Below are 144179 nucleotides of genomic sequence, written 5' to 3'. Positions count from 1 at the left end.
TTTCTAACCAGACTTCACCCTCCACCCCACAAACACTTGGCTGTTGGCTTCATGTCTACAGGAAATTTTGCCAGCCTTGGAAGAGCAAAGGACTTTATTATTTACTTCATTTTTATAAAAATTTCAATAAAGCACTAAATCAAAACCAGAGCCCTCAAAATAAAAACTAAAAACCTAGGAAGACAGCCTGAGAAATTCCAGGAAAAATTGGCAACCACTGAAGGACATGATCTGTCCAGAAGGAATACAAACATTTAAATAACTTGCTGGAAATTAGACTTTGTGAAAAATAGCATTGATTCCTTTCAAGTCATTTTATTAAAAGGTCTATTAATGCTTGGCTTGCACTTTGTGGCCATGAGAGATGTTGGAGCAAAGAGCTATCAAAGGTGGCTATCAAAGTTGGGTTTTTTCCATTTAACTTTCTCTAACTATTAAGCTGCTCATTTTGTGGAGACAATCATTAGTGTCTTTAATGTGAAACAAAGCTTCTGGATAAGAGCTGCTAGCTGAAGATCAATGAAAGATATCATTTCAGTTACAGCTTTAATAACTGTAACAATAGGGAGCCTGGCATTGCAGCCTTTATGCATTAATGTAATTTAGAATCTACCAGGTACAAATCTTATCAAACATTAGCAGTGGCTGCGTTGGGATTTTCTAGGTAAGAAAACTGTGTGATAAACGGGAAGTATTTGAAAGGTAAACTTTCATGTAATCAGGCTCATCTGCCATAAAAAACATGAAAGAATTTACATGAGGAAAGTGAACAAAATAAACCAAAAAGAGATTCTGGGAAAAGGATGGACAGAGTGGACTAAGATGTCTCTCTTGTTTATACCAACAAAAATATGGCCCACAAAACTGAAGGACTGGGAATTTCAGCCAAATTCAGTGCAACTAAAGATTTTCTGTAAACCACCATACATAGAAAAACAAACCTACCTGGATGTGCAGTCAGCAAAACCCCAAAACTGAGGAGGAGCTTTTTCCCTGGCTGCCAACAAGCACCAGCACAAGAGACCAGGACCACAACCCTTCCTGCAGCCACAGTTCACAGCTCCACCCAGCAAATTTGCCTTCCCACCCCATTTCTTCCATCCACCTGTCTCCAAATCCCTCTGCTCCCTGCTTGCTCCATGCTTTTCACCATGGGCTCCACTGCCCCAACCTTTACCAGGTTTTTGGGATTTGCATGGTGGTGTCAACCTTAGTCTTCTGCAACAGTTTATTTACAACCACGTTATTTCTTTTCCTAGCTCTCCAATTTCTTGATTAAAAAAAAATTTAGAAAACAAAATACAAAACTCTTCCACTCCAAAGGGGAAAAAAAACCCCACCAAAAACCTAAGAAAAGAAAATCAGGCCTGAAAATGTTAAAACACAAATTTGGATCTTGCCTGCAAAGTTATTCTTAAAACCTGATGCAATCAATTGGCAGTTCTTTAAACAATTTGTTTAACTTGTGTCCAAATGTCTTCAGGTTTTAGTGCTTACAGGTGGCTACTTTAGATTTACACTTTAATTTTGAGAAAGATCTAAACTGGGAACACTGAATTTTCAGTTTATCATTTGCTGATAAAAAATGGAAAGCTCAAAGTTAAAGTAGCCAACTACTGGAAAGAGTTGGCACCTGGCATTTTAATTTTTAAACATTGGGGGGTTTTGTGTAATGAGGTTATAAAGTAAGAGTCTGAACTTCAGGACCACAATCAAGAAGAATGAGCTCTTAAGGATGACAGAATCACTGATGGGAAGCTCAGTTGGTCCAAAATCCAGGTTTGGTCCAAACAAACAAACAAAAAGTTTGGATGCTTGTTGGGTTTTCTACCTGCCTTGGGGCTAGAGATGTCATGAGAACAGATTCTCCATCACAGCTGCAGCACTTCCAGTCCTGGCCACGGATGGAATATCCAGGAGAACAATCTTTCTTACAGAGCTCTGGGGCAGGGGAGGGAAGTAAGGGAAAATAGGATGGGGATTTCACAGTCTTTCAAAATCGATTCCAAAACTGGGGGAAGATTCAGAGATTAGAAAGGAAAGTACATTTTTTTACTCAACTTGGGTTTTGGCTGTGGTCTTCAAATTCATTTTTTTGCTGCAACTGGCAGAGTATGTGGCAGCTCGAGAGTCAATAATCACAAAAAGAAAGGTGTAACTGCTTCTAAAGTTTAGGCATATTCAGTACTGTCCTAAATTAACAAGCATAACTTAGTTGCATGGCCTATGACACAAGTTAAAAATTGATTTTTTTTAATAGGCTGCCTATAGAGAAATGAAGCTCCTTCTTCCACTCAAGGTGGGCCTTTGAAAGGGGAGGTTTCATCCAGCTGTGTGTGCAGGCACACCTTAACTATGAAATCATGGATGATAAACACCTATTTCCATTAAGGCTATGAATCTCACCAAACAGGAAATCAAACAGAAAATAAAATATTACCATGTTAACATGACAGGATCAGATCCTGAAAAAAAAAAAAAAAAAAAAAAAAAAAAGGTTGACTTCAAAGGAAATTTGATCTGATTTAGGGCAAGAGAATGGTGCTGTCAACTATCGTCTAAGAATAGGCACACTGCCTAACAAGGACACTCTTGTCTGTTTTAAAACCCCTTCTCAGTGCATTAAACAACATTTATTAAGCCTGTGCATGCACAGTGCAATAGCACATGTATTTAGGGCATGCACAAAATAATTTGATCCCCATTTCATCTCATTGGTACTGCAAATATTTCATTGCAGTAATAAAACAAACAAAAAAAAAAACCCTGGTTCTTTACCTCTCCTGTCATGTTGCATTGGGTCACTCGGTGCCACATGATGTGATATCATGTAGCTCAATGCAAGGAGACACATGTCCCTTCTCATTGGAAATTTAAAGAAATGGAGCTTACTTTTCCCCTGTGGGAAGCTATGCAGGTCAGGTGCCCAAGACTAGCTATGGGAAGTTTGATATAATCTCAGTTTCAGTACCTACATATTTCAAATCTGACGGCATTTTTGAAAGGAAATGTGTTAGATGCCACAATTCAGCTGCAGCAGAGTATTTAATAAAGATAGCGTAAAAGGGATATAATTCCACGGCTTATGTTCCCTGTCACGGTGTGCACTGACACAGATTTCCAGGGAGACTCCTTTAAAAACACTTTTTAAGCATACTTTTTTTTGAAATATACAGTACAGAACACAGGGGCCCTCAGAGAAACCCAACGCCGCTGAAAGCACTGGGGTATAGAATCAAGGGAAGAGAACTGATTAATGATGAAGCCAAAATAAGGCTTCTTTTATTTTATTTTTTTCTTTTTTGGGAGGTATGAAAAATAGTGAAACAGTTAAGCACAGAGAATATAGATAAGGAAAATGTACAGGACCTGGGGCCAAGTTCTCCTCTCAGTTACACTAGCATAATTGTGGAATAATTCTGTTTAATTAATAGAGTTAATATGTGAGAATGGAATTATCTACATAAAGAGCATGACTGAAACATAACAGTTGAGGCAGCTCTGAGGCAGCCTCTTTAATGTGTGGAAAAGAAATATACATTCTCCACAGTCCCATTTTACAGGTAGAGAAACAGAAAAAAGGACTGAAAAATCCCTTTGGCAGGCAAATGTCCAGGCTGGGGCAAATATCCAGGGAAACATGACAAAATCCAGTCCAGCTCCTTCTCCAGTTGGTTGTAACAAATAAATACAACTGAAGGCTATCTTGGAAGCCAAGTGAAATATTCTGTATAAAATTATCTTGCTAACATCATGGTATGTTGCTTTCTCACTCCTGAATGAAAAAACACAACTTTCTAGTGTTGTTGGTCTGTTTAGCATCATGATGGCGACTTCAGTGTCATTAACATGTCTGTATATTTGGATGCCACCTCTAGAGGATAAAACAGTCAAAAAATCAGAAGCCTGAGGAGCAGAAGCAGCAGAGATTTCATGAAATGAATTTTTCTTACTGGTAAAAAACCACAAGGATTTATGGTATGGACTCTGAAATTATGGTAATACAAAAGCACTGGGATCTTTGCAATTTGAACCAGATATTGAGGTAGAGAAAATAATATATTTGGTGAGTTCTGGTTGGTTCAAGCCTTATGTCCAAGTTTTCTTAGTCTGCTCCATTGCCTCACCAGAACAGCTCAAAGGCTACACTCTGCAGAATTTTGGAGCAAGCAAGGTTTGAGCTACAAAATCCTGATTCAACTCCATGATGGTTCTTTGGTTTGAACAAGATAAGATGAAGGAGAGGAACAAAAACTCTTAGAGTTCACCTCATTTCATCATTTTTACAATTTCTAATAGAAAGAATGAAGAGGGGTGTCTCTTGCTCCTTTTTCCTTCTAAGCTCCTGTTGGTTGCACAGCCCAGTCCCCAGTTATCGGTGAGAAATTACAATCTCAGCCCATGCCTGCACTCTGCTCTTAAACAAGACACCATATTTTATATGATGTGGACAAAAATTGGTATTAGCATGAGTTTTCACTGCTCTTCTACAGATGACAAAAAAAATCAATAATTACTAATTAAGAAACTCCTATTTACACCTTGTCTTTCCACGTGTTCTGTGAAGAACTACCACCACTACCGTAGAAGATATTTTCTGAGTGTTTCTCTATCTAGTTTCCTATCAGCATCTCAGTGTTAACAAGTAAGAGTGGGAACTCTGGGCAAATAAAGGGTGAGTTCAGGGTTCCTGGTCCTGTCCCAATCTCTCACGAGGTCCTGCCCTGAGCAGTGACACCCCAAACCCCAGCTTGAGATGAACCAGTCGTGCCATCTCATGATTCCACAGCTCCTGTCAGCATCAGACACTAAAAAACGGCTGCTAAGAAATTAAAAGAAAATATGGAACAAAAGAAGTCAAGCATGGGTTTTAGATGGTAAATTAAATAATATTTTCTGAACCAAGTTTTAATTTTTCCCCCTCAAGACATGCATTACACAGAGAGAAGTGTCTATCTGAAAAGAAAAAAAAATAAAAACAAAAAAAAACCTCTTTAATTTCTTTTTTTGTCCTTTTTAGATGCCTTATCAGCTTAAAAATATTTTATATGTATCTACACCAAGCTTTCTATGAAACTCAAAGGGATTATAGATTTTGAGGAATCCATTGATCTGCTCATAAACCACCCAAATTCTAGAAAACTCTACTAATGATAGAGCAAATGTTACTTTTTTTTTTTTTTTTTTCACTAGATGGTATGAAAACAACTGAGGGGGTTGTCCATAAAGAGGACTCAAAACTTCCTAACAGCGTGTTCAGTTAGAAGACATTTTAACACTGAACATCCTTCCAAGTAATTCCATTTTTCGAGCGGCGGAAGATGGTCTTGCCCACGCTTTGGAGGCAGCTGCTCTTCTAGCTAGCATCTCCCAATTTTTTAAAGGAAAAAAATAGATAGAAAGGGGAAGGGAAAGGGAGGGAAGAGGAGGGGAAAGGGGTTGTGGGCCCGGGCTCAGCTGCTCCAGCTGCGATCCCTGGTGCTGCTCTGCCCCCTGGTGCTGCCGCGGCCGCAGAGCAGCCGCCCGCGGAGCATCCCCCGCTGTCACTTCTCGCTCCTCCGCCAAGTTCAAGGTCAGTGCCTAGCTATTTTCAGCTCATCTCTTCTTGATCCATGCAGAGAAATGACAAGGTAACGTGATTTGGGGTCAGCTGTATTACAGGAACCGTTACATAAACGGAGAAAGTGGAAATCAATCCCGGCTGACAGTGTCTTCGGGATAATCAGCGCTCACTCCATGCCGCTGTCAGCTCCCCTGCATCAAACACCATGTTACTTCTGTCACATCTCCTTAACAAAACCAGAGTCTCACTTTGGCAAAGTAAATAAATATTTCACTCGGGCTTGCATTTAATTCATTGTTTAGAGAACTTTAGCACTTTGGAGCAAAGAGTCTCCATTTGGAGGAGAAAAGACAGCTTACCCTGTCAGGTCCATTACTGCCTGCAAAGGGCTCTGGCAAAGATACAGTCTTATGAAACACCCCATTCCTCACATTTCCTGCTTGATTCCTTTAAGCAGATGATTGTCCTCCAAATCTCCGTCACCCAGCAGACCTCGGCTTCCCAAAGCGCTTCACCACCCCACGGTCACCCCGGCCGCATCACATCTCTTCCTCCTTAACGTTGCGGGACACCTTCCCTCAATTTGTCTGATTATTATGGCTCCATGTGAACCATTTCCTGCCCTCAGCAGACATCTTCCCTGACGCCGGGTTATGAACGTATCGCTCCACAAGATGCGCCGCGTTCAGCCGCGTCTCGGTGGCCGCACACGGAGCGGCGGCTCCCGGGGAGAGCGGGGATCCCATCCCGCCCACCTCGTGCTCCCACGGAACCCCGCCGAGGAACGATTTGCCACGATATTAGCCCTTCAGTAAATCCCAAAGAACGGAGCTCCTAAAGCTATAAAATGGATTAGAAGCAATTTAAAAAAGAATTAACAAACTAGAGTAAGAGTATACTGTCAACAAACAAATGCTTCATCATAGCACTGTAATTTGGAATTTTAATTACCCCTCTGCTTCTGTAACAAAACAATGTCTGAACTGGCAGCCATTTGAATCTCTCACAGGTCATTGAGCATTCTAGTTAATTACTCTATGAATAGCCTGTTTTTCTCCCCTCTGGAAACACGTTTCTAATGGCAGTCAAGGTCTGACAAATGTGTCATCTACATAATTAGCTAGGAAGCAACACAAAACATTAAACATGCTTTGTGCCGACAACTATCAAAACATTTCATTTGTTGTCAATTATTCATTACTTTGTAGGTTCTGAAGGGGTTGTTATTATGAAAATAAGTCCAGATGCTAACAAGGTTAGAGTTTTTTATTCAAATTAGTAATCAGAGGACTAACTTTAAAAAATGTGTCTCGTGTACGTTTATGGCAGCGTTCAATCAGCACTAAATTATAAACGAATTTAGCTAAGTTCAAGTGAAAATAGCCATGGCAGAGCACATACACTAATTTGTGGAGTTGCAGCTCTCTTGAAGTTTAGGATCTAAGCTGAAGTAGCAAACTTTCAGAACCTTTGGCAAGACTAATTTGTGCTTGGTAAATAGAGTAAAGATTTTCACAGCGTGAGATAATGTAAGATTGAAAAAAAAAAAAAAAAAAAAAAGAAAAAAAAAAGAAAAGGGGGGAGGGAAAATGGAGGTTTTTGAACCTTTTTCTACCCTTCTGTCACACTGAGTAAAAGTCAAAATCAGCAATTCTGACTCATATAATATCTCGTCTGAACTTCGGTTTATTAACAAGGCAGCCAAACCAGTTACATTCACCATTCCTTTAATAGAGCTGAAATGAATTTATCCTCACTTTCAAGAAGAAATAGGTGCTGGTTATTTCCTTTACTATGATCTCATTATGATGCTGCCTGTCAAGCTACGCAGCTGAAATGGTACAGTGAAACTGTGGGGAGGAGAAATAAATGGGGAGTTGAACAAAACAATTAACTTCTTCCCTTTTAGCCAGGATTGTTTCAGCTGAGGTGCTATGATGTAAATATAAAGAATACCTTCTCACAGGGCATATTTAAGAAAACAGAAATGAAAAAAAAATATTATTCACAAAAGCAAAGGGCTTGTTTGAGCCTGAAAACACACCTGCACACAAAATATTGGTCCTGTGAAAAGGCTGGGAAGCAAACCTGAGGAAAAATCACATACTGAAGGCAAGCTGATCCCTCAAATAGGCTCATGCATTAATATTCTACTTTCAGCCTTTAAGTCAGAGGAGAACATCCATGGGCATAGGGGCACATCTGTGTAGGCTGAGGGCCTCTGCCCCAGAGCCAGAGCAGCCCCTCAGGTAGGGAGCAAGGGACACAGGCACTGAAATGGGGGAAAAACTGGAGACAAGGGCCAAAGGACACAGTCTGTGAGCACTACACCCAGCAGAGAGCAGACCTTCATTTTCAAAGCACAAAACCAGTCTGAATACAGGAAGGGGACATATGACACACTTCATTTCTCATTTTCCTGCCCTGGAAAGGACGATGACTAACGTTACTAAACAGATTTGTTTTCTTTTAGCAATATTCATGTTCAAGAAGTGAAACTGGGCTGTGTTTGTGAACCCACTGCTCCCATACCTACCCTGAAATACTTGGAGCAAACAAGGTGTAAGCTTGCATTTTTACCGATTCCCACCCTTGTCATGGGAAGCTTATATTTTCTATATCTGTCCCAGTGCTATTACATGATTTGTGTACACCTTGAAGGGAACACAACATTTTTCCTTTATAGAGACAAATGTGGCTGCATCTATAAGAGACCAGTGCATGATGATAAAATTTGCAGGAGTAAAGCCTGGGCAGTCACTATTAGATCGCAGGAAAGAGAATATTTTTCAAAACTACATCAGGAGGAGGTTTTCTGCTTTTAGAAATATTTTGTCAAGATTTGCTTTTTCCTCCAAGAGAAAAAAGTAAACTGGGGGAAGAAAAAAAAAGAGCTATCCTCAAAACTTTCCCTAAATAAACTACTATAAAAGAAGCTCTGATGATCTCACAGAGATTGAAATAATCCCTTTTTGAGCTAAAACTACCCATAGCAATGAAACTGAAAATACTCTAAAAGAGGGCTGGAGACTGTCTTGTAATTAACATTAAACAGATAACATATTTACGAGGAAGTCAAAATATTTTGGAAGCCGATAATCCTGTAAGCCTTAACGTGGTATAAAAACAACAAATAAATGCAAAGTGTTACTGTTACACATGCCTGCCTGATCAATGGTTTTCACATATTGATCTATAAATGGAGTTGACAGTCTGTGTTGGCTGCACATTTTCCAAGCAGCTCTATTTTGTACAAAACCAATACGGGCAATTACCTTTGTTTGAGATGCCAAGTCTTATCAATTCAATGTGATTTAGTGTCATTTTAATTAAATATCAGGATCTACTTCAGGACAATCTATACAAACAAAGCCTCAAACTTGACTATAAGCTTGATTTGAAGTAAACATGTACAAGCCCTGCAATTTCAAAATATGGCTCAAAAACTCTGCTAAACAGAAGGTTTATATTTTAGCAAATTTATTTCTGTCTTTTTGGCTAGCCATAACTTTGGCAAGTGTTCTATGATCACAGGAGTAAGAAACAAAAGAAGATTGCTTCCCATTTCTCTGATAAAGTATTAGGGAGATAAATAAACCTACCAGTTTGTTTAACCTAATCAGGAAAGCTCTGATACATTAACATTTTGGAATGTCTAAATAAGTTCTAATTCTTAATATAGACACCAATAAAAAATACATTCCATTGTTTGGAGCAGCTCTGAATGAAGCAAAATGCACTTCTCTGGGGTTTAACAGATGAAAATAGCAAACATTCATTTACACTGCTAGTTCAGACGCTACCATTAAGCAGAGAAAAGAGCCCTCCCTTGCCAGTCTGTGTCCAGCTTCATGATTTGTGCTCTTTAGAATCTACATTAATATCAATTTCCACCTTTGCACAGAGCTCAGGCTTTTCCATTGAAATAAATAACACAAGCCCCCAATAATCTCTTGCGTGTTCAGTTCCTGCCTCCCACATTTGCATCTGCACCACTATAAAATGCACATGTGCATATGGCCCCACTGATTGATGCACATCCTTCCCTGTCACACCACAGAAAATAATCTGTTCACCTTCAAAAGTATAGCCCCAGGTGTGTTCACAAGCACCACAGCAAATGCTTCAGAATACAGCAAATCCCTCAGAGAAAATTAGGCTCTTTTTCTCCTCCATAAATCACCACTCATCTTTCTACCTTTGTGCCTGGTTGAAGCCCTTTATTGTCCAGAGTGGGCATTTCCTCTTTCCAAACAAGTTTTAGAAATCTATGTTTCTATTGATTGTCAAAATGTGCCAAAGGCTGATTGCCTTAATCCGCTAAAGTCAGTGGGTTTTGCATAAGTTGAGCAAAAAGGATTTGACCCATTTATTAATAGAACAATGTATATGGCACACACCAAACATGGACATCAGAAGGGTGGTATGTAATCCTTTATTCAGGTGCTTCTAGTTTTTCAAGAGAAAAATCTCTCCAGTAATAGGGCAAAAATACTCAGTCAACATAAAATAGAAAATAAACATAATCAATGGATGTCTCATGGATTAGATCCATCATCCAAACAGAGGCAGACTGTGAAAACAGAAAATTTCCAAGTAGGAAGAAGAGGGTAAATCCTTTTCTCTTCAAGCACAAAATAATTAGCTTTGAATATTCTGGTAATACGTGTCTTTTAGCAGAGATCTGTGTGCCTTTAAATGCAAAAGTGAAGACCATAGAAAAGTGCATTGGAAGGAGAGTGTCTTGATTTTTAAAATAACATTTTTAAATTATATATATATATATATAACACAGATATATGAGTGTATGAGGGGCCCTTCATTTTCAAGACACTTGGAAGGGTAGAAGACGCTCCCCTGTATTCCTTTCCCCCAAATCCTTCACAGGTCACATGCCCAGATATGTCAGCACATGGCTGATACACACAATTGGTATTTCACTGCTCCTTTAGCTCGCTGCTTTTAAAGCCCACAGTTGAAAGCATTTGAATCCTTGGGAATTTTGATTTTACTTTGGGCGTCAGCAAACAACTTTAAGAGGCTTATTTAAGTAAATACGCCCAAACACTTTCAGCCTGTCAATATCTAGTCAGAAAATTCTGCATGGCAAAAAGAGATGAAAAGAATTGAAACAGAAAGGAAATTAGTAGCATGGCAAGCTTTCAATCTATTATGTCGGAGCCAAGTTTGCTTGGTAAAATGACATATACTGGGTAAAATTCCGCTTTTATGTAATTAGCTACTAAACAAATGCAACACAAAGCAACTTTCCAGCTCCCAGCCAGTGAACATATTGCACCTGGTGTGGTTGTTGGGATACGGCAGTGACTATTTTTGTCTAATTTAACTTTTTAGAGCCCTTGCTCTCTAACAGTCCAGCATACTATCCCCCAAACTAAAGTTATGTAACAAGGTAATATCAACAATGAGAAACTGCATGATAAAATCCTGCCCAAAAGTGAAAAATGCTAATTTTGTCTCATTTAGCAGCTGGATACAGAAATGCTCATTAGTTTTAAGAGGGTTAATCCTTTTAACTTTTGCATATTGATATGCCAATTATGCCTAATTGTACAAGAGGCATCAGTCAAGGTAATAGTGCATAAACACATGAAAGTTATTAAGTACATCCCAACATGTAAAAAGTAGGTGTTAATTGGTAGCTGAGTTCTGCAGGCTATTGAGGTGGATAATTCATTGAGAGATGGATCACTTGTAATTTCTCTACATAATTCCTTTTGCAGTCTCATGCTGTGATGTTTTCATGCTTGTCAAAAACAACTGCAGCCTAGTGCCTTTTGTTAAACACAGCCAATAAAACGTTAGGCACCATTAAATATACTTAACTTTTAAACTTTTTCAAAGGTACAGTTCTTCCTGGTATTACATTACAGTATTCCCAGTAAATTATTATAAGCAGCGTTCCAAGTTTTAGGTGGAGGAACACTGCAAGTCAAATGAAAGGGGGAAACATATGCAGTGTGTCTGAGGCAAAGAATATAATTTAAATAAATGCTAAATGAGGATAACATCAGCTGCTAACATCTAAACAGATTTTCACTTTGGAAGTATAAGGTGAAATGAGTTAAGTTACACCAGAGAAATTAATCACTAGAGTAACATGTTTCTAAATAAGTCTAAATTTTGAGGTTAAATTTTGAGTAAAAAAGGCAAGGAAATACTGAAGGTCTTTTGTCTTTCCTCCATTTAATAATTTTGTCCAAAACCTGAATATTTCATAGGAATCCATTACATCAACAGCAAAAAAATAATAGTTGGCGTGGCTGTGAGAAGTGGCTGAGATCGGGGACTCTGTCCCCAGCTAACAGAGTCTTTTCCCTCATTTGCATTCTCAGAGAACAAAATGGATCTGGAGTCCAAAAAGTGGCTAACATTGCATAAATAATTTTGTAACATCATATGGCCTCAGCTGCAAGTTGCCACCATTATGGAAGAAAATTAACCAGGGGAGACTCATACCAATCAGTTTGTTTAGCAGCTCACAAGGAGTACAGGGGCAGGGATGCAACTGGCAATAGAGTTCATCACTAACTATTTAATTTACAAAAAAAAAAAAAAAGCTAATGGATAAAAAGTGATTAAACTCCTTTCACTCTTTTAACTACTGAAATAATAGCTCAGCCCGATTTTTGTACAACTCTTATAGCAAGGGTTATTTTTGTTACAAAGTTTTTCTATTTGCAGAGTTTAAAATTCCCATTTTTTTCTTCTGTCTCCTTTTGAAGTTTGCTTTTTGAGAAACTGTGATGTGTATCTGAAACTGGAAGTGCTATTCTCTGCTACTTAAGCCTTACTTAAGTGCTGTTACAACTGGGAGTTGAAACACTGAGTAGATGTTATGATCACGGCCACCAACGCCAAATCCTGCATTTCATTAAGGAAAATTGTTATTCCAAGGCCTAGAGATACTCCTAAAAATGTATTAGTGACTTTAAATCCTTTCTTTCAAAGGATGATAATGGAACCAGTGTCTTAACATGCATAAAATAATTCCATAGGTTTTAAAAAATCAGAAGATTCAGAAAATATTAGGAGTGTTTTACTCACGGGCTCGGCGACTTTCACATTCTCAGAGAGAATCATAGATTTGCTTTGGCTCAGCCTGTCGTGGTGACTGTTGGAATTTTTGATCCATTTGAACAGCCCCTGTGCTGTGGTGAGAAGGATTAGGCTTTTCAGAGGCTGTATCAGAAGTTGAAGACCTTTCCATGGTTGCTGGGTTGACCTGAAGAATGCAAAATAAGAGCATTAATCTGGGGGCTCCTCATACAAAAACGTATCAATGCCAGGTCTGTGTCACTGCAGTCAGGAGAAGAAGCTGAGTGATCTTGCTGGCAAGATCTTGATCATCTTTGAGCACCCAGATAACTATCAGCTCTGTCAGCCTGTAGTTTTATTATTGTCCTTATCACTCTCCCATCCAAACTGCCTTGGAAGAGTTAGTTTATGTAAAAGATTATCCTTATCTCAAAAGCCATTCTCCTCCATGGTGTAATCTCCCTGCAAGCCTCTGCCACGTCCAGCTGGCAGCCACTCCACTTTGTCTTTGGCCCTGCTCACAGGACACATTTTAAATCTTGCAAAGGGAAAGGACACGCTGTGAAGCCAATTAACATATCTTACCTCCACAGTCCCACACGGGCCAGCCACAAGTGCATCTCAGGGCCACGCTGCAACCCTGCTAGTGTCCTACAGCCAAACCTGGGGCTGATAAAATAGCCCTTCATTTTCACAGTCCTACCAGCACCACGGATGAGATTTTGTTTCTCTGTCCATTTTTAAAATCTGAAATTGAGAAATGGCTGAGCTCTCAAGCCCTTGGAAGGGGGGGTGGACCTAGAGTGATCACAGCGTTGCCGTTCAACCTCCCATTTTGGCGCTAAAACAACTCAACAAACTCCCTTTTAGCTATTCAAAGCCCCAAAACATTTTTGTAGGCAAAAGCAGCTTTATATTTCCTGTAGAAAACATCAAGAGAGTGATGTACAACACTTGCTCTGTTTTCCTCCCCCCTTGCTCACCCTCGTACTACTGCATGTAGCTCGTGGGTGCAGCAATCTACTGAGAGTCACAAGAAAACTGGCTCTTATATTGCTGTGTAACCACATGAGAAAATGTGTAAGGGAGAGATACTACAACAAGCTGAAATAGCTGGTTTCCCAACCATGGAGCCAGGGAAATGGAAATCCATTTAAGTGCAGTTATAGTATAAACTGTTGAAAAATCAGCGTTTTCCAAACGGGTTGGAGAGCATGGCTGTTTCTAGCAACATCCCCACAACTTCTGAAGGCTCTGAAAGATGAAATTCCTTGATTTCAAGAAAGCCCATTGCTATGAAGACATCAGAGCAGAGAACACATAGTCCTGGTGTGAAGGTGGGAGAGGGAGATGGAGAGCTCTGCTGCACAACCCTGGGCAGGACCACAGCTGTGCAGGTGGGAAGACACAGGTCCCACAGCTTCAGCCTCTCTTGGCACTGATAAAACCATTCCTCACAGGAAATTGCCCTAAATATAGAGGGTGATAACAACAGGTCATGCAGTCACGATGGCTGAGGGTGGAAGAGACCTTGATAGGTCATCTGGTCCAACCTGCTCAAGCAGGACCACCTAGAAGTGGTTGCCCCAGACTATGACCAGAAGGCTTTTCATAGAACTACAGACTATTTTGGGGTTGGAAGGGAACATAAAGATCGCACATTTCCAACCCCCCTACCATGGGCTGGGCCTTAAGGGGTATTTATATGCATTCATGACAGCACTCTTGACAAGAGAAAGATGGAGGTGCTTTAATATTAGCCCTTTACTCACTCAGCAGGACATGCCATGATAGAAACACATTTAATCCAAAAAAAATCCCAACCAAAAGCAAAGCTTGTGCCCATTGGCTGTTTCCTGCATTGACTCAGTTACTCAAGGATCCCCACAGAAGTTGAATTTCAGGTTACAGACATTAGATTAAAGCTGTTTCCTGTTTCTTAGGAGCGTGTCTGACACAGAGCTGGTGTACTTTACTTGAGAAAACTCTTCCCATGGATCTTTGGTGGGCAGCACTGTGTGTTCTCCTCCCCAAGACACTTCTCACCACCCTTCAGAGCAGTCAGCACCCAAATCCATGTCACAGGGACACTTTGTTTTGGCAGTAAGGACTTGCAGCAGCTCCAAGCAGGAAATTATTTTTTTCCCTCCTCCTAAACTTGGAGAGTCAAATCATTTTGTATTTCATGTTGGTATCAAATCAAAATTGCTTCTCAACAGATTTTCAGTAGGCTCCAGGCTGGAGAGAGGATCAGACTCGAGAGACGAGAGCAACACTGGCTCTGTCACGGATCCAATGTTTGGCTGGAGCACATCATTCAGATTCTCTTCTGAAATCCCACCTTTAAAACTCTGGCGTATCCCTTCTTGGGAGCATTATGGGTTTTAATTAGGTAGTCTCTATCTGATGGTGTCAGTACACGACGTGACATTAAAAAGTTTAATGGAGTGACAAAGTCGTGCCCTGGATCACAGTCAGTAAAATGGCAAGGCTGCAAAGAATTCTGAAACTTCTGATTTTAATCTCATTGAACCTTGGTTAATTTTCCTGAAAATTTGAACCAATTTGCACACATCAGAGCATTACAAGGAGGCTTCCCAAGATGCTAAAATAACAGGAATTACTATAAAGCAAACAACAACAAACCCCAAAATGGAACATTTCCACCATCAGATTTGTCTAGTGTAAAACACAGTGAGATCCTGCAGGATACGAAGGAGGTCTGGCATAACATGGAAGCAAGGTACAGAATTTGTGCCCTCCGGATTTTCAGGTAGGAATCTTTTGCTGTCCAAGCTCCACTCGGGCTCCTGACAGCGTTACCAGCCCTACATGCCAGTAGATGGCACCCTGAATATGAGCTCCACAAATGCAACAGCACGACATTTGCATTTGCTAAGAGAATTTGGTAATCTTCTCATTCTGCCCTGCCTGTATGTTTGTTTGTTTGCTTATTTTGTTCTAACTTAAAAAAAAAAATAACAGAGGGAAGACCATCAGGAAACAGATAAAATATCGTCAGAAAACATAAAAAAGATCCTATCTTCTGCATTTATGAGTTGGTGCTTCCAAATTGTTATTAGAAGCATCAGGGCCAAGTTTGGGCTGGTTTTGCAGGGGAATTTGTTTTGCTTCCTTTGGAAGGCAGAGCTGCCAAGCCCCGTGCAACTGCTTGTGTGGCACTCCATGTCCATATAATTAGCTAATTTGCCTTTTGGCAAACAGCATCTGGATATAAATTTTGGGTTTGAAAGCTCCTATGGTTGATTTGCTAGGGAAAGGCATAAAACCAAGACAGAATTTCCCCTCCTCCTCCTGTTGTTTAGAGTGTTCTTGGAGTAAAGAGGCAGGACAACTTTGAGACATTAATGTAAGAGAAGGGAAACTAGGGAAGCAATCAAAATTCCTCTTGGAAATTTCTGCTTTGGGGCATGGTGGAACAGAAGGGACAGGTTGGAAAAGGGTGAGGAATGGTCAGGGGCCAGAAAAATCCTTGACATGAGAATGGATAGATGATGCAGGAAGTGAAAACTGATTCATAGAGGGGGAAAAGAGGTTACAGTAGGTATGAGGAAGGAGAAATTTAATTTCTGAACAGTGGATGAATCACTTATGGGGCAAGAAACACCACTGAGCTGAAAGAACAAAATCATCTTTTTTGCTGGGAATTGCCAAAACTATTCACCAGAAGATTTTCTGTAATGTTTCATTTAAAATGGAGCTTCCACAGACCATGATGTTTTGGTAGCAGTGAAAATATGTCAATTATTTTTGTTTGATGAAAAAAAATTTTTTTATCCTTTTGAAAAGAGAAAGAAGATGACAAAGGAAACAAAAGAAAAGAAAACCCTTCTGTTGATATTTAGAGTTTCTATCAAAAATGCAAAAATTTATCTTGTTTGTTGACAAATGAAGATAGTGAATTGCTCTTATCCCTACCATTCTTACATCTTTCATAGTTGAGCTACGATTTCTGTCTCAGAATGACAGTCTGTAAGTATTGCCCTCATACAGGACGTCATGGACCTGGAATGAATTTCATATTGCATTTATCATTATTGTAATCCATTTTACACATGCTGTGTTGTCCAAAAAATGACCTTATAATGAGTGGACAGATTGGTATTAGTCAAGAACTCATTTCTTGAGTTTTGGTGGAGTACTGGTAAAGTCAGTACATAGATTTTCTACAAAGCACAGAATTTATTCTTCAAGAAACAGGAAGATAGCAATGTTTCCAAATTTTGGCTTCAGCTATGTCTACATTTCCTACAGCTACATACAGTAGAAGACAGAATGCAAATGATAATTCATCAGCATCTTGTACCAGAGCAGCTGTGGCTGCCCCATCCCTGGAAATGTCCAAGGCCAGGTTGGACAGGGCTTGGAGCACCCTGGGACAGTGGAAGGTGTCCCTGCCCATGGTAGGGGTTGGAATGAGATGGGCTTTAAATTCCTTTCCAACACACATCATTGTGGGTTTCTATGATTAAACAGTTGTAACATTAAAAAAAAGAATTAAAAAAAAAAAGCTTAATTAATATAACTTCTCAAATTTTTATTCAGGATAATGACTTTAAAATAACATACTTTTCAGTATTTCTAAATAAGCTTTTTATTTCTCCCACATTTTCTCCTTGAGACCTGCACCACTGTCAAGTCAGAAGAACAATGAACATGAAAGTTCTCGCCATGGCAGAGTGCAAACACTGCAAAATCCGATTGAATCTAGTTGCGTTGACTAATTTAACTATTTTGCTCAAGAACTCACAGAACTTGAAGAGCATCCGCCAAACCTAGTGCAACAACATCACAGAAAGATAAAAATCAGCACTCGCTTCACCATCACACCAGACCTGTGAGCCTGCAAAACCATAAAAATGGAAGCAGAAATTGCAGTGAACAACTGAAAAAAACCACCCCAAAAAAACCAAGACAATGGCAGACACGTGGTGAGTTGGAGCACTCCTGTTAAGGAGAATGTGTCGCTGCGTCTGTGAAAGTGTTTATGACCAAAATCAACACACCTATGTAAATATTGCTGCTGTCAGGTTTTGCCCTTGGCCTGTGCTACACCAATACCTCTGCCGAGGCACAGCTCGGCTTAAGCACGCACAGTGATGGAAAAGAAAGGTGCACAAATGGAAAAAAAAAAAAAAAAAAGAAAAAGCACAAAAAACCCTAGATATAAAGAGAGAGGCTAACCAGTAAATTGCCCCATAGTTTGTTGTGGTTAAAGTATTCTATCTGCACTTTGCTGTGTCTTTTATTTCAGCCATCCCCACCGTGCTGTTCTCAGAGCTGACACATCACGCCCCTGTGCCCAGGGCAGGGACACAAACAGGCTGCTGAGGGATGCAGTGTCCTGGGCTGGTGCCCAGGAGTGTCCTGAAGCCAGTTTATCTGAGTACTGGAAAACAGAGAAATCCATAGGACTGAAAATACAAAGCGGGTAGAACCTTCTATGCCTTTTCATTTGCAAAAAATGTATCAGGTACTTAGGAAGCAGGATTAATTTCCTACCTTTAATCAAAGGAAGAGATCAGGAATGACACAACATCACCACTGCCTGGTTCTTTACCCCACTTTTGTCTGTTTATGTCAGATAGACAATAAACCAGAATTTAGTGCCAGGTTCAGCCTGCTGTAAAATGCTAAATGTCCTAAACTCAGCAGCTCAGTTTCCCTCATCACCCAAAACTGCAACCTCATCTCTAAGTTGGTGCACCCTATGTCCTACAAAAAACATGTTCATCAGCATTAATTATCAAAACCTCAAAGTTTTTTGACCTGTTGCAGCTATATTAGACTTCTGGTAGTGTCTCAGAACAGACAACACACAGAGCAAGGATCTCTAAAAGCTGCCTTTGTAATTACTCTTTTCTGGTCCAGCACTTGTGGATTTTCTGCAAATAAAAGCAGAAATTACCCACTCCAATTTATATGAACAGTTACCCATCTCTCTGCTGAGGTCAAAGAGAAGAACAAATAATCTTTTATGCTTTGTTTGGAGCCATATCTCACTGTCCAGAATTTCTCTGTTACCCTGTGTGGCAACAAGCTGCCCAAACCATTATTCACAATTTTTTATGCTCTGAGGTATGTCATTCAGTCCCCATGAAGGATGCACCTAAAGGCAAATTTCTCAGCACAGCTTGAACTAAATCATAGAATCAGAGAATAACAGAGCTTGGAAAATACCTCTAGCATCATCTGTTGACAGGTCCATCACTAAACCATGTCCCTAAGCATCACATCTACATGTTTTTTGAACACTTCTGGGGACTGTGATTCCACCACTTTCCTAGGCAGCCTGTTCCAATGCTTGATCACCCTTTCAGTGAAGGAATTTTCCCTAAAACCCAATATAAACTCCCTAGCACAACTTGAAGCCATTTCCTCTTGTCCTATCACTTAGCAGACCTTTTAGGTAGTAACTCAATACAAGAGTAAAGCACTAAACAAGTCTTTAGCCTGAAAAACCTGTTATCTGTGAGATTTTAACCTGATCCTTGATATGAGGACAACTTCAACCCCTTTGATTTATTCTCTAATTTTAAGAGAGGGCTGTATTTTACAACACCTGGTTAGCAACTATATAATTCTCACCACAGAAATTCATGTACCAACCTAATATCCACTAGCAACAAAATGTGTTTTCACATAACATAATTTCTCATAATTTCTGTCTGGCTTGTGCAATACAGAAAAGGTGGCTCCAGGCAGGTCTTAAAGGCCTGACTCTGATTTTGAGTTTCCCGTGAACCAACTGAGGCTGATGGAATCACAGCCGAGCAAAAGCAACATTGAGGAGGAGAGACAGAGCACTCATTGCCCTTTGGGACCAGCCAAGAAAATGCACTTTGTAACAAGAGGGACAGGCTTGTGCCATTGTACAGAGGTAAAGATTTGGGTCTAACAACTTTTTTTTTTTTTTTTTTTATGATGACTCAGTTCCTAAGAATTAAAGCATTGGGGTGTGGTACTTCATTTCTCATTCCTGAGGGTTTTCCACATGTATTAGGGATATGTCATTCTCTACTTAAAGCAGGTCACAGACCCACACGTGCACAGTCTGCCCCTCACAATACCTCACAGATACCTCACAGACTGGTACAATTGGTGCTTCAGGGATTTCCTGTCCATTGACACATGGGCTAAACTACAAGAGGTTTATTGATACGAAGATTGACTGCAGCCTTTTTCTGTTTTTTTTTCAACAAGTAACAGCACACTACAAAATAATAATAATAAAAAAAAACTTAAAGGGATAAATAAAATAACAAAAGGCTTATATCAAGTCCTACTTTCTAGCAAGTGGCAGCAAAATATCTTGTCCAAATATTCAGTGGAAGCATTATTTATCTTTACAATTTTTGCTTGATTTGTCTCCAGGATAGGATGAAGAGAAATATGAAGAGAGAAAATTTATGTGCTCTCTGGACTGGCAATGGTTATCAATGAGGATTTAAAAGGAGCCTAAAGTCCTCCCTTGTGTTGTTCTGGAATTTCACAGAAGATGACAACCTCAGAGTCTGTTCCCTTCTATACATAGATAAACCCTGGAAAAGAGCAGCACAGATGACAAAGGAAAACAGGGAAAATCTGCTTGCTCTCTATAGGGCAGAGACCTGCTTCCTCTGGAATTGCTTTCCTGTCTGGTTGGAAATGTTCTGAGAATTAGAAAGAGAGGAGAACGGGAGAGTTGCTATTCCAAAGTTTTGTGGATACAGTGCCAGACTCTTCACATCCATATTTTATGGCTCCATATCCAGCAACTCTAATCCTGTAATGCTCCATGACCTGCTTTCTGCAGGTCTTACCTCCACGAATAAATCTTGCTTCAAAATATCATTGGGGTGTTATTGAAAACAACAAAACCACATGTAATAGGGTAAAAGAAGGTCATCAAGTGACTTTCACATGGTCATGTCTCCTCCTGCATCACTTAGTTCCCTAATTATGTTACATGGGAAGGTATCAGAAAAGGCAGCAGTTGTTTCAAAAGTTCTTCTGTCCCAATATATCATATGGGATAGCATAATGGAGTCTATTTTCACCATTCCCATGTCAATTCAATATCTCAGCTTCCAGTGGAACCTGAAGCTAAAAGTATCCTGTATCCTTTGTGTACAGTTTGGCCTGCATATGTTCTGGGAACAGTTGTCCATAGTAGAAATTCAGTTGAATATGTAAAAGAACATGCCTGGGGGAAAAAAAAAAATGCTACTTCTAGGTCTTCCTGCTGGCAGCACCTTTCATTTCTTTCTGGATTGCTTCTGATCCACGACACCTGCCTCTATTTTCTGTGCTGTGAAGCCAGACTACAATCCTTCTGATGGAGAATATTGGTTATACAGACACAGTATTAAAAACCCACCTGTGAATATCATTTAACACTGCACTTCTAATGCCCCCTTTACCCCAAACAGCAGGACTAGGATGGTTTGGACATTAGACCAGTGGCATTAAGGAATTTACAGCAGCATAAAATTTAGTAAAGATTCATAATTCGTGCATTTAATTGGTTTAACACTAAATATGACCTAATAAGTGCTAGAGGAGAATGCTTGGTTATTCCTGACCTGTCCTACTCATTAGGAGAAGAAAGTTTCCTTCTACCTCTTTCCTTTTTTCTAAAGGTTTATTTACTGCAGGTAAGTACAGAGTAGAGCCATGGCTTTCCAAACACCTCAAGACTGACGAGTCAACTCATTTCACACCTGCACCTGATGCTTGTTTCATGGTAACTTTTTAGTTAAAGCTGTCGATTTCAGAATTAAAAAAAAAAAAAAAAAAAATTCAATGTTTTCTCTAGGAAGATCAAATAAGAATCACAAATTTTCCCCGGTGCTTGAAAGAAATCTGTTCCTATAGCCTAAATGTTCAGAGAAGTGTTGTTACTTTTAATGTTGCCAGGGATCTGAAGTGATGAGATACTATGGGAAAGGTTATTCTTGCAGTATTTACAGATACAAGCAGAAGCAGAAGTGACAGAAATTTCAAAGTAAGGCTGCTTGAAATACTTCCAGCTCAATTCTGCAGAACTTCTCCTCACAGAGATTTGGATATTCATCCAAGCTTTCCGTGCTTACCTGAACGAGACATGTGGTGATGGCAATTTTTGGAACAGCCCAAACTCTCTGGAGAAGTAGAAGAGTTTGTACCACAAGACAAACTGATGTATTAGAAAAAATTTTTTAAAACCTGAAAGCTTGCTGCAAGTAGCCAAAGAAACAAACCTCCCGTGAGCTCCAAATTTCAGAGCTTTGCCACCAGAAATTTTGGGCTTAATTTCCCAGGGACAGGACTGTCACAAGGCCTGCCTGGGTAGGGTGTGGCAGCCCCTTTGTGCCCTCCCCACAGCCCCACTGGATGATTCACTAGGAGGAAACATTTCACATTCATCACTGAAACCACACACAAGTTTTATCCCACTCTACCTCTAAATCTGTTGGGCACGTGGAGCAGTTGTAAGTCATGCCTCACTTTGCCCTCCAGTCCTCAGTTCCTGCAGCAGCACCACCCCTTCACCAGAAAAAATAAATGCCTTCTTGCTTTCTGTAAAGCCTTCGGTGAAATAGCAACAGTAGTTTTAACCTCTTAGAGTATCTCAGAGCTCCTCAGCTTAGTCAATGCAGATTTGGTATGTCTTAGTCCTTTTTGCAGCTCCATATACCCATCATCCCACAGAAGACATCTGTCAAACTGAGATACTGAGATTATTGAATACCAAAGGCTTTAAATCTTCTCAGACTTTAAAAATAAATTAAAGAATAAAGTGAACTTATGATAAACTTATTTCTCTTTTTATTTAAATGTTACAATGAGTCTTTTTTTTTTTTTTTTTTTTTTTTTTCTGACCCTGGGTGCCACAATAATTCTACAAAGAGGAGGCTTGTCCTTTACTGGGACAGAGAGATGTCCTCCCTCCCACTCCCCCGGTGATGTTTGACTTCCCGTGCTGTGCACATGAAACAGCCCCTCCCACCCTCTCTCCATCTCCCACCAGCCATATCTGCAGCAGTTTTTCTGCTGTGATCCTGCAGCTGTTCCCTCACTTCTTCTCACTGCTCCCACTTCCCATCTGAGGGAGGAAAAAAAATCCTCCAGACACTTTTAATCTGCTCCCACACTCCATGCCCACTTTCCTGCGCAGAGCTCCTGGTGCTGCACTTCCAAGAGAGGCTGCTGGAAAATGCAGCAGAGACGGCACCTACAGTTTCAGGAGAAAACTTCTAAGCTGTGGCAGGAACCAGAAGGGGAAATTCTTTGTGGTTTGCTTTAAGCAAGCCCCTCTTCTGCATTTCATGGGGCCCCCCAGCTTGCCTTCTGCAGCAGCCACCGCTGCCACAGAGCACAAGGCAGCAGGAGTTTCTGCCCCACCAAGAGGAGACAAAGGCTCTTCTGGCTGATAACATCTCAGATCACATGTGCAGCTGAGATGTCTGCACAGGGAGAATACCACGGGTGCTGTGCTGCCAAAAAATCCAATTTCATAGACTCATATAATGTTTGGGTAGCAAAGGACCTTAAAGATCATCTGTTTCCAGTTCCCCTGGCATGATTGCTTTGACGGCACAAGTAGTTTGAGCACAGGCTCAATGAAATTCTTTAGCCAGGGACCAGAAAACTTTATCTCATTAAAGTGGTTCAGGGTGATTCCAGGAAACCCTGTACACATTTTCTGCAGGCCAGGAGGCCACAGCCACCTGTGTCCCAGCACAGATGTGCTGCACACAGCCAAAATCAACACCAGTGGCACCAGGAACAGAGCAGAGCCAGAGCTGCCTGCGAGCACCAACACTCATAGTGAAACAGTCACTGCCATTCATCTGCCCCAGCACTGTGCAGGGCAAAAATACTTAATGACTGTTACATTTTCCACTGGGTTTATGAGGTAGCATCCTCAAATCCCTTTTTAGATGAAATAGCTGCACTCAGCCCAAACGAACCTCCTATGCAGTCCTATGCACCTGATTAAAATGTCCTCTGACTGCACCTCAACATTGTTCCGAAATACCTGAATCCTGGTGCAGGGTACAACTGTGATAAGAAATATCTTCATTTAACTTCTTTCCTCTTTTATTCCATACAAATTTTTCCACATCTTAATAGATTCCCTCTTTTCAGCTATTCCCACTCTAAAAAAGGTCTTACAAAAGACCCAAACTTCAGAAGAAAATTAAAGCTAAAAAGGAAGTTTTCAAATTCAAATTGCAACAATTCTGAGTGTCTCAGGTGTCTGTGACTGCATGCTACTCAAGCAGGAGCTAGTGCTGGACTGTCCAAAGGAAATTCAAGAATGGATTGAAGACATCACTTCCTCTAAGCTTCTGCTAAATGTTGGGGCACTCCTTGCCTTTTCCAGAGTTTAGGATTAATGAAAGAGGAGGAACTGACCTGCTTTCTCTTGGGTTGTTTCTGCTTTCTTTGGCACCCCAAGAGCAGATGGATTAATGGGGGGTGGATTAATGCTAAATGGGTTAATCTAAAATCATCACAAGAATTTGATTACTCATCACTATACTTTGTTGGGTGGTTGTTTTTCTAATAAATTAACCAAGAATGCAATGTTCTGCTGATAATGGAAATGTTAATCTCTCTGGATCAAACCTCAGCACTGCTCACACAAATGGCAGCATGTGCCAGAGCTCTGAGAGATGGAGAGTCTGATGTGACACCCTCCCAGGTGCAAAATACTGATTAATTCATAGCAAAATTATTTGCTAGAAATGCAGTTTTGAGAGAGGCCAGGGAGGCTTCTTGGTGTTTGCTGTGGTGTCCATGGTGTGGCCATCAGGCCCTCCCATGATGTGTGTGTGGGTTTGGCTCAGCCCCAGCTGCAGCACAGACACCAGAAAGCTGAGAGCTCCTGACACCAGCAGGCAGCACCCACCAGCCAGGGAAGTGGCAGAACTCTCTCAGACAGCACTCCAGAGCTTCAACTGCTTTCACAAAATATCTCTGTCATTTCCTTCCTCACCCTGAAAGGAAGAAAAATTTGTAACATCCTGAGTAGCAAACAAACAAGTTCAGGTGTTACCAGCTGTGTTCCGCCCAAGAGCATTCTGGTAACTGGTACCGGATTCAGCACCAAGTACAGCAGTGGTTTTGCTCAGGGTGTGGCAGAAGATGAAATCCAAAACAAAGAACAAGCACGTATTCGACGCACGTCTCCAGCTCTGAGCCACGTTCTCTTCTGTTTTCCCCTCCCTCTTATCAGACTGCAGGTGTGCTAAAAACTGATGGAAGTTTTGCAGAAGGAATCACAAGTCCCTTTAAGTTCATCTGTTCAAGGACTGTGCCTGCTTGGTGTATCAGGCACAAGGTTTGGAAGAAATATTAATGAAAACCACAGTAGAAATCCACAATACCCAGTTTAACTGCAAGTGAATGGTTTAATATCTGCCAATCTCAAATGGCAGGAAGAGTTACACGGATCTTAAACAACCTACCACCAACCACAGCAGCATCACACTCAGTTAATTTATTGAAGAAATGCTTCAGTAAATATCTGAGCACTGCCTGGCTTATTGCAACTTGCATGTACACACAGTAGCTTAGCAGATAATTTGGAGAATACAAATATCTATTGAACCTCTGTTACCTTTACTACTTAATTCTCAAAACGTTCTTTCTCATAAGTAAGCTGAGTGAAAATATTGACAAATTAAGAGGAAGAGGAAAAAATTTTAAGCATATATGAATTTGTTTCCTAGTTTCTGCAAACAGGATTATTTACATGTGCCAGATGTCAACATTCAGATTACTTTATATGAACCAATAATGCCCTGAAAATCTTCTCAGCATGGCCTGGCTGCTTCCACTGACACCTCTTGCATGGGCGGATTTGTCCACTGTCAGTTTGCAACATCTAAACATCTGTGCCCAGAAAATTATGTCCTAATCTTCTTAATGAACATCCAAGTGCTTTCCTTTTGCTCCTGTCTCAGCCAGCCTGGAAGTTTGCAACCCAGGGAGCTTCGAGTTGTGACAAAGATGATGCAGACTGTGACAAGAAGTCTCACTCTTGAAGTAAAAAATAGCTCTGCACTGAGGAAGTCCCAGTGTAAATGAGGAGCTAGCAGTGCTTGTTTTGTAGTGAGTCTCCAAAACAACCTTTTATAGTATTTCTCAAAGCAGGGAAGGCTGACAGAGGCATGCTGAGTGCATGAAGGCACAATGTGAACATGCAGCCCAGCAAGGGAAGAACCATCTCTGTCCTTCAGGGGCTGCTAAGAGAGTGAAATTCAGATTCACTGAGATCACTGGTTGGAGCAGACCCACCTCAAGGGAAGGTTTCAGAGCAGGTAAAACCTGCAGCAAAACCTCTCACCTAGCCCAGGTTCCCAAGTGCAGAAGACAGCAAGGCATTCCATACCCTGACCCTCAGAGGTCACGACGTCAATCTGATGGTGACAAAAGCTGTTGGGAGCCACCACAGGATGGGAAAGGGACAGCTTTGTGCAGATTGTGTCACCAGCTGGGGAAATCTGCTGCACTGCTCCGAATGGCACTTGAATTATCATGGAAAATCTGGGCCAAAATTGTATCCAATCTGCTTTCTTCAAGACTGACACTACCAAAGAATGAAATCAGGGTTATCATCTACATTTAACAGTATCCATCAGCATCACTTTCTGCCTTTGTGGCACCTAGAAGCAGGCTTCATCCATCCATATGGAACTCTTAGGAGGTAAGTGGAATGCTGAGACTTTGGCTGGAGATCAAGTGATGCCTTATTTGTTTTTAAAAGAGATGAGCCCAAACGGCTGATCCAATAGAGGATTAGCACATGTTCTGTCTGTACAATAACCATGTTTCAGGTTAAAAGTTAGGAACAAACCTAAGTACTGACAGACTCCCTCAACAACAAAAAACATCCCTTGGTTTTTAGCCACATGCATTTTAACAGCTCATTAAATGGTTAACAACTCACACTGATTGATCTGACACAGCACAGGGGTATCTATCTAACAAAAAAAAAAAAAAAAAAAAAACAAAAAAAAAAAAACAAAAAAAAAAAAACAAAAAAAAAAAAAAAAAAAAAAAAAAAAAATCAAGAAAAATAAGCAAGTATCAGAATTACACATATGAGCATCAAAAAAATCCATAAGTCTCTGCCTGTAACCCAGAATCCTGGATGTGATTCATCATGCCATAATGCAGCAGTTACCTTGGCTCAAAGTCTAGGAACAGAGACCCAAGCTGAACCTTTGTGCAGCACTGCCAAAAACATTCTCACTGGAGATCACAAAGGGAAATCCATCCCACTGCATGGTATGCTGCTTTTTAAACCCTGTCCTGAAGCTCATCACTCCAAAGGAGTCAGAATTTCTGGGATCAGAAACAGGCAGAGGCATCCAAACCAGAGCCACATTGGAGGTTGTGGAGTTTTACCACCCAAACACCAGGAGAAAAATTCAAATGACACCTCGGTCACCATTTTAGTTTCTGTTTCCTGTTTCAGTCCAGGTAGAGGGGACATGCCCAAGACCAGGATGCAGCCCCGTGGTGATAGAGACTACCAAGAGTGTCATGCACTCAAGCTTGGTTGGAAGAAGATGGAGCATCTCTTCCAAACCAGGATATCTTTGTGTCAAAGCAAAAAGAAGTTCCTACAACAAATGCTGTCAAAAAAAGCAATCACTTTTTTAAATTCAATAGTGGTGTATAGCAGGAGCTTTAAAATACAGAGTGCTTCTGCTGTTCACTCTATTTGGAAAAGAAAATGAACAAATGTACATCACAGATGTAATTGGATGGAGAGGTAAACTGAACAAGACATGCTGCTCTAAAATGAATTTGCTTTGGACACAAAGGGGTAAGTTGAAGAGAAAGGGAGAAAATAAAGACATAAAACTCTGAGAATTCAAAGTACTTCACCAAACCTCACAGCTCTTTGGAAAATGCATTTTAAATTACTCTAAGACTCTGCAGCAGAAACATAAAAATCACGACAAACACAGCCCAGGAAGGGAACATGTTCTTTTTATACAATTTCCTGTCTGTGCTGATTTGTGTATGAAGGCAGGACAGCTTTTTTTTTTCTCCACAAAGTACAGAAAATATGAAATGTGATCTTACAACATTACACAAAAAATCTGTCTCCAATTAGTATGCAGGATTCCAAAATGAGCTCCCAGCCACGTGTGACATCTTTCAACTCTGACCCATAATTCCAAAAGAAATCCAAGTTGCCTGTTATGAGAAGGCAGTAAGATACAAACAGGAGCACAAGTCACAGACTTTGCAGCAAACTGCATGTTACTGGGAAAAAATCTTCAGCATTAAACAAGCCTTGCTAATTCTGGCTCTCCTTTATATGGCCCATTATCAAAGAGCTTTATTGTGTTAGTTGAGCACGTTCTTGAATTACTATTTCTTTGCAAAGCTCTTAGGCCAGAAAGTTGTTTGCTTTCAGCAATGCAAAGGTTTTTTTGCTGAGGGAAACTCTGAGGTGAGGGCTCAGGACATACAACCTTTTTTCTGGCCAGCTCTGAAGCAGAGGATGAATCAGTCAGGGTTTGAACAGCCCATGCAGAAATCACACAGCCCTGACACCTCCACTGAACAGCTCCACGAGCATAACCATCCACTGCCCATAGATAAACCCAGGATATTTTATGTGAAATGTCCTTTATGCCCCATGTTCTTTTCCTATCAGTACAACTGACAAGTAACAGGTTGGTATCAAACTCTTGATATTGAGCAGGGCAAGAAATCCCTCTATCACCATTTTCACACTCTAGAAATACCAAAACAACTGGATACCTACCCCTAACACTGACTTCACAGTGTCCATCGCTACTAATCACATCACTCATGGTCACCAGAGCGGACAGAGTTAATTAATCAGTGCTAAACGGCACTCAGGAAGGGCAAATGCTGGGAAAAGTGATCTAATCTCATTTCCCAGCCAGTGCCACAAACTTTTCTACATTTTGGGGAGAGCTGGTTAGTTCCAGTGGGGATATGAGAGGGGATTAGTGGTTTGGGGTACTAAACAAGGTCAGGTAAAGTTGCCTCTTGCATAGAATACAACAGGTTTGCTAAATTCTGAGCACTCATTTAAAAAATCATTTCACACCTGTGTCCTCCATGCTTTTCTCATTGCTTTCAAATTCACAAAGGTTTATAGAAATAACCATGCAATTAAAGCAACCTGACTTGAATGCCCACAAAGTGCTCGTAGCTATGATTATTTTAAAACATTTTCAGCAACAGGGTCCCAAAGTGCACTGAGGTGGATCAGAGGCTCCTTACCTGCAGCCTCAGGGACGTTGTCATCTCATCTCAAGCCGCCATCAACGAGAAACAGTTTTAGCTATTTCAAAAGAACGGAAAAGATCAAGGTCACATGTCTAGAGACACTGCTTGAGTTAGTCCCACAGCTCATATAGAGCGAAAGAAGGCAAGGAAAAAAGTAAAATAAAACCACTTCCTGCAAGAGCAGAAGTGAACCATCTCACCAGTGAGCGGTTTACATCTAGAGGTTAGTGTAAAATTCTTCTGGATTGGGGAAAAACCCAGATTTTAAGGTATGAAAGCAGCTTCTTTGTGAAAATTGCAGCAAACAGGGAAAGTTAGCTTTTGCAGAAGGTAAAGATGAAGTTTAAAAGGAAATGCTGAAAGGAATTACAATTCTAAGCCTTAAGACAACTTCCCTTTTCTTACCTTCAATGAAACCCTTTGAGTACTCAAATAAACAGCTTGCAACAAATCTGCTTTGCTATTTTGAAATATAGCTTTAGTAAGCAGTAGACTCACTGCACTGTTATTTAGGTTGATACAGCAGCAAGTTCTGGACAATCAGAGAGTTCGCTACTGAAAAAAAAAAAAAACAAAAAAACCCACCTGTAGTGATCTGTGCTATTGCCTGGTAGAGGTCAGACAGGCAAACACTTCTGGTTTTATTTTTATTTTATTTTCTGCTTTAAGTCTCCTCCACGAAGCAGCGCTTGGAGAAGCAGGGGCACACACAGCTGCTGCCCTGCGTCACTTCCTGCAGCATCCCGCACCCCAATGGTCCCTCCCAGGCAGGGACAACCCAGAGAACCACCAGATCCAGGCCCAGCTCTGTGCCTTTGGGGCTCGGAAAAGCCCCTTCCTCTAAATGCCTTCATCAGCATGCCACGTGGCTTTTTTGTTTGTTTCAGCAAAGAACAACCATATTTTTCTGGGTTTCTAGGTTAGCTTACAAACTGGAGCAGTGGGGATTCCCGTGCAGGGCAGGGCTCTGGTGCTGTGGGGACAATCACAATGCTGAAGAGCTCTCTAGTAAGGCTTTGGCAGAAAAAGGGGATCTTTTCTGGTTGTCTCCCACAAGAAAAAAAAAAAAAAAAAAAAAAAGCCACCAAACACCTGCCACAAGACCTGAGAAGATTCTTTCTGTCCTGATATTTAGGGTTTTACCTGACAGTGAGGTAAAATGAGCTCTGTTGAGAGGAGGAGCTCCTCAAGAAGCTCTGTCCCATCTCTACTGAGGTCCAACACAAAGTCACTGGGTGCCCTAAAGGAGGATCCCGCAGAACAACCCACAACTGTAACAGAGGGAAAGAGAGACAAAATGGAGAGAGCAAAACCATCCTAATGGAGATAGGAAATGAGGGGTGGGGGCCACGCCAGGGCTGGGGCTTGGGAAGACCTTCAAGGGGATTGTGACGTTTTACAAGGCTGCAAGCAAACGACTGATTTGCAGGCAGGTCATTTCCCATTGCAGCAGGAATAAAAAGATGCCAGAAGGTTCCTGTAGAGAGGAGCTTTGGTCCATCATGCCCCTACTGAAGCAGTGGTGGAGCAAGACCTTCAAGGACTCAAGAAACCTCAAAGTCCAGCAATAAAACAGGGGGACACAGCCTGATGAAGGAAGGGCAGAGCTCTTAGGCTACAGAGTGACCATTTTACTACTATTGTTCATTTTTAGTAGCTTCTACAAGATTAATTTCATGGCCAAGGATCCAGTTATGCCAAAAATTACACAAATTCAGAAGCAAGTCTCCTTGTTTCCAAATCTTCCTATGTGTGATGAGAGGCAGCACAGAGGGATGAGCAGGAGAGGGAGCTGCTCTTTACTGCTCCAAACTATCATTTCTTTGTAGGCCTTTTAAATTTGGACTGTTGAAATAAAAATGGTGAATGATGCCTATGAATTGTGATGAATGGTTTCTCCCAGATTTGAGGAGAGAGAGGAATACAGCAATTTTCTGTAAACTAACCATTTCTACCTCTTCAGGGCCTGCAGCAACACTAAAACTCTTCTAAAAAGACTCTTTTAAAAGCAGTATATATGCCAACTGATATGTCATATGAGATAATTAAATTGAAAAATTTATTGTAGCTGTGTGGATCTCAAGATTTTCCTCAAATAAAATAATTGGAATGAAAATTTCAAAATAAAATCATTGGAAATATTTTTACAACCACAAGAATATTGTGAACAGTGTGGACAACAGAACTTAACTACTAAAATATGAAAAAAAAAATAAAAAGCCACCATCAAACCTGTAAAATGCTACAGCAGAAGTTTCCTGTGTTACCTGGTCCAAACCCTGGATTACTGGGGACATGACATTTTTCACAAAAACATCTTCACTGCTCACCTACAATTTCACTCGAGTTGCAGACTGCGTCTGAGCTCCTTCACATCCATTGACAGTATGTCAGCAGTGACAAAATTCTATAAAAGGATGGCAGCTTTGCATACAGCTCAAACTTATGCAGCACAAGCTTCCTGTGTGATCTCTGAAAGGCTGAAAATACTTCAGATGTGAAGAAGAAAAAAAAAAAAAAAAAAAAAAAGAAAAAAAAAGCCAGTTTAACAAAATCCAAGCGCTCATTTAATCTAAGTAAAACTAAGCAGGAAACAGAAGCTGCATAGACACTACCTGCAGCAGATTTGCTGTGCAATAGCTTGGCCCTTGTGTTTGCTGTGCAAGTTTAAAGATGGAGCATCCTCTCATCCTTTCTGAGGTGCTGATTTCTGTCCCTGGTTTTAGGGGCTGATTGGCGTCATTGCCCATGAGATGTGTCACCAAGCTGGTGAACATCCAGATTGCCTCATCTCATACCTCGGAGAATTAAAGCTAAAAAGGGAGTTTTGAAAAATCCCTGTTGACTGAAGGTGCTGAATTCCCAGCAAATGTTATCAACTTCTGTTATAATAAATTCGAGAGGTATCATGAGCTTCCTCAGGTGCATAAAGAGCTACTCCCAGGACTTATTCTGGACCAGCAGCCTCCTGAGGGAGAAAGAAAACTTGACTTTTTTTTCTTGTTTTTGCCTAGTTCAGCCTTCACTCCTGTTGTGATGACTGGCAGGCAGCCTGGTGTCTGGCTTGTGGAGCAGACACCCAGTAGCTAAAACTAATTCAGTGGTTAAATCAAGCCATAACAGACAATACAAACCTGACAGCACACAGGCACAGGCCTGAAAGGACAATCGAGTACCCAATGCTCATAGCAGAAGAAAAATATCTTTTTTTTATTAATAAAAATGGTTAAAGCACCAAAACTTACAATTCACTGGGAAAAACCTAGGAGACTGGAAGATTATGTCATGATCATGGAATCATGGAATGGCTTGGGTTGGAGGGACCCTTAAAGATCATGCAGTTCCAACCTTTTGCCATGGGCAGTAACACCTTCCACAAACCAGATTGCTCCAAGCCTCATTCAACCTGGCCTTGGACAGTAAAATAGTGATTCCCCCCCCCCCCCACCCACCCCCCACCCCCCCCCCCCCCCCCCCCCCCCCCCCCACCCCCCCCACCCCCACCCCCCCCCCCCCCCCCCCCACCCCCCCCCCCCCCCCCCCCCCCCTTGCTCATAGCAATCATTTGCTCAGAATGCTGATGCCCATTCAGCAGCTTTTTTCTTTTTTTTTTTTTTTTTTTTTTTTTTTTTTTTTTTTTTTTTTTTTTGCTACAAGGGCCTTGAATATTTAACCCCAGGCAAAAAGAAAAAGAGGTTTCTGAAGCACATTCTGATATGTCAAGAAGGCGGCCTGTGGCCATGCAACAGCTCCAACAGCTCACAGCCCCAGTGAGCTGCAGCCTCCAAAATCACCTGCTGGGCTATAAATGCTCTATGTATGGAACCTGAATGCAAATGCCAATGCAATACACAGAATGGCTGGAAAATACACAGAAATGGCTGGATTTACAAAACTCTCTCAACCACAATTTGCATTATAACATCTGGCACCATCTTCCAAAGCCTTTTACCTTGAGCTGACTTTTTCCCCTGAACAATCCATTTCACTTACCACGGTCTTCAAAGTGCAAAGAGATGTTTTTTTAACAAAATGGTCACAGGTGTAGGGAGTAGATCTTCAGAAGATTCTCCAGCACTTTCATGTTGCTCCATGGAAGAACATATGTGCTGTGACTGAGGTCTAAAACCCAGAACATTCACATTTCAGAAGAAAAATGATCTTGCATTTAAATCACTTAATAGCTGAGCCACTGAAGTTTTGACAATGGATTGCAGTGCAGAAAGCAGCAGAGAAGTTTTAGGATAGAACTCTGTGAACATTTACTTCCTAATAAACTTCCTTTTGCCTTAAAATGAGGTTTGGATTTAGGAATATTCAGAGCTAAGAAAATAACATAATATTTTTGGTTTAATTATTTTTTCAAGCTTAGTTACTGCTATATTGACATTGTTAAAGGAATAAAATAGGACACTAAAGTTAACGAAAACTACTGGGTAAGAAAGTTCTATAAAATCCAAATTAGTCTTTTTCTCCCTCTTTCCCAGGTGTTTTCAGAGATCTTGCCATTTATTTTAAAAGCCAGCCTTGCCTAGGGCTATATTTAATACTTAGAAAAGCCACTCCAATCCATTGTATAGCCATACTGTACTAAAAAAGAGACAAAACCCCAGCATATGTTGATGCATTATGTAAAGACTTTCCTTGACAGGATTTAGTTACATGCAAGCTTGAAATGCAGTGTAAATGTATTTCTGGAGTGCTAAAAGTATACAATACCAAACTCCAAAGAGGTGGTTTTACATCACACAATAAGGAACCCTTAACAGAAAAGAGTTGGCACTCTGGGAGACAATATCTTGATCTATGAGCCCATGATCAAGTCAGAGCTACAAAAACAATGTTTTCATGGTGAAGAAGGAGTCTAGAAGGAATATGTCAGTCCTCAGTACAAAAGTGGTGCTCCAGCCAGTGTTGTTTCTACCTCTGTCTTAAAAGAGTTTCAGCTACTTGGTGAATAGTTTCAAGTGGAAAAGTCCCAAATCCTTTAAAATCCCACGAAACTAGAAAGAAGTTTCAAAGGATGGTTTTGCAAATAAGGCTTGATATTTTTAGAGAATAGAACTATGAAGATCCATTGTAGTAGAACCATGAAAGGTAATTTTAGATAATTAGCTTTAAGGCATTAACAGTACTGTGTGGCAAAAGCTGATAGGCCAAGAAACATTTAAAATGTATTGTAATTAAGAAATAGTTTCTAATTGTGATGGTGTGAATTATAACATCTGTATGGTCTCATCTTTCACATAAGAACTGAAAATAGAATAAAAGTTTTTTTTTTTAAAACACCTCTCAGCTGCCCCATCTCTAAACAAAAAAAAAAAGTATAATCCAACAAATATCAGCCTCATTCTACAGTACTCAAAGCCCTCATTCACAAATAAAGACAGAAACATAAGCAAGCAAACAAACAAGCTATTCACAAAAAAAAAAAAAAAAACAAAAAACAAAAACACATGCCCCCATCAATCCAGTGGAAATAAGAATTGCTGAAGTCTTTTCTTGTCTCTTCCTAACAGAGGCTTTACCTGAGTGGCAGCTCTGCTCTCCCCCTGCTCCCTCCCTTGCTGCACCCCCAGGGTGCATCAACTGCCCGGGCACTGGTGCCAGGAAAAAGAAGAGAGCAACAAATGCAAGTTGCACGATGTCAAACTCCTCTGCAGACAGATGAATGTCCTCTCTTGTGTCCAGAAGCTTTCAGGGGAGACGGTGGCTGCTTGGAAATGGACTGGGAAACATCAAATAAATCAGTTTATCAAAGACTTGAAGCAGTTAGCTGAATTAATAATTCTGTACGTCAGTTCCAATCCCTTCCTGTGGTTTTATTTGCTCACATAATGCACAGATACTTCGGGTTTGTGAGCATGGCTCTACCCCATTGCCCTTTTCCTCAGCTCCCTCCTTCTGCAGTTGCTGCATTCTCACAGGATCTGGGAGATGTCAGGAAATCAGGTTATTGGTGAATGGGGGTATCCAGATCTGAGGGAGGAAAAAAAAAAAAAAAAAAAAAAAAAGAAATTAAGAAGGGCACCTTCAGTACAACTCATAGCCACCAGTCCTGCGTATTAGATCTGTTTGGCTCCTTGTTCTGTTTTGCACTTCTTGGAAGGCTTAGTCACAGCAGCCACCTACAGAAAATAAGGATGTCCTTACTCAGGGCACTTCAACATATCCGTAGAAATACAACAAATTTCAGCTTGCTCCCAGCAGGCAAAAATAGAAAGCTGATAGCCCTCATTCTATAGCTCTTGAGCTTGTTCCAGTTTTTCAGTTCCTTTTAATTCTATACTCTGTGGTCTCTGAAGTCAGAGGCTTCCTTTTCCCTTGTTCCTCAAGGCCACACGGTCCTCTCTGCTCTGGTCCATGACTGTAATTGTGCTTTTTTGGGGCCCCTCCTTATTTATTAACTTGCCCAGATTAATAGAGACTCTGCTAAAGTAGGTACACAGCGCTGTCATGTCCTAATGCTGCAGTTACCTCTGTAGCATTAATGGAAAATTCACCTTCAGGCTGCAGCAGAAGGAGCCTGGAGCCATGTTTTACCAATCTCCACTCTTGCACGATGTGTGTGCGGGGGTGTTTAGCAAAATTATTGCAGTGCTGATTTCTTCTCAGCCAGAATTGGACCTTCTGAGCTGTGAGAAGTGCTCATCCAGATCCATTATTTCCATAAGTCCAGGCAAGCCCTGTGACAGGAGGAAGTGTATCATCAGCAGCTCCAAAGAAAGTGGTATTTAGAGGTAGGTAATAATTTTAGGAGTATTAGGATGTAGGAAAGAGTGAGAGAAGGAGTCTCTGCTGCAGGCTCTGGGTTTTTATAAAGGCTTAATAATTACAAACCCTTCAGTCCACCTCCCACCTGTGTTATCAATTCACCTTTATTTCAAGCTCCAGTTACTGTGACCCTCCTAATTCTTCTGAGCAAAAAAAACCCAAACATATTAAACATTAGGCCTGCTGGGAAAATACTCTCCATGAGGGCTTTTTAATCCTGGTTTATTCTTCCCTTGTAACAGGGTCTGTGAAACCAACTTGCACTCATTATTCATTCTTCACAGAGCCAAGAGTTCTTTTTGATAACCTTTAACAGCGACAGTCGATGGAGGCACCAGCCCCTCTCCCCTTGTGCATAAGCTTGCAAATCTAAACAGGGCCTTAATGAAAAGAAATTTAAATATTATAACTCCACAGTATGTGTCATTATGATATATTGAATGCAAAGCAGCTGTTCCTGACAGATTTGGCATATAACAGGGGTAAGTAATTTTACACAAATCATTATGTTCATTATATTAAATTAATAGATTAAAATTAGTCAGCGATGTTTTGTAAGACCATCTTACCCACAAAGCCCTTTATACCTTAAATTCTAAGAGGGTTGGTTTTTTTTTTCTCCTCAATATTCTGTGAAGAGAAGACATAAATGCCCTGATCACTTGGAGCATAAGTCCCTAAATTCATGGCTGTTGAGCCTTCTCCAATATAAGCATCTGAAGAAAAGGTACTTAAGGGAAATAGAAAATGACATCATTTTTTTCCTGGTCTTTTGAAGAATGATTTTTTTTTCCCCCCATCCTACAGGAACAGATTCTGGACTAATTTTTCCCTACCAAAGGCTTTAAAGTCTAAAATTCATCAAACATCTTGTCCTCAGAGACAATGTCATCCAAGTTCAAAGGATCTACAGCCAGCAAAGCTGATGTCTTATTTCAGAGCTACCGCCTTTGTTTTCATCGAATGTTTGATTTCATCAAATTAAACCACTTCTTACACTTCCCATAAATGTGGAAAAAAAATTAAAGACAGAACCAACCCTCTAATTCTCTGGAGAGGAGCACACATATGCATATACATAGATGTACATGTATATCATATGCATCAATTTGGTATGTTTTTTCTAATATTTTTTTCAGGATGGACATGTTATATATATATCATCAGGTTTTTCATATGCTTTTGAAGAGACTTTGAATTGAAAGTAGTAGCCTTCCAAGACATTTGTTTTAATGATCATCATTGTAACTAAGAGCATGCTTTCCATAACTAAATATAAAAAGGATTTTTTTCAAGTCAAGTCTGGGTCTGATTACTGATGGAGCAATTTCAAGAACTTTTGTTGAGAAGCATTTCAATATTCATTCAGAAAATGTCAGGAGAACAGACTCCAACAGAGAACTTTGGTGATTCATACTTCTTCTGGTATTTTATCACTTCAGCTTTAATATCCAGTTAAAGAGAGAAAGTCTGAATAAAATAAGAATACTAATGAAAACCAAGCAGTCGTATGATACACCATCTTCCACAGAATTTAGGATATTCCAAAAATTAACACATAGCTTTATCCTTCATCCATATCTGATACAGAACAATGCAGAATCTTTCACTGAGTAGTTAAACTTGAAAAGTTGAGGGTAACTTCTCAAAATTCAGTGTACTTGTCACTGCTGTATTAATGGAGAAGAAACTTGACTTTTCTAATCCAACTTCTTTCAAAATCAAATGAAACTTGGACGCTTTAATGAGGTTTATAAATTCATTAAATTAATCTGTACTATATTGAAACTAGAAGTCAAACAAAATCAGGGAAATAGTTTAGTGGTGGACTTGGCAGCATCAGGTCTAAGGTTGGACTCAATGACCTCAAATTTTTTCCAACATAAATGATTCCATGATTCTGTAATAAGTGGGATTTTCACATCTGTTTAAAAATAAGAAAAAGACCCACACTTTCAGGGTCAGTTAAGAGAACTCAGAAGCAGGTGAATATCGTCTTTCACTCACAATTCCTCTGAGACCTTCACGGTTTTTTTCTCTTTGAGTAGGAGCACTACAGAAAAGTCCAGGAGCATCCTTAAAAAGAAGGCCCACAGATTCACAAGTTACCCAGCTGTGAGGTGTTTTCCACATAAGAAGGGAAGAACTGGCAGCATCTGTTGCCTCCTGGCCACAATGGTTTACGTTAGATATCACAGGAAACAACATCTGAGCATTTTGCACAGACTTTCAGCTCAGATGTTAAAACTGCTTCCGTGTCTTGTCTGAAGAATGGATATTTCTGAATATCGCCTTTCACCTCCCAGGTGAAAATTAAAATAACAGACTCATTAAGAAACAGCTTGTTGTATGCTTAACACATCCCAGTGAATAAAACAGAAAATACAGGCAAAAAAAAAATTACAAGCAAGTTTCTGCTGAGATCCATTAATGGCATTTAGAAACTCCCAGTTCTTACCGCCTTGTGCTCAGGTATCAATGGGAACTTTGCACATTTCCTCTCCCAATTGCCTTTGGAACAGCCACCCCAGGCTTTCAAAACTGAGGCACCAGGAGTAGCAAAGTTGCAAAGTTGAACTCAAGAGGTTGGATTTGGCCCACGCTGCCAAAATTTTTGTGGCCACCGCCACCCCACTACACTTCATATTCATGCCTTGTACAGGGACGACACAAATGCCACTCACTTTTATTTCAGATGAAGGGCTCTCGGTGCTGTTTGCCCCCACGCTCATTTCAGAAGCCTGGATAAATCTTCCCCCACGTGGGAATCATTTTGAACATATTGAATAATGATTTTTTCTGTGTCTCTGCTGCTTTGAAGTAGCCTCCAAGGAGAAGGAGCCATCCTGGATAGACCACTCGGTCGTGTTTTAACAATTTGAAGATTGTTTCAAAATACTTCAATAAAATGTAAAGGTAAAAAAAAAAATTAAAAAAAGATGAACATCAGAATTAAATGCAGTTGATGAGGTCCCATCCCACCCCCATCCCCCCCCAAATTATAACGTAGCAACTTTTTGAACATACACTTTAAATTCACAGTTCGTTTCTAATTTTAAAGCTATATTTTATCATTTGATTAATTGCTTAAAACTGTACACAAAGATAAAGGGAACTTTGAAATTCATACCTTGGAGTATTAACATGTACTCAGGACTAGATGTAAAATGTCAGAGAGAAAAAAGATCTAATGAACTCTTTATTGGTGAAATACAGTATTGCAGCTGCCCAGAATTTTAAAAGGTTTGTAGCTAGCTCCAAAGCCAAATAACTACAGAAGTTTACTTACAGAAGGACTCTCATTCAGCATTTCCAATCTCTTCTTCCAGGGTTCTTTTAACATTAATAAAATGTCCAGAGAAAAAATAATAAAAAGAAAAAAAGTGCAACCGCAGAAGAAATTTCTGCCTAGAAAATTACACTACCATAAGTTTTCCTTTTCCCTGATGTCTTCTCTGCCATAATAATGGTTTCAGGATTTAAATCCTTTGCTGCTATTGTGACTTCAAAGCCTTAAAACTGCAATTGAATGAAGTAGTTCATCTGTCATTATTCAAATATGAAGCAATTATGATGAAATAAAGATAGAATTCCATTGAGAAATACCCCAATCAATTCTCACTTATATTTAACTAGAAACATAAAACGATGCTTAGAAGAGTAAGTTTAGGTAATAAAAACTTGGGATATAAAAAGTATGAATTACTGATCTATAACTTACTCATTTCTGAATAAGCTGTCTAAATATATTTCACAAATATTGACAAAAGTTTAAGCTTACGATGCAAAACTGTCTCTCAGCTGGTCTCAGAAAGTGAGCAGCTTTTCAGAAATATATTTGTACCAGCTTGAGTGCCCAGAGGTTCGGATGGGAACCTGTAGAGGTTTTTGGGGGGTCTCTGGGTAGGTCTGAAGAGTTTTATAGGTGAGTAGAGGAAATAACACACCTACCTCAGCCATGTCTTCATCAGAACAGTGAACATGGCAGTGCTGGGTGAGTGGTTGGACTCACTGATCTTGGAGGTCTTTTATAACCTCAATGATCCTGTGACTCAGGGAAAGGTACTAAAATTAAATATTGATGTGGCTGCTTTGATGTCGACACATCCTGTCAGGCCCCTCTGTGGATTGAGCCCAAAATGTCCATTTTCACCTTTGTGAACCCAACCAAAGCCCATCCCTACCCCAGGAGCTGGAATTTCACAGGGAATTCCCACCTGTACCCAGTTCTGTTTGGGAATATCTAACACAGGTTAAAAAGTTAATTACTTTGTTTTAGTATCTTCCATCCTTTCCTGCATCTTGCTTGCTCAATCTGCCAATCTATACTACTTTGCTGGTAAAATGAAATCGAGGTGGGTTCTGTTGATGTCAGACAGGGACATTTTGGGGTTTAAACTCTTCAAAAGAGCCACATCCTTCCATTCTCAGTAATGCCACAAGCTCAGATGAAAGAATTGCTGTCATGCCTTTTCCTTCACTCAGAGTATGCTGTTCTTTTGGAAGACAAAGGCATCCTTTGCTGCTTGTGAAGGAAGGCTTTGCCTTGTCTCTGGTGGTCCTGTGGCAAAACAGGGTGAAAAATGAACAGATGGATCCTATGGTATTTTTTCATCATATTTTCAACAGTTGCAGTGAGCTTAAGGGTTCTGTGCATTTTTAAATTTTGTTGTGCTGGGAAAGATCACACACAACCAGGGATCTGCATACTCACATTTGCCTTCATTTTGTTCTCACTCTACCTGGGTATCAATTTTCTGTCATCTACAGAGGCTCATGTCCTGCAGTTCAATTTGAAAAATGTAATTTCTTCAGACAATCCAAGAAGGAAATGTTATCACAATTAGAAAGCAGTGGTACTTGGTATTGAATTTTAAATCAGAGATGTAACTAGCAAGAAGCATTCGGGGTATATACAATTAATTATTTCACACATAATTATTCTTGATATTACTCTAACTGTGATAACTTAAAGCATTTGAAAAAGCAGACTGTAATATTTTTTTTTCCACAGAAGCTCTTTCCCTTGATATTCTTTTGCTAAATAATATGTAAAATACTGACACCTAATGTTAACTTCCAGTATTATTCATTTTACAAAATTTTACCTTGAAGTAGAGAAAGACCATGTGAAACTGGTGCTTGTACTGCAATTTTGTTCCAGTAAAATGATTAAACTGCAATATAGGCTCCCCTCACGTTTTGGAAATAATTTTCTGAATTTTTATATATCTATGCCTAAAAATGCAAGGAGCTTTCAGTTTTATCATCACAGGTCACAGGTATAAAAGAGAGAGTAACTCAAAATACTTGAAATAAGTGAGTTTTGATGCACTGAGTTTAATCAAATTCACAATTGGAGGATAAATACATATTTGTAAAGTCAATATTTGTAGCTGGAGCCTGAAGTGATACTAAAATACAAAATATTATCAAATATTTATTATTAATCTGTTAGTCTTTGAAACCTGAACTGCATATATTTAGTACTTTACCTGCTACGTGGTTCACTTTCCTCAAACAAAGACACAAAAAAGGTATTTTTACAGTGTGTGAACTAAAAGCAGATCTCAAAACTTCTCAGAAATCCCTGTTTATCTCCCTATAACTGCCAAGACAGTTTGTCCACGCCTGAGGTCTAGATGTTATTTAGAAAGAGGTTTTGAGATTCTCACTCCTCTGGGGTTTGAGCTGATATCAGAATAAGGTATTTTATGATATGATTTATATACATATCTGAATTTATATTAAGCTTTACTAACTTTATAGGGAAGACATGAGAGCCAGTTGGCACCTGTACACAAGCGCTGCAAAGGCACTGACACTGAGTTAAACCCCTTTTTAACACTGTGGACCTGCACATTCTTATATTCAGTGATTTTTTGCATAAGGTGTCACTTTATGGAGAAGGGTCCCTTTGTAAGATGGTGTCACTTGACAGATGAAGTAGCTGAGCTGCAGGTGCAAGGATAAAAATAAAGCCCACAAAAATACAGATACCTGGCCTGCAACACAGCCACTCAGCCCCAGCTGAACTGAGAGATGACGTCAGTGTAATCAAAACCTCTTGAGTGAGACAGAGATTTCCAACTGATTAAAGCTCCTGTGCTATTCTTCCGAACAATATTCTGGTTAAAGAAGCTCTTCTTTCTCTTCCCAAGCGCTAAAAATGCTAACAAATGCTGCACTTGCAGTTCTTTCAGCTTTCCCCTGCATATTACAACCAATAAAATGGGCATTGCTGCAGCAAGGATCTTAACACTGCACATCTTTGGGGAATTTTGGAGAACAGGTAGGTGCTGTGAAGGCTCCTGGGTTTCCTTGTGCAGCATTAGGGGCTCGAAGGGTGAGAAAGTTCCAATCAGGAAAAGTAACTGTAAGGGAAATTGGAGAAAACCCCACTCCTCCCAAAATCCTTCCTATTCTTGAAGTAGAATCAAAAGTGTCACAGAATCAGAGTAGTTTGGGTTGGAATGGACCTTTTAAAGGGCTCCCCTCCTGCCATGGCAAGGACACCCAGGGCAGGTTACTCAGAGCCCCATCCAGCCTGGCCTGGAATGTTTCCAGGGATGTATCCACAACTGTTCTGTTCCAGTGTTTCAGTACCTTCACTGTAAAAAAACCTGCTTTTTTCTCTCTAACCTAAATCCACCCTCCTTCAGTTTCAAACCATCCCCCCTTGTCCTATTCCATCAGTTTGTCCCTGCCTTTATTACAGGCTCCCTTCACATATTCAAAGCACTACTGGATGCAATTTTCTAAGTGTTTCATACCAAAAATGAGACACATTGAACATCATCAGAGAGGAAGTTTCAGCTGATTCTTGGAAAACGCTGTGTGAATAGCTACAGACTTTAGGGCTTAATTGCCAATTATGCCAAGGTGTTGTTTATGCCTTAAAACAACTTTGGATAAAGAGTTGCTGAAATGTAAGCAGTTTTTTCTACGTTGCTCTTGCCTGCTTGGTGCAAATCTCTGTAAAAATTCGGGCCACACGGTGAGTTAACAATGAGATATTTTGCTGCTGCTTAAAGAGCTCAGAGTTCATTTTGCCTAATCCCAGCTAAGCCTCACTAAAGCTGCAGGGAGTGCTCCTACAGCCCTTCATGCTGCCTTACACGGGTCTGCAACTCTTCTCAGCTTTCTCCAGCTCCTCCTCTCCAACTGGACTACCTAGAAAGAGAAAATGTTTTTGTTTTGGCCAACTGTATCGCACCAAAGAAGCTATCTGCAAAGTAAATTCATCCTTCAATTAAATCATTCATTAAACCAGAATTTCAGAATACTGGGCCCTTTGGAAAAGTCGGTGCTCAGCAGTCAGGAGTTTTGAAACAACTAATTGTTCAACTTTTTACTTTTCAAGTGTACCATGTACTTTAAATAGACTTACTGAATTAAAAATGTAAATTGGACTGTATCTTTTAACAGTTGGTGATTTGTCTATTTTCCACATTTTATTATGCATAATTTTTATAATAAAGAAGGGATTTTTTTTTCATCTCTGTTCTAGTTGATAGCAATTCTTCCATGCTTCTCAAGGCTAATGTAATAAAACTACATAAAATGTTTAAGAAGAACCCCATTAAAATATACAAAGCACACTAATTCATGAAGTCAAAGTCAAAGCAGAGTGGAAATATGAGCTTTAATAAAACTATGTCTGTTGTAAATAACTATTCAAGCACAGTCATTTTTTTGCAAATTGCATGGGATATAGCTCGGTCTACTCGAAGCAAAGAATCACTCAGCAGGATAAATGCATCTTAGTCACAAATAGATTAAAAGGTACGGCTGAGCCATCAATAAGAACCAGATAGCACAGTATTATTTGCTGTTTGTTTTGAAGATGTAATTGCAGATCCCAGGATTTCAATAAATCTGTGCACATCACGGAAAGAATTGTAGAGAGGAACTGGGGCGACGCGGAGAGCGTTTGGTTCTCGCATGTCACACTGCAAAACAGAGAGGGAACACTCCGTAAATCCAGGTCACTTCATGTTTATCTGTCAGGCTGTATTTTTAAATGCCACAACTTGTCTTCAAGGAAGAGTGACTGGACTGACAAGGAAGCATGGATAAAGCCTTTGGGATCCTCAAGGAGCTACAGCAAGTAGCGTGATTGTGAAAAATTTAGTAAGACTAGTTTTGCCTAAAAAAGTGATTCAAAGCTCAGGATAGGCTTTAGCAGTGCCATTGAGTGGTTCAAATCTGCTATGCAGCCCCAAAATTCACCTTAGTGCCTATAGCAACCCAGAGCTGAAGGGGCACAGAGATGACAAAAAAAAAAAGGACAAAAAACCCCATTCCAGTATGTGAGTGTCTTGTTCTAAACGTAGAAGTAATGGCACAGGCATTACGGCATTTTTCTTCCCCTCACTTTGATTTTGAACATTTTTCTGAATATAATAATCTCTTCCATTTGAAAATTATCACTGCATTGCAAAGACAAGCCAACAGCATGAGGCCCTGTGCCCTCTTAAAAGCAGGAGTTCCTGGAATTCCCTGGCAGCACCAAAGCAGCAGCATATGTAACCTAAAAGAGGTGCACTTTGGGGAGATGAGAGACCAGCAGAAATCAAACTGATATCTCATTTATATGGCATTATGCTATCAGTCTCACCTCCCAGCACACCTAAATCACGCAATTCATGGCCCTAAATTTCACTTTTATTCTTTCGGAGCAGTGCTCAAATGGTAACTGTGCCATTACAGGGAAATGCTGCTCACTGGCTTCTTTTTCTGAGAGCTGAAACACATCTCTAAGGAAATGGCAGCTCTTCCATTGCTCCATCTCGATGCCTCACAAAGCTTTTGGTAATTTGTGGATCAAGAAGGGGACACATGTTGGCTCAGAGTTCCTTGTCATGAAAATCTGTAGCTGTCCCTCCCATCCTGATGCACTCATGACACAGCTGTGACCTCAGCAGCGACTCCAGAACTACTTGGAAATAAGTCAGCAGTGAAAGAGCAACACAGAGTCTAACAAATAACTTACAAAATAAATTATGATTTGATTAGTTGCACAAGTAAAAATTGAAATTGTAAGAAATTGTCCTAGAGGATTTTTGCCTTATATGTGACTACATTTGAAAAAAAAAGAGCAAATTAATAGTTTGTCAGTTGTTAAGAAGATAAAGTTTGATTCACTTACAGCTACTCCTCTCTTCTCCAGCTCTTTAAACACAGATTTGATTGGAAGGGAAAATGACAGACTGAGCTGGCATCCTCTCTCCTCAATCTGAGATGGTGTGATTATTCTTACAAAGGGCTTCCCTGGGTTTGCTTTATCCTCACTGTAGTAATGCTTTATCAGGTATTCCAGGTAACCAGTGAGCAGAATGGATTTCCTCCTCAACGCTTTCATCGTAGTCTGAGTAAAAACCTGTGATGATTTGACATCATTAGAATGAGAATGTGCTGCTGCAGGAAATGAAAAGGAAATAAAAGATCTCTCTACACATTATCGCTGGAATCAAGTAGTAATAGCAGAGAAACATTTTACATAAACATGGCAGGACTGGGCTTTTGAAAACATGAGTTAATGTTGTGCTTTAGATAATGACAGATATTTGTGCCCACTGTTTAAAAGTTTCACACACATCCGTGTCTGCAGAAATAACTTGCACACAAAGCTGGTTTGCTAAGAGAGCATTCCCCTGCAAGTCTAAAGAGGATCCATAAATCCTCCATAGGTGCAGGAGTGCTGCAAGAAACTCAAAATCACATGAGAGTTTTCCCTTGTATGTACCTTTAGTACACATTTTCTCACTCTCTACAACTCCTTGAAAGGAGAGTGGAGCCAGGTGGGATTTGGTCTCCTCTCCCAGGAAATGACAGGAAAAGAGGGAACAGCCTCAAGTGGCACCAGGAGAGGTTTAGTTTGGATATTAGGAAGACTTTCTTAATTAAAAGAGTGGTCAAGCATGGGAACAGGCTGTCCATGGCAAGAATGTCCCTGGAAGAATTCAAAACCACATGGGTGTGGCACTGGAGGAGACATGGTTTAGTGGTGGGGCTGGCAGTGCTGGTTTAATGGATACAACGATCTCAGAGGCCTTTTCCAAACTAAATGACTCTACTAACAAAATCCCAGGGCCAAGACTGAAACATCCTGAGTGGTGTAGAAATTCTTGTCTGTGAAAGCACAAAATGTGTACTAACATTGAATTTATAGCTTCAAGTCCTGTACAGGCTCAGTCTCCCTAGTCCACACAAAGAAAAAAACCCAAAACATTCACTGAATTCTTTTTCAAAAGCTCCATGCTCTGGCACAGCTACAAGAACTGGTGAGTTTCAGACACTCAAAATATCAAGAGACGTGCAAAAATTACTGCTTGAAAATGGCAGTGCTGTTTGGCCACACAAACATGATCAATGTGGTAGAGGAATTTGGGAGCAGAAGGTGAGTCAGCTCCTACTTTGCTCTGGGAAGGCTCCATTACAGGAAATTATGGAAATACAACCCCAGAAACAATTTACCCTTGCCTTCCTCAAAACCTCCCTTTACTTCTTCCCATGGAATTAGCTGCAGGGGGAAATGACAAGATACAGACATGCAAGTGCCCAACAGCCACCTCAAATCACGTCCTGGCACATCAGTGCTTGTGGACAGTTCTCTATCCACTGACTGCAGCTGCAAATCAGAGGCAAGGCTGTGCCCTGGATGAGAATCCATTATCTTCACTCTCAAGAAATCACTGTTCCACAGTAGAGAAGTAACAATTTTAAGATTACTTATATTATAATCTGGAAAAGCACAAAGAGAGAGAAATCCTACTCAAAACACAACAAAGTCTGGTTTGCAGCGGCATCTGGAAATCATTGTTTTGTAGAATATCCCAAGCCTCACTCCCTGATGCTATCACAGCCACCAGATGCTGCAGAAAACCAAGAACCCCTGCATTTGTGTCTGTGAAACGAAATGTGGATGCTGTAAGACAGACTTTGCAGGGCAATAAATGTGACAGGGACCAGAGCCACCGGCAGTCAGCAGTTGCACGGGTCAACACAAATCTAGAGGTGCTTCCCTCTCCACCCAGGCAGGCAGAGCAGACACAGGACTGTTCAGTCCATTGCTAGAGGGAAAGCAGAGACCTGCCTCCTACTCCTCCAGGATTTGCAGGAGTGTGAGGGATGGATCTCCTTAGGCTGCACGCAAAAATCTGCTTCCACAGGCTTTGTGCAAGGAATACTTGGTCTCCTGGGTGAAATTTTTTGAAAAAGGTCTTTAAAATGTGTCTGTAGAGCGCTCCCCTTTTTTCCATAAAAGGCAGCAGCTAGTGCCATAACAGTCACTTTAAGCATTATTGAGGAATAACATCCATTAACACTTGCAGTTTTCATTGTTTCCATTGGAAACACTGCCTTCTGCTTAATGTGTCCCAGTGAAGGTGGCATGCAATTTCACTAGCCATCTCTTGCCAGACATGAAAACTATTTTGTTTCCCACTGTATTAGAGCAATTAGCACTGGGAAATCCTGGCTGTGCCAAAAGGTAATGTGGGCAGGGAAAGGGGAGGCGATGGAAACTGCTCAGCCCTCATTGTTCCAGACTCCCTGCAGTGGGCTAAATGACACCAGCCCACACAAACCCGAGCACTGACAATCTGGGTCATGGCAGAATAGCTTTCAGCTTATCTCGAAGGTCACATAAAGTTTAAAACAATATATTGGATGTTTAAGGGCTAAAAAAAAAATAAATTGTCAGGCGGAAGAAGAAGCATGGCTGTGCCCTTTGCAGTCCTTCAGCGTTGCATGTAAGATGGAGAGATCACAACCGGCAATTTTCTGACTTCGTTTGCTTAAGATGCTGCTTTTTCAGTAAATATAGTAGAGGGATTGGACACTGCTCTTTGTTCCAGCATCAGCTCAGCCATTCCACTAGAATTTACGGAATGCTAATCAGAAATAAATTTCTGCCATTTCTGCCATTTTTTTCTCCTCAATGCTGCCTTGAAAACCAGCTTAAGGATGATTTTATAGTAGAATATATTGCATGTAGCAGGTAAATCTGAGTAACAAACCCTTTTTGAGCCACAGAGAGCAAGGGTCCTGATTTCAGGGGTGAAGCATCCTTAAGAGAAATGCTGGAACATAAAACACAGATATTTGGGGAACAGTTCCATGCCCTCAAACAGGGGTGGGCTGTGCTCCCCATTGAGGATCAGAGGTTTTCAGCACATGGATCACACCTTCTGAGGAGGAATTGGCTCTCTATGGCAGGACTGCCCTTCCCACAGCCACAATGTCAGTGATTCATACAGAGGTAGGTCAGAGATGGGGCTCTGCTGCTTTGTCCCCTAGAAAACTAACGATTCTGTGAAAGAAAAGACATTTGGAGCTATGCCACACTCATGAATTCCCCTTTTAGGAAACATTTGCAGATAGTTTCTGTCTCTTCTGTTTGTAATCAAAGGCTGAACAGGTTCCCTGAGTCACTGGATCGGTTGATCCAGGACACTCAGGATACCTAATTTTATTTCATAAAGGATGTAAGTCTGCTTTCCTGGTGGAATATATGAAGCAGCAGCTCTGAATGCAACTTTTGCATGATTCCTCCATAGGAAGATGCTAAGCATAATCCTTCCCATGAGCAGTACTGAGACCAGTCACTGTTGGACTTGGTGATCTCAGAGATCTCTTCCAACTTCAAATAATTATTCTATGATTTTGAGCCCTAAATATTTCTATGGGATAAAGGTGCTGTTTGTACTGAGCTCCTAAAAGCAGGGAGAAACACATAACTAGAGTTGGGGTTCGGAGGTTCAAACCTCAGATACCCTGGGTCCAACTCGGGGTCCTCCAGCAGAGTTTGTGAGAGATGTAGGGAGATGAGTATATTCATTGAAGGCCTTGGTCTCTCAGGGATGTGGGGTTATTTTGTTTGCTTTTCATTACTTCTCTCTTTCAATTTTCAAATAGTTTACAGTTTTCTTTAAGGGAGGCAGCAATAATACACATAACATTCATTAAACATTTTTATACTCTTAAATTCAGGCTCAAAGTAAAGCAATTACTTACCTCTAAACTGGCATGCAGGGCACAGACCAGTAAAATTGGAGGATTTGATAACCGGAATCCATTAATTCCTTCACTTAGTTGTAATTCTGGAAAATGAATAACTTATATTAGTGTTTTTGATTTCTTCATTTTAATGGATTGGACCTTATCTTGAAGCCTGTCCTCACGCAGTAAAATATTTCCCTAATGTGGCCCGTAGGAATCGGTCATTAAAAGGAAATAGTAATCTATTCCCAGCTAATACTTTCAACTTCGAGAGAAGCCCAATTTTATCCAGCAGAAGACCTCATTAGCAGCTTCATGGGAACCAGAGAACGGCAATTAATTTGTTTAAATGGTGTGTGTTAAAACCACCTTTACACTTGAATCTCTTTTAAGGCTGGCACGAGGCAGAGAAATTCCAAGTCAGCAGAGGCACGCTCACGCGGCGCAAGGAATCACGTTCCTTCACTTTATTGAGCTGACGAGACACAGGGGAGGTTGCATATGCAGCTAAGTGTAGCTTCAGGCCACTTCAGGAGAGGAGTTGCCTAGACTTTGGGCTGTGAAATCTCACAGAATCTATTTAATAAACCTACAAAAGCCTGGCTGTAAGTTCCGTGTCACCGTTCATATCTCACGCTCCAGCGCCGGAGCGGGAGGACGCGGTGGAGGAAACGCTTTTCACACACAGCAGACTGGCTAATTCTGTAATGCCCAACTTCTCCCCTCTAAACTGCTCCTGGAAATGAATAAACAACGTTTTTTTTCTTCTTCTAGCAGTGTTTCAAGGCAATTTGTGTCTCCTGCTGGCTTTCCATAGTGCCACTCTCTTGCATTTGGTCTGAAAACAAAGAGCAGACTGTGGCTATTAGAGAGGTGCTCTCCAGCCAAAGCCACATCAACAGGCACTGCCACAGAAAATTAAAAATGTATTAGAAACAAAGCAACCAATCAAACCAAAAAAGCTCCTTTCTCATCCTGTTCCCTCAGGATATTCTCTCTGCCATAGTTTAAACTGGAGCTGAACAGTCTAGCTGTCAGATTTGGACAGGAGTTCTCATTTTGTGTTGGGACAATAAGCACTTCAGTATTTCAGAGCAGGTTTGTCTCACAACCCATCCCTCCCTAGTGCAGGAAATTTGGAAATGCTGAAACATTAGTGGGATTTCATTACTTATGTCAGGTTGCCTTACCTTTATTTGTATAATTTCTCATTAATTCCAGTGGAATTAATCCTGAAGAAAGATATTACCCCAGTGGCTCTCTCTTCAGAGATTCATGAATTTAATTCACTGAGATACTTTGAAAGTTTCATCCTTATTCTATATCTGCATTTTGAAGGTATTTCAGCAAAATATCTAGGAGCAGACAGTCAAACCCTTATGCCCAAACCCAAATTTAATCCAACACTTATTTTGTTAACTCCACTGCCTCACATATTTAGGATGAGTTTAGCCTAATGCCTTTAACATAAATGAGGAAATGCCAAGTTCTCTCCTTTCTCCTCAAATGGCTACAAAAGTGAAGCTGGTTATACATAAATAAATCAAATAACATTGAGAGTTTATAAGTACATACTGTTTTCCATGAGGAATCGTGTTTTGTAGTCATGGCCCCACCATCCGATTAGCCTAATATTTTTTTAAAGAAAAAAAATTAATAGAAATCTTAATATCTTTTAATTTAGCTTTGAGTAGTAAAAATTATATCAGATTAAGCAATATATGCATTTCTAATAATACATTTTATTTGTATCAATGAGATAAAAATGCAATAAATTCTAGAAAGAGTTCACACTAAAAACTTAACATTAACATTTGAGAATTTCTCTTTTTACTGCAAATGATAAAACACACCATATCTTTCAATTAACTATTGATTTTAACAATATCCATTTTCTCTGAATTTACTTCACAAAAAATAGTACAGAAATATTTCCACTGTTTGATTCCAAGGCATTAAATTCAAACCATTCTTCCCCTGCTCTTAAACTTGGTTTAATGAATACTCTAGGCTAAAAGGAGTTATAAAACCTTAGTTTCACCAAGAAAATAATGTTTTGGTGAACAAGCAGCAGACAACAAGACCTTGGAAAAAGGATTGTCTGGGCACTGCTTCATCCTTACTGTGAGATTATTTTCCTGAACTAAACTTATTCTCCAGAAAATTGTCTTAAACAAAAAAACCCTCAAACTAGTTTAATGCAATATTCCTTCTTTTAAGATCATCTCTTAAAAAAAAAGCCCATACAATTATTTAAAAGGTAATATGTCTGACTTTGGACACTAAAGTTACTCATTATTAGTTCATATTTAATGGAAAATACATTCGAGGGCATTGCTATAAACAGTTTTCTAAAGAGCTGGATGCACTGGATCACCTACTGCCAGGGCACTGCAGATAAGGCCAATATTGCAAAATCAGGGAATTTTTCCCCACCTCCCTTGGGTTCTCCACTTTTTAACTCAGCACACACTGATATCAGTGATTCATAATCAGTATTATATAATATAAATAATAATAATCAGTATAATAATAATCAATATAATATATTATAATAATAATCAGTTCAGCATTATATAATAATCTCTGTCCTACTTGAGATTCTCCTGTACCAATGCTTTTACAATATCAAGAAACCACCATCACAGGCTCCTTCCTGAACTTCTCAGCTCTCCAGATCTGGACATAGAGGACATCATTTCTGCCAAGGCTTTGCTCAGTTTTCCCCATGCCAGATAGCAAAATTTTAGGAATGAAGCCTGACCAAACTTGTAATGATAAAAAAAATCTATATGTAAAGGTCACAGTAGATCAGCCTTCCTGGAAGCAAACAGGGAAAAGAAAGTCATGGCCCCTCCCTAAAGGAGCATTTTGTAGTTTGCCTAAAAGAGCTGAGCTCAGCAGAATCAAGACCATATTTGAGTTAGAAACTTGTTATATGAATACTGCAGACTGTAAAATAAGGTAGTTCGTATTTCTGTATAACAACACAGGTTTTATGTTTACTTCTGTGAGCTGCATCTAAACAGAGGGTCTACAGAAAAGGCAAGTTTTTTTCTTTATTGCTGCCTGATGTTTTTATTATTCTGAGACCCATGAAAATTAATAGTGCAATATACATCCATTTTAAATGAGATATTACATTGCCAAGATGAGCACACCCCAAATAAAGCACAACGGAGCCTCTGCCTGGGTGACTCCATTACTGATGCTTCGAATAATAAAAGATATTTCAGTTATTTTATAGGAACTCTTTAATATATAGACAACTCTGCACTGTAAACCCTGAATATTGTATTTTCCTGCAACAATCTACTGATACCAACAGCACACACAGCCTACGAATTTCAAAAAGTTTTAAGCAGAAAATAAATCCATAGGAAATAAAACATCTGGACTAACAGTCTGTGAGAAGGAGAGAACAATACTGTGGTTCCGCTTGGACCACACCCAGAAAGGAAAACAAAACACAGATCAATCAGGCCATTACCCAGAGCAGGGCTGATGAAAAGCTCTCTGGTTGCACTTTGAATGCTCAAAACTCGCTAATTCTGAAGTTGGCTTCAACCCAGATCTCAGCTGCAGCACCACGGAGGCAACTTGGAAAGAGAAATTTCAAAACTTTTCCAAAATGACAGAATGAAGGATTTTTTTTTTTTTTTTTAAGACAGTTTTAGCTGTCTTGCCCTTTCCTACCCATAATCTGACAATTTGCTTTTCCTCTTTTTTATTTTTTCTCTTTTGGCTGTTCTAGATCTTCAGAGGTGTCACTGCAGGATGTGCACTTTGAGGCAGCTCTGGTCCTACACTCTCATTGATCTAATGGTCCATATGGATGTCACGTTATTTGACATTTAAGTTGACAGGCTTCAAAGCATGGAAATTAACAAAATCTTCACAAATTATAGCGATTTGCTGTTTACAATTTTCTGTGAAAATTTTGAAATGAAGGTTGCCACGGCTATGCCAAATTTCAACCTGTTGTGATGGGAGAGAGCTAAGGTGTTAAACCCCAAACATAACGCTTTATAAATGCTCACTAAAAATAATAGGCAATAAAACTGCACATTAACTCACTGCAGTAAAAATTCTTATTAAAGAGTTGTTACTCTGCATGCAAAGTGAGCATTTTGAACTGCAGTCCCCATTTCAAATGTTCCTGCCTCAAAAACAAAGGCACCAAGATCTAAGTAGATTCTGAATTTAAACCCATACATTTTGGCAAAACACATGATGTGGAAGGCTCTGAAAAGCCATATATGATGTGCTTGTGATTGAAAACACCTTAAATATGTTAGCAATGGGAGTGTCAAGTTACATGCTTCCCATGGCAAATAAAACTCATTGTGGGATGTGTGCTAAAAATCAGTGTCTAAGGAGATAAAGGTCTAATCTAGCAAATGTTCGATTATAAATTAAAAAATGCAAATCTTGCCAGGCTGAGCCCTTGTTTTAACACATCACTAATCAAAGTTGTTATGTCAGCAATGGGTAGGTTTTAGTTGCAGCATCCTGCTGCCAGTCCCAGGTATCCCCAGCAGCCTCCCAAGGCTGCCCAGCAGAGGTGCTCCTGGAACATCCCCACAAAGAACATCTCTCCATCCTGGACCAAGAGCACATTTTAAATCCATTGAGAAATCACGCCAAAAATGAGAGTAAATTAGTGCCAAACTAGTTGTGTCTTTTTCTGCAAGGTGAGCATGTTCCTACAAGCCCACTGCTGTTAGAAAACAACTTTTACAATAGGTTGTTCCATTCTATGCCTCAAATAAAACCATCATAGAATGGTTTGGGTCGGAAGCCACCATGAAGAGCGTTGCTTTCCAATCTCTGCCATGGACAGGGACACCTTCCACTGCACCAGGTTGCTGAAGGACCCATCCAACTTTGTCTATGCCCTCATAGTTTGATAACACTGAGACTTTCCCAGGGAATTCTGCCACTTCCAGTCTTTGCACAGAATTTTTACATGTGCCACATAAAATTTAAAGCAAACTGTTATTAGCTCTCTTTCATGAAACAAGAAAGAATATAGTTAAATATTGCTGAAAGGTCTTCAAATTCTTTTTTTTTTTAACTCCAAAATGTTCTCTTGTTTTACAAATCAATGAACAAAGGTTTGCTGGGCTGGAAAACTACTGCAGAAGGGAACCGCATCCCCTTATTTAGTCATACTCTCTTCAAGGACATTTACACCAGGGAACAATCCCTTCAATAAGTATTTTGATTTAGCTCATTTTCCTCCTTCATCTCTGTCTGCATTAGACTGAAGCACTGGTTGTTCATGGCTTGAGTCATCTCGTTTGTAGCTGCGTTAATGAGTGCAGGATATAATGACCATGTTGCATGTGCAGTGTAAACATCAAAGAAGATCCAGTTAAAGAGCACAGGAGAAATACAAAAAAAATTACTTTGACCTTTGCTTCAGTGTTACAGATGATCATGCTACTCATTTATAATTTACAGCCTGGAGCAACACGGGTCTCGTTTCCCTTCTCAGCAAGAAAAAGAGACAGAAACTCTCGAGTAGTGGTACAGAAAACAGGGAAATACCATTAATGTGGCCCAGCTTTTACAGTCCAGGGCACTGTGTTGGAAATATCCTGTCATTATATTGTGAGAGATAATCACGTCACATCCAGAGGAAGGCAAGTTGAAAAGCTACAGGAATACAGTGTGAAATTTGTAGTTCTTGATTTTACATCTTCCAGCTTCCCTGGACATGGAGCAGTTTTTTCTCCTCTCCCTTATCAGGTCACAAAGCGAGCTGGAAATTTCATAGTCATTATTTAGATTATATTAGGAGCATATACCAGCAAAGCGTGTTATGTTTATGAAAGGATGGATTAAGCCAAATCATAAACAGGCAGTTTGGGGCCAGGCTGTGTCCACAAAGAAGCTGTTGGGTGGCAGCTAAGCTCTTCATTCACACATTGCTTTAATTTTGCAAAAGCATCCAGGTGTTGGCAAAGATTTGTCTGATTTTTTTCATGCTGCTGTTCCAGCCATGAGGAAGAATCAGCTGTGAGGAGTTAATGAGACTTGTCACTGCTCCCAAAGTTCATTACACAGAGCCAGGCAGATCTTATGCCATGTCTGCAAAGGCAGGGAAAAGAATGAAAGGACCAAAAATAACCATTAAATCCAGTTCCTTGCAGTCCTGTATGTCCATGGCATAACTGGCTGGTTGAAGAGGACATCCATGTCTCAAGACACCCTAAAGACCTAAGACAGGCAAACAGGCACAAGTGCAGTGTGACACAAGTTATGAGGAAAAAGGTTAATCGATAAATATCACTCTCTTAGAAGGAAATGTGTGACATAAACACCCAAGAGGTCTTAGAAATTAAACTACAGAAGGACACGAAAAGCCTGGACGCTGGAGCCAGCCTGGAGCTAGGAACAATCCACATCTTTATTGTGGATTGGATGGTCAATCCACATGTTTGACCATCATCCTTCTGCCTAGGAAAACATGGTGGTACCCCACCAAAAGCCCAACTTTCATATTTCAAATTCCAGGATTGAAAAAACCAAACCAAACCAAACCAAACTAAATCAAAAAACCCCAAACCAACAAATGGTACAGTCAGCTCCCCAAACCCAAAAATATTCCTGAACATGCCTTACATTCATATATGAATCTCAAGCTCAACTGAAAGTTTAATTCCACATTTTGAGGCACATTGCTCCAGTTTCCTGGGCTCCATGTAACACAATGCAGAGAGAAAGAGTACCCAGGATTCAGGTCCTCAGCAGGAGCATCTCCTAATGCTGCTGCACTCAAAGGTCAGTGCTGGAAACCAAACTCACAGAAGCAGTTCTATCATCCCCTCAAAGCCACCTTACTCTCACACAAATCCACAAACAGCTCTCCACAACCTCTGTGCACAGACCTGGTCCCCAGGCTCAACAGCTGGGCTCAACTCTTTGCATTCTACTCTGTATTAATTTTACTGCAGCCTTCTAATTGCAATTTTTATATGTTTTAATTTAATTTCTATGGCTTTAATTTTATTGCAAGCACACGGGCATGATTGTGTTTCTTTGGATTCAATGCCAAAACTCAGAATAAATAGAATGACACATATACACACCAACTAAGAAAACAGAAAAACCTGCTCCTTGCTTTACATGGCATATTTTTGGCTCACTGGTTGGAGTCTGAAAAGGAGTTTCAATTTTCTTTGCTATCACAGACTTGTCTGATCATTGATGAGTCATTTGGTCTCTCCATGCCTTAAGCCCTCATCTCTAGGAATTCTGCTCAGGACATCCTTAACTCTGCAGTGAGGGAGGAGAATATACTTGTAAAAATGTGCTCATGTATTTAGAAATGAGGACCGTGTAAGGATGAAGAGGTAGATTTATTTGGAGTATCACATACAGGATTTTTTATTTTTTAATATGCAGATAAAGAAAGGGTATGTGGAGGCAAAGCTAATGTCACTTGTTTTTTTCCGCTCCAGTCAGCCTTTCCCAAAATTATCACCTCACCCTCAAAAATTGTTGCCAGTGTTAGGTTTCTATTAATTTCAGAATCTAAAATTTTTTTTGATCTAGATCTCTTAACTGGCATTTCTGATAAGGTATTAAAAAAAAAATCAGTATTTCTATTGCTTAATTCCACCTAGCATTTTACAGCTATGCTGAAACAAAACAAGCCCAAGTGGATGGGCAATGTTATTCCTCTCCACCCTCTCCATACTGAGCACCCCAGCAGGGTCCTGCTGTGACCCAGAGCTTCCCTGCTGACAGCTCACTGAAAGGGAGAAAGGACATTACAAATGATGTTCGAAATGATGAGGGGCCTGTTCAATCAAAACAAAGAATAATGGAAAAGTAACTCCCAATTTCATCACTGAAATCAAGAATTCAGTGATTTTAACCCCCTTGTGTAGGTGAAATTCCTCCCATAGTGAGAAGCTATCAGGTACGGAGTAGCCCCACAGTATATATCTGTAAGGGCTAGGATTTGCACAGGGGATTAAGGGACTTATAGCAGCTACCCCTGTTCGACTTCAGCAATATTTCAAACCTAACTCTCACAGTCTCCTTCAGAAAACTTTGCCAAGATTGCCAGAAGCTATATTTAAAGCCTTTTTTTTTTTTTTTCCTCCTTTATATCTTTTTAGCTATCCTTTATCCCAAATGGTAAGCTTGGAGTTGTTCATTATTCTCTTCTGTGCAGTGCCTGTTAATTTTAAGCAGGATCTGTTGTTAGGATTTGAAAAGCTTTTGAAGCCCAGGTAATTATTAGCCTCAGACTTCTGTAGTTTAGGACTTGCACACACTCTGCTGCTTTCCTTACCCTTTTCAACTCATTACAAATGTTTCCTAATTATTAAGCATATGTGACTTGTGAGCGGCGCCATACATTATTAATGGGCCAGTCTCTTAGAACTCAGTGGAAAAAAATCAAAACTCCTTATGAAAAGTTGCTACTGTGAAAGTAGTAACTTTTCATATTTAATATCAATGAGGCTTTACTTTGTCAAAGGACCAAAGTAATGTGATTGTATTAGAGGCTAATAGCATGACATTTTTCTTCTGTTAAGAGGCTTGCATTTTCAGTACCATCTAAAGGGAGACAATTTTTCTCCTCTATTTTGAGGCTTGTCTTGGTCAAAAAATAGCTAAACTCACTTTCTGCCTAGCAGCAAGTTTTAACAGCAAAGACCCAAATCCTGAAAAAGCCTCATAATTCAAACAATGACACTAAACTATGCAACTGCACTGGATAGAATTAAGAAACTTCTAGATTTGAGTAATCACCCTCTTTCCAAAAGCAGCCGGGCAGCTCTCGGCTCCCTGAGCTTTGCTACTCTTCGAGGTAGGTGATTTAACAAAACTTGCCACCGTTAGAGAGGCTCTTGGGTGAAAAACCTGGGCTGTTTGGTCAGTACAAAGTGATTTACAGCTCCTGGGTGCTTGAAGACAGAGGGTGCACACACTCCTCCTGGATTGATTTTTACCTTGTTAACCTTTTAGGCTCCATGCAAGTGGGAATGCACCAATTTCAACACGTCCATCCGTATTACCCCTCCAGGTCAAAACAAAAGGAGATTGAGCTCCCTTTTGTAGCAGGAGACAAGTTGTTCTGGCCAGGGCATGAGGAAGAGGGATGGCTGCAATGCTGCCAATCCAATCAGGGCCCTTTGGAGCCTCTCAGGGCTCTCCACCGAACCTCTGAGGCGCTGGCGGTAAGGGACGATAATTTCATTCGCCATGATCAGGCAAAAGGAAGGTATGATCCAACAGCAGACAAGATGGGAGTCTAAATTAAATCCCAGGAGAAGATTTCACAAAAAAAAAAAAAAAAAAAAAAAAAAAACCAAAACCAAACCCCCTAAGGCTAATGAAGTTGAATTAAAAACTGTTAAATCAGCTTATGAACAACTATTATCACAAAGTGCTCATATAACACTTTCACTGGCCAAATATCAGATATATGAAAAGGGGGAATAGAGCCAACAGTATGTTCACACATTTAGTAAGGGGAAATTGAATATTCTGCCTAACACCAGAAATTAAAAATCAAGCAGGGAGCCAATTTACTCATAGAGATATTAATAAAGTTCTCAGTGATTTTTATAAAGTACTGAATAGCTCTCAATTATTTTATGGTGATAAAAAAAACAAGTTATACTCTTTTAGAATTCCCTAATTTTTTTTTCTAGACTGTTTCAAATAGATTAAATTAAACAAGTGAAAGCAACAAACCCTCTTAGAGCTACTTTTAAATGTGAATTCTGACTTAAAGGAGACTTGTAAAGTTTTGATTACTATGATGCATTTACTGAACTATACAGTTTCTGCAATCCCTTGAATAAATCTTTCAGGGGAGGATATCTAGATAGATTTCTAAATAATAAATGTAGCTGACTGAAATACAACATAAAATTTTTACGATCTGGGAAGTTGCGCTTCCTTGGGTCTTTGTTGTTTCTGAATAGAGTAATCACAATATTAATGCAAGACCTTTATCACAGCAGAATTCTTATTAGCTAAAATGTAAGTTGTCACCTCTGCTCTTTGCCTGAAACAAGAAACAATCCACATTAGATGAGATCATTTTTTTTTTTTATGGTAGTGGCTAGAACTAATTGAATTCATAGTTTCAAGTGCCAGCAAGTTTGCCACAGAATCCAGTAGTTGTGTTACAAAACATTTACTAAGTGATACTGAAGGAGGAAAGCTCGGGTGAAGTCTTTTCGGCTGAAGTCTAAGACATGAAATAATTAAGGAAGAACAGAAATGGGCATCATTCAGAGTTATTTTAAAGAATTTCTCTTCAAAAAGATTAAATTCCATCCATCACTAGAAAACAAGAATAATGTGACTATGGAGTGGAGCCTTTCTTTGTTGGGCTGCAATTGCCTAAATTTTCATTAGCACATAAACTAGCAGTCTTATGGGGTCCCAAATAGATTTGACATGAGGTCCAATGTAAATATATCACATTTGACATGAGGTCCAGCACTGGTTCCAGGAGCTCCAATCTCCTCTCACTGCAGAAGCAGAGGAGAAGCATCAAATTAGGACATTATTATGGACTTATTCTCCTGTCAAAAAATAACTGTACCTGCAACTCTGACCTTCAAAACAACCTGACAAAATCTCCCTCCCCTAGCTCACAATGCATTTGCTTGAAAGTCATCTCAGAAAACTGAGAGTGAAAACAAGAGGGAATGCTGAAAAACCAGATTTCAGTAGGAAATTATTCCATTTTTGCTCAATAATCTGTACATGGCTGAAGAAAATAATAAATAATTCTTCACGTTGAGCAGCTGTTTTTCATGGCATGGGACAAAAAGAACCCTAACGTTTTCCCAAAACAGTTGTACTGCTGTGATTAGATCAGTGAATTGATGTCATGCTGACTGAGAAATTAGGGAAAGGAAAAGGAAAGGGAGGATTCTGCGTTTCTCCCAGCACTTCACCAGAAACTTCTCTCCAGACACTTGAGTGAGCTCTCTGTGGCTGGAGCTGCCCTGCAGTTTCCACGCAGTGGAAAGGCAGCAAGAGGCAGCTGCCAGCAAGCACTGAAAATTACTCTGGTGACAAACGAGGAGTAGTCACTGTGACAGCAAAAATTTACCAGCAGGGACAAAGAGGTGTGAAAGTAAGTATTTCACAAATGGAAAGTGAGAGGAACGATGGCTTGCAGTGAGTGGGCAAGAATAGACAATATATGTCATGATGGCCCCTAGGAAGCTCTTGATTCCAAAGACTTGTGGAGATGAGTAAGAAATAAAATACAGCAGGCTGTGGATGTCTTTTGCTGGACTTTAAGATAAAATAGAGTTGATTAAGGGAGAGAAAAAAAAAAGAAAAATATGAAGGCTTCTGACCTGTTGAGATGTAATCTTGGTTGAGTGCTGGAAAGAAGTTTTAACTGGGAGAAAGAGAGAGTATGAGTACTAGAAACCCCATAAACATGTGGAAACAAATAGGCAAAAGTGGTAAACCAAGCAAAAGAAAAAAAATTTCCTTTCATAATCCCCCCCATGCACAAACCCAGAACACTAACTTAGCAAGAAATAACAAGACTGAAATATTTCCTTGACCTGAGCAATGACCTTCCAATCACTTTTGGTTTGAGTCAGGTGCTGGCTGAGAGATGAACCACGATGTGAGCTGTACGTGTGACTCCAGAGCTGCAGCTAAACCCAGAGAGGTGCTCAGCCAGGTCAGGGACATGAACTGGGAAACATCCTGGGCACAAAAACCCATCTTGAACACACAGCTGACAATTACAGGAATATGGTCAAGGGACATAAGTGGAGAGAAAACTGGTAACCATTGATGGTACAAAAGCATAAAGGCTCTTGCTGGTGCTTTCAGCTTAGGGCAATTTCAATCCATACCATGACATCAAAGCACTTTCTGTAAGGAGAAATTAGACACAATTCCCCACTGTGGTCTAATGAACCAATACAAAAGCATGAGCAAATCTCATTTTTAAGGGGCATGTGCAGACTAAAGGTTTAACTGAGAATCTTAGGAGGAAGGCTGTGGAGAAAGCTCCAAAATTTCTGAAGTAGAAAAAGTGAAAAATGATCAAACACTGGAAGTGAGTCAACATCTAGTAGGAAATCCCAGATGTAAAATTGCATTAGTTCCAGCACATTTCTGCACAGAGGTAAGCGAGCTCTTAGTGGAAATGGCAGAAGATTTACTAGAGGTTTTTCATTAAAAATAAACCTTTCCTCCCTAATATAGAAAGGTTCTGTGAGGTGGCTACAGAAACACACAGACGAATGGATAAGAATAAGAGGAGAAATAACACCTCTTTTTGTGACTTATTAAAAAAAACAGGCAAAGAAGGTTTTCTTTTCCATTTTTCTTAGAGGTGTGTAACACCAGGACGAGCATTGCATTCCTGCAAATTCATTCAGCAGGAAGGAAGTTTGCTGCTTTGTCTTATTGATTAAAAAAATCAAGACACAGCAAAGTGCTTTCAAATCTACCTGCCTGGAAGTGGAGAACTGAGGCACAGAGGCAGATAACAACACGCGGCCTTTGAATTTGAGGGGAAATCACAGCAACCACCAGGACTCCAAGGAGAGCCCTGGGATCCCTTCCTTGCTCGTTAACAGGATGCAAGAGTCGCCCTCAGGCTACATTCACCTTTCCATCAGACTGAGCCTGTGGGTTCTTTTCATGTGTTGGAGAAGTTGTGTCTTACACCACGCCATGAGAAAGGAAATGTGGGAGGAACAGAGGAAAAGAGCCTCCTCCCTCTCATTCCCGAGGCTGGGAGTGGGGCAGGACCACGGCCCAGCATCAAGTGATGTCCCTTCAGTGTGATCCAGGAGGAGGGATGAGTGGGAATGCACTCAGGAATGAGAACAACGCGTTTCTTCCACACTCACACCGACCGTCCCAGAGGTGGTGCAGAGTTCACACACGGCACCTTCACAATCTCCTTAAAATCCAGCCAGGGCAAAGAGGACAAAACAAAGGGGAAGGCCTTCAGGGAGGAAAGAATAAGAAGGATATTTATAATGAGACAAGAGGTGAGATTGCTTGAAGATACAGCTTAATTACAAGGAAGGATTTGAAGGAAGAGACAGAGAAAATGCTCGACAGAGAACAAGGAGACAATCATGGGAGCCACATAAAAGGAGCCAAAGAAATAAGAATGGGAATAGATGATGTGAGTGCACATTAACCTCTCTCGTTTCTTCTCCCAGAGACTCACTGGAAAGTTAAAAAATGCTCTTGGATATTTGCCATGCAGTTGGTGAATCCGAGAACACACCCCTGCAGGCCCATCATGGGCCTAGATTGGCCTAATAAATCACTTGTCCCAAGACAATGCAATTAAGCCTAATTAGCCAATAGCTTTATTCCTAAACAGTCTCTTCCCAAGGGACATTTTAACTTTTGGTTTCTAAATTAGCTCAAGGAGCTAAATTGCTCTCATCTCCTTGGCAAAGCAACAGTTCATTTCTACTTTAGCACAGGATACTCGGTGCACTCAGGGGACACATGCTCACTGTACAAGTGGTTTATTTACATCAGCCCACAGTCTGAGAGTCCAGCAGCACCAGTGAGAACCCTTCTGGAAACAGCAGCATGTTCACTGCCATCTCTCACCAATGACTTTCCCACTTGGCAGTTTCCCTACAAGTTTCTACGTTGCTTCTCCAAATCCTCTCCTTGACCAGGACAAGGAGCTCTGTTCTGATAGGGCTTCCAGTAGTGCTGCTCAGAGGGGATGAATTCAAGGGGTCAGTGAGAAATGGATCATCTTACCCTGTTATCTGAGTAAAGTCTGAGTAGAAGACTCGGTCTGAGTAAAGAAATTCTTCCCTGTGAGGGTGGGGAGGCCCTGGCACAGGTTGCTCAGAGAAGCTGTGGTACCCCTGGAAGTGTCCAAAGCCAGGCTGGATGGGGCTTGGAGGACCCTGGGATAGTAGAAAGTGTCCCTGTCCATGGCAGCGGGTGGAATGGGATGGTTTTTAAGGTCCCTCTCAACCAAAATCATTCTATAATCCCGTGATTCCTAGAAGCACTCTGAACAAGATCACCATTAGTTCCTTCCAGTACAGCAGATATAAAACAACATTCCAAATCCTTTTATGACTGTCCTTTGCTTCCAACTCACGTTCCTCCAAAGCTACATTATTTTCAGCAGTTTTACAGAAGATTCAGCTCTTTATTTTGGGGATTATGTGACTCAAATTTAAAAAAAAAAAAAACAAAAAAAACAAAACCAAACCTAATGTGATATCTCTTAATAAATCAACAAAACGAGCAAAGAAAAACTCAGCAGGAGCTACCAGTCCTTGGTGTAGAGCCACCTCTTGCAAAACAGTTACTGCAGAGAGAGGGTTTGCACTGGAGTGGGAGGGGGATCCAGGGCACCTGGGAAAAATGGGAAGCGGAAAGTATAAGGAGCTGGAGCAGCATGTTTTTGTTTATCTGACACTAGGGATTGAGTTCAAGTAACAAAAAAAGCTGTGCAGGTCTCTATGAAGAAGTAGCAGGAAGCTATTTGTGCTCTGGCATTTCCACTGGCATCAAAATATCAAAAGGGGAAGTGGTCTAAGAAAAAGAGCTGATACCTCACCTCTGTCTGTGAAGAAATTGGCTGAAGATGCCTTTTGTTCCTCAAAGCTAACATGAAATCATTACCTTTTTTAACCTTTTTTTAACCTTTTTTTACCTTGCTCTTTCAAACTATTTTTTTTATCCTATGGTAAAAGCCAACACATTCTTTGGATATCAGCTGCTTCCTGCACATGCAGCATTTCTTCACATCACAGAAACTTTTCACTTTTATTCACTACCTGCTGCTGGTGTGGGCTAAAGTCTTGATAAATTCCTTCATTTTAAACAGTCTACAGTTTTCATTTAATCCTCTGCTAAGGTTTTATCTTTTATTTTCCTGACTGCTTTACATACATTTATTTCCCTTTCATCTGTTTAAATTGCGCCTTACTTTTACTTAGTTTGCTGTCTCAGGCCTCTGCAGATTTGTCTCCTCCTGTCCCTTTCACCACCTGACAGCAGAGCTGAGCCTACTGCCCACCTACAGCTGCAAAAACCCTGCTGGGAGCTCCTGACTCAAGCATCTTCTCCCCCAGGTGCTCACAAACATTCACATTTCATTACAGCTAAATTGCTTGGTAATTCAAGTTATCCCTTTTTTATAAATGGAGAATTAGGGAGGTAGAAAAAAAATCGAAAATTAAAATGGGAATTTTTCTGGAACCCAAATAACTAGACAAGCAAAATTTCAGTATTAATAAGTCACTTCAGTGCTCTCTGTGAGTTGGAAACCTCCCCTCTGTAGCACTTACATGGAAACCTGGTGGCACAGGCTCAGCCTGCATTGACCCCTTGGTTTCTGCAGCATTTCATAGCTCTGCTCTCTCCAGGTCCTATTTTTTTTTTTATTTGAAACCTTCCCATAAAGAAATCACTCTCACACAATTAGCCATGGATATATTGCATTGTGATATATAGAGTAGGTATTAAAAAAGCCATTTGAGTATTAGGAGAAACTTCAGAGGAGGTGAGATCATGGGAGAATGGGGGTGGATCAGCCCCATATATGTCAGATTGATTCAGCTTTACTGCTCTGAGGAGAAAGAAGGGGACTAGCGAAGGATTACCCACATGCTTGGGCAGAGATGTTAATTGGGCTGGTTACAACATGTCACTTTTAGACCCATGGCCCCTGCAGTGAATTAGAGAACCGTCCCCAGCTAAGCCAAGGTGTTTGCAGGACTGCAGGATGGTGTTTGCAATGACACAAAACCATGGCAGGACATAGAAGACTGTATTACCCTCAGCTTCCACCTGATCTAAAGATCATCCTCAGGCATAAATCCTTTCCAAAGACAGTGAATTACCAACTTCCAGAACCAGAATCAGGATCATTAGGGTGGAAGATACCTCTGAGATGATCAAGTCCACCCCAACCCTAAACTCAACATTGGCACCAAGTGCCACATCCAGTCTTTTCTTGAACACATACAGAGATGGTGAATCCACCACCTCCCCAGGTAAACTATTCCAATACTAAGTATCTTTTCTGTAAAAATTTATTTCCTGATATCCAGCCTATATTTCCCTTGGTGCAGTTTGAGACTGTGTCCCCTTGTTCTGTCAGTTGCTGCCTGGAGAAGGAGACCAACTCCAGCTGACCAACTCCACATTTCAGGAAGCTGTAGAGAGTGATAAAGTCACCTCTGAGTCTCCTTTTCTCCAGAATAAACAACCCCAGCTCCCTCAGCTGTTCCTCACAGGGCTTGATGCTCAAGCATCAACTTTATAACTCTTGTGGGAAACTCGCACTTCCATGAAGAAGAGTGGGATTGGTTTTTTCTTTTTTCTGCTGGGACATGCCAAGGTATTACTGATTTACAGCCGGTTTGGGTTGTGGAGGTTTGCAGTGAGGCAGCACCAAAGCAGAAAACAGCTCTGACATGGCCTCATATACTGATGGTTAGGCTATTAAATAATTTAAATTCTTTAAGCAACTCTTTCTGTAGTTGTATTTTAAAATAAAGCATCAAATAAATGTTTTGTTGTTGGAGGGAGCAGCTGGAGAGGAACCCAGTTTCTTAAACTGGGCATAAGACAAAGCACACTAGCAAAATTAAGAGAAGTTTAACCAATGCCTAAATTCCTTTGGTGAATGTGCAGTGGCTGGGTTTGGGGGTGGTTAAAAATGAAATTTTGGACTGAGCCACTTTATTTTCAATAAATCCTTTTTGCCCCAGCCTCAGACAGCAAAAGACAAATGTTCTGCCTCTCTGAATTACAGGCAGAACATACATTTTCCTATTAAGACACAACAGATTATTTCCACATAAAAATAGCCACCTAGTCGATAACTTGCTGGAAATATGAAGGATGAGACAAATTAGAAAAATTTATATAGGTGAGTATAAAAGTGAATCACTTGAAACCCTGAGTTAGAACAGCATTTCAGACAGCTCCAGTGACACAGGGGTGTCAGCTGGACTGGGATTTAATTCCCTGCTTATGTGTGGGCTGGGGTGCAAAGAAACAAGAGGTTGGTGCCTCTGTTCTTGACTGGAGTCGTGCGGCCACTGGGTGTCATCCTTGATTCAGATGACAGCCAGAGACTCTGCAGCCACAGCGCAAAGCCGGCAAACTTCCCGGGCAGTTAAATCCCACTCTATTTGATTGTACAACGTACAGCAAATTGCTCTGCATTTAAATCAGCTACACAATTGAATACTTTGACATAGACAAATTCTCCTTTGTCTCAGTGCCTTGTTTGGAGATCTGAAATGGCTGGTTGATGCGGGAAAGAAAGAAAAGTACTGCAACCAGGGCAGAGGAACTACAAACAATTTGATGAGTGATTATCAAATCTCGGAAAAATATGAAATAGCTATGATTAAATAATGCAGAGGATCGATGCAGGAAGTTTGGAATTATATCCTTAATTGGTCCCCAGGCTGGAAAAGCTTATTCCATATAGGTAATTTCATTTAAGATGTTCAGTATCCAGATTCAGTACACAAATTAATGACTATGTCTGAAGAGCTGGTTCAGAAAAAATTAATTTAAACTCTTACCTACAACACTAAACTAGTACCCTCAGAAAAGTTTAAAACATCATCAAGGAGGGAAAAGGACTGAAAGCCCTTGATATATTTGATGCATTCCACCTATAGCCATTCTGTAATTTTTCACATTTTTTTCCACTGTTCAGCATCTTCCCAGTTCCCCACAGCCAGGATCCATGGGAGCCACACAACCAGGTGTGGCCATGGGAGCAATGCCTGCACCTGGCAACAGGGGAGCAGGAAAAAAAAAAAAAACCTTTCCAGAAGAAATATCCAGATATCCAGCATGTTTTGCCCGTGTTCACTTATGAGGTTGGAATCAGTTCACAACAGGCCATATGTCATCCTAATGAGTTTTCTGTTATGGGTGATTGAGAAGAAGTTATCAGCATTATTTTGTTATCTCCTGGGAGTCTAGACAGGCTGAAACCAGCACATAGTGCAGCAAAGCTGCTTATTATAATATTACTTGTCTCTGAAACCTGATTTAGTTTGCATTCTCCAAGCTAAAATAAAAGGAAGTGCCAGCAATTTCTCCAAGCATTGCAGCCAGAAATGTTTACATTTGTCAGTACATTAAAAGTATTTATCCCACTGCTCTTAATACACATAGCCATAAAATGGCTTAAATAACAGGTATTTTTGTTAATGCAGCTAACTTCAGCTGATAGCTCAGCTTTCCATGGATTATACAGTCTTTCAGAACAGATCTCCATGTAATACTTCCTAGCTTTACCAGTGGATATAATTTTAATGAAAACATGCCACTACTAAAGAGCTATTAGGCACAGAGTTGAAACTGTCTTTGATTTTGTTCACCAACCAAAGACTTCAATGATTATTTAAAATCCATTTTTAAAGGGAAGATGTTAAATATTCTCTTTATATTATGCAGCCTCATAGGCATGAACTAGGGTGCTTGTTTTTAATATTATCAACACTCTCTTTTATGGTTCTATTTAGCTAAGAGCTGTTAGCAGACCTAAAGGAGGAAATGCATTTTAGATGTGAGCACGTGCATTAGCAATTTCAAAATTTACTAAAGTTAGTGTAAAATAACCCATCTGAAGTAACAAAGTCAGATAACCAAACTGTCTAAATGTTTACTACCCTTTTCCTTGAAGCAATAAATCAGTGACAAATGTTAGCCCAATGAGTTTTTCTTGAAACAGGAATTTTCTTCTGTTTTTATAAATCTATCCATAGATGCACATGCCCATATTCTTTGGCTAGGAATCAACACAATTTCACTTTCAAATCTCAGTTCTAAGGGAAGATTCTTTCCCATTTAAACTTCACAGCACCTTTTATTTGGAAATTTATTAGAAAAAATACTTACGCCGGTTTAATACTCTTGGAATGCTTCTCATGAATGTAGGCACCAGCAAGGCCTCCTGCTCCAGAATTTAAATACTGCAAAGAATAAATCATCATGTACAATTATCTGTAAAGCATCACTTTCCTTCCCTCACCCTGATCTATAAAACAAAGCAATTTTAACATTTCTAGTGGTTTCTAGATGGAGATCTTCGCACTTGTCACAAAGTGCTGATGGAGGTAAAAGCAGATATATTTTTTCAGATTAGTTTTAAAAGTATCTCTCTTGGCTTACATATGGTATTTGAAGTCTAATAGGCCAGAAAATTGAAGTACATCTGAAACAGTCCCATATATATTTGCTATATATATATAATATATGTAGCAAAATCATCAAACGATTCATCTGACTCTGTCTATCGAGTCTTACTCTCACTAGGAGTCAAAGGAACTAAAGGTACCTTCCTCTGTGATCTGAAATTATTAAGGTTTAGATAAGAATATTCTCTTATGTAGGCACCACTCCATAAAATAATATAGTTGTGAGACCTTCTTGGTGTGAGAAATAAGAGGAGAGCCCCTGACCCCATGTCCACTGGGGAGATGTTTAACCACCACCAGGATCCATCTCACATCCAGAAGACCTTGGAGGTCATTGTCACTATCACTTTTTTGGAACCACTCATAACAAAGGCACCATTAAAGTCAATGTCCATCTTTTTGTTGTGGCAAATTCGAAAATTCAGCCAAGTCTTTCTCGATCAACAGTTCAGGTGTAGCTCTTATTCACCTGGCCTGTTTGCTGATGCATTAGGTAGGTGACATTATGGGAAAAAGGTCTCCAATGATGAACCAGTTTTACCTTGTAGGAGCACCAGCAGGCAAAATCTACTCCCCAGTCATGCAAATGAAGCTCTACATTCCCAACAGCATGAGCCAGGTTAAATCCGACAAAGCATCCCTGCAGGAAAGAGATGATTATTAGGTTACTTATTAAGGTAATCATCGCTATGAAATTATTTTGAAAAGAACTCCTTCAGAGCTTAACTTGCTCTCAGTATGTGCAGGCTACCTAGAGACTTTTTACAGAAGCAGGGAGTGATAGGATAAGTGGGAATGGATTTAAACTCAAAGAGGAGAGATTTGGGTGAGATGTTAGGTAGAAACATTTTTTTCTCTGAGGGTGGTGAGACACTGGAACAAGTGACTCAGAGAAAGTGTGGCTGCCCCATCCCGGGAAGTGTTAAAGGTCAGGTTGGATGGGGCTTGAAACAACCTGGGATAGTGGAAGGGGGTTGGAACAAGCCAATCCTTAAGGTCTCTTCCAACCCAAACCCTTCTATGATTAATTTACCTAGTCCCATCTGCTCTAAGTCATTACTAGAAACAAGTTTCCTATGCCACGGATAAACACAGAAATCACCAGTTGTTCTGTGATTTGTCCTCAAGGATGCTCAGACAGGGTTTAGACTGCTGAGGTTTTGATTGTGCAGTGAAGTGGAATCACTTGAAATGAGTATTGAGAACAAACGTATGAATACAAACACTTGTGTGGCACAACAAAGCTCAGGCAGAGACAAAGCAGTAACGGCCATAATGATGCCAGTTACCCATGAACAATTGCATTCCAATTTATGTTCATACTCAAGGTGTCCCTGGTATTTAAACGAGGAGGACCTTGCTCTTTGGGAATCCAAATGGATGAGACAGTTTATGCAATGCCTTGATCTTTATGAACTTTTATACTCTTCCTTAAAAAGAAGGATTCTGTCATTTCTCTGTGAAGTCTTGCATTTTCCATACCCAGGACACTGGGAAAAAGATGGGGAGGACACCCAACATCTAAGGACTGAGGGATTTCTAGATCTAAAAGTAAGAGTTTTACATATGAAATAACCACTGGATGGCAGCATTTTTAAACTAAAAAGTTATTCTAAGCTTTGCTATTTATTTAAGAGCAGAGAAATAAGACTGCATTTTGTGCCTGGACTGCAAATTAAATGCTATTTTACATTTTGCTTTTAAAACACAAACAGCTTGCTTGCAAGCAGCAGGGTAGGAATAAGAGTGAGAGCACAGGCTTCAGAAAAATCAACGTCCAATAATAAAACAAAAGGGTTTTTTTAAGAATCTCCTGCTGCTTCTTGCATGGAGGGAGCCTTAGCTAAATTATTTAAGCAGTACTTTGGTATATTTAATCTTCTGTATATATTAATTTGTATGGAGCAGCATTTTAAGAAGATGGGATATGCTAATTCTAATGGAGATGTTTGTGAAGTTATCAGCTTGAAAAGTTTGCCCAAAACGATGGGAAGAAAGCTCACTGCCACGGCATTTGCATGATCTAAATGTTGGAACTAGTGTCCCAATAAACAGCTGTGGTGGCTTGATTTCACAGGGACACACAGAACTGAGTGAAGACAAATCAACTGAAATGGTGAAGTTAATGCAGAGAGGATGGGGCAGGCTGAATTCCTATGGGAATGCTTTCATTCAGGGATAAAATGGCTTTGGATCAGAGAAATAAGCTACAGCAAACTAAAGCCAGTTGCCAGTGAATGAGGGGGTTCTCATAGGGTTTTAAAGTATTAACCTGAGAACTTCAGTTGACTGGATTTAAACCTTAACAGGTACATACATCCCACACAAACTTTTGGAAGCAATTCTATGACATATTACCTGGCTTCAGTGGAAACCAGGAATAACACAATAAGAATCTTGCAGAATGTGTGTGTCTGGCTGCAAATTAACAAAATTGAAACTAATTAAAAAAAAAAAAAAAAAAAAAAACAACCAAAAAAAACCAAAGTTGCTCATAAAGAAAAAGCATGCAAGAAATTTCATTTTCTATAAATCATGTGCCAAAACCAGTCATCCTTTCCCTATTAGTACAGTGCCTACGCTACAAAAAATTAGGTTCAACCACACCATATCAAATTATGAAAATACAGTAGATGGGAGGAAGGAGGAAACACCTTGGGGCAGGTGGATGCCCTCCCAGTAATGAGGCTCCATAACCACATCCACACCCGTGACCTTGACATGGACAAACTTTCTTGGGCAGTGGCTCCAATAGGTGGAACCCACAGCAGGTTCAGAGCCCACAAGAAGGAAGATCATTGCCATAACAACCCATGGGTCAACCTCCTGAACTCCTTTAGCTGCTCCCCACCACTTTGAAACTGGTTGGCAGATCCTGCTGGGCGCTGTTTAATAGTATTGAGGCACAGGCTGGAAATTCGGGTTCGGCACTGGCAGCGCTCCCGCATCGTCTCAGAAACGCCCACTCGCACCGGTTTGTTCGAGTCGTCATCTGCAAGATGGGTTGTGCTGGTTTGCTTTCCCAGGGAGGTGTCTGGCACTTGAGTCACACAAACAGCAAATGTTTAGCCACACAGATTGCACGGGAAAAGTAAAACAAACTGAAGCAGCTCTCCCTGCACAAGCCACGCAGAACCAGGACTGCGTGGGAACGGCGCTTCCCCTGACTGGGGGGGAAAACAGAGCTCTCCATCTGCTCTGGGCAAAGGACAGGACATGTGCTCTCCTCCTGCCTCTTTCCTTTTATTCTAACATCTAAAAGTCATTTCTGCAAAGTGTCTGGGTAGCTGCTGATAACCAGCAGGTAACAACTCAGCATGGACAATGACATTTGGAGAGAGGGAGAGAAATGACAGCTTCACGCCAGCAAAGCTGGGACATTTAGAAAGAGAGACAGGAAAAGAAATGAAGATGAAGGATCTTAAAGCTCTTCCTACTGGGACTCAAGAGATTAAAATATTTTACATAACGATAGAGAGTTGGTGAAAAGTAAAATATAACTTATGAAATGAAAATTGTGTTTGAAAGGTAGACTCCTAAAAATCAGCCATTTCTTCACTTGTAGAAGAATAAAACAACTCAGCCTCCTCCATCCTCTAGAGCAAGCTTGAAAGTATGAACCAAGGAACACTGTTACATCCTCCCCAGCCTGCTGATGAGTCTCTTGCACAATACGTAGTAATTTCGATTTATCTGAGAGACCTTAGATGGAAAAATAGCCTGAGGTAATTTTTCAAGCTTAATTTAGTTCATTTAATATTTAATGACTTAATGAAGCTGTCTATGTGCAGAGCTTTCACTCTGGGAGGAATCTTAATGTACGCAGAGAACTTAGGAAATTGGCTTAAAAAATGTAAAAGGAAATCAGTAACTTAATTCATAAATGATTGACCTCAAGAATCCTAGGACATTTTCCAGGCCTCCAGAGCTCACAGCTTAAATCTCTAGCCAAACCCTGATAGGGCACAACACTGTGGGACTTTATTTCAATTGTACATTAAAAGAATTATTAAGACCATCTGTGTAGGACTTTTCTCTATGACATACTGGCTGACAAGCAATTATTTTTTTTTCCTCTCTTCTTCTCAAATGACATTTTCACCTTGTATTTTCTCCTTCTGACTCATTCCCTTGTCAGCACTCCCCAGCCTATCTTCTCTTCAGGAGTGCAGGGTCGTTCACCAACCTTCATCCCTGGGAAGGAGAACCTTGCATTTTTGCTACAAATGTCACTTTTCAGTCTCATCTGCTTTTGAAAGGACCTTCAGCTTATCTGTGGCAATATGTTGCCTAGAAGACAATGCTGGATTCATCAGATCCAGAAGCTCTGGAAGGAGATATGGTCTTTAAGTCCAATTAAAGCCATAGACGCTAATGATTCTGCTTCAGCAGTTGTTTTTTGTTTTCCTCTGGTCCACCAGCAACTCCTAACCCTAGCTCTGGCCTGGGAGAAGAGGAGAGGAGCCAACTCTTCTGAAAACCCCATATTTCAGGCATTTTGATAACCAGAAGCCCTGAGTCCAAGATAAGCAGCAGAGAGCTGAAATGCTTCTTTTACCAACAGAAACTCCTCATGAATCAACGGTTTTGTGGCTGCTCAAGTAAATTTTTCAAGTAAATATCGACATCAAGGCAGATGTTGAAGTGTGGTGTAACAGTTTGTTACATAGAGGGTTTGTATAAACATATAAACATCACTTAACCCGGGGGCAGAATCTGTAAGGACACTGAGCTGAGTGTATCTGACAGGAGGGAAATAAAAACACGGCTGGCTCATGCTTTTCAAGCCTTAAGGGTACTCAAACAGTCCTTCAGGTTGAATTAATTTTGCTTTTTCAGTATACTAACGATATTTTAGTTCATGAATCTACCTGGATCTCAACCCTGCACACTCGAACCACAAAGATACTAGAAATTCAGTTGGGTGGGTTTTTTTCTCTCTCTTGAAACATCTGTGGAAGAAGAGATTAACGTCTAGATTGTGTCACTTCTAACAGGCATTCAGATGGAAACAGGCCTTTGACATCTACCTGTTCCTGCTGGAATGCTGAATTGCTGTCACAAATTGCTCTCCTCTTCAGGAACATGATTCGGTCTCTGGGTGAAGTGTGTGGTGTCTTTGTGTGCAACCCTGTGGAAGCCCATACCCCTGAGTTAATATTATTATTCTTTGCCCTGCCTTGCAGGAATTTTAATCTTTCTCCACCAAGTCCTGGTTACCTTTTCAGATTTTATAAACATCAGATCCATTTTCCCTCCATGTAATAAGCTGCAAGTGACTAATCTTTCCCAGAACACCACTTTGGGGCACTTTAGAGCTATCAGTGAAACTGCATCTCTTCCACATATCCAAGTCTGCAGCCCACAGTCCAGAGAGCATCTTTGGAGAGGTGGTAAAGCGATAGGTTTTTCCCAGGTTGCTCATCTTTATGGGAAGGAAGAAAGATTTCTCTCTCTGTTTCTCAGACACCTTTCAGACACATCACGGAGCGGCTTTCTGGGAAGCAGCACTGAAGACATGTAGGTGTTGGCAGCTGAAGGAAAGCTCTGCTGCCACCAGGAGAGAGAGAGAGAAGAACAGTGGGTGGCATCATCCTGTTAATAACCTGTCTTCTCTTTCTAACATTCCAGTGCAATGGAGTTGTGATTTTTATTTTTCTTTTGTGGTCAGCAAAGTACTGGCAGATACTCCAGGAAAGCACAGTGATGGTGTTGCTTTTGGAGCTCCTACACAAACCCACTTCCCCTGCAGCTGACTCCCCACATTTCTTTTCACCCAGTTTTTCTACATCCATGTCAGAAGTTGGGTTTGTTTTGTACTGTTTTTAACGCTGGGTTTTAACACCAGGTGCTGCTCTGTGAGAACATTCCCTTTTCATATCCCACGGGCCCTGCACCAGCTCTCACACCTGCTCTGCTCTCCCAGGGGGGATTTTACCATCTCTTGCCGTCAGCATAACTTACACTCTGACGTCCAGAAAAAAATCCACTGCCAAACCCACAGCTACAGGAGATGTATAGAGTGCTGTGAGGTAGGAACCTCTCCAGGGAGTTAAACCATTAAATATAAAGAGTTAGCTGGTTTGCCAAAAAATTCAGTGATACTAAATAAGTTTACCCTTCAGTGGTTTAATCTTGTGTGAGATAAGGTGCATCCAGTAAAAGGCTGCCACTGTGTAAAGTGTGGTGACCTCCCTTTGATAAGACAATTTAATTAAAAACTATTTTCTCCTGGATTCCTAAGGCAATTGAGAGATGGTTAAGGAGTTTTACAGCTGTGTCCACAGAACACACTGCCTGCAAGCTCTGAAGGCTGAGTCATCACTAAAATGCACTCATCTGGTGACGCTGATGTGCTCCACATTGTTCCTGTCTCTGGAAATCAGTGGAGTCTGGGCAGTGCTGGCTCTGTGGGGAGCTCACCCCCTTGCTCAAGGGGGGAAAAGTCTGTGACAGCAGGGCTACAGGGAAGGAGGAAAATCATGAAAGTCTGCTGAAAAAGCTCAGAAATCCTACACAAACTAACTTTCAAAGACAGATTAGAGCTGTGATTGCCTCCTCCTCCTTCTCCACTGAGGCTCCTGGTATTCCACCCTTCAAGAAAAGCCATGTCAAAGCTAATACCCATGAATTACCTTTTCCAAATAGTTTAACATTCATCTGCCTGAAAGATTGCTCCCACAGGGCTATTTCTTCATGCAGCACACAGTCCCCAAAGGGTCTGGGCACAGAGTGCTTTTCCATTTTACCAGAGACCTACAAATTTCATGTTTTGCTCCACAAAAGAACTTCAGAATAACTGACATTAAAATATTTTGCAGAGAAAACTGATCTAAAATCGGTATGAAAAGGACACATCTGGAGCAGTCCTACCTTTTTTTGTCCAGCCTTTGTTATTTTAGGGATGTCAAACAACTGTCCCGTGTAGTACTGCACCCCACTGAGCATAATGACAGCAATAGAATCCCCTTGCTTCTCAATTACAGCCAGGATATCTTCAGTCCTCAAGGTCTCCTCCCCCTAAAACAAAGTTGAAGCACACATTTTACATCAACTCTGGCAGTAATGGCATTGCCATTCCTTATTTCATAATCTATATTTTGCCATGAGCCGGGCTGATTGCATAAGGAAATCCAAAGCAAACCCTTGTCTTGGTAATGATATACAAAGGTAGTGCTATGAAATAGCCTATGAGCAAGTAACCTCAAAAAAAAAAAAAAAAAATTTTAGCAAGTGAATCTTGGAGGGGACTGTTATAAAAAGCCTATTCACTTCATACTCTAACATGCTTCATACTCGTCAATATTTCTGACAGTTTTAATTTACAGTCAAAAATTCCTGGTGCAGACAGAATATCTAATGATTTTTAAGTGGCATCTGAAATTTGTGACACCCACAAGATTTGAAAGTTGTCTATCAGTTTCACTCCGTACTTTTCTGATAAACTTGGTATCCCACAGGAAGCTATTATAAACCTGCCATATTCATATTTCAAAAACAGTGTCTCACATCATCAAAAGTACAAAAATCCCCAAACCTGTGGTCATTAAATATAGAAGAATTTCAACCACAAGGAAAAAAAAATCAACCTCATTTTTGATTCTTTACAGGAAAATTACTGCCCCATCCTCCTCCTGTCTTCCTAGCAAGGGAACTTGTAAAACATACCACCACCTAGGGATCAATTAGGCAGTGAAAACCTAGAATTGAATTAGACTTGTTACTGAAAAAAGCTTGGGCAAGATGGTTGAATTGCAAGGCAGTGTTATTATCTCAACAATCTCTGCAAATCTATCAAGCGTTCAGGAGTGGGCTCTTTACTCACAAGATGACTCAGATTTCAGAAGCAAAAGGTCACCCTTGGTTTATAGTTAGGTGACAAAGTTCTTAATGCTGCAGAAGTGAAGCGAGGCAGCCTTTCAAATTAATCTGAATTGCATATTACTCAGAGCAGACCTTTCCCTCCGCCCGTGCTGATGCAGACACAGCGGTGCTCATGTTATGGCAATCTCTTACCTCAGGACATTCAAAGGACATTGGGCATTCTCAGTGAGTTACTATATTTTGCAGGTGACTCAGGATGCTGCCAGTTTGTTTTCTTGGTTTTTTTTGGTTTTTTTGTTTTTTTTTTTTTTTTTTTGTTCTTCCAGGAAAACCAGCAATTGAATCAGTAATTATAAAATGGGGCTTAATGTCAAAAATATACACTGAAACACATCTGTTTATGATTCTCTAATTTTATCTAGATTTTAATAAACACAGATTACAGCTCCTACACTAGAATATTTGAGAATTATATGCCTGCTTCCACATGAAACGTGTTTCTGCCCTTGGTGGCAGCAAGCAGAAGTGGCAGGTTCCTCACCAACCTGCCGTGGCTGCAGCAGGACCATGCTCTTCTCCACATCCAGCCCATGCAGTTGGAGCTGGGACTCCATGGCATACTGGAAGAAAATTCCATGCAGAAAACATTAACACAAACACATGACAAACAACTACGAGGGGAAATAAGGAAAAAAACATCAGGACTTGAGAAAGGTGTTAGGATGTGTTGCCTTTCACTAAAAGTGATGCTTGAAAGCACAATCCAACTCCACTGAGAAATGCACAGATTTTCTTTGGACTGAAAAAGATCTGAATTTACTTCTTGAGAGAGACTGCAAGGAAAGTCAAAACCTGAATCCCTAAGGATGAAATCTATGGAGCAGAATGAGGGTGGAGATGGGGCCCTGAGCAACCTGATCCAGTGGGTGGCATCCCTGCCCATGGCAGGGAGGTGGGAACATGATGGTCTTGAAGTCCTTTCCGACCTAAACCACTCCATGGTTCTGTGGTGTGATGGATGCACTTCACCAGAGGGCAGAAAGCCAAACCTACAGGGATAACAGCCAAAGAGGACTGAGCATCCCTCCTCCAGGAGCCCTGGGTGCCCACATGCCGTACTGCCGACACAAACGGGGTTTGGCCAGCACAGACATCCTGCCCCGTGACATTCTCACCTCTTCTATTTCCTGCACAGCTGGAGGGAAATAAGAGCTTTAAATGCTCAAGCCATTTAAAAAAAAAAAAAATCCTATCTGCTGATTTTATCGATAAATAATGGTCCTGGAGATCAAATAACGATCATCAAACAACGGTATAAAAGAGTTTAAAATTTCACAACAGGAACTGAAGCGATGGCAGTTGCAGAGATTATCACTGAAGTGCCACAGGAATTTAAGAGGATGGACTGCAAATGTACAAGTGCACGTGGAACAAATGTGGGATTAATCTGAACATTATTTAGAATAAAAGCAATGTGAGGTGTATACATCTGTGCCAGCATCTTCATCACAAATAAACCTGTTAGTAGCTCAAGTCACTTTTATTGCACCTTGGAGATCAAATTTGTTATCATTTTCCAGGAGTTTACAGTGCTGATGATAAAGTAGTGGTGGCCCACAAACCCAAAGATTAATTTGCTTGAAACTCTGATGCACTGGCTATTGTCTCTTATTTCATAGCAGACAAATTATGTTTGAACTAGTAATCTAAAGTGCTAAGAACAAACATTTCCAGCTCTGTCTGGGGGGATATAAGTGTTAATGTTGTGAGTTTGTATTGATTTGGTTTCATAAAGTAAAACAGCAACAAGAATTAATAAAACATTTACAACTTTAGTTGATTCAGGCCAGTAGTTTGCTCAATGTCTTTGAAAAGACTAATAAATCAATGCACCCATTCATTCTCTTCCTCATGCAACACTTCTTATTTGAACAAAAGGAATAAAGCTACAATCTGTAAAATATGCTGAGCTCAAAGGCTTCTGACAGATTTTTTTATTGTAATGTTACTTGGACAAGATGAGCTAATAAATATTCAAATCATACGACTCATATTCTTTGGAAAAATATGATTAATAATACAAATATGGTGAAATATTAATTTCTTACATGGTCAGAGGGAAAGGCTTTTTCTTCTAGAAGAATTTTATAGCGTCTTGCAGTAGGCTTAAAGAAAGATAGCTGTTAAGGAAAAAAAAGAAAGAAATATTGAAATTTATCTAAGCAGAGATGAGAAAGATGCTCCCAGCATATAACTTAATAAAGACTGCTTTACTTTCATGCAGAGAATCCTCCAGAAATTACAAATATTTCTTTGTCCGTATAACATTTATCAAAGTAGGAAAGTGTTATATAATCCTGTATTTCACATATCCATAACAAAGGCCACCAAAACCCAGCAGTGAAAACTTACACGAATCAATGGCAAAGCTTTGACTGCAGCCAGGGAAGCTGGGATTTCACCCAGCTCCATCCAGCAATCAAAAGCCACGGCTGAAGAACAGCAGGCAGTGAATAAGAATTAGATTTCCATCCCCGCCCTATAACTTTAGTTATAGATTAGGTTATAGACCAAAGATCTGATCTCAGCACCTACATGCAGGTGGTCTTTTATTAGTTCCTGCCAGGAGGGCTACCAAGACTTACAAGCCCTCCTCAAGTTATCTTGGGTTACACAACCCTCTGTTGTGCACTCAAGAAATTCACATTTAATTCAGGGCAGAGCAGCCCCGTGAATTGGCCCACCCTGCCCTGCTCCAGGGTCATTAATTTAAAAAGGTCAGAGGCAGAGGAGTGGATCCAAGTGATAAACCTTGTTGTGAGAACCACACAAAGCCAAGTTTCCCATCTACGTTCAGTTGAACCAAATCTTTGGAAATACTGGAGAACCAGAGACAGGCTTTATTCAGCCACAGGGACACCTGAGCGTAAATAAGACACATTTATGGTCGCTACAGCCTGCAAATCAAAATGCTTTAGCACATTTTAGGCACATATAAAATGGCATAATTCTAAGTGTCACCTCTTGTATGCAGCTGCATTTTAAGCTTGGCTGATAGTAGAGCTTCATCTTGCTCACAGTTGAGCTCCTGTTTCCTTAACTTTGAAATTTGGTGTGGAATCAAAATTTGAGAAGTTACTTGTAAATGTTTCTTAAATAATAAGATTTCCTCTGGTAACTGACATCCAAGACATGTGAGGATAGCTCTAATTTCCCCTAGAGAGTCCTTGAAAATACAGAGTCCTTGAAAATATTTCTCTGTCCAGCTTTCCTCCTTAGTATTGAGTCAGGCCAGGTCTTGCACTTACATTATTCAAGATACAACACCCAAAGCTTAAAAACTTAATTTGTCATCCAGTGCTGTCTCTGTGAAGTCCTCAGAAAACACTTTGCTTACACACACACAAAGCAAGGAGAAAAATACTTGTCAACACAAGATCAAACATGCATCATAAAAACATACCATCAGAAGGTGCAAGTTAACAGTCAGCCCATTCATTAAGGCTATTTCTTGTCTTTTGGCCCCTGAAATAATAAAAAAGATAAAAAGTTTAAAAAATGGTTGGAGCTTTTCTTTAAAATTTCAGAGAAATGTAGAACAGTGGTGAGAGAGCAAAAGCTTGAATTCAGTCAATGTCTCTACAAAGCCCAGAAAGGAAACAAACGTTTGAGGTGTCATCAGAGTAAAATAAAAAGATTTCTTGTCTGACTCTCAACACTGCACTGGAAGGGAAATATTTATCTTTTCAGGTCAAACACAGAAAACAAAAAACAATGAAATATTTCCATTTCCCAGCAAACCACCAGTGGATTTATTATCTTGGATACCTCAGACAAGTGAGGTCACAAAGACTATATGTAAAGCAAGTCTAGAAGACTTATTTTTGTCAGAAGTTCATCTGTAACACAAGTGAGAAAACATATTGAGATAATCATCTGTTGTAAGTGTTTACTGTAATATCAAGATAAATCTCATCCCTAATTAAAAAATGAAACAAGCAAAATTGACCTATTGGATATAACAGACCATTATTGATGTATCAGCTTCACAAGAAGCTATATCCACATTGCTCCAAGGAGGATAATAACAGATGCCTTTGGACTACAGCTAATCACAGGCAGAGCTAATTAGTAACAACTAATTGTTGCGAGCAGGTATTTAGTAAGAAATTCTCCAGCATTTGTCAAGCCCTGGTGAAAGGTTTTAGGCAGGACAGGGAGTTGTGTATTGGGCAGGGTGGCACCAAGATATGGAGAAGATCAATTCCTTCTTCCTTCTGGTATGCTTGGTGTCTGTTGCTGAAATTCATCCTTGAGACAAATCAATACCTCGAGAGTGCTCTTCAGATGGGAGATGTGCTCATGCACCTTGTCCTGATCCTCACAGATTCACCAAACATAGAGAGAGGGTGCTGAGAGGGAGGGAGGAAGGGAAGTGCAAGCGGGCAGAGAGGGCAACAGCCACTTGTGGAATCGATAAAGAGGAAGGAGAAGATGATTTGGGGATACAAAAGGGCAAGGGGAGCCACAAGAAAAGGAAAGCTGAATCCTGAGTTTCTCCTGTCCCTGCCTTGGAGGACACTGACACACTGCCACCATATCCTAAGAGGTTTAAATTCACAGAGTGAGTGCTTTGTCAGTGTAGGAAAAAAGATATAACCTCTATAATCTTTCATATAAAAGACATGTAAAATATATTGGGTTCAACCCAATACAGGCAAATATAGCCAAAGAACATGGAAATCTCTAATTATAATTCATTCCTCCCATCAGGCCTCAGCTTCTGCCAGCACAGGAAAAGCCGAGCAAAGATCTCATTAAGGTGTTCAAGGACATTTGTTGCTGAAATCCCCAGGTTTTGGACAGAAGGATTTGGAAAACAGGTGTCAGTGACTGGGAAGGATCATTCCAGGGGATGAGCCACAACAAAAAACAGGTGTCATGAATAAGCTCTCTCCTCCTTCAGACACCAGGAACATTATCAATTTTGTGGAAAGAAATATATGAAGGACTAGTTCTTCATAGGGAAAAATAAGTTTTTTTCTTCACTTAAACTCATCTCCTTTTTTTCTTTTCCTCCTTCTGGTAGCATTGCATCTGCAGACTCCATGCTACTGGACGAGGTCACCTTGGGGTTGTTCTATTGAGATCCAGAAGACAGCTAGGGAGAGTGATTGCAGCTCAAAACAGTATTATTTGCAGTCTTAATATTTCTATGGAACTCTTGAGGCTGAAAAAGGGGACAAGATCGAGAAATGGTATTGTTCTTATTTGTCCCTCTGCTCCTTCTGTGAAATCTGTGGCTTTCACAGCAAATTCTGCATGAGCAATCCTCTGCCTGCTGTACCCATTCTGTATAAAACAAATGGTTAACCTGTAGATCACTTCTAGCTGCATGCTAGCATCCCAAATTAAATATGACACTACATTTGTCATGTAAGTCTTGGTCTTCTGTAAATTATATATTTATTAAAAGCCTTCCATTATTGAATTTCATGCCCACAAAACAAACCTCATCCATGTCATTGGGAAACTGTTATCCTTTATAACCTGTGCTGCATTTCGGAAAACAACCTTTCCATGATCCAATTAACCTATTACAATATTCAAAGACCCGGCACACGGGAGATGAAATTATGTTTGCCTTCCTTATTTCCTAACTTTATACCGCATCTCCAGGACGGGCTAAAACCTGTATGTTCTGCGTGATAAATCTCCTCTTTAATAAAAGGAAGCAGCGTTTGCAAAGTACAACTTCAGAGACAATTATGATTGCGTTAGGCAGACACTGCCATCCTTCTCCTCCCTGACTGCTGGGGAAGTCTGAGCCTCGGTGGAGCGAGCAAAAAGCATGTTGTAAAATGATTGGAAAAAGGCTAAGGGCCCCAATTTCAAAAACATTTTGGTTATTTCAAATAATCCTTATCACTCAAAGTCACTCCAAATCTGCTCAGCGTTCAGTCTTCTCTCAACAGAGACCTGGCTGAGCACGTCGTGCAGCAGCAGCCACACAGTTAATCTTGTTCCATCAGAAGGTGATCCTGCCAAGGTTGTAATGTTTTAATAAAGTCTGGTAGGAGAAGCAGAGATTGCCTTCACTGCGTTCTGCCACTTGGTGTGAGAGCAGAAAAAAAAAAATCTTTGGCCTCCACTGACCTTGACTCTTCATTTCACGACGTATTTACTACTGTAACTTTCATTGAACAAGAAAATGTGACTGCGTTTAATAAGCAAGGTGCTCGTGCACTATAAACCATTAAGCAGACAAAGGTGTTTTACAGTCTTTGGTCCACTCCTGAATAAATCTCACCATGGAGTTTTACTTGCTACCACTACTTAGGGTGGGAAATGACAATTTTTTCTCCTCCTCCTCCATAACATGTTCAATACTGAATAAAAACACAGTAAAATTCTCTTATTGTTCCGACATTAAAGTCAATAAGAAAGCAAATTCAGAATTCATTCAGCTACATACTCAAATGTAATCAATATTAATTTTGGTTGGAAAATGGTACTTAAACATGAATTGTGAGGGTTGGAATTTTAAGATCCCTTCCAACCCAAACCACTTCATGAACCTGTGGAATACCACATTGAAAAGAACATTTTAACATAGCTTTTTATTCCCTACATTTATCCCTTTAGCCTCTTCACTATTGCCTACAGTTTTAAAAATTGGAATTTACCATGATACATCTATTATTTGGGAAATATTAATTCATCTGCATTCTAAGAATCTCTGTCCTGAAAAAAATGCCGTGAGGGTATTTTCTGAACAAAACCCTGCACGTAAATTTGAGCACCAGATGTGACCCTATAGCACATTTTACAGTTTAATCAAACAAAGCCCCAAAAATTCTGGAGAACAGAATCTAAACCATGCTTTTTATCCTTGAGGAAAACAACTGGAAAAACTTCCCAGGAAATAATTTTAAAAACAAAAAATTAAGTTAGTGTTAGGGCGACTTCATTCATATCTTTTATTGAAAATTTTAGAATATTTGTTGGCCATGAAGAAAATTATAATAAGTTCATTGTGGTTAAGCTATGTGATGTAAAAGCACCAGTGTCACATGGAGCTTGATAAATAAAAGGAAAGTAAGGAGATGGAAGAGCAATTAGCTGAAATTCAAGCAAAGATGTCATTTCCATCTCCTCACACCTACAATGCCTCGTGTAGTTAAATTAATATTAAAATAGAAACTTAGTTGGCAGCGTCTACAAGACAGATGGTTAAGGGTAAAAGGGTCCTAGCTCCATTCTCTGCTTTCTGCAGTGACTTTTAACCTGCAGCTGAGGCCAGGGGGACCCTGGCAGTGGCAGTGGCAGGAGGTCAGGGCTCAGCCTGCCACGGGGCTCCACATTCTGCAAACAAAGCAAACAGTCACAGAAGGGGATGCAGAGAAAGATGAAAATTCAGAAGCTTCCAGCTGTTCTTTGGGGAATCTTAGCACTCTTTCTCTCCTGGTTATGTGAGGAACATCAGTGGTCTTACTTTGATTACTAATTTGAGTGCCTGGGAATATGACAGAAGAGAAATTCGTGACTGCCTGCCTAGTTAAATTCAAGGTTTCCAATTGAAAATTCCAAGTCATTTTTCCCCACCTGTCCACAGCTTCCTAGTTGTACCCTACCAGAACAAGAATATCTGCTGGCCAAGAGAACTGGGTCATACTGGAGAAACCCCTAAATCAGCTGTGTTCAGCCTTTCACCCCTTTATATTTCCATATTTTTATATCCTATGTTCCTTAATGGATGAGAGTGCTGAGTTTGCCCTTGAATGTAATGAAAGCAAGAGAAGTAACTTCTCAACCTCCTGAGCAACCTCCTGAGGTACAACAATAGCAACTTACAAAATCAGAACCCCCAATCTGCATTTTGGGATTTTTATTTCATTCTGCAGATGGGATTTTTCTACATAGCCCAGTGATGCCCAGTGTAGTCACACTCATATTTATATTATCTCGGTGTTTACATCATGGATAGACCAACTACAACAATAATTTATTGCATTTGTTCTGCTCCAATAATAACACCCACTTATTTTAGCTATTTGGAAACTACATAAAGAATTCACAGAGAGGGATTTTATTTATAAGTTTATAAATAAACTTGTCATGAAACATTCTTTAATGTCTCTGCTCCCAATTGTTCCAACACCATTTGCTTTTCTTGAAGGAGAAAAACCATAATTTTCTCATTGAACGCTTGTCTGCAGTTGGAGGAGAAATTACGATACAATATCTAGAATACAGTAGGCCAACATAAGGGTAATATTTTTCCTTAGTGATGGCACAAATGAATGCCTGATAATTCAGTTCTGACAGTCACTATTGAGAGTTGCCTTCTACACCTACATTGAAATACGGGCCAGATCTCCCCAAAATCTACTAACCTAGCCTTGACAACAGCTGGGAGGGTTGGGGAGAAAAAGACCTTGCCAAGACAATTTCTCTTTCCCCTTCAGAGACAACTCTGAAGGAAATCCCAGTGAAAGATTATTTCAGCAACTACACGGAGTAAGAAGTGATAGAGGAAATTTGCATTCCCACTCAGTTGACTGCTTTCATGGAAAATTCACCAGGAAGAGTCTCCAGGGCTCCTCAATCTCTGGAATAACCAGAAGCATTTCCTGCCAAAGCCCTGCAGGCTCCTCAAGGGGGACAGTAGGGTAATGGGAACTCATCAATAGCAGGTCCTGCCCCAATTATCTGCTCCATTGGCATAAGCAGCTCTCAAATATGAGTCTGGATTTAGTGGCAGGGAAAAGACAAAAAGCAGAAAATGTCTAGATAGAAATAATTCATCAAAGGGGAAAGTTCATCATTTTACTTCTGGAAGAGTGACTGAGATTCTGTAATACCAAGTGCCCTTTAAAAGGGCTTCACGTGTTAGTCCAAGTAGTTTATGATGCTCCAAGAAACCCTCTGCTGCAATTAATTTCATGGTATGCATATAGTCATACATTATCACACACATCCATCCCCTAAATCACTCGCAGCCTTAAAATAAAATGTTAGTCCACGCAGAAGAAAACCTACTTTCAAACATAAGAATAAAAGGAACTAAACTCTGCCTACAGAGTTTCAGGGTTTTGAGTCTTAAAAGAAACCAAATTTGGTTTTATTTCTGGAGAAAGAAAGATTATCTTCCCCTCCATGTCACACCTACCAACCAGCTCAGCCATCGGGTCCAGGATGCACTCATCTGCCAAAGCCCAGGGGCGCTGGCCATTGAAATGGCCATGGACACCTCTGAAAAGGAATGGGAAAATGATGAAAACGTGTGGTGTTTTATTTGGATCAGTTCTAAGAATCATATCTGATTTGCAGACTCCACATTTGAAGGTTGGATGAGGAGGATGTGACTTGCCTAAGCTGATCACATACCATTAAACCTCGGAGCAAAGGCAATATATTGGTTTATGACAGGATTTCAGTTGCTTGAAAATTATTTATTTTGGCCCACAAAATTCCTCAAGAAATTCCTCAGAATTCGAGCATAATTTTTTCACAAACCCCCTGGAAGTGGCTGCATGGGTTCTGGAAGACTCTGGGGACAAGAAAGCCAGGACAGGGCATCCCAGTGTGAGATGGCACCTGCTGACCCAGGCTCACATCACTGCACAGACAGCACAGCTCACCCCACAGACTTCCCCAACCTGCATTTCTGGCTAAGCATTAGATGGTGCAGAGGATGATGGACTTAAATACTGTCTTGCTCCCAGATAGGAATATTTCTTGTCAGAAACAATTTCTATCCTGCATCTCCTGTCTGAGCTCACCCTTCTGCATAAACCAGAGGGTACTTCATGTAGGGGCAGGTGCTTCCCTGCATCAACAGAGCTGCTTGCTAATTTTTATTGCTTCTCCCTGAAAAAGAAAATTGTTCTAGATCTCAGTGTGCATAAAGCTTTTTGGGTTGACAAAGGCTATTTTAAAACTTTTATCTTGCCAACTGCTCCTGTCTGCAGGAGATCATATGGTCACCTTAAACCCCAGTGTGCTGTTACTCTGAAGTGACATATATATAAATTCAGTTCTGGATTGAGTGTTCTGAACTAAATTTTCCTTCAATTATGACAGAGAAGAAAACTTCTAAGGTAGCTAGCGTGCATATATAAATAAAAAGTCGCCTAGTTTCTTAAACATGCAGGGTGTAGAGTACAGATTTAAATGCAAATGGAGGCAGACTGAGAAAAGTAATAATGGTGCTAATCCAGGGAAACATTGCTCTGGGCTCCCATCTCACACTGGATGATTTTCATATTTGTTGAGCACCACGGGGTACTTGTGGAGTTGGAAACACCAGGCTGCATGAGGCTGAGTATAAAGCTGTTTCAAAATAAGGACAAAGCCAGTAGGAATCCAGAGAGAGCAAAAGACACCCTAAAAGCTTTGATGTGAGAAAAAAGGAAAAAATAAAGTAGTAAACCTTTTAAAGAAGAACTGGCCCACAATGCTCATTCAAAATCACAGGAGGGCAGCTGGCAGATTAAGATGTGAGAATGGAGGGAGCATGAGACACTGCCCCATCCTCAAGGCTGTTTAAAAGATTGGTTTTCCTTATCCACCTCATACTTTCCCTTCTCAGGTAGGGTTTCATTCTGTCTCCCACAAAAATTACCTGGACCTTTTACGGTCAGACCCTTTTTGATTGACTTGGGTCTAATTCACGCCTCCTAGGAGTATTTCCAAGAAAGAACTACAGCCCTAGAGAATAGGAGAGCTGCTGCTTTTTATAAAGCACAGTTGTGTTATCCATTTCAAGCCTCACAAAACATTTTGCATTTGCCATTAATTTTGGGCTAGATTAGGCCAACAGCTGAAGGAGTGGACGGGTACAACTGAACACCTCTTACAGGTAAAAGAACATCCCCATGCTCAACAAGTCCAATCCCACACAGACGAGGAGGACCCTGCTCCTCAGATGGGATAAGGTAGAGCAGGAAACAGCAGGAATGCTGACTGCTTTCCTCCATTTTAGAATTGCTCTCTGATGAGCCCTCGACAGCAGAGAGCAGGCAGTGTGAAATAACCCTCATTTACAAGAGCATTTCGTGGATGAGGAATAAAGGCAGTGGGTGAGGAGGGGAGAAAATGCTGTGAGGGGCAGGATTAGAGCTAAAATTTCCTCCCTTCTATCAGCCCACAATGCAGCTGCACTCCCTGAAGACAAGGGTATAAGTTTCACAAACAGCAAGACATTTATTGGTAATTTCCTGTCTTATTCTTAACTGTAGTATAGCGATCAAGGGACTTTAGGATAATACAGACTGTTAAAACAAAACCCCCGAAGATTTCCAGTGGCTCCCAGCCTGAGGGAATCTGCATTTCTGTAAGAGGATAGCAAACATAAGAAGATGGGAAAAATAAGTCCTAACTACCTATGGGATTCTCTTTCATTAGATTTCCCTGATTTTATAGCCATTAGTGTCATCCTAATGGGAATTTACTAATGAAAGTTCTCTCTATCAGCACACAGGACTATCAAAATTTCAGAATAAATTTCCAAGTTATCAAGAAAACAGTTGTGAGATTTTTGGTCATGAGAATGTCTTATTTTGAGAGGAAAAACATGGACATTTACCCATATTGAAAGAAGGGAGAGGCAGCATTTATTATTAGTCTTATTATTATTATTATGGCACAGCTTACAGCTTGCCTCCCTCTTGATGGCCAATATAAATGCCAAGAGACAAAAATTATTGCCTCTAAAATGGTAGTTAAAAGCATATTCTTGGACCCCCTTTTTTTTTTATTTTAATCACATGAAACTCTGTAGACTTTGCTGATGGCACAATACATTCTATTACACTTAGGTTGTAAAATTCTATGCTCTGCCTCAGAGAATTTATATCTCTGTATATTATGCCACCCCTCTCTCATCTCTGGTAGGCACTGGGGGTAATAATCTTTAAGGACACAAGTGCAGAGCTCCTGGCATTCCCTTCATACATGGAGAGCCTACAACCCTTTTTTTTTTTTTTTTTCCCCACTGCACCCTAGGTAGCAAAGGAGACTTAAATGGAGGTATCCAAATTAACGAATATGAAACTTCACCCATCAAATCACAGAGCATCAGATAAACAGATATTTCTTCAACTTCTGTGAGAGTTTCTCGTTGTGCAAATTAATTTTTTTTAGTCGGTTGCCATTTTATTTTCAATTTGGCAGGAAATCACAATGCCACATTTTATTCACTGAGGTCTGGTTGATTTAAAGCTTGCTAGGGGAGCTAGAAACACATTTTCTGAGATGATCCCAGGGTTTCAGAGGCGGTGAGAAAAGGAATTTAAATTAATTGCCATCTTCAGGAATCTTCTGCGCTCATCCAAATCTTGTTCAAGTGCAAATTTCCTTCTTGCTCCCTTGCCAAAAATGATGCAAGGTATTTAATGAGCCAGTACAGACTCTTAAGTTGGACCATGGTTTCAAGCAAAGAAACAGCCAACAAAAGGAAGATATATCAGAAAAGGAGAAAAAAACCTGTATGGACCAGAAGATTAAAGACAAAACTAAAAACCCCAGGGCATTAAAACAAGCATTTTCAGCTCTACCACAGAACCTGCTGAAGAGCAGAGTGCTGAGAGGAGTCCTGGGCATGGCAGGAGAGGTGGGGCTGTCAAACAGGGCTTGGCCATGCTGCACTCCTGTTTGCAGGGTTCTCATGTCTTACAGGATTAGTCCAGCACACAGAACCAAAGATAACATCTGACTTGCTGAAAATACAGTTTGCTACTGCAGGTTTTACATTATAAAGCCTTCCTCAAACCAGGAGGTTGTCAATCTATTATGTCCATATCAACCTTTTGCCAAGACTGCTTCAATGCTCAGAAGTGGAGATATATATATATATTATTTCCAGTCTCAATTTATTAATTCCATGTTTATATTTACTGTGCCAACATACTTTTCACATAAATGGTTGCTTTCCTCCCCTACACTGATACATCCACAGAGGACAATCATTTTTCCTTTCAGTCTTAATTTTGCTCAACAGCTCCAGTCCTCAGGACTTGCGTGCAGCAGGTTCCCCACTCCCCAGTCGCCCTGCCAGCCCTTCACATCAGCACAACTGGCTACAGCAGGCTCCCTTCTGTTTTAATTGTTCCACTTTAATGAGTTATTCAGACGAGAGAGACATTGCCTGCTGCAGCGAGTATGCTCACACACAGTAATGATTCTATAAAATATTTTAATTACTTAACCGGCTCTGGCAGGGCAAAAGGGAAAACAAGGCACTGCAAAGCACCTCTTGGCCTTCCTCCAACCAAAAACATCCCTTGAAGTGTGGACTTTTAAAATGTTGGGTTATTGGCTAGTCTGGGTTAAACGTGAGGGAACAACTCTTCATCCCTTTTTGCCCCTCCTTCAATAAATCTTGGGTTTAGCCGAAATAATAACTGGAAGATGAAGCCTCAAAGGCTGTTTTTAAATCCATACTAAGAATGCCAGTGGCTTGGATTTGTAATCCTGCTACATTAGCATAAGATACAGAGCAATGAGGGATATGGAGAGGGAGAATACAGAACCAGAGAGGGTATGTGGGAGGCAGATGTAGGATGAGAGCTGTAACCCACCAGGTAGAGTGGAGGTGGGGGAAAGGAGCTAAACATCAAGAGGAAACAACAAGAAAGAGGCTTTTCCATGCTTTTCTTTTCCAGCTCTTTGCCTAACGAGTTGCCATCCCTACTTGGAGATAAAGCTACAGCTTCCCTGCCCTTGACCAGCACTGGGTAACCTTCCTTTTCACTCTTGCCTTTAACTATGAGCAGTGAAAGCCATTTAAATAGACTCACAGCTCTTTGAGATGGGTCCCAAGACACAACAAACAGAAAATGCAATAAACCAATTTATAAGAAAGCCAGAATCTATACCATTGCTGACTTGATGGATGTACCTAATTTGCATGCCATTTCTTAGATTCTTGCTACTTATTTATCTAAACCAGAGCCACTACATCCCACACTGCTGACACAACAGCCATTGAACAGCTTTCAGCTGGGAACAGCTACCACTTTAGACTGGGTTTTGCTAAGCTGTCCTTGGTGACTGGGATAAAAGTACTCATTTCTGTACCTTCAATCACCTATTCCTTTGCATTCCACTCACCATCTTCTCTAAACCTACTCTGTTCTCCTCAAAATTAGCTTGATGGCACCCTGGCTGTCTCAGTTGCTTTAGGTTCAGGATTTTATCCTGTTTCTTTGTTGATCTTAGTTTGAGGGGTTTTTCTTAGTTGGTTCTTTCATTTTGTTTTGGTTTTAAACTTTCTGATTTATTCTGGGTAAGGCTTTTGAGGCCAAGCAGTGTTTTTGGCAAACAGCCTTTCTAGTTTTGCTCCCTCTCTTGCAGTGGCTTGATATCAATGTTCAGCCATATTTCCCCCTAGATACAGCTCCTAAAGGCACTTTTGATCTAAAGGAACACACTGCCTACCTTTTTCTTCCCGGTTTTTACAGTCACTGAGGAAAAAACCCATCCTTCACTGCAGCAAAGACAAACACAAGAATAGAAGTGAAAAAGATACAGTGGAGGAGCTGAAATACGTTTGCAGTCCCAGTGCATCACTCTGAGAATGTTATCTGACTTCTGCCTTTTGAAGCAGCTCAGCTGTTTCCCTGACAAAGTGGGATAACAGCACAGAAATGGACGGGGTTGCAATTTTTTTCCAACAACTGGGGAAAGTGCATTGCTGTGATGATTGACTAACCAGAAGGAAGGAGCTCTTCCCAAAGTTCCACTCATTCCCACTCATTCTCAGCCTCCTCACCTATGAGAATACAGGTGAAAAAGAGGAATCAATAAACTCTATTGATGGGCTCCCATCATTCATACATTTACAAGTGGAAGAGCAGCCACAGATTTCTCACATTTGCATTGAGAAGCCTCGATCTCGACCGTTCCTGCTGAAACAAGGCTGCCCACTTAGCAGAATTCATTTCTCCTCTTCTGCCTCTCCATATTTCCTCTGCTCTCTCACCATGAAATCACATCTGTTCCACTCATATCCTGCACCCTATAAAAGAGTTCATCTCTCGCCCAGCTCACTCACTCATCTGGATGTTATTTTCCTTTCCCACCTTCAGTTCCCTGTTTTTTACTCATCGTTTTCCTTACTCATCCCTGCTCCAGCTGCTCAGGCAGGTGCTGGAGATCTCAAAGCACAGACTCTTAATGGAAACAGAACATAATATTAAAAAAACCTAAATAAAGAGAGGGGGAAAAAAAAGCTTTTTCTTTCCCCTATGCATATTAAAAAGTTCCCCATTTGTTATGATGAGAGTGTCACTTTCCTGCAATGTGTCCTTCTTTTATCCTGTCTCTTTTACATCAGGTTGGTTCAACAAAGCTTGTTGCAATTCACACTCAGCTCCGTGCTGAGATGATACTGAGAAGATAGGAATGCTTCTTTCTAAATAAAATGAATGTGTCAGGCAGAGACCTGGTTTAAGGGGAGCCAAAATCCCTCAGCATGGACAACAGCACCACCTGCATTTGGTGCTGTTTCAAGGGGAGCTGCTTGTTGCAAGGCCTCCAGGGTGAACCACAAGCACTTAAAAGCATTAATTAGAAAACCACAGGGCCTGGAACCCCACCACATTCACCAGCAACCAAATAGGTTTGTGTGCCTTGTAGGAAGACCATTTATTTTGTTTTTAAGCACTGCTGGGTGGGGAGGGTAAAACTGCACAGGTCCTGCAGGTGAACCAAGCTGAACCACCACACACAGCATGGGCTATCACAGCTGAAAGGGTCTATTTGCCTGTTTTACTGCTGCTGCCTTTAAAAGAGATATAAACAGTGCTAGGGAAACACTGAGAGTGTTTTACTCCTGGGCTCCAGTACTTCTAATGCTCTGTTCTGCTGTTCAAGCAGTTCCAAGGAAGATCCCAAAATAAAATACTCCTCTGCAGCACAGGTCAGCATCTGGCACACCCTGCAGGGTACTCACGTCCGAGCCCAGTTGTCCAGCTCTTCATCCAAGTAAGCTTTAACTTTTCTTGGCTGCAGCCCAAGAGAATTCCCAATGAAGTACACGCAGCTCTCCTCTCCGTCCACCAGGGTCAGGTCAGCTGGGGAGAGAAAACAGAGGAACAAAATGCTCGTGGGAGTGAGCCCAGGAGGGTCAGAGGTGTGAGAGTGAGCACAGGAGGGTCAGCACAAGCCCAGGAGGGTCAGAGGTGTGAGAGTGAGCACAGGAGGGCCAGCACAAGCCCAGGAGGGTCAGAGGTGTGGGACTGAGCACAGGAAGGTTGCAGGAGTGCACACCCCTCTATACACATGCCCTCAGAGCTCTGTCCATTCCCCATCCCCTGGGACATCACAGTCCCCACATTCAAACAGGTGTCACATCTCCACCTCCATCCCAGAACATCACTCAGGTAACCCTGCAAAGGATCCAAGGAGGAGAACAGAAAATTTGCAAGCAATTATTCACTTTTTCCTCTTACAGTTTTTGGAGCTGGTGTGAGTTGAGGCACCACTAAACCCCCAGCTCTCAGGGGCTGTGTGAGAAGCAGCCACTGGCACTGATTTTATCAGGTGAGTAAACAGGGAGCATTTTCCCAAGCAGGCTATCCCCTTTTCTTCCACCACCAATGTCTGCCTACTCTGGGCCATGAAGGTCCTGAAATTGTGAATTTTATAAAAGTTAGGACTAGGAAAATCTGTGTCTCTCATGTAAGTTGTCCCTGCACGATTAAGTCTCTGTTTAGAAAAATGTAATTGTTGAGAATATTTTAAGGCAGTCTCAAAAGCTCTTGTCTTGTCAGCAAATACTGTGGGCTGCACTTCATGTCATCGTCTGAGGAGGAGGAGGAAATCCATGTTGACAAATCCTTTCAATGATTAGGAGAAAAGCAAGGCGGTAGAAATTTATAAATAATAGCTCTAGTGAGGTTCTGAACAATCTAATTACCCTGTGTCATCATCTATCAATCCAAACACAGCCTTCTTCTGTTATTTCTCATGTGAGGGATCCTTGGAGGGACAAGTGATGGTGACCTTCTGGAAGTGGCAATTTGCATTTGTCTATACCTATACTTACAATCCCCCTAAAAGCTAACATCACATATAATTTTGGTAAATATAATTGATACCCCTCAGAATAAAGATCAAATGAATGACCATGCTAAGATACATGCTAAAAAAGAATCATAAGATTGCAATTCAGTCTGTGAAAATGTTGTAAGTCCTAGAGAAAAACAGCCTGGAAATGATTTCTTACTACCTTTTGCACTGACAGTTACCAATTTTGTTGAACTTCCCCAGAAACACATTTTTTCAGGAGTATAGACAACTTGGGTAATTCCTTAATTAAAGTTTTAGAGGCTTTTAAAAAGCATAAGTCAGGGAGCAATCTCAGCCTAATCTGTTTTGCAGATACAATGCCTGTTTTTCATCTCCATTGTAATATGAATGAAAACAGAGAGGCATCAATATCATCCATGCCCCCAAATTGATTCTATTAACAGCTCTTTTCCTACCAAGAAACACAATAACACTGTCCCACTGGGGTTAGAGAGAAGGATCCTTGCTCAAGAATTTGGAGTTCGATCTCACTAACACTCACCAGGCAGTAAAACAGGTGAGGAATTACAAGCAAGCCAACTTTTCTTACACCACAGTCCATTCTAAATAAAAACACCTCTTTTTCACTATTGGAGGGATAGGGCATTGCCTTTTCCCCAAGTGTATTTTAACACTTTTATACCTGCTCCTTTGGATATTCTTTCCTTGGTGTGTTATCAACTCTAAATCTGGATGAACTTTTTTCCTTTTGACAAAAAGCTCTTTACTTCCCCTCTCTGACATCACTAAAAGACTCATTTTGGAGCATTGCTACTTGTTTATTTCACCATCTTCATAATTTCTCCTGATCAGCACCTCCCTCCTCATGCTCCAACAGCTCCACATTCACTGTGATATTCTTAAGAGTAATACATTTTTTTTTCCTAAGCCTAGCACTTGCCTTTCCCCAAATTACATTTATTTCTCACGGTATTGGCCCTTTTAATTTCTGGAGGTGCTATGGTTGATTTGAAATATATATTGAAATATTCCGACAGGAGACAAACAAAATTGAGAAAATAGAGGCAAAAAAAAAAATTGATTTTTTTCTTAGAGTGGCCTGGATCAAAAAATACATTTACATTAAGATTAATTAAACATATTATATATTCATACACCTACTCAGATTCCTGCAAACTGGCTAAATCTAATCACATACATTATTTTGCATATTAATAATGCCCATTCATCTACATTAAAGATCTTCTATACCTTTTAAACCTAAAAAGAAAAGTGAGTATATTGTCAGAAATATTCAGTCCAAACAAAAGGGAAAAATGTAATGGGTTTATTAACCAAAAAGGAAGGACTAAATCTGCTTATACTTGGCTGAGCTCTGTCCTTAGCTGAGGGATAAAAGACCTCCTGTTTCACACCTGCCTGTACCCCCCTCACCAGCCCTCCAAAAAGCCAGGTTTTTATGATTAACCACCACCTTTAACCACTTATTCTAGGAAATACAGCTCAGTGCTTTCACTCCGGACATCTCTTTTATTCCCAAGGAACCCAAATGACGCCCTGCTCCTTTACAAGGTGACAAAGCACAAGGCATGGCTTTAATCAGATGGGTGATTTGGTGCCCAGCTGCAATGCAGGCACTGCTGCCTCCTCCCCGGGCTGCACAAAGGGAGCAGTAAAGAGACTTTCTTGTCAGCTCGGGGAAGAGCAACGGGACCCAAACATTTCCCTAAATCTTCTGCTGTCATCTTTTCCTCATTTGCTCACCTGAGCCTCGTCCCTCAGCCTTGCACACAAAACCTCAGAGATTTGCAGGGAGTTAGGCTGCTACGAGGTTTCCTCTTGATGGATACAGCAAATAAACAGCCCTGACAGTTTATAACTTGATGACTAAATTAAACTATTATAATGACTTCCTAAACATTTCCCTGTACGTCATCTTACTGTTGTCTCCTATGGATGTTCTTGTCTGCTTCTTGCAAGGCTTCATTTCAAAGCCTCATTGTAATGTTTTATGTAAATATATAAAGAATATTTGATGGCTAATATCTGCGATGACATTTATCTTTGGGAAGGCGTTATCTGGCATCCGCTCCTGGGCGCAGATAAATGTCATGGCAGATCTGTCTCTATGGCAGAGTCACACAATGTAAATATATATATATTTACACCCCTGCTGTTCTTCAGCAGGGAAGCTGTTCCTGATGACAGCTGAAGCACAGAAAAGGACAGAGAAGAAGAAAAAAAAAAAGAGGAGGGGAAAACCTCTCAATTTAGGGACACCAGAATGATGGGTTCTCTGTGCTTTGCAACTGGTACTACTTTGTACATCGTTTAACTTCACTAAAACATATCTATCCACAGTTTCAAGACTAAATATTATTGCAACTACAGGGGGGAAACCTCACAGCAGCAGCCTCTGGGTCTAAATATTGTGGTAATTGAAAACCAGACAATAATGGATGTTGGAAGGAAAGAGAACTAAACTGTCACATGGGTATCAAAACCTCAACTAGTTCTCAGCAGATTCTTTAATCTGAAGCTGCTACAACACTGCACTGAGAAGTGACCTTTGCCATTCTGCAGTCAAAGAACGAGCTACTCCTGCTTGGGCTGGATTCCAGCAGCACCACTGCCATGGGAATTGTGCTCCAGCATCCTTCCAGCTCTAGTGGCACATCATGCAGCACCACGGTGGCAGCTGAAGGAGCTTTGAGTACAGAATAGTCAAATATCCAAACAAACAGAGGGGGTTTAGGAAACTCCCTGAAGTGACCAGGATAAAAAAAATAAAAGAAAAACTAAAGAAACATGGATGAAGCAAATGGCTTAAATATTTGCAAAGTGTCCAGTCCTGCTCTGAATAATAGAAACAGAACAACTCAAGGATTTAAATTTGGGGAAAGATAAGCCAATACCACCAGAACATGCAGAACTGAGATTTATCTTCACTGTGTCCCAAGGGCAGGAGCAGACTGCATTCCCAACACTCATCATTGCTCAGCAGGAAGACACTGCAGACAGAAACAGTTTCAAAAGATGTCCAGGAATTCAGGCTATTGACACCATTTTCTATCATAATCCCTTACTGGCCACACTTTGGTGACTGCAGCTGTAATTTCTCATTCACCATCAATACTGTTCCTTTCAGAAAAAAGAAAATCTGCAAAAAATTCTGTCTGCATTCATTGGAAAATAAAATAAAACAAAATAAAAATGCAAGGAATATCTATCATATTTTTTCGTTTCATTTTCAATAGGTACATTTTGCCAAGGCAGGACAGGAGGAATGTGCCTGTATGTGTTCAGCACCTAAGGAAATCCCAATAAGCCATTTCTCCAGTGCCTAGTGACCAGGGCCAGCACAGCTTTTGCTCTCCACATAACTGAGATGAAAATAAACCCAGAGAGAACTTGGGAAGCAGGAGAAGAGACCAGGACCTCACCCCCTCCATAGGTGGCTGCTCCTACCAAGTTTTCCTGCATTAATTTGGCTAAACAGGGTGCCTACTGCCAAAAAAAGTTGGAGTTGAGTTTCAGTTTTGGTGGTCTGAGAGTGCTAATCTGAAGCAAATGCTTCCCTCTCAGCCTGGCACCCACGTTTGCACCCCTCCTGCCTCCACTCCAAGCCCTCCCCATGCCCAGACATGTCACAGGCTCCTCAAAACAACCTGTGGCACTCCTCAAAACTCCTGTGTAACAGGAAAAATGTCCAGAACAATTTTACACAGCTTCACTGAAATCAGGTGCTATCTATTTTTAGACAATTCATGAGGAAAGTGGAAAATATCTTCAAATAAAAGGCTTCATTATGAATTATTTGCTCAGATCAATTATTTGTTCTGAAGCACAGTCTTGCGTTTGGCCTCGGCGAGAAAATAGCTCCACCACCAGCAATGAGACATAAATGTTCACATAATATATATACTGCCTCTTTCATTAACTGAAATAATTGTAACCAGACAGATAATACCAAACTGAATCACACCAAGGAAGCAACTGCTCTGAACTACCCAAGCAAGGCTGCTGCTTTGAGCCATTAGACAGAAAAGCTCCTGCCTATAATTTTCAATCAGTCACTACATTGTTCAAAGCTGCTGACTGACAGCAGAAGCACCACATAAGCACTGTATCCTCACATTTGATTCAGGATGGCAACGGGAACACGGAGCTTTTGGTGCTAGAATAAGCTGATGGATTGATTTAGCAACAGCAGGGACATTCTGTGCTCAGATATGACTACAATTGCTCAATTATCTCATAAGTGACGATGATTTCCAAAGACTTGTGATAAACACATGCAGGAGATGTGAAGCCCAGCCCTTTTCCCCTCCCTCTCCCTCACAGCAATTATAACTCTCACTTGAAGGCAGATCCTTGACTTTGGGGACATAGAAACATTCCCGAAGATGCTTTAACTCATCCTTTTCATCTAAGTGGAAAGCAAGTTTTTTGTCCGTGGGACTGCATCCGAGCTGCAAGGCAGTTTGTTCCAAAATGCTTGCTGGGAGCACGGGAGAAGATGGATCCATTCTCAGGTCATTCAATTTCACCTGAAAAATCAGAAATGCCAGTTTAGCTTCCGCAGCTTGCATAGGCACGAGTGGCTGATAAACAGCCACTAAAGCTGCATCATCCAACCCCCAAACTTACTTGATTTAAAGCTTTTTAAACGTGAAGTGTCTGAATAGAATGGCAAACCCGATCAAATATTTCCAAGGCAACATATTGCTGTAACCCCCAAAGGCTTTCTTTTCTTTCCCTTCGATAGATACAAAGCTCTTCCCCTTTTTAAGCTTTATCAGCCTCTTCTAAGTTCTCCCACCAGACTGACAGCAGCTCCAAATGCTGGAGTGTCACTCACAGTCTGGAGACGTCAAAGCCAGAGGCAGCATTGTTGTTTCTGCCGTCTGAGCTCCTAAGAATAGCAGGTGCACAGATACTCTGAAGTTGTTTCCAGGCTGTGTGAAATGTTCAGCCCCTTTCAGCATTTTTTTTTTCCTCAAAAATTGGAAGGGGTGTATGTGTACGGCCCTGCTCATGTGCAAGGGCAGAGCTGGCAGGATGCAGGTGTCAGGCAAACACAGCTCTCAGGATCGGGGCCTTGAATTAATATTTCCTTTCAGCTACACCAAATATCCTGCTGGTTTAGATCTGTTTCTCCTGGGAAAGGAGAGAAGCCCAAGTGAAATCAGAGATATGACACACCATGAATTCATGAGAGAACACCCAAAACTAACCGCAAAATGTACAAGCTCATGGATCTTGATGTGAGAACAGCCCTGTAACTGTAATGCTCAGGACACCACGGTGTTCCAGACAGCACTCATGCACTTGGCTTTGAAACGGGCAAAAATGGTTTGCAGCACATCCTCTGCACCTTAGGGCAAGCGTGCCCTGCTGTGTTCTGTGGCAGCAGGCAGCCAAGAGCTCAGTGAGGTGCTTGGTGGCTGCCCCAGTTTAGGGAAACATGAAGTTACACCAGACAACCTTCTCCTCCTTTTTAACATCCCCAGGAGTCTTGGTGCAGAGGAACACTCGGGGGGATAGGCTGGAATAGGACAGATTAGCACTTAACAAGGAACACGGAGCCACAAGAGAGTATCGCTTTTTCTCTCTGTTTGAGAAAGAAAACTCTTCCATAAGCTCTCATTTCTTAAAGTCAAAATATCCTACATATAGCTATCAGCAACAAGCTGTGCATAGAACAACAGATGACTGTTGAGAAGAGCTTTGTCAACCCATATGGGAAGGACAACGGTTGTATTTAAATATAAACCCCCAAGCAGCACAGCCTCCTTAGTGGCAATTAACCCAAACCTGGTTATACTCTGGCCAAATGGCCAGCGTGATGCTGCTTACCTGCTTTAATCTGCTAGCATTTAGTTCATAATGAGTACATAATCTTCTTTCCCTGCAGACCTGATATCTTACACAGGAACAATTTTTCCCCTCCCACCAGCATGCAGAGTTAAAAAAGAAAAAAAAAACCCAAAGAAACCAAAACAAGAGCAGAGTTCTTTAAAACAACAGTTTTCATTTAGCTAATGCTCACCCTCCCCTGGGAGTTATTGGAGACATCCTATTTTTATGCTGTCTCCACACTGGTTGTTCACACCTCCTTATTGTTGCCAAATTTATCATTCCCACCCATTCACCCTAATCATCCTTTAGGTGATAAAAAAGAAAATAAAATGGTAAAAAAAATTTTGAGGGGGGCGGGGGGAAGAAAACCAGAGATATTTCAGCATCTTGGTTTTCAAGGTATCTAGGAGGCAGACTTGGAGCTGGGTGTGATGCTCAAGTGCACAAACTGACTGGGCTCATGCCCCAACTCCCAAAGAGCTGCCACCCCACTGAAAGCCCTGAAGGTGTGAGCAGGCTCCCTGTGCCCCAGGGAAATGCTCCTCAGTTCCTCCACAGCTGAGCAGCAGACCCAAGGCCTCTGTTCCCTGCTGGGATGTCAGTCACAGATGTGCTGTTTTGGCAGAGACCAGCGAGGATGGCTTAAGGATCTTTATTCCCTCCAGATGTTGTAAGCCAACGAGAAATCAAGTTATGTTCACAGACACCACGGCCATCACTAATAGAGTCACCTCATTATAATCTACACATAAAGGGACTTAAATTTCACTTCTCCAAATGACAGGATTAACCAGCAAATGAGATCTTATTTCCAAGCAATACTTGGAGCAGCATTTGGAAAGCAGAACTAGATTTTGTTCCCAAAGCTTGTTTATTTGATTTACAACTCCAGCATGGATGTCCTGATCCCATTATCAAAGCACATCTAGCATATACATAATAAAGACAGAGCTCTCTATTTTAAATAATGACTACTTAATATAAATTATGTAAAAAAAAAAAAAAAAAATCCTTACATGAGAGACTGAAAACCATGTCTCTCTGATTGTCTCCTTCTAGGTAAAAGAATTGCCAGTGCAGTATTTTGTGTGAAATCTCCTTCTCACTCAAGTTAATGCCTGGATTTATTTTTTTTCTCCCTGGTGACATACCTCCTGGAGGTAAGGAGCCTTTTCAGCTCTCTAAACAGATGAATCTTGAGAGTTAAGAATATTTGTTCAGCTATGTTCAGCCCCAGTAGTCCCCAGGAAGGGGACTTGGCAATACCATGGAGATTTGGTATTGCCACCACCTCTGTCTTCTTCTAAAAACAGCCTAAAGGGGGTTTGAGAGCCTCCAACCTTCATCTGCTGGGACCACTGAGGTAATTTCCCTGAAATTTGTGAGCAGGAGGTGGATGATAAAGGTGACTGAAGGACTATTTGGTATTATAACCACAACCTATGGGTTTTACCCACACTCCTGAGGGCCAGCCTGGCAGGAACATGGCTAATATTAATTAGAGAGATGGCATGATCGAGTGGGCCTTGAAAAATCAAAAAGGTTTTAATAAAGAAGGAAAATAATAAAAAAACAAAAACAAAGCCGAGCACAGCACAGAGACAAGTCTCTTACTTGCTATGACACCTTGAAAAGTGTGGAGTTTCTTCCTTCTCTTTAGTACTGAACAGCCGAGGTGGGCTTTTTGGCCCTTGGCCCAATGAGATGAACAACAGAGTTTGAGTTACATTCTCGGAGTCCAATCCACACTTCTGTGCTGGCTCTGAGCCAATTACAAGGAGAAACCCACAGAACTCTCCAGCTAAACTTCCCAAAATGTCTAAAGGTAAACTGAAACTCTTTCCCTGTTGGGAAGCACCTGCTGGAGGGGTAGGGAATGCATCACCACAACAACCTTCTCATCCAGCTGTGGATTTCCTGCTCTACACCACATGAGCACAGCACAGTCCCCTGCTATTTATCTCACCAGTGACTGTTTCTCAGCAAGGACACCCAGTTATTACAGTGGATTAATGGCCATCATATCCCAGGTCATCACTGACCAGCCTGGCAAAGAGAGATGGGTTTTGTTTCCATTTGGGGCCTGACCCAAACCTCACTGGAGTCAAGAGGTGTCTCTATTACAGGCAGCAATTCCTGGATCAGGCTGTAGGTTCCCTGTCATGGCTGCATCTGATCAATGACTTACATTTATTGTGATTCTTATTGGTATTAGATTTTGACAGCAAATATATTATTAAATACGAAGATCTGGAAGTTAAAAAAGATTAAGTGCTCAGGGGTATCTGATTTAATACAAACATTATGAAATAAGATAAAACTACTAAAATAAAATCAATCAAAATCCTGTTGGGGAATGAAATCCCAGAGATCCAATTGTGAGACCTGCATAAGAAAGTACTTTTGTCCTTTGAGTGGGAATTAGGCTTCATAGAGAGGAATCCCAGAATTGCTTGGGCTTGGCTCTTCCCGCCCCCCTTTACTCTGACTGGCATTATTGTACTTTTTTTTTTTTTTTTTTTTAAATTTTCAGAATAGTGACCTGTTACTTACAATAATTCATTTGTTGTTTTCTACATGTAGAGAAAACACATTTTTCTAAGGACAGCACACTTTATCTCCTTGTAACTGAAAGCAGTATTCAGTAACCTCTTCAAACTAAAATTCAGACCCATCAGAGGAAAATGCATTTCCCAGTTTGATAAACATGACTCTTTACCAGAATTTTTTTTCATGCAGCTTAGAGAAAAAATAAAAAAGCAATACTTTAAGAGAAATAATTTGTCTGCACCACCTGCTCTAAAAAAAGGCACTCAGGCATTTATGTATAATCCCAGAATGGTTTGAGTTGAAGGGGATTCTAAAGACCACTTTGTTCCAGTCGTGCCATGTCAGAGACACCTTTCACTAGACCAGGTTTTCTTCCTTTTTTCCTTAAAACTTTATTACAGTCTGTGACTTAACAGATGACATGAAGTCAGTATATTTTTAGTTTTTTCTTCTTTCTTTGCTCTTTCACTCTTCCACAGGACTTGCTTGTACTACATCCTGATTCAGTGTAAAAACTCAACTGTGACTGTAAGCAGTATTTCATATTCAAAAAATCACATGAAACTTAAATTAAGCAAAGCAGTCATTTTTCCATCATTTATCAACCCCTCTCAAATGTTGCCCCTACTACTTATTTCCCATTTTAAAGCTATGAAAGATAGTGGATGAGAATTAGGCAGGCACAAGTGACACCAGTGTCTGGGTGATTATTTCGGTTTTGTCCTTTATGCATAATTTACTGACTAAATAAAAAAAAAAAACGAATATTAGAAAGTCATCATCCCAAACCTCCTCAGGAAGGTCCATTAGGCTTAATTATAAGAATGATAATTTGTCCTGTTTTAGGCCCACTTATATCTTTATGGATCTCCCCTCTGTCTTGATGTCTTTGTAAAAAAAAAAAAAAAAAAAAAAAAAAAAAAAAAAAAAAAAGGAAAAAAAAAAGTCAAGTTCCCTTAACCCACCCCTTAAACATTTTCTTTAAATATCCCAAGATGTTACTCACAGCCTTCCTGCCCAGCACAGTGCTGACAGGCACACAGTGACTCCCCCTGTATGGATATCCTCAGGGGGAAAGGGTTTGTGGTGGAAATTGCCTGTTCTGCACTTTCCACCCTCCAATAGCTGCTCTCCGGGTTGCTAAACACAGCTCAGCCCACAGACCTTTGATATGTTGGGGCTGCCGTCCAAATGCACCCTTTGGGAAGGAAAACTTGGGGGTGTGCACACGTGGGAGTGGGAATGTTTGCAGAGCAGGTCCGGGCTGTCAAAACACACCCACTGGAAGCACCAATAGCGCCGTAACTGAGGCTGGTTTGGAAAACAAACCAAAGAGGAACTCCAGAACTATGCAACGTGTAAGGACTGATTCTCTTCCCATCTTTTACACCAGAGGAATTGCTTTGCTCCCGTTTGGTTTTGCAGAAGGAAGTTTCTCAAAGGGCGCGGCCCAAAGCAGCACGAAGCTTGGATCACTTCAGGTTAAATACACTTCAGTGAATTTGTTTAAATTACAGAACTGGAGAAAAAGAAAAAAAAAGCTAAATATTCATAACATCCCCAACAACAGACTCGCAGCTGCAACCACCACTGTATAATTAAATAAGTTATGCAGCACAGTGTCACAGCTGCAGCAAGGGAATGTGACAGGGAGGAATTATAATAAACTCAGTTACTTAGAGTAATTTAGGCACTTATTGACCTTCATGTCAAGAAGCGCTGTGGTGCTAAAAGTAATTTTACACAGAAAACTCATCTTTTCTCCTCTCCAGTGAAACCACGTTACCCTGTGGTCAGCAGTCATTCCTGGGAGGGGGTGGTGAAACTCCAGAGCAAATATTCATTGCCACAGTCACGTGCCTGGTTTCCCAGACTCTGACCCCAGCAGCCACATAACCTCTGAGTTAACCAAAAACCAGGTGTGTATATGTAACTATTTTTCCTGTTATCACCTTCTCATCTGTCACCAGGGAGAAATTTAAAGCTCTGGTTGAACTGAGAAGGCACCTCTCTCCTCCACATGGGCAAGGGGAAATAAACACAGTTGTAAATGAAAGTGGTTTTGGACAAAACTCTTTCACTTTCATGAAGGAGACAATGGAGAGCAGAACAGCAAGGAGCCAGAAGTGTTTACAACCACATGGAAATTTGCATGGAATGCAGATTTGCCAGGGTGGAAAACTGAAGAAGAATTAAAGGTGAAATTAGGAATGAACAGAGTTGATCTCTCTCTTTGCTCTCTACAAACATTATCTCAAACCAGCCACGTGTTTGCTCAAACCCCTCCATTCAAGCTTGAGTGACACACATTCCTACACACAGCTAGAACACAGGAATAAGGAACAAAAAAAATTGTTTCCATCCAGCCTGTGTGAAGCTTCAGAAGAGGGTAAAAAAAAAAAACACACACACACAAAAAAAACCAAAAAAACACACCACACAAAAATATATAATGGAACTGTGAGGAGAGATATAGGGGCAGGAAGGTCATAGTTGTGGACTAATAATGTAATTCAGAGATACATCTCCATCCTGGACTTCTGTGTGCCCAGACCCCTGCAGTAATGCTTGTTTATTATCTGGATTTCCATTTTCAGTAAGCACCAATAGATGCGACACTCTTGAACTGTAACATTTCATCTTCTTTGCTAGAAAAAAGCCCAACAAAACAACCACACAGAGCACTTAATATTGACCCAAAATAGAGCTGACCTCTATCCATCAGTTCCTGCAGTATCATTGCCCTCTTTTGCACTGTCAAATTACTTTTTCTGGGGCTTCCCACTAACTCAGCTTGTTTACTCCACCAGCAAGACAATGGGAATGCTCCTCAAGAAAGTCTATCCGACCAGAAATCTGGTCTGAGAAAAAAAGCAGGAGGTTGGGGCACTTCAGCTACTGAAGCAAAAGGGAGCCAAAGTCAAACTCAGCCCAAAAGGGTATTTATTTCTTGTTTGGTTGGCCATTTAGGTCAAACCAAGCTGAAACACATTGCAACTTTTCAATTTGCCTTTGGAAATAAAACTACACAAACAGTGGAGTGAAAATTTTCCCACTGCATTTCCCTTTGAATGAGCATCATGCATTTTAACCTTGATTGTTGATGGTGGCAGGAAAGCAGCTGTGCTGGCAAAGGCCATATGTTTGCAGACTTTTATGAGAACAGGAATATTGACCCCTTCTTCCCAGCTATTCTTCTCAACCATTCTGCTGGAATGAGAGGAAAACAGAGACAAAACCCTTTGCCCCTAAACTCAAGGCTCAAACATCAGCAAACATTGCCTGGATATATATATATTTTAGCCACAGAACAAGTAAAATGGTCTGTGGGGTTTTTTGGGTGTGGGTTTTTTTTTCCTGTGTTGCTATGAAGCAGCCAGAGGACAGGAAAAAGGGAAGGAGCTGCTTTAAGCTGGAGCAAGACCAATGTACAAGGGGGCAAGGCTGCATGAGATGGCCAAAGTCCCAGCAGGCACAGGTCTGTGTGGCAGAGAACACAGCCAAGGGCAGGTCAGCCCTCACCCTCTGAAAGGAGCTGTTGGGAGCTTGATGGGAAGGCAGGGACATCTGACAGAAAGTTTAGAGAAGGAAAAAAGAAGAATAAAAGGAGCTCTGTGTGTAACTAAGGGCTGTGTGGGGCAGAGAAGGGATTGAGGGGTGGGCAGGAAAACACATTTCCCATTCCAACAGCTTCCTCGCCTTGTAGTAACCACATTGAGCCGGCCCCTGCCAGCCACATCCTGAGTGTGCTGATACTGCTCCATCTCAGCCTCCCCCCAGTTATCTGCTGTGCCCATCTGCCATCCATCACTGCCCCTCCCAGCCTGACCAGAGTCCCTGAGACTCCTGTCCCAGCCACGGGAGCCTTGTCCCTCCACTGGAAGGACCCGTGTGAGCTTTTCCACAGCAGCGCCAGTAAAAGTTGTAACAAATGAATTTGGCAAAACATATTCCTTCTTTGTGTGACAACACCAAATAACCGAGGGCACCCTAAAGCAAGCTGCCAGATGGGATGCCAGGACTCTGGGTCCATCAGGGCAGCAAAGCTTGCCCTGGCACTGCTAACCCTGAGCCTTCTTGCTGCCAAGAGGATAAAATGATGCAGCAAACAAAGAAGGATTCTCTTTAACAGGAATAGGCAGGGCTTACCCACAAAGAGACGGCCTGGGGCAGGAAACCTCTGTGGTTCTTGCAGTCAGGAAAGGAGCAGCAGAGGAGTGTCCAAGCAGCACACACTGCACACACTGCACCTGCAGCACAGGGCTCTGCTCAGGCACAGATGCTTGGGAAAACCAGGATTGTCTGTATTTACAAGGCAAGCCCCACGGCCATTTTTTTAAAGCATGCCATCTGCACCTTGTGATGGCACGATGAATTTCACCTCAGGCTTCACAGCAATCGCTCAGTAAACAACAGCAAAAAAACCTTTGGTCTCCTCCCTGCTGAGCTTGCTGTAACAACTTTCTTATCACTTTTGTTTTCTCTCCACTCCATCAACACCCCTGGTCCCTTTTCCTCAGGTATTTAAACCCTGTTACGTGAGGATGCTCTACACCTGCCCTCACTTAACTGATCCTCCTCCCTCAGACCCCAGCGAGTTCCTTTTTCCTTCTGAAGTTATTTGAAGGGAAGACATATATTTGGCCTTTTTGCAGGAGTGAATTGCTCTGGCTGTCTGATTTTAATTTTGATCTCCTGATTAGGACTGAAAAACCCTCACTCAGTCTATTAAACTTTACTTTATAGAGATTTAACTCCCTATAATGACGATCCAGTGTTTATTATTTTTTATTTATTTATGAAGCAGTCATTAGTAGCTCCTGTTAAATAATTAATTGCCCTTTGAGTAGCCAAAATGAGCTCTTGAAATCTTCCTCCTTGTCTGAATGGATTTTCTCTATTTTCTTTTCAGTCAGACTGTTAGGCACACTTTATCTAAATAGATATGTTTTTTTTCTTGTTATGTGACCTGTTCCTAATATTGTTTTTCTTCAGGCTCTGTATCAGTAATAATTTTCATTTCTTTCTGAATCATTAAACATAATATTTGTCCTTTAAAATCTATTCTCAAAGCAGTGCCTCTGTAAAAAAAAAATAAAAAAAAATCACAGGAATAAGAAATTATTTACTTTTCTGCAGTAACATTTAAGGAGAACTATTGCACCGCTGCACTGATAATAGTAATACCCAGAGAGGGACAATAAGGGAATGAGAGTCAAGTGGTTTCTATGTAAAGGGAACAAGAGCAGTAACTCCCCACGGCTCTGATAACTCCATGGTAGCTGCAACAGCAGGAGAACACATTTTGAATAGATGAAATTTCCTTGTGTCTCTCAAAGTTAGCTGTTACTAATAAAAGACGACTGTACCTTGGGTGCCCTCGCCTGCGTTTCCAGGCTGGATGCACACACACACATTTTCTTTTTTTTTTAAACTTCTTGCTATAAGGAATGGGTTATCACTGTTGTTGATCTTAATGTTTTGCAAAGAATACGAGATTTCCTCGGCCTCTGGTCAAATATTTGGTCTCAATGTTTGCTTGGGACAGCAAGGACATTCCGAGTGTTTTTTCCCAAAGGCAGGGACAGGAGTGGGGACATGCCCGTCCCTTGCTGAGGGAGCAGTAGTGCGATGGCCAAGGGGGCATTTGAGAGGCTGAAAGAAAATGGGGGATTGTGAGATCCCCTTTCCTTATTGTACTCCCATTTCTCATGCTTGCTGTGTGCTATAAAATCTTAAAACCCAAACTGAGCGCCTTGGGGATGGGTTTCCAGCAAGCCTCCGGACTGCTCTTTCTGCAAGGGGCTTTCAGAAGTGCTTCTGTATCAGAGGTAGCCTCCTCCTACCTGGGCACAGTTTCCTCACCCCCGGGTGACCGACCGGCTGTGTCCTGATCCCACACAACAGCACAGCCGCCAACTTCTCCATCTGCTGGTGGCACATTCCAATCCTGTGCTCACAGAGCTTCCGAGAGAGGGGAAATCCAGCACCAGCCATGAGCCAGACGCGATGGGATAACAGCAGCACCTCACTGAGACCTCCCCACAACACCAAGACTTTCCTTTCATCCTAAATGTTCGCGTAGCGCATCTTTCGTGATGCTTTTCACACCATTGCGGGCTGACAAATAGCCGAGGACACGAACTGGGCTGAGCCAGACAAACGATCCTGGTGCCTTTTCCCTCCTTCCCCCGTCCCTTGTTTGCAGCTCCATAAAAGCGAATGCACTTCACACTTTTCACTCTTGTTTTTAAGCTCTTGCAGCTGTTACCAGCTGGAACAAGGCTCGGGGAAGGGAGAAGGAAGAAAAGACGGGACAGAAAATAAGCGGAGCTTGTGCTACACGTGGACTGTATGAAAAGTGAAATGGAATGGAATGAGATGGAATGGGATGGGATGGGATGGGATGGGATGGGATGGGATGGGATGGGATGGAATGGAATGGAATAGAATAGAATAGAATAGAATAGAATAGAATAGAATAGAATAGAATAGAATAGAATAGAATAGAATAGAATAGAATAGAATAGAATCCAAAGGCCACGCGTAGCACGGTACAGCATCATGTGGATGTGGACCCTCCAAAAGCTGGAATTGCAAGGCTGGGCTCTGCCCGGTTTAAGTAGAACGCCACTGCTCTGGATGGCCTGGAATGAGCGGAGGAACCAACAGCACACAGGGGATGGTGACAGGCAGCAAAGTGGCGTGTGACACCCGAGGGAGGCCAGCAGTGGCTTAGGAAGGGGCTGTAGCCACACATATCCTGTGATAAGAAACTCATCCTGCAGCTCTCTCTCCGAGGTTTAAACAGCACACACAGAAACAGCGAAAACTCCCTTGCAGAAAATCCTGGAAAACATCCTAACGCCAAATAACAGGAGAAAAGCAACAAGCTTTAAGGCCACCAGGGCACAGCACGGCTCCTGCAAGGGCCCAGAGGTGAGGAGAAAACCTTGTGCTTTGTTCACAGACCCAGCGGGTCGCACAGGAGCGACACATCGGTACCAAACTCTGTCTAGAAGAACAAACGCAGGTTTCTTGTGCTGCTCCAGGAGACTTTTGCTATCTACACACTCCCTCCTCCTTTCCCAACCCCAGGAAAGGAAAGGTTGAGCTTCCCAGCCCTCCCTGAGCACAGACTTTATCTTTGTTTGATCCGCTAACAAACTGATTAGGCAGCAAACCAGGCCGCGGAGCGGCCAAGGTCTAAAGGAAGCTTCAGCCAATACTTAACTCCGTATTGGTATTTATAATCCCCAAATAACCCTTTGCTTGCCCCCTGCCTGCTTCCAGGCGGTGACTCAGCAGGCACTGGGCTCTATTAATATTCCCAGAGCGTTTCCTTGCCACTGGCTGTCTCCCCTGTGCTGTGATCAGACCTTTCAGGACGTGGTGAATTGCTCTCGGGAAGGTTACAGGTCTCCATAGGGACTGCTCGTGATCTTTGAAAAATGCATTTCCCTCCAGCAAGCTATAAATGCTTAGGAGAGTTGCTAAAGATCACTCAAAATAGATTATTGAACACTTGGATGCTGCGCTCTCGTTTTGTGTTATCGTATACTTAAAGTATATTAAAAGATTCCTTAAATACCAAGAGTATTTTGCCTGGAAGAGATTTGTGTTTGCCAAAGCCAGAAGAAAAATATCTTTGTATCATTCCAGGATGTGTAATGCTTTTTCTGCTATCCTGCAAAATTGATTATAATGTGTTTGACAGGGGGGTGTTTTTTTGGTGTTTTTTGGTATTTTTTGATTTTTTTTTCTTGTGGTTTTGCGTGTGTGTGTGTTTTTTTTTTTTTCTTTTCTTCCTCTTTTTTTTTTTTTTTCCCTTTCCCCGGAACCACTGATTGCTGTGACAGACTTTAGTTAACTTCTTTGGATTGTTTCTTGCCTCACTAACGGCCCGCAGTCAAAATGAAAAATAAGAACCTTCTGGATCCTGCCTTGATAAGGTCAGACTGTAGAATTTTTCTTTCCAGCAATTTAGCCGGGTTCTCTCCTTGCAGAATACATTTAAGTGGTAATAAACATCTCCAGACAGCCGGGCTGTACAGGCTGGAAACAATTAAGCCAAAATTGAGGAAAGCAGCACATGAATAAGTATTCCACTTTTCAAGGAAATTAGACTGAAAATTTCAGGAGCAAAGAAAGCAACAACATTTTCAAATTGTATTAATTAGACATATTTGGAATAACCTGTGCTCATGCAAGCACCTTATGCATACTTTAATATCAAATTACTAGGAAAATGTGCTGGATAATCACAAGCCTTTGTCGCTCTCCAAATACATATCCAAAGATATGGTCAAGCACCAGACACACACAAACATTTAGGGAACCAAATCCAATATCCAGCAGGAACAACAAAGAAGTTTAGCCATATTTCTTTGGCTTTAAAAAGGGAATTCTGGTAAGCAACAGGTTAAAAGGGTTTGTCTAACTAAAGTAGAATAAGATTAAAATGCAGTTTATTCCAGAAATTAATTCACAATTTATGAAAAGCCTCATCTCTCAGGCAAACAATGCAATAAATGTTTAAATGTTTAGCTGTCCCAACTTGTTGGAGATCCAAGTACAATTCCTTTGTAACAACCCAGAATTTTTCTACCATCACAAACACCAGATCCTAAATTCTAGGGTTTTCCAATTTTTGATAAAGGCACTTCCCACTCAGACATCATGCACCTAATTGCAAATCCACCACCTGTTTGCATGCAGTAAGAGAACAAAAAACATCTGCTCTGTTATCTTTAATTAGGTTATCCTCCTACACCTCCTCTGTCCAACATCCTCAAGTAGTTTAGATGTAAATTCTTAAATAATTTAGAACTGAAAAATTACACATCATGTTTGTGACGTCATTTGGTGTGGTTTTCTCATGAGTCTTAAAACTGGCATGAAACTAAACTTGGTTTTAGAAAAAACGATTTTTTTTCCAGTTTGGAAAGTTCACAGCATTTTCCAGAGGAATTAATGAACATTGCTTGATCCGAGTTATAAGGCATTAGGAGGACACAAGCAGGAGGAAAGGCAATATATAACCTTTAGATGGGACAATAAGAGATCAATTATTCGAGCCAGAGAAGAGCATTTGAAAGCAGCTTCTTCATTAATCAAAGATTATCTCAAATTAGAATGTTTAATTATTTGCCACAGTTCCTTGTATTTTCTTCTGACAAAAAAAAAATCAAAGAAATAGGAAAAAAGAAATGAAAAGAAAAGGCAGAGGCTTTTTGAAACCTGCTAAGTCTTGAACATTCAATTTTAACATTATTTTAAACATAAAATACTAAATATTAAAAAAATAGGTAACAGTGAACCTGCATAACTCAGGAGATGGCATTGAAGGTGCACAACTGATGATTTTTATATGCTAAATCTGTTGGGTTAACTCTTTGAATGTCCACATACCTGAAAAAATATTTTAATACAAATGGTAATAAAAAAAAAAGTTGAGGCTATCCTATCCATTTTAGTGACCTGGGGCAGGATCCAAGGGTTTGATGTTAGATTTAGACTGAATTTGTAGATGGCTGAGTTTTAGATGATCAAACAATTGAGCACATCCAAAATCCAGAGTGGGAGGTAGCATCAGGAGCAGGCACAGACAGGGTGATTAGATCAGAAATCACTGGGCAATTCTCCAAATCCTGCTGGAGGCTGGTTCAGATGTACCTTCCCTGGGCTGGGGGCCACCACTGACCAAAATCAGCACAGGAATTTGTCTATCCCAACAGCTGAGATGGGAGCTGGGAGGAGATAGACTCGGAGAGAAGGAAAGGGATTTTCCAGACAGGGATTTTGGACTAACAGGGGGCAAAGAGAGCCTTGCTGGGACCACTCTGAAGCTAGGCAGGTGTTCAGTGAGGATCAGGAGGAGCAATGGCTGCTACTCGTCATTAGAAGAGCTGGAGCAGAGCATGTCCCTGCTAGAACATCCCTAAATCCTGCTCTCCCCACAGAGCCCTCTCCAGAACAGGTCACTGATAAAACATCCCTAAATCCTGCTCTCCCTGCAGAGCCCTCTGCAGCCATCCCAGGGCTCTCAGGGAATGCCATCTGCTGGCTGTTCCTGAGGGACAGGCTGCTCAGCCCTCACCATTCATCTCCTGAGAGGGAGATAAATGTTTGCTGACCACAGCAGCAGCTGCCCAGGGGGCTGTGCCCACCTGATCCCTGCTCATGGATCTCCTCAGGAAGCAGTCCCAGCACCATGCCTCAGTAGTTCTTTACTGACAGCCACACACAGATTAAGATGCAGGTTGGGGGTCCAAGCTGTTCCCTTTATGAGATATTTTTCCTACACAAATGCTTTTTTTCCTGTTGGCTAACCCCATACTCAGGCCATAATAAAACTATTTTATGTCTTTATTCCTTTGTAAGGTGTGTCCTGAACTTGGATGCAGACTTTCTTCTCCTGGATGACTTTCTCTCCTTGCAAAGCCCCATCCTTTGTTGGCCAGGTCAGGATGCCCCCAGGCATGTTCAGAGTCATTCAGACTAGGTTTTTAGAATCATTGAATCATTGACCTTAAGATCATCGACTCCAACAGTTCCTCCAGAAGTACCAAATCTACCATTAACCCATGTCCCCAAGTGCCACAATCTTAAACACCTCCAGGGATGGTGACTCGAGCACTGCCCTGAGCAGCCTGTTCCAGTGTTTGAGAGCCCTTTCAGGGAAGAAATGTTCCCTAAAATCCGATATAAATCTTCCCTGGTGCAACTGGAGGCTTTTCCCTCTCCTCCTGTCCCTGTTTTGCTGTCCCCTCCTGTCAGGGAGTTGTGCAGAGCCACAAGGTCCCCCCCGAGCTCCTTTTCTCCAGGCTGAACCCCTTTCCCTCAGCTCCAATGAAGATTCCATGCAGTCACAACATCTTTTGCACAAGAGGAAATGGAAGGTAACTCTTTGCTAAAACACGAAAAAACAAAAGCCCCTTTCATTGCCCCCCTAGTTTTTGCCTCAGAAATGTTCTTCTACAATCTTACTTGAATGAAGTAAAGGAAAACTGTGCTTCCTACTGGCATAAGAAGTTTATACCAGCCAGAGATTTCGAGGCTGCACATTTCTAACAGAAATCAAGTTTCACTTGACCTTGGAAGAAGGACTTTTCAACAATTTAACACCAAGGGCTCATCCATGTGTGTGTTTTCATCAGCTTTACCTGTCTCTGAGCTCTCTACCATCCTTCTCCCACAAAAGTGTTGAAAAAATGAGACTGTGACTTCACATTCAGTTCCAGGACTAAGTTTAAGATAAAGTTTTTGCAGTGGGGTGCATCTTTTCATTATGGAAGTTCAGATCTTAAAGGATCCCAATACCTTGCCACAGCCTCTATGAACTTTGATTTTAAAAAACTAAAGGCATTATTAAAAGGCAGAGAAGCTCTGGCCAGGATTTCAAGTTGTCCCACTCCGGTAGACGTATTAACCTACCTTTGAAAATAAAATACTTGGCTGGTGCAACTCTCAATGCATTTCCCATTTAAGGAAAAAAAATTAAGAAAACAAAAATAAACTAACAAAAACACCTAAAACCAGAAAAACAGCAGTTCAGCTATTTGAAAACTGGCTGCATACGTGTTGAGGTATGTCTACACTATATCCCAAAAATGCTCTCAGATATTCCATTACAATTTTGTAATATTCCATCTTACAAAAGCCTGGAAACAGAGTTTATTACAACTTTACTAAAGACAGTATCATAATTTTGATGTCTCAGGGGTGACTGGAAAAACATGTCCCTGCAGGTTATCCCTAACTGTTATTAATCAATGCCTAATCTTGTTCTGTATCCCACACAAGTATTATAAATTTCAAGCCTCTCAGAGCAGAGTTAAGATGCTGCATCTGCCAGGTAAGAGCCAGTCCTGCCAGCCAAGCTCTCAGCCTCACCACAGGCTTTTTTCTTCAGCTCCTCTAGTGCAAAGGATCTATAAATACCACCAATAAAACCTCTCTCATGTCTTCCCAGTGTAAGTCTTAGGGATTTCATTGCTGGAGTAATACCCTGCCTCCTCCAGAAGGTTATTTAAAAATTATAGATAATTATATCTATGTATAATTATATAGATATATATGTTGAGCTAAAAACCCTCAGTGCCACAGCAAGCACAGAAATCAGTCAGAAACCATTGAGAGCTGCAGTGAGAGTGTTCCTGACTGTGCTGGGAGTGGAGTGGCCCCTCAGCACAGCTCCAAACCCAGGTTTTCCTGCTCCTGCACGAGATATTCCCCTCAGGTTCCCATCAGGAAGCAGCAGTGACCCCATTCATGAAGAAATTAAGCTATGAGGTCTATAGGATAATAAATTCTGAATTAAAATCCCACTGGTAAGCAAGGAAATTATATACTGGGAAAATATTCATGGTGGAAATAGCCCACATACATGTACATACAAATGGAATTTTATATTTAAATACCAATGTTTTAACACCAACTCAGTCATGAGGGGGGTTTGGGTTTTAAAAGTCTGCTAGGAGATGCTGGAGCAATTAAGAGTGTGTTGTGAAAATCCCATTCTCTAATCTTCTCTTTCCCCTGACTAAAGAAGGACAAATGTGATTAGCAGAGAACACATTCACCTGCACAGGAACATTTTCTAATTATTCATGTGGCTATAAATGATCCCTGGCATCTCCTAACACGATGAAAACTGAAGATGAGCAGTACTTGCCACTGGGAATAGAGTGCAAATCCTTCCCCATTTCCCTTGAAATGAAACTTTTGGCCTTGCTATGGCAAAGAAATAAAATTGAACACAGGGTTTTGTGAAGGTTTAAGATCTCCTCGTGTGTTGGCCACATACTTCCAGCTTCTCTCCTGCCAACACCAATAATCAAGTTGTTTAAAAATTGTTTAAAAATTAATTTTCTACTTTTCTCTCTTCTTTTTTTTTTTTTTTTTTTTTTTTAATTTAATCTACCTTAACTTTCAGTTAATTATCCAGCTGTCCAGAAGGTCACTCAGAAGTGGGACTGCTGGCTGATGTGGGAGAAAATGGATGTTTGCACAGATGGAAGAGGGGCGAAGGGATGACATACTCAGTGCTACCTGGGACCTTTCGATTTAATTGCAAACCAGAAATTGCCTGATTTTCCGTCATCTGAGGTAACAGAGATGCCCATATGACACAAGGACCCCTGCAATCTTTTGTGGTGTGTTTGCACCCATTAACTGCGGTGCAAAACCACACAATGGCACAGAACAAATTGGTTCTGTCTGCAAATGGGAGAGACAAACCTGTTAGAGGAGATGGGAATCTCTGCACTTCACTCAGAAACAAGCTTTACAGCTTAGCCATAAATACCCCAAACTCGTGCTTCCTAATAGAGCTGTGATATAAATTAATATATCTCATTTCTAGATGGCACATGGAGAAGTAGAAAATCTGATGTGTCCCCATGGCAAACCTAGAGCTGGAAGATGCACTGTTTATTTTTTTTTTATACAGTTTACCTGCCCAGGAATCAAGCTCAATCTAGTGCCAGCTGAGAGTTAACTCACAGTATTTATTACAGCAGCACACAGAATAAATTATATCATATCTGTATCGCCATAAAATTATGGTATATTGTTTTGAGGTGGTAATGCTAAATAAATATTTATGAATTTCTTAGTATAGTGATTTTAAATAGTAATTATTTCACAATTTGCTTTGTCCAATAATCAAATAATTTGCTGATAAAAACATTCCACTTTTTTCCTAATATTTCTGTTTTAATGGAAGAATGTCTTTATTGTCCTATTCTATTTCAAATAATTACATTATACTGAGATAGCTTTAACAATTCACCAGCCATTATAAAAAAAAAAAAAAAAAAAAAAAAAAAAAGAGCCCAAAATGAATGCAGTTATTAAAGTGACATTAAGTGCTTTAATAATCATTTTTGGTCAGGGCAGATGTGTTATAAATAAATTCAAATGCTGTATTAACCTTAAATTAAAAACCAGAAAAATCGCAGTCAGCAAGAAAATTGGATCTCTTACCAAACTTTGCTTTGCAACTTCTGAATTCCCTGAGAGGATTTTACTGGAAGTGATACTTAACCTTTAGATGTCGTGATCTTGGAATGGCCAGGTGTACACTTCTACAGCCAGGCCAATTATCTTCAATTAAGCAATAAATGTGCAAGGCTTGTTCGGTGCCAGTAGAAATTCCCCAGATTTATTCCACAACTTCAGAAATGCACTAAGAGTTAAAAAACAGAATCACCTTCCAGTAAGATTTTAATGAAACACACCTTTATGTAACTTTGCCATTTAATACTTTTAATTTAGATTTTTTTTTCTCTTTTTTTAAAGTTTTACAGCAGCCTTAAAGAATTAAATTGCTCGGCTGTCCTAATTTGAAATAGAAAGCTTATTGCACTAATGCCTTACAGGGGTGTCTTAACTACCCACCACAGATATTTCTTCTAGACAATGACCACATAAAAGATGAACATGTTGAGTGTGTCCATTGTAAAACACCAAATTCATTGGAGCAGTTCACTGTTTTTTGGAATTTACTCTGAAAGATTACAATCACCTACCCTGCAGGAACAACAGCAACATATCTGCAAGGCAGCTTATTCACGTGGTACTTTGGGGTTTGTTGTTGAAGAGGAAGAAGAAATAGATCTACCAGAGACACGTGCTGAGAGGGTTTCTTTTTTTTTTTTTTTTTTTTTAGAGATGCAGCAAAAAAATTGTTTAATTTTTCTCTGAAGGAACGTATTCTGCTGAGGTGATTTTAATGATCAAAAGGCATTAATTGCAAAGGTATAAAATAGGGGCTGTATGGGCTACGCTGGTGTTATCAGGACACCAAAGGAAACAGGTGGGGGAACAGTGACATACAGAGCTCTCACTGATTTTAACTGGGTGTTTATGGGCCACTTATATCACATTTTGTTTTATAACACAATCCCAGAGTGCACAGGACTCTTGAGATTCCCACAAATTCTGTAGTGTTTTCCTTGACCTCCCCCTTCAAAAAAAAAACAAAAAAAAAACAAAAAAAAAATCAGAGAATTTTTAGTGTGCAGTGAGAGAAAGCAATACAGAAAAAATAAACCACAATTTTACAAAATGCTGCACGGCATTTCCTACCATCTGATGTGTTTTTGAGCACACTTATTCTCTCATTCCTCCAACTTGTGTTTCCAAAAGTGAGCCTTTCAAATAGCAGTGAAATCAAAGATCACAGTAACTATGGCTTTTCCTTACTAACTGGTGAGATAAATCACTTTTGATGTTACCTTTTGTCCACAGCCACTTTTATTTACATCTCTTTACGAAATCGTGGGACCAGGTCAGTCCTTCTTTATATAATATCACCACTAAACCACTGGTCCATAAAAATCAGGCAAAACAATGATGCAGAGCACAACCCACAGCTCCAGCTCATCTCTGGGATTCACAGAGCCACACTCAGAGCAAATAACTCAGATTTCTGTATTCACAGGGCCAATGTAATGGGTTGAGTCTCAGCAACCACATTCTGAGAACTATGGTCTGCCAAATTTGCAGGAGATAAGGTTAAAAAATCCAAAATATTTAATGCTACATCTGCATAAGGGTCCTCTGTTGGTACATGAAGTGTTCTCCGTGTTTTATATTACTCTCTGTGTGAAATTAAGTGCAGGTTGACTGGCACCAAGAAATCTGGATTTAATCACACTCAAAACAGGCAGAAAACATTCCCAAGCTGCAGCCAGCTGGGCAAGGGATAACACAGATTGCTGGATGGAGCCCCCAGCCACATTTCCCTGCCCTCCATCTCACTGACACAAGGGAACTCACTGGCTTAGCATTAACCAAAAAAACAGAAAACAACTGCACCAGCTGCCAGGCAGCCCCAGAGGAAATACCCCATTATTTACTGCAGCAAGAAATTCTCCATTTTACCCTTAAATATCTTCGAGCATTTTAAATTTCATTCTTTACAATTTGTTAAATGAAGCTGCAAGGTTTTAAATATTTCCTGTTCCATATTTAAAACCCCTCTGCTGGACTATATTTTGCTGCAAGTTTCCAAATGTAGTGTATCCATAAATGTCTATTACAACCATCCCACAGAATGAGGTGTGAATATGACCTTAAAAGAAGCTGTTTGTTTATTGGATTTCTCCACTTCTCCCCTGTTTGGATGGTGAGGTGAGAGACTCACACTCTTCTCAAACTTCCTGTGGAGTTTCAAAAGCAGAATAACTCTAATAACTCTATTGAACAATTCTAATAACCACACTCCTCACAGAGTCTCTGAATCTTTCAAGCAAATGTCCTTGCCTGGCACTCGGGAGAGATAAAAAGGATTTTACTAAAAATCTCACCTTCCTCATCCTCCCTGTTACCTTCTCTGGCTGTGAATTTAAAAATTCAGTCATTGCTGAGGAAAGTCTGTGATGGAAACATGGGCCTTCAGTCCTGAATGAAGGCAATGGAAGTACTTCCTTTAGCATAATTTAAAATCAATCACAGGAGCTACAAAAGAACCCATTTCTCAGGTTTGGTTTTCCTTGGCTCTATCCAAATCAATTTCCCAGTATTTTTTTTTTCTTTAACTTTATAATGTGGTTAAAGAAACACAATAAACATGCATTTAAATCAGAGCCTTCTGTGTAATCTAAGTCATCCAACTCAGGACAGAGAGAAGGAGCTCTGCTCTTACGGGGCCTTTATTTCATGGGTGATTTTTTTCCTCATGGTGAGTTATTTTATAATGCAATGCTTTTATTGCTAAGGCACTGGTAATTACAATCAAATTTCTTATTAACTAAATAAAATATCAGAAATATGGATTTTTTTTTTTAATCCCAATGATAATGTCAGCGAGTCCATTAGGAATTAGTCAGAGGCTTGTAAAAGCACCTTTTTCTCTGAAAAAAAAAATAGAATTTCTGTACAGTACATGCTGGGTAGAGCATGTTCCCTTTGTGCCTAGTCAGCACATATAACACAGTCTGCAGCTGAACCACATCTACAGGTCCCAGTGACAGCACTCCTCCATCTGAGAGTCAGGAGAACCTAAAGAGCTGTGGGGTGAAGTCCCACACGCTTCTGCTCTCTTTCTTCAACCAGCAGCAGCACTGTTCCCTTTCCAAGATGAGCTGCTGTGAGGAATCATGCAACAACTCCAATATTATCCCCATATCCATCTAAGCTTATCCATCTAAACCTCAAGTTGACCCAAGGAAGGTTTAGATTGGATTTAGGAACAATTTCTTCACCAAAAGAGTTTCCAATCCCTGGCCCAGCTGGCCAGGACACTGGTGGAGTCCCCTGTAGGGATATTTTTATATCCCTGTGGATGTGGCACTTGGGGACATGGGTGAGTGGTGGCCTTGGCAGTGCTGGGGGATGGTTGGACTCCATGGCCTTAAGGGTCTTTTCCAACCTAAAAGAATCTGTGGATCTCTGGATCTCACTCCAACAGTGACAAGAGCAACTGGCTCACAGCCGCTTTACTGGGCACACAGCTCTTCAAGAAAACAAGTTAGAAAAGATAAAAACCATGGCAACTTCACTTAATTTGGTTTTCCTCCCAGGGTAGAACCTGAGCAGCCACAGAGCAGCTGCAGCACCATTTTGCTACCTCCTTCCCAAGACTGAGCTTGTCCTGAAAAGGAGGAACACAAAAGCAGAAAGCTGAAAAATCAGAATAAGAGCTCTTCTAAAGAAATCTTATCACCACCACTTGAGATGGCAGAATTAAGGAAAAATCTCAAATTTGAGATTTAAACATTCTGACCACTGTTGCTGCCCCACAGCAACACCTAAGTGAGCTATTAGAGAACAGATATGCAAAGGACAAAAATAAAATTACAGACAATTACACACTTAGCATTTCTTAATTCTGAAGTGTTCACCTTTCCAGTTAAAATACTGTTTAGCCAATGAGGTTATTTTGTATCTAATGAATGCTTTATGAATATATATGGAGCTGTGGTACTAAAATCAATGTAAACATCTCAAAAATAGTTTAATTTTTTCTTGTTATTAAATGAAGCCAGTTGATCTTTTAATATCTATGTGTACAGCTATTCATCTCACTTTTATGATCCTCCTTGGTTATTTTTTGTATCTTTGTCCTGCTTTGATCAGGCTCATGACTGATTCCAAATCAGGAAGACCCTCCTTGAAAAGTGTCTGTACTGACTTTGTGTTTGGAAATATTAACATTATTCAGGATTTTACTATTTTGCATGTAGCCAAGGCAGTGAAGCCAGGATTATTTTCAGCGATCCCAGAACTAATTTTTATTTGTGTTGAATATCAATTTCTTCCTCAAAATGAGATTTCTTATAGAATGCCTCCCAGTTTAACATTTTTTAATAGGAATTTGCCATTGATAAGACTTATAAATTTCAAGGACATTTCAAACCTGTCAGCAGGAAGCCACCACTATAATGTCACTCAAACTTTGAGACAACACAGCCCCGATATTACTGACAGATGTCTGAAAAGCAAGTCACCTGTTACATCCAGTGGTCTGTAGCTGACACTTTTCTGATTTCATATTCTACAACTTTACTGTACAATAATTTAAAATTATTTCTCTCCTCAATGGCTTTGAAAGAGATAAAGCCCTTTGTTACACAAAAGCCAGACAATTTTTACACTGTGGCAGAACATCCCACATTTTTCTCTTCTTCAAGGGTTTCACTCACAGCAGAAACAAAACACTATTTAATATCATCCAGGGTGAAACTCACGACATTTTTTGTGTTCAATTTACCAAGAATTGCAATGTGCTCCTAAACATTTAAAGTGAATTACCCCACGTGCCTCTGTCTTGCTGAACAGTTTGCCAATTCAAAGGGATGTCAGGAAGAAGCAACATTAAACTCACAGCCGTGTGCATTGATTTTCTGAAAGATTAGGTATTGCAAAACTGCGAGGAGGAAAAACTGGGCTCCAGAAATTTGTCTGACATAAGGGAATGAGTGGAGGAGACTCATTAATCAAAGTCTATAACGACTTTATTAATAACTTTGACTGAAAAGTTTTAGAGAAAAACAATGATGTTTTAAAGGAAAACAATGATATTTTAAAGCATTTGAACATTTAGGATACCTGCAGGAATTGCCTTTGTTAGAAACTGCCTTCAGGCTAAAGCTCTGAGATGAAAATTGCTGATCTCAGTTTGAGGAAAATATAAGAGTAATTTGGGCAGAGATGAGTTTGCAATAACAGAGAGTTAATGAAAGTATCTGAGAGTAGCCCTTTGGAGCTTTTCTCGTAGCAGAGTTTCCTTTTCTAGTGACACAACAGCATCTTAGGGTACTTGACCACATTATGATATAAAAATATAAAAAAAAGAAAAAAAAGAGTTGAAATTCATCCCATTTTCATCCTTCAATGACTTGATGTAAACAACAGCTTGAGTTTTAGTACATGGGGTGCAAAACAATTATTTAGGTTTTTTTTTTCATGGTGAACCTATAACTTTTTGCAATTAGTCAGTGAAATGCTTGAAGTCAAGCCTGTCTATCTCATCTGAACTAATATTGAGAGCGAACACAGGGTTTTGGTGAGAATGTCATATTTGGGGGTTAAAGATTGATTCTAGTGTAATTCTCAAATATAAAAAAAAAATGTTACTTGGAAGTCATTAGGAAAAAAGGTAATTCTAACAAAAAAAAAGAATTCAGGGAGAATTTTTTCTAGAAACAAATATACAACGTTGATAATTATGTTGTTAGACAATACAATTAACCAGACTTTCTGTAGTGGAAGGTTTATCCCGAACTTTGGTGCATATTATATTAAACTATTTTTGTGCTAAATAAATAAATCTATGAATGAACACAGACTTTCATGACTGTTCAATCAAATAGAAAATGTTTGCTTTTCTAGTTTAAATAATGCTTATTTTTCCACAGCATCACTCCGTCCCTTTTAAATTTTGCTTTAAATGTTCCTCTTTTTCTGCAAGATTATTCTCCACATCATTGGGTGAGGAACTCCACAAAGCATTCCACTTAAAAATAAACAAATATCCTGTAGTTCGGTGCTTTAATCCTGCTGAATTTGTGAAGATGTCATTAAAACATGACTTTTTCTTTTTAAGACCTTGGTGTAGAACCACTAAATTGTCTTTACTGTACTCACCTCCTCAGCAGTACCCAGAGAGAGCAATCAGACCATATTTTCCACTCATGCTTATGTAAATCTCAAATAAATCATTTGCAGCCAGCAGGCTGTGACCCAGCTGAGAACAGGTTCCCAGCTGTTAAGCACGGGCTCAGTCAGGAAAGATTTGTTGGATTCTGTGGTTCATGCTAAACGTGGGTAAAGAGCAGATTTATCTCTGCCCCGGGTTTACAGGACACGCCTGGAATTTGGGGGTTTGGAACAGGCTTCTTCACTTTGTTCTGCCCTGAATGCACACAGTGAGCTAATTGCTGTGAGTAGGATTGTGATCCCGTCCAGGCTCTGACTCAGACCTCCATCCTCCCTGAGCATCCTCCTCTTCATCCTCACCGCCACAACAATTGCCACAACAGTGGCAATTCACGACAAACCTCAGAGACACAGTGCATCCCCGTCTGACCATTCCTTTGGACTCGTTTCCTCGGGATTTAAGCCCAAATTCCCAACCCTGAGCACCTCCAAGTACCCGGACCTTTCATCCACTGCAGTTATCCCACCATCTGGCTCAGGACTGCCTTTTCCAGCTTGTCCCAGGAACTGGCAGGGTTCAGAGGAGAGGCACGGTGGAAGCATCAAAAGCACCACTTTACATTTCTTTGGTGCCTTATTTATCCTATACATTTAAACTGGTTATTCTGAACGTAACATTTTCTACTTTGAGAAGAAACGAGCAAGACTGAGCTAGGCAAGGGCAGAGTTCATAAATTCTCCCCACACGGTGACAGATGGATGTACATCCAACCTCAGACAGCTCGAGTGCCTGCAAACATCAAAATCAAATTTCATTTCTCTTCTATCAAATCAGACAGAGCATGCTGTATTCTTTGAGTAATCAGTGTTATCTACTCAGGCACTGATATTTCTGATCTCCTAAACTCTGTTAGCTCGGCCCTTGGAAGATCTTTCTCTGGGATTAGAGAGTGGGGATAATGTGGTCAAAAAGAAAAGAATGGTTGCATCAGTGCATGAACACAACTGCCTCTGTCTAAGCATTGATACTGGGAAAGCAGATCCCTCCTGGTAAGCAGCCTGAAATCTGGGGTCAAGGCAGTGTTCATAAAGCAACATTGAATTAGAGGCAACAGACCCTGCTTTTCCAGCTCTAAATTTACCAAAATTTATCTAGAATTTCTCAGTACAAAAAAGGCACGCAATATCGAATCCCACTTGTGGAAGAAAAGATTCTCCCCAGAACCTGCTGAATCTCTGATTAATAAAGTTATAGATTTAATTAAACTAAAGCATGATATTTTTTTCTTCATTATCTGACTTTCTAGGGGATAAAACACAAGTTTGTGGATTTTTTCCAAAAAAACGTATCTTCCTAAGCTTGTATTTCCATTTAATAAAGCAGATGCATTAGGGGACTAAGGCCTTATTCAATCTAAGCATTTAAATTACTTACTGGGATGTAAAACAGAAGCAAAACTTTAAACTGATGGCTATCAGCAGCCCTGAGCTGCCTTGGATGGGCAATATTCATCAGTCAGAGCCCAACTCAGCTCGCAGGGCTGCAGCCCTGCATGGATGATGGGGAGTCAGTGCCTTCTGCAGAGCCCAGCCCTGGTGGTGCCACACAGATTTCAGGGCTCAATTGCTCTGTGTTTTCATAATCTGGAATTACACTCCATATCACCCCAGCTTGTCTCTCTCTCTCTTTGTGCTGACTTTTACACCCCACAGATCACCTGAAGGCATGTGTACTGAACTTCTCCAAGAGCCAGATGGAATTGGCTCTGCAAGGATTCAATACCTCTGAGAGTGTCCAGCACCTCACAGAAAATGGCTTAAAGAATTAGAGAGACAGCATGGTCTTGTAAAAGCAAAAAAGGTTTAAATGAAAGAAGAAAATAGTACAAAACCAAAGAACAAAGCCAAGCCCAGTGTAGGGACAGGTCCCACACACCTGCAACAACACCCTGAGAATGCACTGAGAAGCCTCATGCTCTCCCATAAATATTGGACAATTTATATGGGGTTTTTGGCAAACAGACCAATACAGAAAAACTACTTGTGTGAAGAACAGGTACAGAGACCTACCAGTGTTTTTGTCTTGACACTGAGCCAATCACTGTCAGGAGAGCAAAGAAACTTCCAGTGTTCTTCCCTTAAAAGGTTTTGGGGTGGGTCTTAAACCTTTCCCTGTATGTAAACACCTGCTCAGGTGTAACAATGCATTCCTACATATGTGGGACCTTTTCACCATCCCTGGTGCAGTCTGGGCTTGGCTCTTGCTTCCACCACCATCAACCTTTCACTTTTAGCCTGGCCTCACTTAAAACCCATTTAATTAGTTCTTAGTGTCTGCTTTTATAAACAGGTGTCTGTGTTGTTTTTATTATTAAAGAGTTATATTTCCCAGTAAAACAAAACAAAACAAAGTTCTGAATGGTTCTTTATATGACTAATTCTATTTTTAAACAGCAGCAAGAATAGTGAGAGTTCAGCGTTTCTTGACTCCTGGAATCAGGAATCGTTCAAGCAAGTAAACCCAAAACAGCTGTGGTAATTGGCTGAAATTGCCACTTTTAATGACACAAATTATACCAGAGTGATGTTTAATGAAAGCTACAATTCCCAGCTTCTATATGCAAAATTTAAAGCATTCTCCTAAATTGTGTTGACCTCTCTTGTTTAATACCCTGCTAATCATTGAAAATTGGAAGCAAATGCTTCAATTAAGAGACAATTAATTGACAATTAATTCAACAATAAGCAGATGGCCAGAAAGAGCATCCTGCTATTAAATGAATCAAATGTGAGAGGGAGCATTTGACCTTTCTTATGTGAAGTTCCCCTCCTCAAAAAAAACCCCGCTTTTCCCAAAAAAAATAGAATGTGTAGATTTTTTTGTCTCATACTCTGCAGAGCTATAACTTTGAAAAATGAAAATAAAAGGCTTATTTACATCAGTATTTTGGTCTAGGGGATAGGAATAGTGAATTAGGAGGGAAATAAGGAGCAATAGCATGCACAAGTGCAAGAGGATTTACAATAGCTCTTGTACCCCAAGGCCTAATAGAAGAAAATAAAGCCACCATTATCATCAAAACTGCAGATGATCTCATAAAGGGCTTGTCTACACGGGGAGGTCAGCACAGAGCAAGCTCTGTTATGAATTTTAAGTGCAGTTGCAACTTTTCCTGGCTCCCTGTGCGGGAGCGGCGGCGGCTTTTCCATGGTTACTGTGGCAGGAGGGTGTTACCCAAAACTGGAATGAGGAGCCCCGAGCACAAAGCACAGCTCCAGCAGGGCCCTCTGCAGGGTGGGGTGGGAATGTGGCTGGAGAAGCTGCTCTGCAGGTGTAAGAGGCTCCTTGCATTCACCTTTCTACCCTTTCCCTTACAGCATCTCCACACGGATCAGCCTAAGGCGTTATTGTTCCAATTGTGTCTTGGTAGATATCACAGAATGGGTTGGGTTGGAGGAGATCTTAAAGATCATCTCAGCCCTGTCCTGGCCATGGGCAGGGACACCTCCACTATCCCAGGGTGCTCTGAACACTGTCCAGCCTTGGACACTTGGACACTTCCAGGGAATGGGCAGCCACAGCTTCTCTGGGCACCCTGTGCCAGGGCCTCACCTCCTCAAAGGGAACAATTCCTTCCCAAAATCACATCCATTGCTGCCCTCTGGCAGTGGGAAGCTGTTGGAATTCTGGAAACTTAGATTTTGGGGTTTTAGTGTATAGTAATACATGCGAGTAAAGATGGAGGGCTTTGGGCATTGTCTGAGTCCTTCCTGTCCTCCTTCTTCCTTCTTCATGGGTTGGGTGGTTTTCTGTAACTGGTTGATGGAGTCCACATTGCAGACTTTAAGTAGTTAGTTATTGGGTTTAAGGTGAAAATAATTTAGATGGCATTTCATAATTGGACAGGTTGTTCTTGAAAAGGCTCTGTAGAGATAGAGAGGTAAGCCATTTTACCATTTTACCTTGTTTCTTTAGCTTGCTAGTAAGAGCTCATGGCTCATGAGTCTGTAAATAGAGAAGATATAATAAACGTCCAAGTCCAAACTACATTTACATTTCCTGCGTGTCTCTATCCCAACCTTGGCAGGGAGAAAAAGAAGCCAAAACCATCACAGGAAATCATTCCCACTCATCCTGTCCCTCCAGACCCTTGTCCAAAGTCCCTCTCCAGCCCTCCTGGAGCCCCTATAGGCACTAGAAGGAGCTCTGAGATCTCCCTGGAGGCTTCTCAAGGCTGAATAACCCCAGCTCTCTTATCCCTTTGCAGGGCAGTATGAGGAGAAGGCTTGAATTCCATACCAAAACTCCTTTGGCAAGTTAGGGTTACACTCTACATACCTCAAAAACTCAAAGCCAAATTCTCAGTGGCAAGGAGGCTGTTTTCAGATAACTTCAGAAAATGGTCCTTTTTCAGCTCCTTGCTTTTTTGAGAAAAATGTCTAGAATTCTAATTTAGCTCAAAGAAGAACCATTGCATGTGTAAATAAAAATTTATGCTAAAGTTGCAATGCAGTGCATAAAACAGAAAGGCCACTTGTCCCATCTGGAAAAAAATTGTGCCTTTGGATCACTAAGAAATCAATTTTGTTAGCAAAAAAATTAGTTACTTTGTCTCAAATAATTTACAAAATTAAATTGATGAAGGAAAAAAAAATATTTGATCAAGGAAAAAAATTCCTTCAAAACAATTCGAGCTAGAGATAAACCAATGTTTCTGTTCGCCAAATTTTTATTTAACCTATACTTAAAAAAAAAAAAATACATGGTTAATGATTGAAACTCATAAATAAATAATTCCTGCCATCCCTGCCATGGTGCTGCAGGAGCTCTCGCTGTGTTTCTTTGATGCTGTATTTTATGCAGTCTGACTACGATTTCATTGGTAATTTATACCGCATAAACCTTGACACCTGGGTGGCAGGAGCAGTAAGCTGAGTTTTCTGAGGCTTTGGCACAGGTAAAGCAGGCAGGTTAATCATTGCTTATACCTGGAGCTGTCTGCCTTCTGTTAATATTCATCAGGTGCTCCTGCCCTTTATTTCTGTGGATGTCTCTTAATCCCACCATGAGAACAACCTAATCCAAAAGCCGGAGCAGCAAGACCATTAAGCAAATTCATGAATACTTTCTTCATAATACTCATCTTTCCTATGTCAACATAATAGAGATGGTTTTTACCTTTAATATTAATGACACATTTGTACTTGAAAAAGATGGAATTTTTTTTTAAAGTATTCCAGAAGTTAAACAACCAAATAATAAAAGTCTCCATGGAAAATCAGTTGTATTCTGTAACTTGAGTTTGGTGTGCCCTGGAGAGGACTTCCTGAAATGGTGAGATTCTGGGTAAAAGTTTGCATCTTTTAGACAAGAAATGTGCAGACAGAAATAATTAAACTGGCTTTCTCCAGGTAAAGAGAATGGGAAGCGGAAGATGTTAATGGAATGGGAAATACACTCTACTATTGTTTCAGGAAACAAGCCAGGAAGAGGAGAGGAAAAACAATAATTTCAATGCTAATCAAACCAGACTCGTTAAATATTTTGTTTTTCTGAGAAGGAACGAGACAGAAATATGATGACACTGAGAGGTGACTCCTGGTGGAACCCACAGGAGTGGCAGAGCCTGTGTGGTCAAGCTCAGAACTGGGAGCCAGAAACAATCAGGGAGTTTAGTAGCACCAATATTCTTTTAGTTAGGATAAACTTCCAAGCCAGACTTCTCAAATCTTTATTATTAATGATTTTACCACCACATGTCTTTGATTCCTCTTCAGTTTGCTCCTGCTTAGTACATGAGACTGTGAGATCATAAAGGACATGAGACTGTGAAATAGTAATGGCATATTGTAAATAAATGTATGATATTCAGAGCCATTAAAGACTTTTTATACTCAAATAGTGACTTTGGGTTTTTTACCTAAGTCACTGTCTCAGTTGTTTTCATGTTCAAGGAGAGAGGTCTTGTTACTGATTGCTGGATTATCTTGACATCCGCAAGGATTTAGTTAAACTTCCTGAGTTAGTGAACTCTAAAAATCACTTTAAAATTATAGCACTGGTTCAAGTTTCCTTCTTTAATTAAACTTTAAACAGTCCCCCAGCAGTTCTGTGCGTGTTTCCTCCCTTGGAATATCTCAATCCATTCCCAGTTGTCATGCTCAGAGTGCTGGATCTACACACTCATTATCAGATGCCAGAGAGGGGGCAAAAGAAACATAAAAAACCTAAAACAAACAAAACAACAACAACAACAAAAAAGGAAGAAGATACTGAATATGGATTAGGAAAATTCATACAGAAATATATGCCAAGTTTTTCTTCACAGATCATTGGTATTTTAAAATATTTTAGATTGTCTTCTGATATTAAAAATGCAAACATATTTTCAAATGAGTAATTTTATTATTAATAACTTGGTTGTTTTAAGCTTGAAGTTTGGAAAACGAGGTATTTTTACTATTTTCATCTTTCTAGTTCATAATACCTTTTTAATCTTTATACTGTAACAAAGGATTTTAAATAGTGCAAAGCCAACAAAAAGAACAAAACAAAACAAAAAACCTCCAAACAAATGTATTAAAAACATGGAAGTAAAATGTTTAGGTTAATATAAAGAAAATGTTCTTGGGACATGTATAATTTTTAATTTGCATGCCAAAGAGAGATTAGAAAAAAGTGTAGTTCATCTAGAAAGAACAACTTCCACTGATAGTCAAGTTGTAAAATGTGAATTTTAGTAAACATTGTTTTTCCAAAATAAATCATCTAATTTTCTTAAGATCATGAAAAGAGCTTTTGTTCTGAGTGCTATAATTTTGTCTGCTATTGCTAAGATTAGATGTTCTTTGATTTTCTGAAAATTATTTGCAAATTTTTTAACTCCTGTAGTACACAAGATAAGCAGAAAAAAAAATGGGGGGTTATTAGTTCCACTATTCTGGAAAAGGGCTGTCATAACCATCAATATAGCTTTTATTTTTAAAATATTCATTGTTAAATTAGTACTGGAATAATCTGGGGATGTTCCAAATGACCAGAAGATACCTGAAAAAAAAACCCTTGTCAATGTTTTTATACAGTGCACAAGAACATCTGTGCAATCCTATTCCTCAGCCTTTTATTCCAGGCTCAATCTTATTCCCTAACAACACCAAAATTTAGGGTTGGACTAATAGAATCCCCATCTCTCTGTAGCAATGATAATGTGAATAAATTGATGAGATCCCATAGCCAGACACATTTAGATATCTATGTTGGCAAATCCAAATATGGTTGATTTCCTTTGCCAATGACGGCATTTGAAATAATAAAATGCATAAATAAGAGTGGCTTTACTTTTTAATCATTAAGAAATCCAGAGGCAACTGGTTTCCCTACAATTATGGGAATTCCTGTAAAGCCAGTAAATTCCAAGAGACAGATGTGGGACCAGAGACCTAAATGAACCCATGTTCAGTGAGGGGTTGTGTTGAGTTCTGCAAATTAAAAAAAAAAAAAAAAAAAAAAAAACAACCCACACCAAATTAACAGTTCTTTTATTCTTTTGCCCTCATTTTTCTGTGTTGCCACTGGAACATAGGCTTAACTGAGGGTTTTTTTGTAGCCCTTCATCAAGTCTTGGCAGCTTATCTGCAGCTCCAAGGCAGGATACAGGTTAGCAGGGTATTAGCTCTGTGTCGTCTTCACTTGAGACCAAAAAAGCATTCAGTCAGCTCATGAAAGATAGAGTAGACCTGGCAGTTTATTATAAATCCTGTGCACTCATCAGCAGCCCCAGCCAGCAGGTACACCCCTGCAGCTCAATTCAGGGATGCACAGGGGATAATGTTCCCTTTAGATCCAACTCTGCTCTTTGCTAATCTCCTGTCAGCCAAATTCTCCTTGCTCGTCTCCATTTTGCACCCTGCTTCATTTTGGAAATCCTTAATTAGCCACTGAGGCAGGTTCAAAAAAAAAAAAAAATGACACAACTGATGAGTCAGCATTTCAGCTAACAATTGCCAAAGTTTTTGGGTATTTTTTTTTAAGCCCCAAACTCAAGAAGTGTCTGGCTCTGCAGCTCACTTTCTGGGGCTTTGAAATGCAAATCAGTAAGTCCAGTAGACTGAAACTCAACCTGAATTACTCAGAAGTGTCAGAAGAACAAAGGCTATGAATGTGCAGTGCCCTATTTAACAACCCTTTGTGAAGAGATCATGGTGGAAAGCGTGGAGTTTGTCACCTGAAAGCCTTTAAAAAGTTGTCTGCCTAATCACAACTGGCAGACCTTTCTGAGCAAGGTTTAGATAACACAGATATAAAAGTTCACCCGGTTCTCCAAAGACCCTCTTAAGGGTTTTATATGATGTGATTTAGGAGTGGTGGTGCAAAGGGTGAAGAGTAATGACAAGTTGAGGGCCAAATCCTGAAAACCAGCTTTATTCAGCCATGATTTCTGCAGCTCACATTCTGCCTCAGTCATGCACATGAAGTGTCCTTAGTCCCAGTTAAGTTCCACCTCTGCAAGGAGAGATGAGGAAATGTATGAGAATCCCCTTCCCTGACAGGCTGCTTCCTCCCATGCAATAATTAGCAGGTGTTAATTCACTGTAACTATTTGTTCCTGTAAAATTTTGGAGAAGCACGGGCCTTCAAAGCCCACACCAAAAATATCCCACGCAGTCATTAAGTGTGTGATTCACCAAATTTAAATGCTGTACAAAAATATCCTTGTGGACGCTCATTTCCAGATATGTGACATCTGATTTCCTCCTTTTCCAGTGCATGAATTTAAATATACCCACGAAATCCCCTCATTTGCCATGTGGTTGCCTTGTTCCCTCACAGATATGGGGCTACCTCCTGTTTTCTCAGCTGCTTCTGCTCATTTCCCCTCTCCGGGTCTCACACTGAGCACTGTGGTCTAAACTTTCCTGCAAGTTGCCAGCTACATCATTCTACAAATGAAGCACCTCACAGGACAGACCCCTTTCCTTAGGTGAAGAGAAGAAGAGGTAGAAAAGATGCACTGGGAACTGCTTCAAATTTACTCAGCATTATTATTATTATAAATTTACAAAGCAAAATAGCTCAGACTGTGCTAGGAATGTTTTTCAGAGCAGACATCGAGGTCATCTCAAGGAGAGTGCTTTGCAATATGACTGGAAGGGGCTGTTGGCTTCCTAACACACTGAACACTTCTGGAGAGTCGGGGTGTTCAGTGTGGTGGCCACTGCCACTGGGGCTTCCCAGATGCCTGGCAGAGTTCTGGATGAGAGCCAGAACCTGTCCATCCTCCTGTCCCAAGAGTGGTTTGCCTTGCAGACAGAGCCAGCCTGTATTTCCATGTGGATTCACTCCAGAGAGTGGGTGCAATCACAGCAGCAGCTCCTTGCAGAGCTGAGTGGATGTTCCCACCGAACTCTTCTACCTCACAACCCAGAGATCAGTAAAGGCTGCTGAGTTCCTCATCTAATTAAACCCATTTGGGATCTCTAAACAGGAGTTTCCTACTGACACAGCCAGGAACCTGTTTTCAGATGAAGAGAGCAACTCCCTGCTTTATGTGAGGCAAAGCCTTAGGTCAGTGTTTCGCTGCTACAAAACACAGATGAGCTCAGCAAAGGTCTTTTATGCAAACAGACCTTCTCAGACCTAATTTCGGCCACCAGTGGAGAGTCTGTGCCATCATTCTTTCTCTCCAGTCCACGCCTGTGAGCTCAGCCATTTTGTCTCCCTAATAAGTTACTTCAGATCAGCGCTGTCAAAAATGTAAATAACTTCTTTATTTAAACCCATTGCCATTCCTCCAACAGGTACAGAGCTGGAGCATCCTGCTGGAATAGCAGACAGAAATTCATCCCCTTGTTGGAGCCCGAACACCTGTGCACCATCTCACTTGCAGGAGATGGTTATTTGGCAATTTATAAACAGAGCTGTGAGACTAATGCCTGTGTGCTCTATGGCTGCTGCTTACCCCCAGCTTCTGTTTGGCATCTCTCATCTATTTAAAGAAAAAAATAAAGAAACAACTCAAACAACAACAAAACAATACAAATTATAGGAATAATGAAAGACTGTGCCATGAGATACCTGCCCAGAACAGAGTGATTAATTCAAATTAGCATAGGGACTTTAGTGGGCCACGGGGACACAATGATTTATGTGAAATATACTTCATGCTAGAATAACAAAGGAGACTTACTCACTTCCATTTATTACAACAGTTAGAGAGGAAAAAAGAAGGAAAAAGGGTGGGCAATATTTTCCATGGAGGTTAAGCTAAAGATGCATCTATATCAATCCTTAGTGCCCAGGATTTCAACCCAAAAATTCACCGTCAGCACTTCCTAAATCTTCCCAATGCCCACCCCTGCAGACACAAACCAGTCTCCCCTGCAGGTTTCACGTGGCTCTGTCACACCTTCTCAAAGGGAAGTAAAACAAGTGTGGGGAAAGTGCAAACAAACAGAAGCTGCCACACACATGTTCTGGAAGAGCTTATTCCTGTGTGGGAAGTGCTACTGTGTGAGAAAGGACTTTTATATCTGTGTGAGTGCAATGCCCTGGGATTGTGCCAGCAGTGCCAAAGATGGAGATTTTCACAGCCCTGGTTGATCTGACGGTGTAAACCTTGTGCAGGCCAAAATTAGATTTAATTTACATTAACACTGCGCCCAGTGGAAGTTGTAGTTGCTCAGAAGGAGACTTTCATGTGTCACACAGGGGTACTGTGACCTAAGGTCTAAGCCTGCTTGGTATCCACAAGATGCACAAATATTCCACAAAAACTTTTGCCCGCCTTGAATCTCATAAAATAAAAGTGGATCAGAAAAACTTTGATTTGAAGTACCACGTGCAATTTGGGGTATTTTAACCATGCATTTTTAATGACTGTGAAAATGACCTGAGTAAAACCTAGAAATTTATATTAATAAGGATCAATCAGTAAATAAAAGCATCCAAATGCAATGTTGTCCCCTACAGCCAAAGACAATACCTTATATTTGCCTTAGCACAGTGCAGTCATTGAACTGATAAATAAATAACAGCCAGAACCAAGACTACTGTCATCGTGATGTGCCAGAGAAAACAACACACTACATTTACCAGGAACAAAGGCAGAAAGAAACCCTGGCATAATATGGTTTGCAAAATAAAATTTAACCATCCTCTGAAGTAATTAGCAAGTACATGAAGCTCGTAAACAGAGAAAAAGGGGCCATCTCCTGTTCTGCATCTCAGCCTGTCAGCCACGGCTCAGGAGTGAGAACCTGCCTGACAGTGACAAGGCACAGCAGAAAGCGTGGCACGGCCAGGCTGGCAGGATTTCATCAAACCACGGCTCCTTCAGAAGGGCAAATTAGCTGTTCTTGTTCTTCTTCCTGCCCCTCCTAAAATATGCTGTCTGCGCCCAAATAGAGACATCGGGACACGAGACAGCTGGGCTGTCAGGGATGCTGCTATAACCCAGATCTGTCAAGGTGAACATGTGAGAGACTTCAGTTTCCCATCGGCTGGGTGGAGGAGGAGAAGTCTGTGCTGTCCGTGCTAAGCTGCTGCCATCAGGGACTCGGGGAGATTTTTCACCCGTGTCTGAACACAACTCACTCAACTCTTGGTGCCGGCTGAGGATGCTGCCAGCGGGTACCCACGTGGAGGAGCTGCTGTCAGGCAACACTTGGGGCAAAAATCGTGGCTGGCTGTGTAGAACCAGGATTGTTCCACACCCAGCAGGTTTTCTTTAGCTGGGACTCAGGTACCCACACCACCACTGTGATGAAAGGATTAGACTCTCTGAACAGAAAAAGTTTGCGAACCCAGGAGCATTTGCTCCGTTTTTAATTTTTCTGCAACAGAAAATCCTCTAAGGCTCTGTCCTACAGGTGTTTGGCATCCTTTGGGGTGAAATGTTAAAATCCTGTCTGTTCCATTTAAGAGCTGGAGGCACTTCGGTTACAAGCTGGAGTTCACCACAATCTTCCTGGCTTCACCCAGAGATAAACTTTAAATTTTAACACTGTTTTCTAAAGGTTGTCATTGAGGTTCAATTTTTGCACATTTTTCTACAATTCATGTACAGACAGCATCACTGCTGTAGAATAGAGAAAAATTTTGTTGAAATAAGTCTTAGAGAGCATCCCGTGAACAAAAGGCTACACGGGAAAGTGATGTCCTGACACAGGCTCAGCAGATACCTTTACCAGAGGAATCTGGTCGATATTAGGATGAGTTAAGAGAATCCTTAGAGAAAGCAGTAGGTGTTTTCAGAATGGATAGGCCATTAGCAGCAGATAATTGAATACCTGTGGTTAAGAAGTGCCATTGAGTTCAACGGGAGATGCACATACATCTGAAACCAGCACAGGCTTTTGACAGACACCAGATAAGGTGATGGGGAAGCAGAATATTTCTGAACAACACGGGGGGGGGGGGGGGGGGGGGGGGGGGGGGGGGGGGGAAAAGCTTTAGGTTACGATAAAAATTGGGGGAGGGAAGCGAAAAAACAAACAAACCACAAACTGAAGTTAAAATATTTTAGCACTGCCAAACCTTTTTCCAAAACAATGAAAAGTTTGGGTGGGAATTTGTGATTCGCTCCCTTTGATGCTGCTTTGTAAACAGAGACTCTCTTCCTTCAGGTCTGGTCTGCGGAAAAACAAAGCACTGGAATGTCTCAGCAGCTGTAGTTCTTTGCCTTCTACCATTTATGATGAGGAAAAGTTGTGTGTACATTTATATATTCTCACTCATTGAGAGTTTAGATTCAAATTCTGTGTTCTTTCGGTCACTGAATTTTGTTCCTGTCCAAAGAACGAGAAAACTGCTCCTGGATCAAGATATTCCTGCTTGCTCAAGAGTTTTGACATCCTCCAGACCAATAAATGAGGTCTGTCAAGGGTTTTATACAATTTAATAATCTCCCAGGGGGAATTCTCATGACAACCTAAATAAGTGGATTTTTTGGAACACACACCTCTGGCACACTGGCAGCCACAGGAGGATCACATTCCAGCTGTGTGCAAATCCAGCAAGTGCTACAGGCTCTCTTTTGCTGCCTTGACATCCCCTTCTGGCCTGTAGCACCCTCCAGATCCAGTCTCCAGGCCCCTGGAGGCAGTAATTATCCACCCAGCCGTAATCAAGAGCACAGTGATGCATCACAGACACCACAGGGCTTAGACGGGCTTCTCATTGACTTAGAGAAAAGCAGTCGGTCTGCTTTTTGGGGACGTGTTTGTGCTTGTAGGGTCACAGCAATGGATAAAGTCAAAAAGAAGATTTCACAGACTTCCTTCATGCTGTGAGCCTTGACTTCCCTGATAAGCAGCTGACCTGAGCCATTTGGTTCTTTCTCTTTGACCCTCCACCATGTCTGTTACCTCTTTTACATCGCTAAAGACACATCTTCTCATCCTAGTTCTTTCTCATCCTAGTTCTCTCTCTTTGGCTTCAGCTGCCATATATTTGATTATCTCCCTGCTTAACTGAAAAAAAGCATCCCAAATACTCCTGTTGCTTTTGCTTCGGCATTAATTATGCCCCGTTTTAATCTTTAATTTGGAGTCTGGCTGTACCTTTGCAAAGATGATTTGCTGGGAATGCACGCAGCATCATTTGTCAGCAGCTGCCCTCCAAAATTGCTTCCTGAAGAAGCTCCTGTGCCAGACAAAAAGTCTGCAAAGTTCAAAGGGGCTGCACAGAACTTATAAGACTTTCTCCTAATTAGAAGTTTAATATTTGTACTAAGCATTTGAAATAGGAGGTGAATTTATTCAGCTTCAATATTATTTTCCTGTACGTTTTGTCTGTCTGCAAAGGAATTTCTTTGCTGCTTCCCAATACTTCTCCTGTATTTCTAGAAATCTGTTGATTGCAGTTGTAAAATACAGATTAGCTCTCAATTTCCTTGAAGACAGTGTTAGGACTTAATCTATAGCAATCTTCCCAATACATCCCAGAAACACAGAGGTGAAGATTTCACAGACATAAAGCATATTAATGTCTGCGTTTTGTGATACTTCACAGACATTTTTCCCCAAATAAAAATGATTCATTTAATCAAACCTTGGATTTTGAATCTCCAGTCACTGATAGATGGATGTTCCCCTGATATAAAATGATATTATTCCACTGACATCAATATAGGAAATACAAAAGGTTTTCTATCTTCTAGCTTTGGTTGGACTTCACCCATTTTTTTTTTTTTAATAACTACTTTTGAGAGCTAAGATAATCATAGATTCACTCTAATTTTCAGTTAATTTTTCTGATTCACCAGAAATGTGATTTTTTTGTCAATTCCACAAGTTATGCATATGGGCCAGAAGAAGGGGAATCTCCATGGCACGTAGTACCCCAGTAATCTTAAAAGCAAATATTTGGGGGCAATTCCAGAATGGTACACTGGTCTCCCAAAGGTGGTTTACAGTCATAGTTTTGTTCACAGATTATTCCTCTAATAGCCAAATATTTTTCTGGTACTGAAAATGGAGGATGTTATATTTATCACTTGAGAGATGTTGAATATAAAATTGCAACCTGCATTATTCAGCTTTGTGTGAGGTCTACCAGCACCAGAAATTCTCTTTAGCCTGAAAAATATCTGTGGAAGGCTCACATTTGTATCAGGAATTAAATAGAGAATGAGGAACATGACCACTTGAAAATAATTTGTGTCTCTCCCCCAGCCTCTATTCAGTCTTAGTCTTTTCCTAAGAAATAATTAGCTGTTGTGATAAATGCTCACAGAAGTTCTGCACACTGAAAGGAAAAGGGAAAAAAAATCACAGATTTTTATCCTTGCAGCTGACAAGGAAGAAATTACTGTGAGCCAGTATGTTTGCAGATTTGGGAATACCTTGTGCAAAGGTAATGGTGCCAGTGATGCTGCTGATCCTTTTGGGTACAGTGACCTTTGCAAAGGGCAGCAGCACCCAAAAACACGGATTTAGAAGGACAGAGGAGGGGTGCACAGAGTCCATAAGCACCTGGAACCAGATGTTTAGAAAGTAGCTCATAAATATGAAAACCCAGCTCACGGAGCACTGGCAGCTCTTTGGCAGGCAATGTCACCAGGAGCTCTGCCCTTCCACTACAGAGCACATATATATATATTTATATACTTTTTTTTCCCCAGTCCATCAGAATTTGTGCTTGTGCTCTGCGAATCCATCAGCCAGCTCTGAAGGCATAACAATAGCTGGTCAAGGACAGAGCACACAATGTCTTTTCACAAGGGGCAAAGGCAATCAAGAGATTTCACACATATTTGTGCTGCCTGAGAAACATCCTTAATGTGTGGGGACACAGACAAGGGTAAGAGCAAGAAAGATAAATTATCTTGCTCCTAGCTACAGTCAGCCTGTGGATAGAAGCAGATTGACACAGTTGAGTACAAGCACCACGAGCCAGAGACTGTAAATACCTGTTAGAGTGCAAGCTGAGCTGAGCAAGGAAAAATGTCTGTCTCCTTCCTCCTAACCCTTCTGCTCGTCTTTATCTGTCTTTCCTGGTAATTTTAGCATCCTTCTCAGGGAGCAGAGAGGGGATGGAGAGGGTAAGTGGCATTTCTAACCCCAACGCTGGATATTAAGGGTGAGGTATTTAAATCTGCAAGATAGATTTAAGAGTCATCAGCCTTCGGAGACAAACTCTTAGATTAGCAGCTCTAAAAACTCTTCGGGAATTACAGCTAAAGCAACCCATACAAAGCCTCCCAGTAATCCCATTTTTGCACATTTACAAGGATGGATTGAGGAGGCTGAGAAACATTCAGCCCTCAGAAACCCTGTAGCTTAAGTGGCTACTGCTGCAGACTTTGGCTAATTACACTTCCAGGTGTGGATCCTACAGGAAGATTTAGTCCTGAAAAGAAAAACACGAGAAAATCATGAAAATTTCTTTGAAATATTCTTATTTGCCCTCCTCCTAAGTCCTTCTGTTTCTGCATATGTTGTGAAGCTGCTTCTGCTTGGTGATGGCTGAGGCTTGTACAGAGAATGCTACACACTGGGACAACATCTCACTTGCTGGATTCGTGTCTGGCACTGCAGCATCACTGCCGAGCAGATTGAGGTAGCAGGGATTGACCAGACACAGCCAGGAAAAGAAGGGACAAGCTCTAGGTTTCCTGGTGTCCTCAGCACTCTAGAGTAGCACAAGTCTGTAGTTTGGACCTGCCCTAGGACAAAGCTCACCGTGCTACTTGCACAGGATGGTCCCAGCAGATCACCCCTTTATGGAACACAGAGCTTTGGGATTGCCTCGTGGAAACACAGAACTAGCAAAAGGTCACTAAGAAGCTGATAGCCCTGCTGTGCCCAGGACCTGGCTTTCCTCATCGTTCAAACTACAGAACGGTGTTGGAACCCTAGTCACAGAGAATTGTAGACTTTCTGTGCTGACAGCCACTGAACCCCAGGAAAACACTGTCTTTAACCTGAGGCCTTGGAGAAGGCTTCCAAAATTGAGTGACAGCACTGGGATTATGAGTGTGCAGTTTGAATAGAAGTGTGTAATATCACATGGTGGAAAATTTAGAGTTTAAGGTTTTAGAATATAGTATATAAAGCAAGATGGAGGTTTTAGGGTGTAGGCTATGTCCTTCTTTTTCACCTTCTTCTTCATGGGGTTGGGTGGTATTTTGTAATTGGATGGAAAAATCCACATTACAGGCCAGGGGTGGTTGGTTATTGGTTTAAAAGCAAAAATAATTTGCACAATCTATCCTTAAAAGGTCTGGCAGGGTGAGGGACAGGGCCCTACTTTGTTAGCCAGCAGTGCTGTAGAACTCATAGTTTGTGAGACTGTAACATAGATAAGAATTAATAAACATCTGAGTCCAAACAAGAAATGCAGTCTGGCACATTCAATCCTGACTGGCAGAAAAAGAGAATAAAAGCTACAGAATGGGATTCTCTTTTACTCCATTCCAAAATGTGTGTGCAGGTTTCCCTTCATGGAGATGAGGTCAAGGGGCAGAAAGCAGCTGAGCGTCCAAATTTTGTCCTGGCATTTACAGGGCACAAGTAGGGCATGGCAGCCTGGAAATATTTCCATTAATTCATAGGTTAACTAGAGGTATGCTCAGCTATGGATATACCCAACCTAATTAGGGCCTGCATGTGGGAACATCCCAGAGAACTCTTCAACAGAGCCCACAAGCTCACTGCAAACATCTGTAATGGACAGGAAAAGTGGGAGTCTTGCTGGTCACTTTTTTTCTGCTGACATTCCTGCTCTGGAAAAGACGTGGGAAGGCTTCTTTGTACTGAGGAACTGATGTGCTGAAATGCAGGAGCAGCACGGTGATCATCTGGACACACGGCCATATGGCAGGTCACACGTGCCAGGCGAAGCTCCCAGGAGAGGAGTTTCCACCTTCAGAATATTGCTGCTAATCACTGTCCTCCAGATTGCAACAGGCAAGACACAGAGCATCCCACCAGACTGACACAGAGGTTTATAAAAGAACTAACATGTTCTGCTCGTATGAAATTCAGTGCAATATTGAAATATGAATAAAATAGAATACATTGGAATAATATTATCAATGTATCTTGAAGTGCAGCAGCAATACAGTTTGATAGTCTTCAATTGAATATTCCTGTTTTATTTCACTTCAAACTGTTTGTTTTCTCACTTTGATTTGGAACTCATTTCAAAGTACAATGAATTTACCACAAAACAGGAAAGAAAAAAAAAAGTTGCTCATCGGTCAAAGACAAACACTTTGCATTTAACATGGAAACACAGCTCCTCTCAACAGGGTGAATCCCTGATCAAAAGAGAAATTTCTTTTTTTTAATCAAATATTAGTGATTACTGTAAGGATCACTGCAAACACCAGCAGCTCCATGAATGCTGGAGGAGCACTGAAAGGATCTAAGCAGCCATTCTAATAACCCTAAATTAGACTAGAGTTTACTGAATATTAAAATTGCTGAATATTAAACAAGGAACTTGTAAATTCCAACACAGCTGATCATCCTCTAGATGAGCCAGTGAAAAAAATCATCCCTGAAGTGCTCAAATTCATGTTCTGTTGAATTGCATTTTTCATCTCTGATGGAAGAGCAGAATGACTCTGTGTTTTCTTTGTTTTTATCTCCGTGGAGAGCTAAAGACAGCTACTGTCATCTTGTCTGCCAGGTCTGTCACTCTTGGGACATCTTGCAGTGGGAGCCTAAGAGTATTCAATTTTTAAGTAAAGTCTTCTCAAATGCAAGTTACAAGATGTGAAAAAAAATCTTACCAAAAGAGGAAATAAGAAATTAATTGCTCAAGTTGCAAGTCAGAGGAAAAGGCACACTTCTCTGCTGTTTTAATTTTCAGGGAGAAGGAAAACAGATGAAAAATCACAACCAAATGCAACATTTCATCATTAAAACCACAATTAAATCAAAACATCAGAAGCAATGTCTGCTTGCTGTAATTAAAACTCAAGGCACAGGAGTGAGTGCCTTTGAGGCAGCTCTCAGTGCCTGCTAGAACCCATATGCTTGCTTAGGTACCAGGTTGAGAGCTGCTTAAGAAATGCTGACAGACATACCCAGTTGATACATTAGTGGACTAAGTGTAAAATGGCAAAAAACACATTTTACTTGTGAAAACAGATAACTAAATGACATTTTTTGTTAATACATATGCATACACACTTTCCATTATTACAGTGGAGAGTAGCCTGGAGTTGAGGCCCATAAGATAAAAGGGAAACTGTGCTGTGCCTGAAAACTCATCATCCCACCATTCCCCTTCTTCTGTTCACCTTGTTTTCTTCAAACAATTCACCTTAAGGCTTTGAGTGAACACTTGCATCAACCCAGGTCTAACTAGCCAACAACAGGAATTTCCCTCAGGAGTTTCCCCAGTCCCCAAGGACATGGCTGAGCCCAGCTGGCCAAAGATCCTCAGATATCTTTTCTTTCGGTGATGTCCCAAAATTACCGAAACCCGACACAGAATGAGCTTGGTGGTGCTGAGTGAGCCCATAAGGAAAATATTGCACCAATGAGAACTTAATTTTTTTTGTGCTGGGGGAAGTGTGTCAAAACCAATGCCTTTTCTATTAAAAATTAATTGTCTCGAGCAGTATGTGACACTAAAACCTAAATTTGCAGCTCACTCTTTTAAGGTGCTGAACTGTATGGCTTTAATCCCCAAAGGCATTAGTGCAGGTACTTAAAGTTGGTACATGTGCAGTCTTATTGATGTAAGCGCTTGGTTAAAAGGGACCAGATTACAAAGCTTCTTTGAGGATCTAGCCCTGAGCAGTGAAAAGAAACAGTTTAGGCCAGAGACATCAGAGTGGGCTAGGGCCCACGTGTGTTATTTGCATTTGGAATGAAAGCATTTTAAGAATTTAATCACTTTTGAAAAGCATTGTGCAGAGACGATCCCCAGTCATTTTGAGGAACTAAGTCCTCTTAAATTCTAATTCTTCCCCTTCTGCTTATTCACGAAATAGCTTTAAGGACTATCTTGCCGTGCCTCAGCTTTTCCATCCCTACAATACACACCTCAAAGGGCCATTGTGCCTGTCATTAAATAATGCTGGTAAAGCACTCTGAATATCTGCACTGGTATATATATTCCACGAGAAATTATTACTGTAGCATTAGTACCATACAAAGTTTGAAATAAATCCATGAACTATACCACTGGTTACAATTCTTTAAGCACTATCTCCGGCATAAAGATATTAAGTGAAAGAAATAGTTGACTACTTTAGAACATGGTTCTCTAAAACCTTTATTCTTACAGCCATATTATATTCAAATGTCAGAATACATCCAAACCCCTATTTTTATTTTAAGCTTGGCTGATTTATTGATGGCTGTGCTTAATTTTTAAAACATTTTCTCCTTTAGAAATTAGTCTTCTGTCAACCTCTCTAATGTACACAATCTGGAGTCACAGCATTCATCTTAAGCAGCTTAGCATTAATGTTTAATTCTGCAGTCCTTACCCTGGCTGTGCAGAACAGTTTGATAGTTTATGTCTTTTGCAATCAGTTGTTAACATATATTGCTGTATTCTCCACTGTGCTAATAATAAGTTGCTGTTCTCTCACACTCGTTTTTTCCTGGGGTTTCCCCCCTTAGTTTCTATCTGGTTTAAGACACTTGATTTTTCATTAATAGGTAATTTTGAGAGCCAGCAATTGAAGTGCTGAAGGACACAGGATCTCTGCCCCCTCTTTATATTCTGGAGTTCTCAAGATATCTCGAATCAGAGGGTCTGGGCACCTGTGGGTATGACTTGCTTATTTGTTCTGTGGGTCATGGAATTGGGTTAGGAGGGACCTTAAAACCAGTTCCAGCCCCCTGCCAGGGCAGGGACACCTTGCACTAGACCAGGCTGCTCCAAACCCCGTCCAATCTGGCCTTGGGCTGTCCCTTGGTCCCCAAGGGCTTTAGCCACACCAGCCCTCAGTGCTGTGAATAGCTCCAGTCCCACAGAGCAGACCTTCACACAAGGACTGTTCTTGTTCCAACAAGCAGAAACAATGCATTAAGCCTCTCTCACACTTTCTGTAGGACAGAGTAAACCATGGGTTGCCTTGTGCATCGATACATAGTCCCCATGGGAATTTAGGCTGGCTTAAGCACACTGCTTTTCTTAATTTTTCATATTTTGGCTGGCAATTGTACATTTTAAACACCTACACTTCTTACACACCCCAGGGTTTGCTATCTCCTAGAATCCACTAGGATTCTAAGAGATAGCATTGCTATCTAGAATTGCTTAAGCAACCCACTTTTCACAGGAGAGATTTAAGGCTGCTGCTCTTAGGTACATGGAGATAGGTTAGGTGAGTGTATGCCTAACATTAGCCCATGCTTATCTTTCTATTAAACTTGATAGGACTCGGTACTTGTTTAATGCTAATTATACCCTTTTGTGGTGTATGGATTAAGGGCTGGATTACTTATTTGATTACCATTAGGCCTGTGATTGCATGATCACTGAGCTGAGACTGTTCAGCAATGAGCCTGAGTTCTTGTCTACTCCCCACCTGCCCTCCTTTGGAGTTACAGAAGCCACTCCACTGGCAGTGCTGAGAGCTTTCTCTTGGCTTCCTGGTAATGATGGATTGAAAAATAAAAATACCATTACTCCTTTTCTCAGTGCCTTGTGACAGTGAACAGATAGAGCTGTCTCAATGAGAGGGTAGCAAACCATCTCCAAAACACAAACCTTTTACATCCTTGGTACATGAATATACACAAGCATTACTCCCATCCAGAGAAGCTGTAAACAAGGTGAACTCTTCTAACCTCAGTCAAAACTGTCAAACTGAAAACCAGAGAACAAATGCTCTGGGGAAAAGAAAGAGGTAAGGCAACCTTTAGCAGAGCCACAAAATCTCACACCTTCCACTGTGAAAAGCAAAATCTCAAGGGAAGAAACTCCTGTCCGGCTAAACACTAACAGGCTTAGAGCTCGCTGTGACTGCAGCAATTTAACAGTGCCCTTGCAGAGTCAGAGCCCACCATCAGCTGGGAACAATATTAATTATAGTGGTACAAAAATGACACACTTAAAATTCATTTTGTGCAGAGTAATGCTTACAAAGTTTTTGGTTTTTTTTTTAATAGTTAATTTCCTCATGCAAAGTGTCTTCTCCAGATGAGCACATGAAGAGAAAAAACTGATATCCTCATTAGGATGGTCTTGTGGTTAAGGTAACAGATTGGGAGTCATTCCTGAGGTCTGTGTCCTTTTTGTGTCTTATCTTTGAGAGACAGATTGTGAACCAGTTATTCTCACTGATGAGTAGCACTTGCACTAGTTGCCCCATACAAAATAATGATACAGCTCATGCAGGCTCATGCAGGCACTCATCCATCACTGCAAAAAAGACATTCTCAATGTAACCTTTAGGTTGAAAGAGATGTTCAGGGAAGTCACTATCTCCTCCTGCATTTAGCACAAAGGTCTCCCTGCAGCTGCTAAGTCAAAGGATCTGCAATATAAATAAAGACAGCCTCAACAGTAGCCATAAAATACCTTTCTAGAATAATTAGGTAAAGTCTACTACAGGCAAAATATTAAAAAATTTTCCACTGTAAAATCATTGTCATCCACATCCCTACATCTCAATGATCTTAGAGGTCTTTTCCAGCCTAAACTCTTCTGTGATTTTGTTTGAGGCCTCAAGGACAAATTTGAGCCTAAAGTATAAAAGAAAAGGAACAGTTAAGTACTGATTCATACACAAAACCTTAGTTCTTTTTTTTTTTTTTTTCCCATAAATGGCAATCATTCAAACTATCAATCATCTGGAGAGGAAGAATCAGCAGGCAATCTAATTCAAGGAATTAGATTGTAATGCCTGATGTAGATCTACCAGTTAATTTAAATAATGAGTCACCTGGTAGGCAATCAAATCTAGGTCAGGACATTTAGCAGGCTGAAAATAATGAGTCTAACAGCAACAGAGCTAACAAAACAATCCAGATAATAATGACAGCATGGAATGACAGTCCTAACGTAATCAGACAGTGTGCACAAACTGTAAATAGACAGAGTAAAGAGAATGAACTTGTGTAGGGAGGCAAAACATATTCTCCAATGAAACTATTATAGAAGAATTATGTTTGGTTAAAAGGAAGCATAGTGACAATCACAGTGAGGACATGCAATATTTATATGCTCTGACTGCATCTATGCTATCAGTGAAAGCCTTCATTGCCAGCTTTTTTGTTTGTTTTGCTTTGTATGAAAAGTAAACACTGTAAAATTTGATTGTTGTTGGATTTAGGAAGTGAGGCAGAAACCCCCTCCCATTTTCCTACTGTCTTTTGCTGACGTTTCCTTGAAATAATTTTTGATCTTGATCTTAGAAATTGCTTTTCAGTTCAAGAAAATAAGACTGGGGAGGAAAGAAAGAAAGAAAGAAAAAGAAAGAAAAGAAAGAAAGAAAGAAAGAAGA

The 144179-nt window shown here is 40.7% G+C and overlaps 2 protein-coding genes across 2 annotated transcripts in view; both read right to left on the bottom strand.

Annotated features, from left to right (window-relative positions):
* Positions 1-28983, bottom strand: part of ARHGAP15 (Rho GTPase activating protein 15) — a 323630-nt gene extending 294647 nt beyond the window's left edge. Inside the window, 3 exon segments of the mRNA XM_066323175.1 lie at positions 12632-12716; positions 12718-12809; positions 28892-28983. Of these exon segments, the coding sequence (XP_066179272.1) occupies positions 12632-12716; positions 12718-12809; positions 28892-28915 (201 nt within the window). The 5' untranslated portion in view covers positions 28916-28983.
* A 14302-nt stretch (positions 28984-43285) lies between these two features.
* KYNU (kynureninase) lies at positions 43286-102278 on the bottom strand. The gene is made up of 14 exons (XM_066323174.1): positions 102155-102278; positions 97097-97286; positions 91658-91778; positions 84872-84954; positions 79163-79224; positions 77808-77879; positions 76245-76319; positions 74749-74895; positions 68417-68515; positions 67577-67650; positions 50252-50304; positions 48692-48777; positions 44823-45053; positions 43286-43623 (listed from the first exon to the last, which is right to left on the bottom strand). The coding sequence occupies exons 2-14, from the start codon at positions 97263-97265 to the stop codon at positions 43471-43473; spliced, it is 1425 nt and encodes a 474-aa protein (XP_066179271.1). The 5' UTR covers positions 97266-97286; positions 102155-102278; the 3' UTR covers positions 43286-43470.
* Positions 102279-144179: the final 41901 nt, after the last annotated feature.

This window comes from Sylvia atricapilla, chromosome 7 (genome assembly GCF_009819655.1).
Source record: "Sylvia atricapilla isolate bSylAtr1 chromosome 7, bSylAtr1.pri, whole genome shotgun sequence".
In the NCBI taxonomy this organism is placed as follows: domain Eukaryota; kingdom Metazoa; phylum Chordata; class Aves; order Passeriformes; family Sylviidae; genus Sylvia; species Sylvia atricapilla.
The sequence above is the reverse complement of the archived record's forward strand: the minus strand, read 5'-3'. Positions and strand labels throughout refer to the sequence as shown.

Coding starts and splice junctions, on each gene's coding strand:
- KYNU (XM_066323174.1), bottom strand. CDS start 97,265: ATGGATCCATCTTCTCCCGTGCTCCCAGCAAGCATTTTGGAACAAACT. Junction 79,225..84,871: donor CCCGATGGCTGAGCTGGTTG/GTAGGTGTGACA, acceptor TTATTATTTCAG/GGGCCAAAAGACAAGAAATA. Junction 67,651..68,416: donor CCTGCTGGTGCTCCTACAAG/GTAAAACTGGTT, acceptor TATTCTTTGCAG/TATTTAAATTCTGGAGCAGG.